This window comes from Melanotaenia boesemani, chromosome 22, assembly GCF_017639745.1.
Source record: "Melanotaenia boesemani isolate fMelBoe1 chromosome 22, fMelBoe1.pri, whole genome shotgun sequence".
In the NCBI taxonomy this organism is placed as follows: domain Eukaryota; kingdom Metazoa; phylum Chordata; class Actinopteri; order Atheriniformes; family Melanotaeniidae; genus Melanotaenia; species Melanotaenia boesemani.
In genome coordinates, this window is record NC_055703.1 from 6689902 (window position 1) to 6831753 (window position 141852).

The 141852-nt window shown below is 39.7% G+C and overlaps 11 protein-coding genes and 1 non-coding gene across 18 annotated transcripts; 9 read left to right on the forward strand and 3 right to left on the reverse strand.

Moving 5' to 3' along the window:
* The first annotated feature begins 10684 nt into the window (after positions 1–10684).
* zgc:56231 (uncharacterized protein LOC406257 homolog) lies at positions 10685–21910 on the forward strand. Of its 3 annotated transcripts, XM_041975165.1 has the most exons (19): positions 10685–10703; positions 10798–10963; positions 13401–13499; positions 13641–13760; positions 14590–14728; positions 14802–14986; positions 15063–15159; positions 16558–16722; positions 16818–16929; positions 17011–17073; positions 17263–17409; positions 18156–18321; positions 18395–18556; positions 18636–18775; positions 19679–19844; positions 20993–21107; positions 21203–21273; positions 21332–21451; positions 21624–21910. In XM_041975165.1, exons 2-19 carry the CDS (start codon positions 10862–10864, stop codon positions 21765–21767), a joined length of 2313 nt encoding a protein of 770 aa, XP_041831099.1. In that variant the 5' UTR covers positions 10685–10703; positions 10798–10861; the 3' UTR covers positions 21768–21910. The 3 variants fall into 3 exon arrangements, with proteins under 3 accessions (XP_041831099.1, XP_041831100.1, XP_041831098.1); XM_041975166.1 differs by lacking the exon at positions 10685–10703 and having other exon boundaries at positions 10747–10963; positions 14865–14986; XM_041975164.1 differs by lacking the exon at positions 10685–10703 and having other exon boundaries at positions 10748–10963.
* A 5492-nt stretch (positions 21911–27402) lies between these two features.
* On the forward strand, positions 27403–31025 carry LOC121634218 (cilia- and flagella-associated protein 157-like). Its single transcript, XM_041976730.1, has 2 exons — positions 27403–27515; positions 29807–31025. Exons 1-2 carry the CDS (start codon positions 27403–27405, stop codon positions 31023–31025), a joined length of 1332 nt encoding a protein of 443 aa, XP_041832664.1.
* Positions 31026–33794: 2769 nt separating this feature from the next.
* Positions 33795–37608, reverse strand: sf3b6 (splicing factor 3b, subunit 6). Its single transcript, XM_041975193.1, has 4 exons — positions 37480–37608; positions 36794–36912; positions 34390–34528; positions 33795–34241 (listed from the first exon to the last, which is right to left on the reverse strand). Exons 1-4 carry the CDS (start codon positions 37507–37509, stop codon positions 34152–34154), a joined length of 378 nt encoding a protein of 125 aa, XP_041831127.1. The 5' UTR covers positions 37510–37608; the 3' UTR covers positions 33795–34151.
* A 1404-nt stretch (positions 37609–39012) lies between these two features.
* Positions 39013–51772, forward strand: tdrd6 (tudor domain containing 6). 3 transcript variants are annotated; one of them, XM_041975152.1, is made up of 14 exons: positions 39013–39298; positions 40458–40483; positions 40607–46152; positions 46283–46362; positions 46449–46493; positions 46926–46974; positions 47755–47810; positions 48443–48514; positions 48649–48667; positions 48840–48909; positions 49423–49487; positions 49861–49931; positions 50557–50611; positions 51229–51772. In XM_041975152.1, the coding sequence occupies exons 3-14, from the start codon at positions 40674–40676 to the stop codon at positions 51315–51317; spliced, it is 6150 nt and encodes a 2049-aa protein (XP_041831086.1). In that variant the 5' UTR covers positions 39013–39298; positions 40458–40483; positions 40607–40673; the 3' UTR covers positions 51318–51772. The 3 variants fall into 3 exon arrangements, with proteins under 3 accessions (XP_041831086.1, XP_041831089.1, XP_041831087.1); XM_041975155.1 differs by having other exon boundaries at positions 49876–49931; XM_041975153.1 differs by lacking the exon at positions 40458–40483.
* pla2g7 (phospholipase A2, group VII (platelet-activating factor acetylhydrolase, plasma)) lies at positions 51641–58775 on the reverse strand. 2 transcript variants are annotated; one of them, XM_041975175.1, is made up of 11 exons: positions 58398–58775; positions 57806–57930; positions 57471–57621; positions 56736–56829; positions 56577–56645; positions 55702–55873; positions 55291–55404; positions 55091–55182; positions 52883–53053; positions 52661–52809; positions 51641–52585 (listed from the first exon to the last, which is right to left on the reverse strand). In XM_041975175.1, the coding sequence occupies exons 2-11, from the start codon at positions 57896–57898 to the stop codon at positions 52485–52487; spliced, it is 1206 nt and encodes a 401-aa protein (XP_041831109.1). In that variant the 5' UTR covers positions 57899–57930; positions 58398–58775; the 3' UTR covers positions 51641–52484. The 2 variants fall into 2 exon arrangements, with proteins under 2 accessions (XP_041831109.1, XP_041831108.1); XM_041975174.1 differs by having other exon boundaries at positions 58254–58773.
* Positions 58776–58996: 221 nt separating this feature from the next.
* On the forward strand, positions 58997–69963 carry ints9 (integrator complex subunit 9). The gene is made up of 17 exons (XM_041975173.1): positions 58997–59123; positions 59462–59589; positions 59674–59734; positions 60156–60218; positions 60457–60596; positions 61154–61240; positions 61499–61619; positions 63518–63652; positions 64032–64143; positions 64240–64420; positions 64518–64578; positions 64673–64844; positions 64925–65049; positions 68655–68822; positions 69099–69197; positions 69279–69416; positions 69544–69963. Exons 1-17 carry the CDS (start codon positions 59115–59117, stop codon positions 69715–69717), a joined length of 1974 nt encoding a protein of 657 aa, XP_041831107.1. The 5' UTR covers positions 58997–59114; the 3' UTR covers positions 69718–69963.
* Positions 69964–71183: 1220 nt separating this feature from the next.
* Positions 71184–73776, reverse strand: glrx5 (glutaredoxin 5 homolog (S. cerevisiae)). Its single transcript, XM_041975191.1, has 2 exons — positions 73323–73776; positions 71184–72592 (listed from the first exon to the last, which is right to left on the reverse strand). The coding sequence occupies exons 1-2, from the start codon at positions 73618–73620 to the stop codon at positions 72420–72422; spliced, it is 471 nt and encodes a 156-aa protein (XP_041831125.1). The 5' UTR covers positions 73621–73776; the 3' UTR covers positions 71184–72419.
* Positions 73777–74020: 244 nt separating this feature from the next.
* Positions 74021–75500, forward strand: prkrip1 (PRKR interacting protein 1). Its single transcript, XM_041975190.1, has one exon. The coding sequence runs from the start codon at positions 74066–74068 to the stop codon at positions 74633–74635; it is 570 nt and encodes a 189-aa protein (XP_041831124.1). The 5' UTR covers positions 74021–74065; the 3' UTR covers positions 74636–75500.
* LOC121634303 lies at positions 75138–75418 on the forward strand. The gene has a single exon (XR_006009214.1).
* A 3273-nt stretch (positions 75501–78773) lies between the features above and the next one.
* On the forward strand, positions 78774–88219 carry clmnb (calmin b). 2 transcript variants are annotated; one of them, XM_041975162.1, is made up of 10 exons: positions 78774–78918; positions 80340–80401; positions 80483–80578; positions 81082–81165; positions 81242–81334; positions 81449–81675; positions 81784–81977; positions 82247–82329; positions 84566–85920; positions 87318–88218. In XM_041975162.1, the coding sequence occupies exons 1-10, from the start codon at positions 78849–78851 to the stop codon at positions 87430–87432; spliced, it is 2379 nt and encodes a 792-aa protein (XP_041831096.1). In that variant the 5' UTR covers positions 78774–78848; the 3' UTR covers positions 87433–88218. The 2 variants fall into 2 exon arrangements, with proteins under 2 accessions (XP_041831096.1, XP_041831095.1); XM_041975161.1 differs by having other exon boundaries at positions 81242–81675; positions 87318–88219.
* Positions 88220–94627: 6408 nt separating this feature from the next.
* On the forward strand, positions 94628–96936 carry LOC121633299 (alpha-1-antitrypsin homolog). Its single transcript, XM_041975176.1, has 5 exons — positions 94628–94718; positions 94894–95509; positions 95720–95990; positions 96134–96281; positions 96364–96936. The coding sequence occupies exons 2-5, from the start codon at positions 94903–94905 to the stop codon at positions 96553–96555; spliced, it is 1218 nt and encodes a 405-aa protein (XP_041831110.1). The 5' UTR covers positions 94628–94718; positions 94894–94902; the 3' UTR covers positions 96556–96936.
* A 3641-nt stretch (positions 96937–100577) lies between these two features.
* LOC121633300 (alpha-1-antitrypsin homolog) lies at positions 100578–103243 on the forward strand. Its single transcript, XM_041975177.1, has 5 exons — positions 100578–100660; positions 100923–101548; positions 101623–101893; positions 101968–102115; positions 102270–103243. Exons 2-5 carry the CDS (start codon positions 100948–100950, stop codon positions 102459–102461), a joined length of 1212 nt encoding a protein of 403 aa, XP_041831111.1. The 5' UTR covers positions 100578–100660; positions 100923–100947; the 3' UTR covers positions 102462–103243.
* Positions 103244–141852: the final 38609 nt, after the last annotated feature.

The following is a 141852-nucleotide window of genomic DNA, read 5'->3' on the forward strand; positions in this document are numbered from 1 at the left end:
TTACAAATAGCTGAGGCCTGTTGATAGATGTTGGAGCACTTTTGTGCTGAGACTGACACCCCAGAGATGAGGTCAGACTAAATGGACTCAAACCATATGAAAAAAGTAAGATATATAAAAAAAAAGAAGATAAATTTAACAAAATGTCTCAACTTGCAGCTGACAAGTAAGGCAGAAGCGGAGGGCTGACATTTGGAGGGAAGTTGTGAGGAAGCAGAAATGACACTTCAGTGCACCTGGTCCACTGGGCAGCAAAATGCCTTTTCATCAAACTGCAGCGGTGACATTTAGAAAAAGCGCATACTCACATCTGTTTGAGCAGCATTTAAATTCTGACCCACAAAATGGAAATTCTGACATATCACTTAACATTTTCTATCCCTATGTTTTAAACCAAAGCTTTTGGAAAAATCTGAAAAGAGGCAAGGGAAACCTGCTGGGAAACAAGAGAAATAATCAGTCTGAGGATGCGTTTAATGACAGTACATCAAATGTATTCTCATATCCCTATTTAATGTGTGCAAACAGGCAAAGTAATCCAAACAGACAAGTACAGCTGTTAGTAACAGCGCCTCAGCATCCTGCCAAGGATGGACATCTGGAGATGAAATAGTATTGTTGAACTCTGTCCGATGCCAAGGGCAAGCAGAAAAGAACGCACAGGCGTGTTGTTTGCTCTTATATTTGTACCCACCTCCAGGGTCTCAATGTTAATATTCTTATATATGGGGAGGGGTTATGCTTGCAGAATGCACCTGAAGTCACCTCTCACAAACAACGTGCAATTGCATTATATCATCATATTAAGCTCATTTCAATCCCCGTCCTGGGAGTAGATTAGCACATACAATAAACAAGGTTTGGGTGTCCTTGCTCAGGGCCACGCAATAGGCTCCAACTTCTGATTTTTTTTCTATAATCTGCCAACCAACGCACTGGGATACATGACAGTCACTGACACAAGTGCATCTCTGTTTGGAAAAGCTATGGCATGATCTATAATATCCAAAGAAACAGACTGCAATGGTTTGAAACTTGTTTAATCACAAGATTTACCTTAAAATAATCCAAACACAAAATTTCAGATGTTAATACTGAGAGTTTTTATGTTTGTTTGTTTGTTTTGGTTTGGTTTGGGTTTTTTGGGGGGGTATATATATCTCAAAAAAGGTGGGAAATGAACAACAAATAAACTGGATAGATTGTGTGGTGTTTAAAAAAACTGTAGTTCAACAATAATATGATGCTTTCTTCACATGCGGCTGGATTGATTTAGGTGATTTCATAATGACTACATAAAACCATTAAACCCTTCATGTTATAAACCATATCTGTGGTTTGTAGCTAATTTTGTAAAGTGATTTATTTTATCGCATTTATTTATTTACTGATTTTATCTTTAATTATTTATTTTATTTATTCTTATTAGTGCATCTAATATTTAATTGAATTTTATTCCAGTGTTTATCTTTTTGTTGTATTTTCCCTGTGTTTAAAGGGTCAACAATTTCAAAGGATCCAAAGAAATCTCCATTATACTTGTAAATGTCACTATTGGGGTGTTCACCTCAACAGTAAACTGGACTGGTCACACCACACACACGCCCTGTACAAGAAGGGCCAGAGTCGCCTCCACCTCCTGAGGAGACTGAGGTCCTTTGGAGTATGCAGGCCTCTGCTAAGGACATTTTATGACTCTGTGGTAGCCTCTGATGTCCTCGACGCTGTTGTCTGCTGGGGAGCGAGCAGCACTGACCGGGACAGGAAGAGACTGAACAAGCTGGTCAGGAGGGCCAGCTTCATCCTGGACTGCCCGCTGGACTCTGTGGGGGAGGCGGGTGAGAGGAGGATGTTGGCCAAGCTCACATCCATCATGGACAACACCTCTCACCCGCTGCACCAGACTGTGGAGGGGCTGAGCAGCTCCTTCAGCAGCAGACTGAGACACCCTCAGTGTAGGAAGGAGCTACTGCAGGTCCTTCATTCCCACTGCTGTCAGACTGTACAACTTATCTGTATAGTCATAATACAGTGTAATATTTATTTATATTTTACTGTGCAATACCCCCCCCATCATCAATACCATCATATTCTTCATATCCCAACATCACCATGTAAATATGTACATAGCCTGTGAGGTTGTTTCTCTTGCACTGTCAATTATATATATATGTATATATTTTATATATATATATATATATATATATATATATATATATATATATATATATATATAGTATATTTTTTTTTGTTACATATTTTTTGTTTTTCTTAGACTTCTTTTCTTGTAAATAATTTATATTGCACCGTCTTGTTGTGATGCATGTTCACCTTATTCTGTCTGCTTTCTGCACTTTATTCTGTAAAAAGAGCTGCTGTAACGAGTAAATTTCTCCACTGTGAGATTAATAAAGTCCAATCTATCTATCTATCTATCTATCTATCTATCTATCTATCTATCTATCTATCTATCTATCTATCTATCTATCTATCTATCTATCTATCTATCTATCTATCTATCTATCTAAAAATTTGCTGTGATCAAACTAGGTGGCGCTGCATTTAAGTATTTCTCAGCACTTTGATCCCCAAAAACAACATTTCTGCTCATTAATGTTTACTGGGGAAATATTTATGTTTCCATGAAAACAAAAGGGCTTAAATCTGACACACTTTGTCTCATTTGGTATGTAGGATCAATAAATATGCACATCAGCCCACTCTCCCTCTGCAGAAGAGCTTGTTATTCTGCTCCAACGAGTGTGATAAGCCATTTTCACACATGTACTGCAGCTCTTCAGATTTCACAGAGATGAAAAACATGATGAAAATAATTAAAACTATTTCAGAGGGGCACCTTATATTAACACCAGACTTCTGGAGATTTTCCAGCCATCTCCACAGTAATTTGTCTACAAGATCACGACGGAGACAGAGTGTGAATCTAACAGTTATCAGATCAGTGTTTGGAAAGTTGCTGCGTCATACACTTTTCTGCTGACCAGTACAGTGCTTTTTAATTGCAGGACAAAACAGTGGATGTATTTACAATCACTGGCCACTTTTATTAGGTGCATCTGTTTAATTGCTTGTTAACACAAGTATATAATCAGCCAATCACATGGCAGCAACTCAACACATTCAGTCATGTAGACATGTTCAAGATGACTTTATGAAGTTCAGACTGAGCATCAGAATCCAGAAGAAAGGGGATTTAAGTGACTTTGAACATAGCATGGTTGTTTGAAGAGAAAATATCCAGTAAGCAGCAGTTGTCTGGACCAGAATGTCTTGTTGATGTCAGAGGTCAGAGGAGAATGGGCAGACTGGTTGGAGATGATAGAAAAACATCAGGAAGTTGTTTTTTGTTACCCTTAAATACAGCTCATAAAGGTATTCTCACAAGCAGCAAGAAGATAAGACACATTTAAGTTTTTCCATATTGGAGAAGCATAATTCTCATAAAAAAGTTTTTTTTAAGAAGAAGGTCCTACATACAGCATTTCAAATGATCTGAGATCAAGACCATCATCAGATAAATGTGTCACTTGTATTTCCACATCATCATCCAACATGTTGGACTGGTGTTAAAGAGTTGTGTTTTGGCAATAATAATGATGTTTGCATTGTTAGCTGTCATGATATTTGTAACTTGCTCATCTGTGAAGACACCACTGATGCTGAGTATACAGAAATAATACAAATATAAAGGTTTTGGGGCAGCATACACCACCATTCAGATGCATTTTTAGCAATGTCCTTGGTAATTTCAACAACTTCCAACCATGTTAAATTTCAACTCCTGAGCATGAAAGAAGCAGCAAATTTCTTCTTTCTGAACTACAGCAGTTGGTCTCTTCAACCCCCAAAAGCTTTCAGTGTTTCTTTAAGTCAGTGGTTCCCAAACTTTTTCTGCAGGGCCCCCTTTTTCATTGACAATAATTAAGTCGAGCACTCCCTGATCATTTTTTGTGGTGGTTGAAATCTCTGCTGTTTATCATTTATCCATTAGTACTTTCACAAATTTGTCCATTTTTTGCTAGGGGTACAAAAACTATAATTTTTATTTCAACTTGCCCCACCACCTCTTCATAACTCTGGCCCCGCCCCCAGTTTGGGAACCACTGATTTAAGTTGAGGTGATGCAACATAGATGTAAACATTGCCTCGACCCACTTTTTATGTACTGCTGGCTTTAAATTAGTAAGCATATAGTTAATAAATAAATTAAAACAAATTCTGTTTTTGCAAATTGTATGATGTCTTTCTGCTATTTTAATTGTTATTTTACTATTCAATGTCACTTTCTGAGGCTTATATCACATTTATGTGTATTTTCCCTATAACTTATATAACAGGAAGAATTTTTATTTCAACAAAAAACAGACATTGCAATCAAACTCCAGCCAAACTGCTGCACTATGCTCATTAAGCACAATAAGCATAGTGCATGATTATATTTTGATCTGAAGTGAGGCACTTCAGAATATTTCAAGAATAAATACCAACAGAACAATGAAAATGCAGTAATATACATAACATTTTTCTACTGAATAAAAAGTTGCTATGCAACAGTAATCTATCATCATAACACAGTCAACATCATGTTGGGCTCAGCTGGTTGAAGAACACAAACTGTCTAGCCAGTGCGATGAGCTGCTGCCACCCAGAGGGGAGTCATGTTAACTGAGCAGTGGCTTTCTCCAGTGAAGAAGTAAACCTGGATTTGTAACACAGAGATATCAGTGTTACATTTGTATGCGGAGTTTAACTCTAATATGACTTTTTTTATGAAATAACATAAACTATTGTGCAAAAGTCTGAGGTATCCCTAATTTCTTAATATATTTAGACAAAAAAAGGGAATTAAATGTAAAGATGTATTAAAAGATGTGCAAACTTAATGGAAATACAGTGAAAAAAAATTAGTTTGTACAGTTTTAACAAGCTTGAAATTCAATATTTGGCATGGTCACCAACAAAGTCTGTCATTTATTTAAATGCTCTTCAGGAATAGTTCTCCAGACTTCTTTCTAAAACTCTTATTTGGTTGTTGGCTGCCTTTGCTTTCATTCTCTGTCAAGATTATCACACACTGTAGAGAAATGTAAGGTCCAGCTGAATCTCACAGGTCAAGAGTAAGTTTGGCTCTTTCTGCTATGTTTGGACACAATAAAGATGTCTTTTTATTTCAGTATTATTAGACCTGAGCAATGAAGGCAGAGCAAAGGCCTAGTGAAATGCAAATTCTTCTCAAAACTTAAGTGCATTTTTGGGGGTCTGAACATGCCCCAAAACTCATCATTTTTTGCTTAGCTTTGCTAGCTCCAGCAGAGTCCTGTATGTGCTTCACCACAGCTGGGTAAAGTGATGGCAGCTAACCCCGAAGCTAGCTGCAGTTTCACCCCAGAGTAATCACTCCTCCTCCGCATCCCGACCTTGGTGTGGAAGCGGAAAATTTAGCAGCTGTTTCTTTCACAGTTTTTACCGATAATGGAGGCAACAGACCAGTGGCCTCGTTTATAAAGCTACGTAGGTACAAAAACCGGAGTACGCCAAATATAGTCATCTTTTGGGATTTATAAAAACCAAACTTGGTGGGAGAATGTTCCTACCTCCACGCAAACTCTGACTATGGCATAAGCACAAAATCTGGGAAAACAGGAAACTGCGACACCATCGGTACAGAATAAAATCAAGGAAATGATGAGGTGGAGAGTCTGCTGCCAACATTTACCAGTAAAGAAAAGAAAATGTGACAAGTAAGCTTTGGTCATTTATTCTGAGATCCAGCAGAGTGGGACAGACTGGAGTATCTAGAAGTGATGCAAAACTTATGAAACACACAGTGCTTTTATAATTGTTGTCCCAATTTCTGTCAAGACAGTCTCCATTTCCCACAACTCCTTGGCCACATTGTTAATAGTGTTGATTGTGTCCCTCTGCACCTGCAGGACTTCCTTGGAGAGCACGTCTGCTGTGGTGCTGCCGGTCTCTCTGATCACATCTGCAGCCCTGCAGGAACACCCAGGAACTATAAAAAAAATTTAATGTAACACTAAATTAGCTGCTACCAATCTCAGATGTATCTGTACATATTTATTTTATTCATTAAAACAAAAAACTACATTACCGGCATCATTTTTGTCATTTAGCAGACGTTTTTCTCCTAAACAATTCCCTGTGGGCTGTAGCATCTTGCCTAAGGCCCCAACTGGAAGGTTTACTATTCTACCCTGTGGGATAAGAACTTAGATCTTCGCCTGGCAAACGGATGGTCTACCGAGTGAGATATCCAGCCATTATGTCCGATGCCTCTGGCCTGTCTTGCCTTCTGACACTGCGATGCCAGCATCTGCCACCTGCTGCCATTGTTCTGCCTTTCTGACACAAGTGCCCACACCTTGCCCACCAATTAAACATTTTTACGTTTTCCAAAGTGGTCCATCAGGATCTCGACCTCACACCCCAAAAAATTCCGCTTCTTCCATCTTTTTCCCTCCCAAGCAGTCATGGAAATGATGTGATGAATATGTATTACAGGCGTCCACCTGACCATTTATAGCCACCATGTGGGCGTGAGAAGGCGTTCCCTCACATGTGCTCGCTTTAGAGTTGATTCTGATTAATAAACGGAAACAGGCGTGGGACGTGCATATGCACACTTTTATAAATCTGAAAGTTGAAGTGAGCTGTATTTCCTTTTTGGGCCGCAGACACCACCTGTAGTTTGCCTTGCTACGCACAGTTTGATAAATGAGGCCCCAGACCAACACAATTACTAATCCCTCAGAAATGTTTCTTCTGGAGCAAAAAGACCAGATGGAAAGATACCAGAAAATAACTGCTTTTGTTGTTGCTGTACGTTACTGTGGGTGCAGTGTCTCCCAGACCCACTTTCTCATCTACCTGCTGAACAATAAAGGACACTAGAGCCCACACAATGTAAAATATATACCAATGTAAAAAAACACTTGTTATGGAACATACAGAAAACATCTCATATACGTAAGCAAAGTGTGCACCCATGTAGCCTTTTTCTGTGCTTTGTTAAGGTTTAACAGAAGGACGTAATGAACTTTGCTCACAGATTTGCAGTACACTGAATTCTGTTTATACCCCATAAAATCTGTTATTCAGCAGTATGATGTATTTTTATAGCACTGGCACACCAGATGTGTTCAAATTATTTACCTTAATTCAACACCTAATAGGTCAACTATTTAACTTCCCCTGTTTTTTGGGCTTGATGCTGTTAATACATTGAAATAAATCAGAAAATGTCCAGTAAGCTGAACTGCTCCCATCTGCTTCCTCTATCTGTCTCTGGTTGCTGCTCAAGTTCATTATTATAAAGCTGAGGCAAGGAACCTGAGAACTCGGCATCTCTTTTTATTTTCATTTTGTCCCTCCTCTTTCTAATCGTTTTCCAAACAAAACAAATGCTGTTTGTGGACACATATTTCTGTAACACACGCAGTCTGTTTGGTTGCTCACTGTCAAGAGGAACAAGGCTGGAGGAGTCCCAACACAGCCTGTCAGGTTCCATCTGCATACAGCTCTGCTTCAGGAGTCCTGCTCTAAATGAAAGCACAGATCCTGTCCAGGGTGGACTTGCACTGTGCAATTATCTTGCATATCTTGTCAAGTATTAAGACTTTGGGTGTGCAATTGCCTCTCTCCCCTGTGGAGATGACCAGTTTGGGCATCTGGTGTGGCTGTTACACATTCCCAGTTGTCTCTGTACATTTGTGATTTCTTAGCTAAATAGTTGCAGAAGCTTGTGACCTACACAAGGCTGCAGTGTCCATCTGCAGGTTGGGATTGATGTTGACTAACAAAGGTAACTGCAAGTATAACAGCTGCCTAACTTTGATCTCTCTGCTGTATCCTCCCCCAGGCTTTTGCCAAAAACTTGAGCCCTCATCCTTACACACTGTATAAAATTTTATATGATTAGATTCTTACTCACACAAATCATCATAGCTCTACATGTATTCACGTTTTGACAAGATCACAAACCCCTTTAGTGATGTAGACCTGTTTTAAAATGGGACTCATGCAGCCATGTGGTCCAGCTTTTAAAGTGCCTGTAGACTGATCAAACTTGTGTTATTGGGCTGCTTTCAGTCCCTGAGGCTGCAGGTCATTAGAGGGGCACTTACACTGACCTTGAGCTCCTTGCAGCTCTTTTCTCTCCCTAGCTCTGGCTGCTATCACAAGAGCCAACCACTGGATGGCACACCTGATGCAGGAACCTCACTTTGATCCTGTGTTTCATCTTCTCACATGACTTCCCCACAGCAGGGTTTAGAGAGAAAGGCAGAAAAGCTAATCACAGTCGCTCAGATGCTTATGAGTGCATGTCCTCCCATCTCTTTCTGTCTCACTGTCTTGCTCACACATGGACATTTAGCACTTAACTTTACTCATTTGCCCCTTCTTTACTCTGCAGCATACCGTTGAACAGATTGGAGCCAGCTCTCTGCTCCACCCCACAGTGATGTTATATATTAATCTCAAAACATTCACACTTGCTTTGTCAACTGTTACAGAACATAAAGTGCAGTCTCTCTTCTCCCTTGTTTTATGACTCCTCGCTCCATTTGCTGTCTTCTCTCCTTGGTTTAAATCTTTTCTTTGCATTTACTCTGCAGGTCCTCCTGTCATCACTGCAGTTTCCAGCACCACTGCTTCCCACCTCGGACCTGCAGACCAGCAGAGAACCCTCTTTATCTCCCCCACCTTAACCTCCATCCCTGACAGCAGCTGGTGTACTATAGTTGGTGGGGCAGTGGGTGGAGTTCTGTTTCTGATTCTCTTGCTGATCCTTGTTTTATGCACCAGTGCTGAACCTTCACAGTAAACTATTACACCAATCAGTAACTGGGGCCCTCTGACATGCAGAAGGAGTCTCAGCTGGATATGTTGCTGCTGGATGAGCTGCAGGAGGCCTATGGGTACAAATTGAGCAAAGGCAGCCAAGAGCTAAAACCCATATTAGGTGGGGATATTATCAACCCTAATTACATCCCAGAACAGAAATATGGGGACGACTGGGTAGACAGGTGGGACGCCAATATGGGCTTCAAAGAGGTAAACTACTAGCTGAATCACTACAACACCCAAAATATGCACCCATGTGGCTCTCCTGTGCACATGCCCATTGTGAACAACGGCTCTCCCCACCTCCCAGAGGAATGCTATAAGAATGGTGCAGACAGAGACTATGTTTCCCACATGGACAGATCTTTGATCCAGATAAAAATTAAACTGGACAACTGACTGAGAATAAATCTACAAATGACATATATTTCACTATAGGGTGTGTTGTGGGTTACAAATGCATACATGACATTTCTCAGCTCAGTTTGAACTCTTTGAACAATACTGCTCTGCCTTGATGGAAACCACTTAACCGGATATGTTTGTGGCCTGTATCACACTTTTGTAGCATTTCGAAGAGCTAGATGAGCTGGAATGACTCAGTGATATCACATTTGCTTTGGCATGCATGCTTGTTTTGACTGATGTGAATGTGGTTTTGTTTTATTTTTTTTTCTGCTTGTTTGTGTTTGCAGCTGTCTTTTTCACAGGTCACAGCTTAGGTGTTCACACTCGGTAAAGAATGGGAAAGTCACAAGATTATAAGGGAGAAAGGCATTGTACCAAGAGAAAAGCAAGCTGATTGATGGGAGTTCATTGCATAAAATCACTGCCTTGTTTAAACTTTTTAGTTCATTTCCCCTGTGGCTGTTGCAAACTCAATATTTCTTGTACATCAGCCATGAAGTGGAAAATTAGCCAACTGAGTACAGTTCCTCCATTACTCTCAACTTTATTAATGCCTATATTTTATACACATCTCTGTTTCTAAAGTGGAGATCCAAGATGCTGTCTGTCTGTCTGTCTATCTATCTATCTATCTATCTATCTATCTGTCTGTCAGAAACTAGCTGATATCAGACACATAATGAATTATGTGCACTTCTACAGGTAATTGGAAAGTGTACAAATTTTTTTCTGTGAGCTTGTGAAGACCCTCAGCGGCTGTATGAACCCTGTTTGATCTTTTTTTAAATGGCGAAAATGTACAAAAAATCGACCCAATCGACCCAAATCAGCCTGGCAGTGACCCGGGAAAGAAGTGATGACGATCAGCGGAGGAGGAGTTTACCGGTGGAAAGAGGCTTCACCAAAACAAAAAAGGCGTAAGTCTTTTATGGCTAAATTGATTATAAAAGTAATAAAATGTTACTAATAAAGAAAGAATTTTGTACACATTTCTTTCAGGTTGACTTCTGCAAAAGGCAACAGGGTCTATTGGAGGTCTCTTAAGAATAATTAGTTGTATTGGAACAGAACTTCTCTGCTTGGAGCAGTTGAAAGAATAATAAAATCAGCAGAAGTTGTTTGTGGAATCATATTAATGTGAAGTTATCTACTGAACAAATAATGGCCAAATTTCAATAGTTACCAAGTTGGGATATTTTCTAAGTTTATCTGCAGATGGACTCTGATTGTTTTGTTCCATCCATGTGGTTAAAAGGGGCGTTCTCACCGAGCAAGGCGTCGGATCTGAGCTGATGCCCCGGATGATCTCGCAGTCCTAATGAAGTGGAAACTTGCCGCCAGTTTTCCCGGGCAGTAAATGGAGCGGACCCACTGACAAACACCTGGTGAGGACAGCTCCGTCCTGATTGGTCAGTTGATGATCCTGCATCCTGATTGGTCCGTTAATGATCCACAGCTGTTTTCAATTAGAAGTGATTCCAGAGTTTCCTGGGATTCCTGCAGACGGTGTGCAGGCTGAAGCTGGAAAGAGAGTTGGGACCAGACCAGATCCGATCGGGTTTCCTTCATGATGACTGCAGTTCTCAACTCATCTCAGGAGGACGATTTCCAGCCTGTTGACATGGACCTGACCTGTGCTGTTTCTCCGGGAGAAACTTCAGTTCAGCAGGTAAACAGCTGCTTCAAAGGAAGTCCAGGATCTGATGGACCAGGGCCCTCATTTATCAAGCTTGTGTAGGAACAAAAACCGGCGTACGCAAAACATAGTCAACTTTTGGGATTTAAGAAAACCAAACTTGACGGGAAAATGTTCCTACCTCCACAAACATGTCCCTGTTAGTCCCAGTATTTCTGTGTGACCATAAACAGTCCAGTTAAGCATCACTGTTCGACTTTTTTTTTTCTGTGTAATATATGTACTTTTTATTCGGGCTTTTGGTAAATTCTTAAGGGTAATAATGAATACTCGCCATTTACAGGCGAGATGCTGTTACTGAGCTCCTTGAGAGGGGCTTCTTTTCACGGCAGGCGTGCTTTTTTTCGGCACGACACTGGTTCAGACCACCGTGTGCTGTGCTCTTGGACCTCTGTGATGCTTTGGACCGGGTGTTCTGTTAGTTTAGCGTACGCATACATTACGTTAATGCGCATGCGGGTTAGGGGCAGTCGTCAGTTTGCACTATACATATGCTGATCTGACAATGTATGCTAAACTGACAGAACACCGGCGTTACAGACACGTACCAGGAGGAACCACGCCGTGCCAGTCCCTTTGCCCCAACTGCTGACAACACTGGTTTTTCTGGCAACCGGCACTTTCCAGAGGGAGCCAACCGACAGGTTGGGAATATCACAGCTGATCTTCAGCCGTATTATGCCAGACGTGTTAGATTTTTCACAATGATGCCATTACATTAACTTTCCTACCTACACTGAGGGAGAACAGGCAAGCAAAACAATGCAATTTGCAGCAATTTGCGGTTTCCTTAATCGGCGCTATTGACGGCACTAAAGTTGCAAGTGAGAATTAAATGAAATTATAAAATAAAATAAAAAATAAACTTTAATCCCAGAAGGAAATTGCAAATTGGAAAATAAACCTACTTTAATTAACAAAATCATTTTAATTCTCTAAACGTCCAAATCATATGTGTTTCAACATCGGCCTTCCTTTACAAAGATATGCGGCCGTATTCCCTTTATTGAAAACGAGGGTTTCAGGCAGCTAATAAAAGCAACGGAACCGCACTACGTTATGGTGTCTCTCAAACATCTTTCTAAAGAAGTCATCCCAACTGGTACCAGTAAGTAAATGAACGTGTGAATAGCTTCAGTCATGCATTTTAAGACCCAGCAGAGCGGGACGCAGGTCTGGAGGTCTAGAAGTGATGCAACGCTTATGAAATACGCAAGAGGTGACACTGACCCTTCCTTACGCACAAAACCTGGATAAACGGAAAACTGCGACACCAACGGCACAGAATAAAATCAAGGAAATGATGTGAAATGTGAGAAAATGTGGATAGCTTCAGTCATTCATTCAAAGACCGAGAAGAGTGGGACGCAGGCTGAAGGTATAGAAGTGATGCAGCACTTATAAAAGACACAAGAGGTGGATTTCTATTTATTTATTTATTAATTCATTCATGCTTACACAATGCTTTTTAAATTGTTGTCCCAGTTTCTGTCCAGATTGTCTGTATTTCCCGGATCCTCTTGTCCACCTCATTAATAGCATTGTGTCCCGCTGCACCTGCAGGACTTCTTCTGAGTGTAAATATTATCTAACGCTAAATAAACCGGTACCAATCGCAGATGTATCTGTACATATTTATTGTATAAATTAAAACAAATAACTAAATTACCAGCATCACAGTCATGAGGCAGATGGTTTTCTCCAAAGCGAGTGTGGGTTGTAGCATTAAGGATCTTGCCTAAGGCCCCAACTGGAAGGTGTTAATATTCACCCTTGTGGGATTTGAACTTTGGTCTCCGCATGGGAGAGGGATGCCCTGCCAGCTGAGATATCTAGCCGCACCATCCAATGCCTCTGGCATGTCTTGCCTTCTGACACGGTGTTGACAGCATCTGCCACCTTCTGCCACTATTCTGCCTTTCTGACACTGGTGATACCCACGCTGTGCCCTCCGGTTAAACCTTTTTGTTTTTCAATGTGGTTCATCAGTCTTGTAATTCCAAAAAGAATCCTCTTCTTTCCTCTTTTCCCCTCCTGAGCCATAATGGAAATGATATGATTATTTATTGTAGGCGTTCACTTGACATTTTATTTCCACCATAAGGGCAGGGCAAGGCCCTCCCTAACGTGCGCCAAATTTAGAGTTGATTCTGATTTATAAACAGAAACAGGCATGGGACGTGCCTGCACACACTTTTTTTTTATAAATCTGGAAGTTTTTGTGTGCTGCATTTCCCCTTTTCTCTACATACGCCACCTGTAGTCTGCTTTGTTACGCAGAGTTTGATAAATGAGGTCCCTGGTCTGTGATAAATCAGGAGCAGCTGGACCTAGTCTGTGACTGATCAGGCTGTGATGGATCAGGATCTGTGATGGACCAAGTGAAGAAATGAAGAACTTTGTTTTCCAGATGGAGACATCTGGAGATGCTGATAAACATCAGATGATGAGAGTTTATTTGAGGATTCGACCATTTTCGAAGAAGGAATTTTCTGACAACGAGGATCAGGTATGTCAGGTAACCTGGTACGTCTGGTGATCTTAGAAACTCCAGAGGTGACTGATGACAGTAAAGATGTCTACGTCTTTCGACTAGAGGAATTTTCTTGTTCTGAATTTCTTTGCAACTGTTTGTTCTCTTTCCCTTCAGGACTGCGTCATCATCGATGATGACCAAACTGTGACCCTCAAAGCACCGAAGGGCTCGGCCACCATGAAGAGCAGCAAGAAAGGAATCGGAACGTCAATCCACAAGTTCTCCTTCTCAAAGGTCTGAAGCACCTGGATCCGCTGGGCCAACGTTGGGCCAACACTGTGTGGGCAAACATCCTGATCCAGTTCCAGGTCCTGGTTCAGGTCCAAAACCAGGACCATGTCCTGTTCCATACCAGGTCCTGGTTGTAGTGCAGGACCAGGTTGTGGTTTGGGTCCGAGTCTGTCTCCTGGACCACTAGATGATCACAGCTACATGTTTGTCCTAGATAAAGAGAAGTCTGCAGCTTCAGTATTTTATTTACACCATTAGATCACAGAAGTCCAGAGTCCATTCTGGAGGGTTCTAAATTTTGTTTTCTTTAACTTTTTTCTAAGTTTGTGCTGCAGGTTTTGGATGTTTACTATTGCAGCACCTGAATCAGATTAATGGGTCACCCTGCTTGGGCAGAACAAGCTGTTTAGGAGAGACATTAAATATTAACCAGGTGTGCTGGATTAGGAAACATCAAAAACCTGCATAACTGCAGCCCCCCTAGGACCAGAGTTGGACACCTCTGGTTTAGATGTAGAGAAGTCCTGAAGTTGGTCAGATCTAAAGCTCAACGTAGTGGTGATGTTTTCAAACACCTCCATTTTCATGAGTCTGCAGCAAGTTAAATATTTTAGTCATAACTGGGAGGTCGGACGTGATTGAAAGGGAAAGCTTGGCTAAAACAGAAGATGATGGAACCAGTAGCACAACTCTAAACTCCAGGAAGGATTTAAAGGGCTAAAATGGTCTCTGAAGTCCACCATGTTGGAATGTGTGGTGTGTTTATGTGCAATAGGATTTTAGAGGGTGGTTCAGTCAACTCCTCTAACATGGTGTTGATCTTTGTCCTCAGATCTTTGGACCTGAGACAACGCAGGCAGAACTGTTCGAGGCCACCGTCAGAGACCAGGTGCTGGACTTCCTGGATGGAGGCAACGCTCTGATCTTCAGCTATGGCGTCACCAACACCGGGAAGACCTTCACCATTCAAGGTGAAATATGGCAGCACATAGACTGGTTTTCCTGAGACATCAAATTCTAAAATTCCAGTTAAAATCCTGTTAGGAACCCCGCAAGAGCCTGGACTATTACCCCGGCTGTTGGAGGCTGTGTTTCATCACATCGCAGGTCGTCAGTATGAGGAGATGGATCTGAAACCATTTCTGAGGAACGGCGTCCAGCATCTGGATGTGGATCAGGTCAAACTGGAGAAAACCAACAAAACAGCTGTTTTTGCCTCCATCAGAGACGTGAGGATTCAGTTCCTTTTTCTTCGCTGTTCAGTGTAAAAAGCAGAACCATTAAATGATCTTTACTCCCATCCAGGAATGTGATCGACCAAAAACTACCAACTGTTCTGAGACCAGTTCTGAGACCAGTTCTGACTCCACTGGGTTGCTACCTCCATCCTGCTGTCCAACAGGTACCACATCCCCCCATGGAAAGATCCTGGTCTCCATGGAAACCTTCAGGGTTCTTCCCTGAAGGCCTGAAATGATCTATTTATTCAGAGATGTGATCGTAGCATTCACACAAAGTAAACCTTGGGACTCCACCCACTAACCATAGTGGGGAAAAATGATCCTTCATTAAATCAGTCTCGTGCTACCTGGAGAGATTTTTGCAGGTGCTGTATAGAAACCGATCTGACTCAGAGCCCTGCACCCTCACTAACTGTGCTCTGTTAGTGAGGTAGTCCAAAATCCATGTAGTGAGGTGATGGTCCATCCCAGCTAGCTGCAACTTGTACCCCAGCAGCCTGGGCTGAATGGTGTTGAATCCACCAGCGTAATCAAAGATCATGATCCTCACAGTTCTTCCAGTCTTCTCCAGATGAGTGAGGGAGGTGTCAAGGCGGTAGATGACAGCATCATCCACCCTGACGTCAGGCTGGTAGGTGAACTGCAGTTGCACCGCGTCTCCGTCGTATTTTCTGCTCATGAGGAACAATGGGTTACTCCTCAGGTAGCACTGCCGTGCTACGCAGGGCCAACAGCTGATCCCTGCTGTAAACCAAGGAGCAGTGGCGTAGCAAGCGGTCTCTGGACATGGTAACAAAAAGTGAGAAAACAAGTAGAGCCACCAGTGCAAACTCCACCAGTTTTGTGTACATGATTAAGAGAAATTTTAAAATGCACAAAAACAAAAAGTAGGAAGAATAGAAGTAGTAAAAAGGTTAAGAAAAGCTCAGCGGTGAGCATTTCTTGCTGTTGCCACTCGCACAGCACCAGAAGTTTTATTTAATTTATAAAACACATTAAAAACAGTGGAAAACTAAAATTTCAACAATAAATAATAAAAAAAAAATTAAAATAAGACCAAATCTAAAATAATAAAAATTAGGTAAAAATATATAAAAGCCAAAAATAAAATGATTAAATCTAATGCTGAGTCAAAGGCTAAAGAAAATAAAATAAAGGTATCTGAAATTTAAAAATGAGGAGTCTAACATGCAGGTAGGCCTAGTTTCATTCCTGAGAAGGAAGATTAATCCACTTCCACCAGTCTCACACCAACCATTTCCATAGCATTTATCCGACAGAATCTCTTCTCCTCAGAGATCCCTTTTCTCCTGGGGTGACTCACATGGTGAGGTGACTGCTCCGGACTTCAGGTCGGCTGGATGAATCCACTACAGTTCTAGACCTTTGGATGAGCCATAAAATTTTCCATTGGTCTGATGTTCCATCTTCATTTTCTCTAATCAGAAGCTCATTTTCTGGTTTTTACTCACCCTAATGAATCTGGATAACCAGCATCTGCAGTGTTGGTCCTCACAAACTTTGTTTTCATCATTTGTGCTTTTCTGTCCCGTCTTCAGTCCTGACCAGTAATGCACCAGAACCCCCCAGTACTGACCTGTTTGCCCTGTGGGTGGGATTCTTTGAGATCTACAATGAGAGTGTTTATGACCTGCTTCAGCCATCCAAGAAACGTTCATCTCTTCGTGTCTGTGATGACTGCGCTGGAAACGTTTACATTAAAGGTCTGAGGACAGGAGCCCATACCATGATGCCATCAGATATTGGATCCTAGACCTTGGATCCATGTTTAAATCTGAGTATCTCTTCTCTGTTTCAGACCTGAGGTGGATCAACGTCCAGAATCTAAGTGAAGCCTGGAAATTGGTCCAGGTTGGGAATAAAAACCGGAGCGCTGCGTCCACCAGGATGAACCAGTCGTCCAGTAGAAGGTAAAAACAGCTGGTTTTCATCTTTTCTGGACTCTTGTTGTCTTGTCTTGTTTTCCAGACTTATCCCAGTTTTTCTTCCAGCCACGGCATCTTCACTATGAAGCTCCTGAAGGTTGAAGTAGGAGCCGTTAAAACTGTGTCAGAGTGAGTTTCTGGATTTTTCCAGATGTTTTTCTGGTTTTATGTGGAGGATATTACCAGTAAACGGACTGAATGGTTTTTTTATATATACACACACACATATATATGAGTCAGTTGGGTCTGATTGGAGTTACTGATATTGTGATTGGAATAAAAATGGTAATAATTGAGGAAATAATTATCTGTCTGCAGGTTTTCTCTCTGTGACCTTGCTGGATCGGAAAGATGCAATAAAACCAAGACATATGGAGAAAGGCTGAAGGAGGCCGGGAATATAAATAATTCCCTTCTGATTCTTGGGAAGTGCATCAGCGCACTGCGTTGCAGTCAGACTGACAGGTAAATGACCGCACCCGCCGGGGAACAATTTAACTGGATTAACTCAGTGTCTGTTATTCAGTCACGTAACCAGTTTCTGGACCAGTTCTTGATATCTGCAGCTTCAGATTGGCTTCTTGACTGGTTCCTGATATCTGGAACCATCTGCCACTTCAGGCGAGCTTGTGGACCGGTTCCTGATATCTGGAACCACCTTTAAATCCTTCACTTGACCAGCTGAAGGAAGCGGAGGGTAACCAAACTAGAGAAACTGATATTTGAAACCATCAACCTGGACCAGTTCCAGATATCTTGACCTCTGTGTTTCTTCAGACCAGCTTTTAGATCGACCAGTCAATGAAAACAAGGAATATTTTGAAAGAATGGTGTGTGGATGGTGGAACAGTTGGGATTAAGACCCTTAAAGACAAATTCTGCATTGGTCCTGCTCCTGGAAGTACCACATTTGGCATTCTTATAGCTCTGTTGCTACTTGACTGGCTGTGTGTTGCTTTCCCTTTGTAGGATTGACAAGGAACCCTGAAGGAACCTCCATCAGTTTGAGGATCTGATCAGTTAAAAACAACCAGAAACACAAATGTTCACCCCACACTGGTCTACAATCAGCTGGTTGACAACCACATCCTGTTGCACTTCCTGTTGTACTTCCTGTTGAGGAGGAAGTGACATTAGGGGGACGTTGGCCGTTGTAAAGTCTCCATGTGGTGAACCAAATGGTGACGCTTCTGTTTTCTTGTGTCCCTCAGAATGAGGAAGATCTACGTTCCCTTCAGAGAAAGCAAGCTCACCAAACTTTTCCAGGCCTACTTCTGCGGAAGCGGACGAGCCTCCATGATCGTCAACATCAACCAGTGCAGCTCTACCTACGACGAAACTCTCCACGCCATGAAGTTCTCAGCTTTAGCCAAACAGGTCAGCTTGTGTCCTAAACGGCGTGAGATTAACAAGAATCCGAGAGCTAAAGCTGATCTGAGCTCTGCCTTAGGTGGTCCAGGTGATCCCAGACAGACCTCCGGATCTGCCTCCCTGTCTGTTTGGCCAAGACGGGAAACCTCTGCTGAGGAACAGCGAGATCGACAACCAGGTCCTGGAGAGCTTCCTCTCTGCAGAGGAAGAGGAAGCTGACATAACTCTGCTGCCTCAGGCTGTAAGTAAGGTGTGGGTGGAAGTTTTTAGAAGATTGTTCATGTTGCTGATGTTCATCCATGTCTGACCTACCTTCCCAGGAGCTTCTGAGCATAGTTGAAAATCTGAAAACTAAACTCCTGGCTGAGCGACGGAAAAACCTGGTCCAGGAAGTGGAAATACGCAAAGAGATGGGAGATGCCATGTTGCAGCAGCTCATGGAGAGCGAAGAACTTCGAATGTTTGTCTAAACTTTCTTCTACACACATTCTTTAATACAACATTCTGGGTGTTTATGAATAAGTTGGTGCTATGTTTCAGTCAAATCACAAGACGCAATTCCTTCCATCTTGGGTGATTTATAGAGAAAATACGCCAGCAGTGGCTTCTGGAGACAAAGGAGACACTATATAATTTTAATCATTAGATGTGACATTAACTAAAGATGTTCTGGAGACATTTTGTCCCATTTCATCTGTGAAATTCCCCAGAAGATTTTTATTTTTAGATAATTTTAGAATTTTATTGTTGGTTTCTTTTAAATTAGCCTAAAATGTCTCAGCTACACAAAAACTTCCAAATTTGATCCTGAGACAAATGTCCCACTGACATGTAAGTACCACATATATCTGTATTAACATTATTTCAATTTCTTGATTTCATCATGATATTTCTTTTTGTTTGCATAGTCAAAGCATGATAAACAATTTATTGGAATTTTTCCATAAAAATGTGGAATTTGTAAACAGCCTTTAAAGGGTTACAAACTACAAAAAATAAAACTAATTTATTAGTCAAAAGAATTTTTTTTTAGAGTTTTTGTGAAGGTGACATTTTTTTTTTATCCAGAATAAAAAATGTTAAGTGCTAAAAAATGTGTTTAATTAAATCATCAATTTAGGAATTTGTTCCATTTTTATTAACTACTGAGCTCAGCCACTGTACATTCACAGCTTTGCTATACCTATCTTTACCACTAGATGACAGTAATTCTACAGACTTCTAAGAGCTGCAGGTATCAGATGTTTGTCCAACCCAGGCCCGAAACATAACATGTTGACCAGAAATTATGCTTGATTTGTCCGTATGTGAGATTCAGCATGGACCATCTAAAGTCAGGCATTGATCTTCTTTCCCTTTGAAGGCGGCAGATAGAGGAACTGAAGGAGAGCCATGCAGAAAAGCTGGAGAAAACGTTTGAGCTCTACAAAGATGCCATCAAAGATTACGCTTATCAGTGCGCCCTGAGCAGCCTGGAAGATGACTACGTACCTCTGGACCAGTTCACAGCTGAACAGAACAAAGTGGAGGTACCAGCTTCGATTTATGATGGCTCGCGTCATGTGACCCTGAATTTACTCAGAGCTGAAATACACTGTCCTTTTCATCAGGACCACCTTCTAGTACTGTCAGACCCCCATGTTAGTTCTGGATGTCATAGATTCAACAAGGTGGTGAAAACCTTCCTCAGAGATCTCCTTATTAACATGATATAGGAGCAGACTGACCCAGACCAGTCCACACTGGCCCAGACCAGCCTAGACCAGCACAGACTAGTCCAGGTCCTCTTTTACCACCTCACCTTCTAACATATTTACATGGGATCACTATTTAAATCTTCTTTGGACATTTGGCTTCTTTTTACTTTTATTGTGCAGTTTCTCCTCGCCTCTTCTCCATGTCCTGTACTCGGGTCTGGCAGGTAGTTGAATCCACTGGTTGAGAACCAGAAGGGTTTAAAGCATCTGACTGGTCCAGCCTTGTGTCAGTTAAAGAAAGAACCAATGGGCTGCAGGTTAACGTGTTTCATGGGTCAAAACAGAAAGTTCTGACATGACGATAATGACTTAGGAACAGGAACCACGGAGAAGGAGGCCCACGATCATTTGGAATTTGCATAGTTTTATGGACCAGTCAGACCAGTCAAACTGCCAGGCCACTGGGAAAATGCCCCATGGACAGTCTGTCCCTGACATGATGGCGTCACATTGTTGCTGCAGATCTGGGATGGATATGGTCAGGTACTGGTGGTCAAACCACATTGGTACTGAGGAATCCAGAGTGGACTGGCTAAAAGGAGTTCTACCCAGTGTGGTCTCCTGCTGCATCCTGGTCCAGACAGCTGCCAGATCCTTGTCCAGACATCTATAGTGTCCTGAATATTTTCTGTTCTTCAGACCATTCTCTGTAAACCTTAGATGGTTGTGTGTGAAAATCCCTGTCAATACTCAGACCAGCAACCATGAATCCCAGTTCTTCCTGATTCTGATGCTCAGTCTAAAGACCTATATGCTGCCCTGTGATTGGATGATCAGATATTAGTTTTAACAGCAGGTTTGAGGTGGAGCTGATGAAGAGGACCGTGGGAGTATAAATGTCTTCTTCATGAAACTCTGATCTTCATTTAACCAACAGAATGATTTTTAACCTTCAGGTTTGTCTCCTCTTGTCCTTTCAGGCTCTCAGACGGGAAGTTTCTGTTTTGGAAATGCTGGTATCCAGCAGACAAGGACAAGCTCCAACAGCGGACCAGTCATGTCAGACTGAATTGTCCAAAGATGCTGAAGAAGCAGGTAAACATCGCATTTCCTGTTGGACAGGTGGGACAGTGGACAGATTGAATAGATAGTGGTCTCCTGACGAACATTTCCTTCTTCCTTCCTGACAGAAAAGGAGCGATGGGAGCGTCTGTACAGGGAGAAATGTGCGGTGGAGAAGATGTGTGAAGACAAGCAGCAGGTACAGAAACATCTTCACCTGTCAGAGGGACAGCCCCTTCACTCCTCTCTTTTTCCAGATCATTGTGTCCCTGGATAGGAGGCTGATGGAGCTCAGCAGGACGCTGGAGGACATCAGGAACAGCTTCCTGGATAAATCAGCCGAGCTGGAGAAATTGCAGAGGAAGGCAGATGAACAGGTGAGACGGTGGACAGGTAGGGTAGGATAAATGGTGGGCAGGTGGAACAGGGTGCAGGTAGAGAACTTTAGACTCAGCAGAAGTTTCATGGAACCTGAAGGTTTATCGGGTTTGGATTAGTTTTCTGTTTAAAGGCTGTTTTTCCGTATTTTTACTGCTTTATTCCTTAAAGCTGGAATCCATGGAGGAAATCCTGTGGCAGAATGCTGATAAGGACCGGGAGATTTCCTCTCTTAAGGATCAGATTTCCAAGTTATCCAAGAAGTCTCCCGTCAAGTCCAGGACCAGACGTTGGCCAATATCAGGGAAGCGGTGATGTCTACTCAGAAAACTGCGCCCAGCAGAAGTCTCTGGAAATCTAGCCAGATTCCACAAACCTAAAACAGCTGCAAATCTGGTTTTATTACTGTTTTTGTTTTGTTTTTGTTTTTTTTACCAGGAAGTCTTTTGTAAGTTTTTCTTTTTATCTGTGTGTTTTTAAATGTTTGGAGTTTTGTAATAAAATATGCACAAAACTTTTTTTTTTTTTTTTTTTTTTTTTAAATAAAATTTCTGGTTTGAACCAGTTAATTTTCCCTCTTGTTTGGTTTCCGTCCAACCATTGAAGGGCTGGGATATATTTGCTGTGAACGCAAGCATACACGTTAACGTTCTTCTATATTTGTGTATATACTTATTGCAAATGACGAAAGCACAGCATGGTAAAAATTCAGTACTGGAGGTCACCGCAAGGGGGAATAGACAGCACTTGGAATTTGAAATAGTGGAAAGGTCAATCTACCTGTCACATTTTATTTCCGGGACATCAACCCCCAAAACTCTTCCAATTTGTTGCCAACTGTAAAGCCACGTGTGTTTATCACCACGCTGTTGGTAGGAAAAATCATACTCTTGTTTGCATGAGCGCCACTAGTAGTCAAGTCAGTACTGCAAGATGTTACGTCAACGCAAGCAGCCTACATGCCAAGCGAACACTGGAACGTGTGGCAGCCATGATACCTATGCGTCACTAACAGCAAGTATATCCCAGCCCTAGGATGCCAATAAACCCAAAATTGGAAGTTTCAGATCATAGTCATATAAATAAATCTACATCAGAATAGAGGGAAATTACTGAAGTGAATCATTCACGGCTGCAGTGGCATTTCCCTGCACGTCAGAGCAAAAGAGAAGATCGTCGTACAACACAAATGAACCAATTGCTTGCTGAGGGATGGGACATGGGACCCACCCTGACAGACACAGAAAGGCATTAGCCAAGGTACCAGAGGAGCAAAACGCAAGCTGTTGGTTGAAAAAACTGCCACCCAAAACTGAGAACCAGTCAGACAAACCTGTGTACTGCCTGGATTGATTATCAGAAAGCTTATGACTCAATGCCACATACATGAATCATGGAATGTCTGAAGCTGTACAAGATTAGCAACACTTAGAGCTTTCATTGTAAACTCTGAGGCTGTGGCAGACCACCCTTGAGGTCAACTTCGAACCAATTGCACAAGCCTCCATCAAATGTGGTATATACCAAGGAGATGCTCTGTTCACGCTGCTTTTCTGCATAGGCCTGAACCCCCTCAGTCAATTAATCAACAAGACTAGCTATGGCTACTGACTCAGGAATGGGACCACCATTAGTAACCTTCTCTACATGGATGACATCAAACTGTATGCTAAGAGTGATTGAGACATTGACTCACTGATCCACACCACCAGGATCTACAGCAGGGACATCGGAATGTCATTTTACATTCGGACTGGAGAAAGTGGCCAAAAGGTATCAAAGAGAGGGAATAGAGTCCATACAGAAAAGATTGCACTCCCAGAAGGTAAAATAACAGATGTTACCTTTGCATACCACAAGCAAATGGCAACCACGAAGAAGCCACAAGGAAAGCTGCCACATCCTAATTTGTGCAGTGAGTAAGGCAAATCCTGCGAAATTACCTCAATGGCAAGAACAAGATCCAGGCAATTAACAGCTATGCCCTGCCAGTGAGCAGATGCCCTGCTGGGATAATAAGCTGGCCAAAGGAGGAAGTACAGACCACAGATGTTAAAACATGGAAGCTGTCAACCGTGCATGCAGGGTTCAACCCTAAATCCAGTGTACAGAGGCTATACACTAAGCACAAAGAGAGAGGGAGGCTGAGGACTACTAAGCATCGGGGCCACTATCTAAGATGAAACATCCAAGCTCCATAAGTACTTTAGTAAGGTGGCCCCAGGGCATGAAGCACTCAGTGAACGTCTCAGGCAGTGGAATCTGGAGGAAAATTAAATGGATGAACCATCATGAAAGGACAAGCTCCTGCATGGGATGTACCACCAACAGACAGCTGAAGTGGTGGATATGAACAAATCCTACCAAGAGGGGGCTGGTCTGAAGGACAGCACAGAGGCACTAATCATTGTAGTGCAGCAAGCCTTGAGTACCAGGACAATCAAGGCCCAGATCTACCACACCAAGCAGGACCCCAGGTGCAGGCTGTGCAAAGAGGCCCCTGAAACAATCCAGCACCTCACAGCGGGGTGCAAGATACTGGCAGGCAAAGAATACATGGAACACCATAACCAAGCAGCCGGCACAGTGTACAGAAACATCTGTGCAGAATATGGACTGGAGACCCCTAGGTCACAATAGGAAAACTTCCCAAGGTGGTGGAGAATGACAGGGTTAAGATTCTATTGGACTTCCAGATACAGTCCGAAAAAATGGTGGAGGCCAACCAACTGGACGTTATGATCATGGATAAGCCATAGTTATCGATGTAGACATCCCCTACGATGGAAATGTCAGGAAAAAGGATTACCAAGGACTCAAGGAAGATCAGGAGAAAGCCTGGAAGGTGAAGGCAACAGTTGTACCAGTGGTCATCGGAGCACTGTCTATATATATATATATATATATATATATATATATATAAATATACATATATATATAATGGATTAAGCTGTACAGAGAATGAATGAATGAATATAGATATAGATATAGATACAGATATCTACATTGACATATTACATATCTGAACTAAAATGCCCATGTATGATGCTAGTCCCATCCTAAACACATCTACATGTCAATAATTTGATTATGAATTGACCAAGCCACCTGGAGACAGTAAGTCATGTTTTTTAATCTGACATTTTGGACAACCAGGTCCAAACTGGGTCAGAGAGCAGAAAACAACTTGGTGATGATATCGGTGACAACTGTTGCTTTACGCCGCAGTTATATCATGTTTGTACGTGAATACCCATTCAAAGTCAGAGCGCCATCTAGTGACCACATAATTACCATGGTGTGAAAATCATCCTCCCATTTGTATGAATTTAACACGAAGTGTCGGAAACGAGGGCATGAACACTCCAGATGTCTTTATTGGGCACACTGAGGTGTCAGCTGATCCTCTGAAGAGGAAAATGACCACCTAATGCAGAGCAAGTGTGTTATAGAAAGGAGGTTGCTGGGTGATGCAGTGGCGAAATAGGCTGAAGCGGAAGTGTGAAAGTCTTTATCACCTCTTGCAGCTTGAGTTAATATTATTATACATAGATAAGTGTTTAACAACATTTAATAAACACTCCTCTAAAAAGATGGTCAGAGAATAAATTGGAATGAAAATAAGTGGAAAAGCAGCCAATGTCCGAAGATGAACTGGAGAACTACGTCTTGAGACCTCTTGAGAAGATGTTTACAAAATGAGCGCTGACTCAAAGCTTTTGCATAGCAGATTTCTCTGAAATGTTATAATATTGTTGTGTTTAAACATGTCATGATTTGAATATATCTAAAACTCTGGTTCAGTAGTATATTCCAGCAATATTTGTTGACAGATGCTCTCAATTATTGTTTATGTGTTGACAGATGCACCCTAATAATATTTCTGTTTTGTAAACATGCGATCATTCATGTTTTATGTTGTTTCTACTGATTTGTGAATTTGTATTCTCACCTCCTAATTTGAAGAGTTACTGGCCCAGGTGTGTGTGACCAGACTAATTGTGGGTGTGTTCAATAAAGAGCCGTTCAAAAGAGAAGTCAAAGATTGTAATGTGTTTTCCACTGTGGTGATGAACTTCGAAGCACAATGAGTAGACGTGTCGCTGATACAAGCCGTTGGTCCCGACTTTTGTTTGATGGAGATGAAAACAATTATGAACTTTGGGAGACTAAATTCTTGGGCCACCCACGATTGCAGGGGTTGAAGGACACTGTTCTAAACCCACCAGCCGCCGCCGATGACGAGGATACAGCAAAGAATGCAGAGGCAGAACTTATTCGGGTTTGGATGACAAAAGCCTTTCAATGGTTATGTGCGAGGCAGCTGATGACGGATGGGAAGCATTGCGAATTTTGAGAGACTAATATCAAGGTAAAGGAAAGCCTTGTATCATCAGCCTTTATACTGAACTTGCTTCACTTAAGAAGTCAGGCAATGAAAGTGTGAGGTTGGATATTCGACAGACATTCATCATTTCGTGTTCAATAGCTTCCGTTTCACGTGACCAAACCTCAACTAAATTATTCTACTAAGACACACAAACAAGACACACCCCTTTTGATTCATTTTGAAAGCTCCTCTGGAGCAGGGTGCGAACCACAGGGGAGCTGGGGGAGCTATAGCTCCCCTTAATGGAACATGAGCTCCCCTAGAAACAGGATTTATGAAATGTTGGGGGAGCTATGTAATACTGACAATAAAATGTATGCTGATTGCTCACAAATTCACTGTAGCCTAAAGTATGACTATGGATGCTATAATTATTGTGACCACTGAAGCGTGGGGGCGCTCCAAGTTAAACTTCCTGTAGATCTACTTTAAATACAAAATAAAAGAAGTAAATGCGTAAAAGGTAAGACCTGCTTTAACTATTTACAATATGGGAAACTATCATTGCTCATTATATTGTGTATGGCAAGCATCGATGTGTACGTGTGTGATATGTGGGGAATATTAACTATGTAAGTTGATCTTCTCAAAAAGAGGGGTAAAAAATTTTTTTGCAAGGGACATTTGCACCTGTTATGTATTATTGTTGCATAAGAGTTGTTAACCATTGTGTATTGGTACGCCTATGTTCTGTGGGGCAAGCTGTAATATCAGCTGGCATCATGTTCTTACTTGCCGAAAAAAGATAGGAAATGCAAAAAAGCGGCTCCCCCTAAGCCCACGGTATGGTTCGCACTCTGCTCTGGAGGACATCCAGGGCTCCAGTCCCACTCCTCCCCAGCCAGCCTGCTGCAGCTGGAGGCCCGCACCCAGCTGGCTGGAGGACAACCAGAGTCCCCGAGCCCTTCCTGGCCGACGCGGAGCCGGTCGCGGCGCACCGCCGTGGAGGAAATGCGCCCAGCGAGGGCCAGCCAGCAGGGGAGAGGTCCCCGCTGCCTGCCCCCGAGAGGAGAAGCGGCGGGGATCCTCCCGCACCGGTCGGCCGTCCCTGACCCGTACTTGTCGACTATCGGTCTCGTGCCGGTATTTAGCCTTAGATGGAGTTTACCACCCGCTTTGGGCTGCATTCCCAAACAACCCGACTCCAAGAAGACCAGGCCCCGGCGCGACGACTTAGTAGAATATTTTAGTTGAGGTTTGGGGCCCCTCGGTCACGTGATGTGGAAGCTATTGAAGAAATATTGATATTTTTACTGTAAAAAATGGTAAAAAACAGAAGGAGCTTTCAAAATGAATCAAAAGGGGTGTGTCTTGTTTGTGTGTCTTAGTAGAATATTTTAGTTGAGGTTTGGGGCCTGTTAGAGAAAACCTTAAAAATGCACAAGTAATAAAGAACAGGTACTTCTTCCCACAGTATTAAAGTAGGCAGGTACTAATTTCCCACTTTCCTAATTAATAAGGTACTGTTCCACACATTTTCTTTCTACCTTTCTCTTTAGGGTCTTCTCCTGCGTGTTCTTTGATGGATCAAAATATGACAGACTACTTCTCTCATGTAACATGGACAGCAAAAAGAAAAAACCACCGACTCTGGTGACCAAAGATCCCACTAAAGAGAAAGAGAAGGCCGTGTGTTTGAATGTGACTGAACGCCTGAGGAATGAGTTGGAAAGGTAAAGTACACATCTGCTCCTGTTTTAGGGAATAAGTTTCAATAAAATATCTAAGTTGCATCATTTCAGTATGTGCAGAATTATAGAAGGAGTCTGGCAAAAAGTTTCCTTTTTTTTTGTTATTGTTGTTAAAAATTGGCAAGAGTGAGGTGGAATTAGCAGGGCTAGCATTAGCTTATATAGCCCGTTGTAGCTAAAAGTAACTGACAGATTCAAGTAACTGACAGATTGAACTAATATTAGATACGCGCTTTTTCTGTATACAACACATAAACAATATCTTAGTATAAAACATTTCTATATGGAAAAAATCAAATAAAAAGATGAAAAGAAAAAGTGTTGACTCAATGGAAGCAGCTATTTGTATTCATATTACGGACTTAGATATGACTGAAGTGCGTTACAATAAGTAAAAAGGCACTAAAATTCCCAAAAATCAAACAGTAGCCTACACATTAAAAGTGTATGAAAGCAGAGGAAGAAATAAATATGTTTTTTGACTTCTCCAGTGCGTTCAACACCATCCAGCCGGCGCTGCTGCGGGGGAAGCTGGAAGGAGCTGGAGTGGATGGAAAGTTAGCTGCGTGGACCATCGACTACCTCACCAACCGGCCACAGTACGTGCGTCTGCAGAACTGTGTGTCTGAGGTGGTAGTCTGCAGCACGGGGGCCCCTCAAGGAACAGTGCTCTCACCGTTCCTCTTCACCCTCTACACCTCGGACTTCACCTACAACACCAGCAGCTGTCATCTCCAGAAGTTCTCTGACGACTCAGCCATTGTGGGCTGTGTGTCTGAGGGGAACGAGCTGGAGTACCGGTCAGTCATCATGGACTTTGTGGACTGGTGTGAGCGCAACCACCTGTGCTTAAACACCAGTAAGACCATGGAGATGGTGATTGACTTCCGGAGAAGGACACTACCCCACACACCGGTGAACATCCAGGGGAAGGACATTGACCGGGTGGACGGTTTCAAGTACCTGGGTGTTCACCTCAACAGTAAACTGGACTGGTCAAACCACACAGACGCCCTGTACAAGAAGGGCCAGAGTCGCCTCCACCTCCTGAGGAGACTGAGGTCCTTTGGAGTATGCAGGCCTCTGCTAAGGACATTTTATGACTCTGTGGTAGCCTCTGCTGTCCTCTACGCCGTTGTCTGCTGGGGAGCGAGCAGCACTGACCGGGACAGGAAGAGACTGAACAAGCTGGTCAGGAGGGCCAGCTCTGTCCTGGGCTGCCCGCTGGACTCTGTGGAGGAGGTGGGTGAGAGGAGGATGTTGGCCAAGCTCACATCCATCATGGACAACACCTCTCACCCGCTGCACCAGACTGTGGAGGGGCTGAGCAGCTCCTTCAGCAGCAGACTGAGACACCCTCAGTGTAGGAAGGAGCGCTACCGCAGGTCCTTCATTCCCACTGCTGTCAGACTGTACAACTTATCTGTATAGTCATAATACTGTGTAATATTTATTTATATTTTACTGTGCAATACCCCCCATTATCAATGTCATCATATTCTTCATATCCCACCATCACCATGTAAATATGTATATAGTCTGTGAAGTGGTTGTTATATTCTATATATATATATATATATATATATATATATATATATATATATATATATATATATATATATATATATATATATATATATATATATATATATATATATCTATCTATCTATCTATCTATCTATCTATCTATCTATCTTTTATATTTATAATGGTACATTGTAAATAATTTATATTGCACCTTCTTGCTGTGATGCATGTTCACCTTATTCTGTCTTTCTGCACTTTATTCTATAACAAGAGCTGCTGTAACAAGTGAATTTCTCCACTGTGAGATAATAAAGTCTAATCTAATCTAATCTAATCTAATAAAGTGAACAGAATTAAAATTATGAAAAAGTAATTAAAGGAGAGCCAAATACTTAATCTAGTAAGAAAATTAAATATAATTAATAGCTAGGAACATTTATTTTTAGCTGTGTATCAAATGTCATTAGAGATGCCACCTTTTACTGCTCGAAGGAGCTTTTCTGTCATCTCCATTATCTACTGGCCTCAATCAGCAACTAATCTAAGTGGTCTGAAGTTGGAGCAAAGACACAGAAATGCACCAAAGTATCATTCAGGCAAAGGTTTAAAAACAAAATAGAGGATTTTTAAAGAATTATCATCTCTCTACTGACGTAATATGGCTTCAATAACAGAACATATTGCCCCAAGTTATTTTAATGAATCTAACGTTTTGTTTTATTCCCATGTGCCTTTTAATCCTACAGATATAAGCAAAGATCTAGGGAGCTAAAGAGAGAAATCGAGGACATGAACGCTGAGTTCAGGGCCAAGGAGGTGGACTATAAAGATATACGTGAGTACGTGGAGTACAAGTTAGCAAAGTTAAAGAAGAAAAAAGAGAAGTTAAGAGAGCAGCTGGAGAAGGAGAAAACTGAAACCGAGAACGTGAAAGCCAAAACATTGCTATTGCGTCAAGAGATTCAGGAGCAGGAAAGAAGGAGAGATGAACGCAAGGTCGAACAGGCTTCGAGAGTGGACAAGCAGAAGCAAGAGTTGGAGCAGCTGAATCAGCTGCTGTCTAGTAAGAAAACTGAAGTTCAGGAGGAGATGGACCGTCTGAAGAAGCAACATGAAGCTGCTTTACATAAGATGGAGATGGAGGAGCGCATGCTGATTAAGAGGAAACAGGAGGAGTTCGACCGCCTCCAGGAGCAGAAGATTGCAGCTATCGTTCAGGAGAGAGCTCAGTATAAAGAGGCGACTGACAAGGCTGACTTCCTACAGAGAAAAATGGTACGTCTGATAAAAGGAAAGAGGCACTTCCAATCACAAGTGGACGAACTTTGCCCCAAATTAGACAAGCTGAAAGTCACCCTTGACAAACACAAGCAGGGCCTCCTCAATCTTCAGAAGGAAAAGGAGAAGCTGGTAAAAAGGTGCCAGCGGCAGAAAGCTAAACATGAGGAGATGGTCAGGGCTAAACATGAGGAGATGGTCAGGAAGGCAGAAGCTTTGACCCAGAAACAGGCAGAGTGCCGTTCAAAACTGACTGATAAATCTCAACTGGAGGCCCGAGTGCAGAGGGAGAAGAGCAGGATAAAGGAGCTGGAGGGCGATTTAAAGAAAGCAGCGTCTATGCTCACAACCATTGTCTCAAACCCAGAGATGGAAAACAAAGATCAGTTGATGCTGAAAGTGCTGGAGATCCTGGAGAGTCCAGGACCACAGGAACCTGGGTCTGCAGATGAAATCAGTGGAGGCCTGAAACCAGAGGCCTCTGGTACTGAAGCCACTGCAGAAACAGAGAATTTGGAGAAAAAGGCATTGTTCCTGATGGCTCAATACAGGAAAGGTGACCTTGGCCTCGTACCTCGACCCACATGGAATCCAAAACCCACCGGGGCCCGTCACCACACATTAAGACTGCCTCCAGCCAGGGAACCTCTTTGGCATAAAGCATTGGATAAATTTAGTAAGCTTTAATGCTTATTTTTTTTTTCTTCTTTCTTTCAACATAAATAAATGCATGAATTCTAATGGCCAGTTTTCTTTGTTACACTTATTAGAAATAAAACGTGATCAGAGTTCAACTTGCAAAAGACAAATATGACTAGAGCTGCTTCTTTTTTATCCACGTGACTCTTTAAAAAGTAACACACAGATGACACCAGTGGCTTTTTGAAAAGTTCAGAGATTCTTAACTTAAAGATCATGCTGCTAGTTTAGTAACAGTATAGTGGACATAGCAAGATCAGTTGTACTAATATAATTCTTTATCTCAGGTACATAGAAAAGTATGTACAATAAATAGTAAATAATAATAATAATAACAGAAACAGTATTTATATACACAGCCTCACTCAGTTTGATGTGCAGTGGTGAGGTGTTATTACTCAGGTGAATATGGATAAATACAAGACATGAATTAACCATATAAGTAAATGAGTGGAATGAAAAAAGAGTAAACATCAGTCCTGCTGAGATATGAAGAAGTTTGTTGCAATAACAGAATTATAGTGGAGCATTAAACAGTCTGACGGTGTTTGGTATGAAGGACCTGCGGGAGTGCTCCGTCCTACATCTTGGATGTCTGAGTCTGTTACTGAAGGAGCTGTTTAAGGCCCCCACAGTCTGGTGCAGAGTCCACTGTGTACAGGGGTGAAGAGGAAAGGCGAGAGGACTGTTCCCTACTGTTCTACAGTATTTCCAGTGTCTTCCAGGTGAGACAGGGATCTCTGCAGCAGGTAGATGACGGCTTCCTCCACCGCAATGCCGGGTTGGTATGCAAACTGCAGGGGATCCATGTTTGAGCTCACCAGGAAGCGGAAGTGCCTGAGGATGATCCTCTCCAGTGCCTTCATCAGGTAAGATGTTAAGGCCTCAGGTCTGAAGTGGTTTGACTGCTTGGGCTGCAAAGTTTTAGGGACTGGAACCACACAAGACGTCTTCCACAGGACAGGAACTCTTTCCAGACTCAGGCTCATGTTGATGACAGTCCCAGAGGAGTCTGGAGCTGATGCCATCAGGACCAGTGGCTTTCCTGGCTTTGATCTCCTTCAGCTGCCTTCTCACCTCACCTGATCCACAGTAGATTTGAAGAGATTAGGAGAGGGGGCACTGCCATCAACACCTCCACCCAGAGATGGTGGAGGTGTTGATGGCAGTGAGGGAGCATGCTGGCAGAGGGAGATGGAGGTGGGCTGGTCTGTGCTCAGGCTGAGGAGGGTGGAGGTGAAAACAAACTTTGTTTTCTCGAGATAACAGATTACTCAAATGCAGAATTGTGAGACGGGTTGGAGCTGCTTCTGGTCCATCACAGAACTAACACAGCGAGACAGACATATACACCATGACCGTAGCCCTGCCTATCAGCTGTCATGGGGTCTGTTTTGATCATTGTAATCAGGTGTCACACACTCACTTTTTAGCTGACCTAAATCATCTCTGTGTCTCGAGAAAACAAAGTTTCTTTTGTAAATGTTTTGCATTTACGGCCACCATAGTAATCCCTTTAACATTTCGTGAAATCAGAGCTAAAAAAAAATAAAACACACCAGTGAAACTCACTGCTGTATTTAATAGTAAAAGTAAAAACATTTCCACATGAACAATGTGAAGGGAACTCAAGGGATTGGGACTCAACAGATGTGTAGCCATAAGAAAACCACTAATCAGTGAGCCTAACTGGAGAAAAAGGCTTCAATTTGCTAGTGAGCATAAAGGTTGGACTCTGGAGCAATGGAAGGTCATGTGGTCTGACGAGTCCAGATTTACCCTGTTCCAGAGTAATGGCAGCATCAGGGTTAGAAGACAGGAGGATGAAGTGATGCAGCCATCAAGCCAAGTGCTGACTGTATAATCCTGTGGTGCAGTGCGATGATCTGGGGTTGCTGCAGTTATTTACATGTCAGTTAAGCTACTTATTGCATTACCTTGTTAGTAAACCATCAACTTTGTACCGGAGTTGTAGGTTGACAGCACCTCATTATCAGCAGATCTACTAGTCCAGTGGATATTCCCTCTGTTTCAGAACCGTTCATTGTAATCCCTAAAGGTGGTTGCATAAAAATCCCAATAGAGCAGCAGTTTCTGAAAGAAGTCTGGCAGCAACAATGCTTAATTCCCTTTCTTCCTTTTTCTGATGCTCACTTTGAGCTTCATCTACTCGTCCTGATCACGTCTACATGAGTAAGTGTAATGAGTGTCTACCCTGTGATTGGCTGGGCTATTTGTGTTAACAAGCAGTCGAACAAGTGTCTGATAAAATACTGACTCCACTACACATCAGACCATATCTCAAGTAATGACCCTCTACAACCACCAGATGTCCCCATTGACACTTTTTTTGGGGTAAAAGTCATATAGTGGTGGTTTTACTTTTACAATTAAAAAAAAAAAACTCTTGCTGTTTTTTATTAATTTACAATGACAGAAAGAGAAATAGGTAATAATTGTAACTCTCCTCAGAAAAACATTAAAGAGAAAATGCCTGCAGCAGTTACCCATGACTCATCACTATCCCCCCCCCCCGGCTGCACTACTTTTACATTGACCACACACACACACACACACATGTGCAAATCACCACGGGAACTGCATCACTACAGGCAGTTCAGACTAACCACGAATTGGGTGACCCTCTAACCTTTATGTAAATGTGGAAAACACATCATCTATTGAATTGATGGGTTCACAGGGAGGGCAGCACCTCTACTTCATTAAGTCTGCAGTTAGTAAAGAGGAGAGACTGGCTTTATGAAAAAAAAGCATTTATTTTACAGAAATTATATACTTTAAATGGGGGGGCACACATCAATTTCGGCTTCCCATCTCAACACTGTAAAGCATGGTTAAGTTTAAATTTAGGTTTATGAAAACAAAAAATTGCAAAACAAAAACAACCATATTGGCCAGAGTGAAGACGGCCACTGTCAGCATGTCCTGTCTGCCATCTTACCAGAACAAAACTAAAATATAAAGACCTCAAACTGTAAATCAGGGTAGTATTAACAAACAAACAAATGGGTAAATTATGAAAAGCATAAATCAAACAACATGAAAAGTTTTAACAAATGAAAAAACCAAAGGTGATGTAGATCAAAGTGGAAGCTACTTGGGAGGGTCTGTGTTGATGCCATATTTCTCCTTCAAAAGCTTCAGCTGCTCTTCTTTTTTCTTTGTGTCCATTTTCTGGAAAGCCTGCAAAAAAGTAGATGGAAATGTAGAGAACTCAGTTAGCTTGGAAAGAAATAAATTTGTATCTAAAAATGTTTAAATATTTTCACGTTCAAATAAATATTCCAAGGTGTGTTTTACAGTCTGCATATGTTGTAATACTCATACATACTCTGTTAGCGTTGTAGTAAAGAACCACCAGGTAACGATTGCAGACGTTGAAGCCTGACAGGTGGTCACAGGCGTTCTTGGCGTCGAAGATGTCTTCGTATACAACGTAAGCTGTTCCTCTCGTTTCAGGTGTGTTACCTCTGAGAAAGAGAAAAAAAGGGTGATTATAAAGCTAATTCATGCAATCTCATGAGTTTTTAAAAGGAAGTAATGTATGCATAGAAAATGTTAACATTTGAGCTGCACAATAACACAGTCTAACATATTGGGACCATCTTCTTCACTCTCACCATTTTTAGAACACATTAAACTGTGTTTTGTTTTTTCCTAAATTAATAAACAGGTCTAATTTAGTTCAGTATGAATTTAAACTGAAACCATCAAAACCAAACTGATGATGTACTGAGGTTACCAGACATTATGTTAGAAACTGGTTAAACATAAGTTTTTTTCCCTGCACCAATCTGCATGGAAAGACTTGTTTGGCTCTTTTCTCTGATGCTCTCTGCTGGACATTAAAAAAAAAAAGAGCAATGTAAATTAGAAATTAGTGGAGTCCCTTATTAGTGAAATCTTGACTAACTCCAGTAAATGATGCACATACTGCAGTTTCTGTCAGTCACATGACTTTCACACTCCTGAGCTACATATATTCCTCAAGTTTTGACATAATCATTTCTGCCTTTTCTGAAAACCAATTACTGGATTATTCCTCTGAAACACTGCTTGGATCGTTCACATGGAGTCAGATTTGTGCCAATTTAGCCAAAGTGGTTGGTCTCATTGATGTGAGTGACAGCTCCTTGTATGCTGCCCAATGTAGCTAGCAAACTTTCCATGATGGTGTGGGTGGACACATTAAGCTGGATTTATACTTGTGCGGGGTCTGCGAAGGCTCGATGCGCAGCACTTCCAGACCTGACCTGCACCCCTGCTACACATGCAGTTACACGAAAGTACTCCCTTGTGATCATCAAAATAACACCGTCCTGTTGAATTTACCAGCCAAAACCACCCCTGCTGCCACCTTCAGATTAGGAAGAGAAACTGCAACACAGCAGCAAAATGAAGCGTATCTCCTATGCTTGAGTGTGAGAGCACACTGACCAGTGTCAGCTATGCCGTAACCGACCTCATGCAGTATAAATCCAGCTTTACACTGACATCTCATCACCCACTAACAAACTATAAATTTGAACCCTGATCACATTTTTGCTGTACTTAAAACAATTCATGTTTTTGGGACAGGCACATATAAGCTTTCTTGCTTTGGCCTACTCCTACTACTTGTTAAGGATGATGTGAACAGTTTAAACAAACTAAAACTAAATAAGTAAATTTGTGACTTTAACTTTTAAGTAAAGTCTAACCAATAATTCTCAGGTTAATTACCATGATTAACAAAAGCTGCTATAATTTGCACCTGTATAAATATAAACTGGTAACAGCTCACTAACAGTGTCAAGCTTGGCTTTCTTTTAAGTTGAAACCAAAAAGTGTCTAGTCACAAAAAATAAATAAATAAATAAAATAAAATCAATACTCATTATTTCAATCTTATAAGATCCACTATAGCTAGTTTATGGATAATGACAGCTCAGTGTTGCAGCTGCTCAAGCTAACATGCTCATTAAGTCAAGCAAACATGAAATGTACAGTAGCTGCACTGAGCAAGGTGCAAGGCACTGAGTTGTTACTCAAACACTCAGTCACCAATAGGGTAAAAATAAAAAACACCTTAAAATAACTTTGCGTCACAGAAGCGCAAACAAACAGACCAGCAGTACATGGATAATAGCTGTCAGTGTAACTGCAATGATGGTGGTTGGTGACAATTAAACAGAGGGAACAGAAAGGACTTAATATTTGCTTCAGTGAGGACTATTTTCTCTCAAAGTCTTATCTGTTTGATATTAAAGAAGTTTTGTTTTATGACACTAGCATAAATCTAATTTATTATCATCAATGCATAAGTTTATATACATGTGTACGTCATAAAACAATATATCCATAACTGCAATTCTTTTAGTATCCCAGACATTTTAATGGTTTTAATGGGAATATGTTCCAGAATAACAGATATTTGCCCTGCTCCTTCATCTGAATTGTGCTCAACATGTAAACACTCAACATAAAAAGTCTATTTATAAGCCACCCAGGTTCTATTAGTTACAAAATTATTACAAAATGGTCATAAACCAAGACAGCTCGCCATCTGGAGTCTTGAACAGATAAAACTTGGTTTAATTTCAGTTTAACACAAGCCCACATCTCCTTATATACATTCACATAAAATAATCTTAGATTTTCTGTTTTAATTAAGAGGTAGGTACCCCTCATCTTCAACCCAGATTTCCTTTTTCCCATGTATATTACCATGTAAACCTTCCAATTAATAAACTTACGTTCGGATTTGACGTATTGGTCCATATTTTCCAAAGATATCATACATCTCCTCTGCTGTGATCTTGTAAGGAAGGTTCCTCACGTACAATATTCTGTTCACCTCAGGAGGTAATCGTATCTGTGGTAGACAGCGAGTGAAACACAGTTAAACATGAAGGATCAACCATAGAGGTTACATAATAAACTTCAAGACCGCTGGGAAAGCATGCCAACATATAAAAGGACATTGAAAAGAACTTTACCATCAATTGTTATCTAAATAAAACTACAAGATAACACAGCAGTAAAATTACAGTTGACCGGATAATAAATTCACTCAGGGGTCTGTCATCACTTAATTCTTGATTTCACTAGAATAGAATACTTAAACAAATAAACGTAGCTCGTAACACATGTACTGTAAACAATGAATGTATACACGTCTCAGACTACAGCTAACAAATTAACTATTATCTGTGCCATATACATCATCTTACAAAGAAGCGTTTCTTAATAAATAAAGCCTAATCATAACATAAAGCTTAAATTGGGCAAGTTTGATAACAACACTGTATGTTGTCAGAATGCTAATGTGCTAACAGCTAACCGTATGCTGACTCTCTGTATCGCCACCTTCAATGCATATAAAATTAATAGCTTTATGTTACCCCATCGATTAATACGTAAAATCAAACATTTAACTTACATTAGCGCGTTTCGCTGCTTGCATCGCCATGGTGAAAGTTTAATTTGTGTTAATAAAGCCACTAAAAAACAAACACGCAGTTTCCCGAGTTTTCGCTCTTCCCCTCAAAATGGACCCCGTCGCCAGCTTGTGACGAACTTCCGGTCTTGACTAAGGTGCAAATGCAGTGCAGTGCTGCCCTCTTGTGGTGAATCAGGATATACAGTCAGACATGAGTGATGACAAAAAACACATTCACCTCAATACCAAGCCAAATCTTTTATTGATAAATACCATGTGACACCATATTTTCTGTCCTTGTTGCATAAACAAATCAGCCAAAGCTGCTCAATACAGAAATTCTGCAACTTATACAATATATATATATATTGTTATCGAATCATCCTGGTTACAGAGGTAACAGCCAAAATTGGGAAGAAAAAAAGTCTCATTTTTGTGGTCATGTATGTTGCAGAGCGGTGTGGTGATTAGTTTTAAATTAATTGCCTGACAGGTGGTTTCACGAAGCAGAAGATGAGTGGTGTATACCTTTAAAAAAGTGTTTTGCCATATGAAAAAAAGCTATATCCAGTAAATTTTTATTAACTTTTTAAATGCTCAGACAACTCACAGATTAACCCATGAATAACGTTAACATGAATTAACACTAATTAACATTAACATGAATTAACATTAACCCGTTAACCCACGAATCAGCTGCACTGGCCAATTTAAGCAGATTCCCACAACATAGGAGAAACTGCATGAAAATAACAAATGTTGGTAATCGAGTTGGACAACAAAGACAGCTTAAAGCTATTTAGATCAGCTCATCTTTTGCCCTGTTTGCTGACAACGATTTTAAATAATTGCAGAATCTTTTGCATGGTTTTCCGACTATTTGTAACTTAACCACAACCACGGGTTTCTGTGGTCTTCATGTTTTCAGTGTTTGTGTAAAGGTAGCTGTAACAACTATGGAAAGCCGTTTTATTCAAAATTAAATAAATAAATAGAAAAATAACTAAATTATTGAATATATAATTTAGTTATTTTTCTATTTATTTAATTTTGAATAAAACGGCTTTCCATAAATAACCACTGATGCAATATTTTCCTTATTAACACCTCAGCAGGCCTACTGTGTGCCAAAGGTTACGTGAATATATCAGACACTCAGTCAACACAGTATATAGTTGCTTCATATATGCATTTATCAAAGAAATACTGCATTTTGTATTGGATTATCTGGATTCTAAGAGAGTAGAATATTTTTTTTCCCAAGTTCAGACAAAACTGAAATCATGTTGACAATAAACTTATTCACCACAGAATTAAAATGAAGCATTTGGCAAAGTGTAACATCTGGGTTGGGTGATGTTTTGTTTGCCATTTTATCGTGAATTAATTAAAAACGATTTATTGATTACATATATGTCAAATGTAGTGCTGAAAATCTGAAAATAATGGGAATCTTTTTTTAGTTGCCTCGGTAGACGTTTCGGTTTGGGAGGGAAAAGAGGGGGGGGGAAAAAAAGAAGAAGAAAAAAAAAAAAGATTGGCACGCGCGTTGTGTCAAGCTAGCTAACCACAACCGACAGTTTCTAGCGCCAGTTTGCACTGAAGTGAAAGTTTGTCACCATATTAACATATTTTGGGGAGCAGATTAAATAGTTAATTCGATACAACAGACGAGCTCTAGGACAAGATATAGTTACTGAACTGACTTTTGTTGCTGGAAGTGCACCGCCACTTTTCTTGTTGATTTTGCCGGACTGAACCTGGTTGTGTCTAAATTGCTGTTCTCGAAACACAAGACAACTGGTCAGCAGTAAAAACGGTGAGTAACCTGTTGTTATCTAATATGTTATTATAGCTGTTATCGGTTAATCGATGTGGATTAAATTGCATGACAATAATGCCGCTAGTCCTCATTTAGCATATACAAAGTTAATCATTTAACATTTGCTAACCTAGCTTAGCGACTGAATAACATAAGCTGACATTAAACAAAGCTGGCCTTAACGAAACATGTAGTTCAAGTTAGACATCGATGTTTGGACCTTAGCTTGATTGGAAAATTGATTTATTATATTTTGATAACAATCAAACAATTAATTAATTGCTACTCTGAAGGTCTAACTTGAGCTAAAGCCAAGTTTTTAGTTTCTACATGCTTCTTCGCGCACAACGCAGCATGCTTGTGGTTGACACTGCGGTTCAGCAAGAATATTTATGGCTGTTTTGAGGGACCAGCAAGTCTTATTTAACATTTTATTTGGCAGAGTTTTTGAATATCCGAATTCTGAAACTGTGAAAATGACCATCTTGTCCGTTCCAGTCTCATCTAATGTATGAAATGGCTTTTACAGCAAAATGTTTAAAAATAAATATCCACACAAATCTCTCTCCTTTTTTTTTTAGCTTTTTTATTTTCACCATCATCATCTACATATGTTTGTTTATATCCTACAAGTTAATACTATTCTCCATATCTTATTTTATATTTATGGTGCAGTTCTGTGGCAGGGTTAAAGCGCCTCTTACAGGCCTGGCATATATGCCACAGCATTTTCAATGGTTTTGTGTGGATGCACACATTTCTTGAAGCGATTCCATCTTTAAGGAAAACCCTTTTAAAAGCATGCTTTTGTGAATGTAGCCTCACTGTTTCCTTCTACACTGTAGATTAATTAGTTGAAGGGCCGTAGCTACAGTTTTTTTAAGGTAATTGAATATTCTATATATCTCTCCGTCAAATAACCAAGTAATTGGATAGAACATACTTTAGATTTATTCAAGAAAAAACAATAAAAACTTATTTATCTTACAGAAAAAATATATAAAGAATACAGTAACTTAAAATGGCTTAAAATCAGTTTAACAGAAATTTAACTGGTAAAGAAGAGTCCTCAATGCTCTTTCTGTGGGATATATTTTCAACATTTTCTGTAAGAATTTCCTCTGATACCTTTCCTTAACCCCATGTTGGTTTGCAGTGAGGTCAAGGAAAAGATGTGAAAAGGTGATTTGTCTTTTTTTTTATTTTTATTTTTTTTTTATCTTTTTCAGGTACTCGATACAAATGTTGACATTTCTGACTCAAATCTGTTTTTTTTTTGTTTGTTTTTCTTTTTTTGCTTCCCAGATAATATCCAAATCAATGGTAAGAGGAGACGAGTCACGAGTTGCTGGGATTGATTAAAATTGCCAGAATGTCTTCAATCCCAGGACTCCCTACTCCAGGATCACCTGTCAAAATTCTTATCACCAGAGTCCACTTGCATCCCCTATGTGTCCTGGTGGAGTTCTGGGGCAAATTTAACCAGGATAGGGCAGCAGATTATGAACTCTTAGCTAAAGATATCCAGTCTCCTGGAATCACATTTAAGGACTTAGAAGGAGACCCTGGTGACAAATGTTTGGTTCGGATAGATGATACTTGGTACAGATCCCGAATAGTCTCAAGAAACGGCTCCAGATACAGCGTTTTCCTCATTGACAAAGGAATGACATACAGTGCCACAGCAAGCATGCTAGCATGGGGTAAGGAGCAGCATTTCAAGCCCCTTCCTGAAGTGGAGTTTTGTGTGTTGGCTAACGTTTTACCACGGTCACTGGAGAACAAATGGTCTGCAGTGGCTCTGGAGTTTCTGAAAACTCTCACTGGGAAGTCTGTGACAGCACACGTGCAAGATGTACTGGTGCCACACAGAATGTTTTTCCTGGACATCCCTTGCATATCTCAACAAATGTATGAGATGGGATTTGCAAAGAAGATGTCTCCAATCCAATTTCAGAACTTTGTCCTCATGTCACTGAACTCCCAAGGTGGAGCCGAAGCATCTCCAGACATTCAGGAGCTCTCCAAGGGAACAAGCAAACAGCTGCACAAGCAAGAGCTGTTTATGTACCCAGAACTGCCAGGAGGTACTGTGGAGAACGTCGTTGTAACAGAAGTGACAAATCCACAAAGGATCTTTTGCCAGTTAAAAGTTTTCTCCCAAGAGCTGAAGAAACTCTCCGATCAGCTGACACAGAGCTGCGAGGGCAGAATGTCTAGTTGTGTAATGGGACCTGAAATGATCGGCTCTCCGTGTGCTGCGAGAGGAAGTGATGGCAGGTGGTACCGCTCTGTTCTGCGACAGGTATTCCCAGTGAATAAACTGGTGGAAGTATTGAATGTTGACTATGGTACAAAACAGCTTGTTCAAGTGGAGAACGTTAGACCATTGGCTGCAGAGTTCTTCAGGATGCCAGTTGTCACCTACATCTGCTCTCTCCATGGGCTCCTCGATAAAGGGGTGGGTTGGACAGCCAGTCAGATTAACGTCCTAAGATCCCTCTTGCTGAACAAGAGAATGATTGCCAGATTTGAGTATCAGAGCATCTCTGAGGGTGTCTACTATGTTACTCTTTATGGTGATGACAACATAAATATGAACATCTTGTTTGGTTCCAAGGAAAGCTGTTTGCTTGAATTTGAGAAAACGCTTGGGGATTATGCTGTCCAAGGAGGTCTGTACAACGATCAGCATCCATCACAAGAAAAAGAGATGGTAGCTACTGGACAAGCTGTGGAAGAAAAAAGAGCTAAATCAGCAGCAGATGTGCCACCTGTTAAAGATCTTTCTCTGAACTCCTCACACATGGCAGTTGTTCAACACGTAGCCAATCCGTCTGAGTTTTGGATTCAACTCGAAACCTTAAGAAAGGAGTTGGATGAACTAGTAGATAGTTTCAGCCATCTGTATCAGGATTCAGTGAGTACAGATGTGGTGAGAAGTCCAACACTTGGGCTATACTGTGCTGCCAAGGCAGAAGATGGTGAGTTCTGCAGAGCAACTGTGACTGAAGTTGGTGAGACCCAAGTTAAAGTGTTGTTCTTTGATTATGGAAACACAGAAGTGGTTAATAGGAGTAACATCAGGGCCATGCCATCTGAGTTTCTAAAACTGCCACAGCTGGCACTGAAATGCTCCCTGGATGGTGTCAGACCAAAAGCTGGAAAATGGAGTGAAAGTGCTTCTGAATTTTTTATCCAAGCGGTCACGGATAAAGTACTAAATGTACACATAAAGGCAAAGTATAATGAGCACTATGTCGTCCAGCTAACAGATCCCGAAGCTCAGGGGGAAAAAGATGTTGGTATGCTGATGTGCACTTCTGGCCTAGCTGAGAGAGCTGAGATGCAGACACGATCCAAAGCCAAAAATGCTCCACAAGCAGCCATATCGTGTCCAGCCCAACCTTCTGATGATGATCCACTACTCCCCGGCATACATGGGAAGAGTGGGTTCTCTTTCCAAACCCAAAGCATGGTTGGTCTTACTGATGGTAACAGAAGAGTTGCTACTTTTAAAGAGCAAATGTTTTCCATTGGAAGAGTCCTAGATGTCACCGTGTCCTACATTGAAAGCCCAAATGACTTCTGGTGCCAGCTGGTACAAACTGCAGGCTGCTTGAAATTGCTCATGCAAGACATGCAGGCTTACTACGCAGGCAGTGAGTTTAAACCAAGTGTAGAAGTTGCTTGTGTAGCTCGACACCCTGAAAACAGAATGTGGTACAGAGCCCTTTTGGTTCACAAACACAAAACCCCTCATGTGGATGCCTTGTTTGTCGATTATGGGCAGACATTGACGGTCTCTATCAATGACTTGAGGAGGATCTGCCCAGAATTCCTCTCTCTACACGGCCAAGCTTTTCGATGCAGCCTCTTAAACCCCATAAACCCCACATCTGTTGTAAACGAGTGGAGCCAAGATGCAAAAGCAATGTTTCAAAACTTTGTGGAAACTGCTGCATCCAACCATGTGGTTTTGAAGTGCACTGTTTATGCCAGCATGTACAGTGAGCAGATGGTCGTTTACAACATTGTGGACCTAGAGACTCCCTTTGAGAGCATTTGCACCAGTATGGCCAATCTTGTTCCGAGTGCTCTTCCAAAGAAAGCCACAAGGGCATCTTTTCGTCTGAACACATACTACTATTCAAATCACAATGTCAAAACTGGGACAGAGGAACAAGTCACAGTAACCTATGTGAAGAATGTTAATGAGTTCTACTGCCATCTTGACAAAAATACTGATGTGATGAAAGATCTGAAGGTGAAAGTGAGCAATCTGTGCCATCAGCTCGAGATGCAAAAACTCCCATCAGTCTATGGAACTTTGTGCTTTGCGAGGTACAAGGATGGGGAATGGTACAGGGCTCAGATCAAGGCCACAAAGCCAACAATACTGGTTCACTTTGTGGATTATGGCGACACTATTGAAGTGGACAAATCCGATCTGCTCCCAGTTCCCAAAGAAGCCGGTTACATCATGTCTGTGCCAGTGCAAGCTGTCGTGTGCGGCCTCTCTGATGTTCCTGCTCACGTTACAGATGAAGTGAACCGCTGGTTTGAGATGACGGTACCAGAAAGTAAAATGCGAGCGCTGGTCGTTGCCAGAGAACCTGATGGGAAGTTGCTGGTAGAGCTGTTTCACAGAAACACTCAGATTAATGCAAAAATAAAAAAAATGTCCCAGATTGAGATGAAAATGGAACAGAGGGTTGTCTACCAGGGTTCAAAAACTTCAGAGGCTTCAGCCAGTTTTGAACAAGAGACAAGGAAGCCTCTGTCAATACAAGCTACAGACGGTGAAGACCGTAAACAAGCCCTGAAGAAAAAGCAGTTCTCCTCCCTAAAGCCTTCCCTTCAAATGAGGGTTGAGAAGAAAAGTGCTGTGAATCAACAGTCTGCACAGAAGCATGAGCAACATGTTTCTGAAAATGGTCACAGGATCAAGCCTACTCCTCTAGAGCTCTACAAACCTCCACATCAAAGAACAAGTTATGGCTCTGAGCTTGTAGAAGCTCAGGTGAAACCAAGAAAAGAGAACCTTCCTCCTGACACAAAGCAGCTCAAGTCAAAACCTGCCATGGTATCCCAGAAGGAAACTGATGCTGAAAAACTCCCGAAACTCACAGACTTGCCTTCAAAAATGATCACACCTGGTACAACTGTAGATGTCTATGTCTCTCACTGCAACAGCCCGTTGAATTTCAATGTGCAATGTGTGAATGACGAAGAAGAGATGTTTTCCTTGTTAGGAAAGCTCAACGATCCTAAATTGATCCTGGAAGTCAGTGACCTCAAAGATGTGAATCCAGGTGACCTTATACAAGCGGAGTTTGCAGAAGATGCCATGTGGTACCGAGCAGTTGTAAAAGAAATCAACGACAACGTGACTGCTGTCATTGAGTATATCGATTTTGGAAATACAGCAGTGATACCCATTTCCAAAATGGCCAGACTCCACAAGTCTGTGTTGGAATTGCCCGTTTACAGCATGCACTGCATGCTGAGTGATGCTGCAGCTGTTGGAGAGGAGAGAGCGCTCAATTCAGATGTGGTTTCGGCTTTCAAAAAGGACGTCGGGGGCAGCGGAGAAAAGCTGCTCCAGTGCCAGTTCATTAGGCAGGAGGGATCTGTGTGGGAGGTCAGGCTTAGAGACGGTGATGTGGATATTGTGTGTAAAGTCCCTGCTGGAGATCCTCAAATCACTACACTGAGACCAACAGAGGAGGCAGAGAAATCCCAGCCAAGGCCACTCTCTTTATGTTACACCCACCAACAACAGTTTTTAGAAGGACAGCAGCTAGAGGCCTACATCACAGCCATAAATGATGCTCAGACCTTCTGGTGTCAGTCCGCTAACACAGAGGAACTGGATAAAATAGCATTAATTCTCTCAGAAATCTGTGATGAAGCAGATAAACATGTCAAACCCGAGGCTCTCCTCCCTGGTAGTCTGTGCATTGCTCTCTACACTGATGATCAGCTTTGGTATCGAACAGAGGTCATCAGCAAAGACGGAGAGGAGCTGTCTGTTCTGTTTGTTGACTATGGAAACAAGTCTCTGGTCAGGATCACTGACGTGAGAGAAATGCCTCCCGTCTTGGCAAACATCCCCCCACAGGGGTTTCTGTGTGAGCTTCAAGGCTTTGATTCGCTGCATGGGTCTTGGGACAGCAGTGCGGCCGATGAGCTGTCCACACTCACAGCAGACAAGTTGTTGCAGCTCACTATCATGAGAATAACGAGAGTGGAAGGAAAAATGAAATGTTTGGTGCAAATGGAGTGTGAGGGCCAGGTGATAAACGAGGTAATGAAAACCTGGTGGAAGTGCTTCACAGCAGAAGACGCTCCTGACTCGACCAGCTTGTTTAAAAAACTGCAGCTTGACTCTCCCATTGCAGCAGTGGATGATCAGCTACAGCAACCTGATATCCAATGCAATAATGGTACTGCTTCCTACATTCATCCAGAGCTTGCTGACCTTCACACATTAGAAAAAAACTCAAATTTAGCAAGTAGTCCAAAGAGCAGCGAGTCCTCTGAAGATTTAGTTTCTGTGGAGTCTCCAAAAGAGGAACTTTCCATTGAGGAGAAAGTGATGTCTCCCGAAGATGTTTTGCCAACTGATAGTGGCATAGACGAAAGCATGTTGCTTCTACTCAACAACAAAGATGAAGATATTATGTCTTTGAGCTATAATGTGAATGTGGACTCTGTCAAAGGTGAAGAGGACTTGGATTCCCCTCTGGAGGAAAACATGGAAACGATAGATGAGCTGGAGACTGAAATGGCTGACAAGGAAGAGATGAATCCCCCCACATGTAGTCTGGACGTGAAGCCCTTTTCAGGTAAGCAGGACATGAGTTGCTTTTTTTGTCTTCTGATTAGAGCTCAGTACAATGCTGTTACATGTCATTTGTTATTGGTTTCCTCGTACATTTATGACATTGTATATGTCGCTTTCGTCCCCACTCAAAGAACCAGTGAAGGTAGACGATGACGGGAAAACTGCTGTTTCAGAGGGAACCTTTCTGACCACAACAAAAGCAGTGAAAATGGTAATGTTTATCTTCAGTTTTGAGCTTGTTTAATTAAAATAATGTGTGTAGACTTTATCAAAGTTTATTTGGTGTATTTTCTTAAGGTTCCTCATAAAGCTGCAGTACAAGAGACGGCAGAAATAAAACAGGTATAGAAAAAGAAAGATTACTTTTTGTCCTAGCTCGTGTTTTTACAATTCCAGTGTAATTTCTTGAGAGACTTGGATTAAATGCTGTCATTTCCATACAACGTAAATGAGTGTTGGATTTCAAACCAAGTAGAAATACAGTTTTGCCATTGAAAAGCTGAAAAAAATCTTTACACAGTGGTCTGACTTCTTTGAAGGAATCCTATTGTTTAGATTCATGTGATATCAGGTTAATAAAGTATAATAAAAAAATAAATAATAAAAAAATATGTTTATATCCTCAGTCTGAGATTTACTCCTTTTTTATTTCTGTGCATGCAGAGCTTCTCAGTGGCGTTATCAAGTGCATTTTGATTTACGTAGCACATTTGTTTAGATATATAAGAATGCAAGAATAATAAAGCTGCTTTATTGTGCGTTTGTTCTCATCAGGCTGAGTTGGAGCATCCCTCCTCTGTGTGTCCAGAACAGCAGTTCTGTGGTGAGTGTTTCCTACATTTTCTCCCGCTGCACTTGAAACAGAGATGTTGGCTTTTATGGAGACAGATTTGCACATTTTCCAAGCACCTATTTTATATTTGAGTTGGTTTACAGAAGAATGGCTTTATATCTGATGTGCTTTGCAAATACATATCCATGCATCTTTTTATGAAACATGAGAAAAGATGTTTCATAAACTCCTGAATTTACCAGAGAATGACTTGGTGTCTCTTCAATGTGAGTTTGGGTTAATTCTGCAGTTAATTCTCTGATCTAACAGTTCAAAAGTAGATAAATGATGTCACAGGCATGCATGAACCATAACGTATGTATTGATAGTAATTTAAGTAATTCTCAATAATTACAGAAGTTCTGTGGCAATCAGTTTTCATGTGTTAATTGATGTTTTATATTTTAAGTTGACCATTGAATGATGTACAATTGTTACTATAAATTCTATAATTACAATTTATTTAAATTATAAATTAAATAGATCTCCTAATAAAATAACACAGGTATCAGATCGGTACTCGGTATTGGCAGATACCTAAGCCCCAGGTAGTGGAACTGGTATCGGACAGAAAAAAACAGATCTCTCGTTGACACCACACAAGATAATTTGAACAACTTTCAGGCAGATCTTGTTCAGTTTGCTGTATGTGTGTGTGTTTACATACTGTATGTTTTAATGAACCCTGTCAAGAACCAGTAGTGAAAGAATGTAAAACAAAACAGACCCACAGGTCCAGCAGTCATCTGTAATGGTGTGTTTTATCTGCAGAAGCTGAAGCAGCCACCAGTGAACCAAGCTGCTCCCCAGTTTCTTCTCGAGAAAAGGTACAAAGTTAGCTGTAGCTAAACTTTGATGCCTCTATGCCTTTAATTATATTTTTTAGGTTGTTTAATTATGTATGAGGCCATTTTTGTGAATGTTGTATACCAGGAACTGATGGAAGAAATTTCATCAGACCTAGCTAAAACATCCTCTTTTGAATTGGGTCACTGTTGCCTCACAAAAAAAAAAAACTATGTTTTACATCCTAACTAGAACATTATTATTCTGCATCAGAACTCAATAAATAGACTGATTGTGACCAAACTTAGGATTTTGTTTGCAGAATTTATGACACCAGTCTGTTGAAACTGTCATATTCAAACTTTATTACCATAATTTCAGGCTGGGCAATATATCAGATATACTCAGTGTGTTGTTTTGGTGGCCAAAAGTTGCTGTTCCCTTACAAAACACTATATGTTAATATGCTGAGTAGAACATGATTAGACTATTATTCTGCATCATAGTGCAACAAATGAGAGATTATGACCAAATTTCAGATTTTGTTTGTTACAGATTTGTAATAAGCAGCTTAATTTTTAATGTGTATACAGATTTTGTGCGAATCTCTGAATTAGCTGTAACCTGTAAGGGGCTGCTCATAGATTAATTGATCCATTGGTCTGTCTCAAAGATTTCCCAGGAAGAAGTTCATCTGGAAATAGAAGATGATCTGTGTGAGAAAACAGCTGGAGAAGAAAATGACGTATGAGATGCTGTTTTTGTACCTTTTGAACATGTTTTTATTCTATGCTTCTTCAAATGTTTGTGTTTTATAATGCCATTTGATTTTAATTCTGGTCATTAAAACTCTTTATTGTACGCTTTATTAAACTGCAGGTCCAGAGTGAATCAGTAGGTGAGTAACTTTTCATTCACGTTTACCCCTGATCTTACCGTCCTGCAGCCTGCGCTACAGACAGTGGTTTATTGGTTCCAATAAGTCTTGTTGTTAATGTTGAACATGTGGTTTCCATACATAACACACTGTGAGCATGCTCGGTACATACGGAGTATGATTATCTTCACAGAAAGCCCTTTGGGAAGCACAGTGACACAGAGAGAAGCTGCCCATCAGGAAGATGAATCACTCACTTCTTTTTCGGAGGAGGTATGAGAAACATCTAAAAAACAAACATGAGTTATAGCTGACATTTAATTTAATTTGGCTCATCTGATTTGGAGAACGTTCTGGGACATCAGTGTGATCCTCTTTATCAGAGTTTGTCCCTTCATGAGGATAAATGTCCTGGTTTGAGTTTTCATTTGCCAGATGGGGATTTATAAACACAACTAAAGCACCTTCTTTATCTTTTTTTTTTCTTCCAAATTGTGACAATATTTATAGTGTGTTGTGTATGTGATAGGATAAAAAGACATGATTAAAAAAAATCGAAGGAGAAGAAAAGAAAAATTCATAACAGAATCTGGCAAATTTGAAGTGACACCGTTTTTCTTTTCCATCTGTTTGCACTTCTTAGCTGTTTTTATTTATCCTCTGCACAACTTTGCCAGCTGATATGGAGACACAAACCAACCCAGCTTTGGTCATTTATATCTACTTCTGTTCAACGTTTGAAAAATATTCTTCTCTGACTCCTGTTCTGCTTTTCAGAGTAACTTGGTTGAAGAGTTATCGTGTCTCGTTGAAAAGATTCACCTGACAGACGTCTGGCGAGGTATTGCATTGAAATGACTAAAATCTGCAAGCTGTGCTTTGACTTGATACAAATATTTTCTGTTGTGGGAAAAATTTGCAGCACTGGCTTTTCTGTATTAGCTGCTTCAGTTTTCAGTCAAATCTTCCAGAAGTTCAACTTTCCAGCACCTGCATGTCCCTGCTTATGTTCATGGTTGAAAATAGTTGATCTTTAGGATCTGACTATACCTCTCCTGCAACACAAAAGCTGTTCATCTTCCAAGTATCTTAACAAGATCTAAAAGATATTTACACTGATGTTTAAATACACAAAGTTAAACATGTTTGACAGAAAACGTGACTTAATACTAGAATAAAAACTGTACTTATATGGATTTCTCCTTTTTCTAAAGCTGAATCTGTTTCAGAGGACTCTGACCAACAGCTGCACACTCCACAACAAAACCCGGAAAATGAAGAAAAGGTAAAATAAATGTTGACTTGGTTCATTTTAAAGGCAAATATTTGTCTATAATAATGTGACTGCCGACTTTCTGATGTTGCCTCACGCTGCTTCGATGTTTAGAAAGTTGCCTGATTTGATTCAGTCTGATTCAATATAGATTAATTTACAAATATTTATGCAACAACACAATTTTTTATTGAATATGAAAGACATTCTTAGGTAACTATTTTTATAAACACTGAGCCCATTTACATGACCGTCAACATCAGATATCTGGAAGTAATCAGATTGCTGGTATGACGTGTTTACATGCACTTCTGAAATGCAATATTCCAAAGATCGTTGTCTACGGTTACCAATCCATTATCGGATTCATTTGTAAGAATTGATATTGTATTAATCAAATACCCCCCCCCCCCCCCGGCTTGTTAGAAAGTACAAGATAAAAAGACTAACTCCTGGTAGTATGTTGTGTTGAACAAGCTTCAAGGCTTGTTTAAGTCAAACCAGGAGGAGCAGTTAACGCGTCAAAATGATGTGATGCATCCATACTTCTGTTCGCCTGTACTGCATCTTTAAAATGGTTTAATTGTAGAATAAATGAAGGTTTGTTAAACTAATTCCTCCAAACTCATTTTTTTAGGATTCTGACAACAGCACGTTGATGGAGGAAATGCCCTCTGCTGAGGACAGTTTTGGTAAGTTCTGTTTTTTCACACTGTTTAAAATAAAGAGGAACGATGTACAATTTTCAGCAGGAAGTAGTTATGGTGATACTTTACAAAACGGTCATGTTTAGTTCTGTTTGGGAGCCGAGGAGACATCACTGTTCAGGGCATCCATCTGCATCTCTTACATTCAATAGTTTCCTCAGGGTGACGACCTGGACTGCAGCTACCTTCGCTTTTGACTAAGTTACGCTATAGTGTATATTTGAACTAACAGAAATGTAACCGTTAGGGGTCTGATGCTGTTTTTAGGCTTTTACATGCTTCTGATTTGGCTTTTCTATACCACATAAAAATGTTCACTATATCCCTGTTTGGTATCTTTTATTTCATCACTTAAATGATTATGTGATTATTACGTGTAACTTTAATCAAATCCAAGTTGAAAAAAAAGAAAAAGAGAATAATATCAGCTAAATCACATCAGTAAAAATAACTAAATATGACACATTGAAAGAAGTGCAGCACCTGCCCATCCCGTCCAAATGAACTGAGTGGAATAATAAGAAGGAAAGAGAAACTTATTATTCTAATCTGTTTATAGGATTTCATATATTTTTTTCCTTGTTTTTCATTTCTTCATTTAGAGGCCCAGCTGTCAAAGATAACTCATCTCTGTCTGATCATCCGGGATGCTTCTGCTGATGTTCTTTCTCCCGATCAGCAGCCAGAGTAATAACCACCTTTTTTTTTTCCTCTTTTATGATCTTAAATTGAAGTTTGTCAGTTGTGGTTTTTTTGTTGAATCAAATAGGTCTGGATCAGTTTGCATTGTTGTTTGTTCTGAGTGCCCAAAAGCCAGACTTGATTTCAATTAGCATACTTAACATTTGACTTGATGTCTCATTTAAATGTCCTTTAAAAGAAGAGAAAAGAGAGAGTGGTTTAACCTCTACAGTAATGGCTGAACAACTTGAAAGTTGGTGCCTTTGTGTTGTGTTGTGTTGTTTATTGAAACACAGTTGTTACAGATGATCTGTTCAGATAAGCTGCCACACATTTCTTTTGTGTTAGACTAACAATACTAATTTGAGTGGCTGTTTGGTGGAAACATGCATGTTTTGAAGATCTTTTTTTAAATGTTATAATAAATATTGCAGCTGTGTATATACATGCTGGTTTTCTTTCATATTTCTTGGAGCAGTGTTTGCTCAGATTGTGTGTGTGCATTTTCAAACCTGCAGAAGAAGACAAAGCTTTTAAATTTTTGTATACAAACCAGATTTATTGGATTTCTCTTGTGTAAAAATGCAGATCTGAACTGTATAAAAAGTGTTGCATCATTCATCGAGAATGAACCGTACTGGGAGCTGCTCAGTGCAGCCTTTTAGTGTTTTTCTGATGCAGTAAATGTCCTCTGGATGTATTTCATTTGCAGTCTTGGCTAGGATCTGAATTCAAATCAGTCTGTAATCATACCTTTACCTTGTCCATTGGTTAGGATTCTCATTCAAGGGTTTATCACACAGCAATCATAGAGGAGCTTATCTCTGCCGGAGGATCACATATCCAAAAAGATACACAGGATTTGTCTAAGATAACATTCCTCTGTTGGCTTTAGATACACAGATGAAACTGATTACATAGATTCTTTAAGAAAAGGCTGTTAAGAGATTTCACCAACAGTAAAAGGAAGTCTTGAGCTGCATGTTGCAACATTCAGGCCTCGTGAAACAAACACCACTACACAGAGTGTTTCATCTGTAAGAAAAACAAATCCTCCCTGCTGATGAGGTAGACTGGTTCAGTGGGATTATCGCTGAACATTCTGGGACAACCTGATGGTGGTCGGCTCGCGCCTTGTACTCTGGAATCATTGCTGTATAAGAGGCACAGCAGTAGTTCAGATGGCGGACCGAAGCACGGTAACATTAGTTCCCTGGATGAGGTTGTCATCTTCACCATTAATCAGAGGGTCCCACTGGTTGAAGTTCTTCTCCAGACCTGCAAAATCCAAGATGATCGCTTTAAACTTTGCTGACTTTACCTTCAGCTATGAACACAAAGGGATTTTCTTACCAAGATGTCGTTGCAAAAAGGCCAAGGTTGCTTTGTTGGAGAGGTCAATGGCAATTTCCGGATCGATCTCTCCCTTTAACTTCATCAGCTTCCCGATCCAATTGCCTGTCAGGAAAGTGAAGTCTGGAAAGCTCTGGTGGACTGTCCCTCTGCAGAAATGCAGAAGAAAAGTTTGGAATCAAATTGTAGCATAATGTACCACATCTGTCCTCTCCGTCGTACCTGATGGTGATCATTTTCCTCTGTATGACGGCCGAGTCCAGTTTCTTCATGCGAATGATGTTGCCCCCCCACTGGAACTTCTCAGAGTTGATGAAGAATATCGGCTGCTTCACCCGAGGAAAGATCTCGTCATCTAAAGGAAACATCCAGGCGTCGAGAGCTATTCCACACCTGGGTGGAGAACGTGAGTTTGGAGTCTTAACACTATTGTTTAGTACTCAGTTGATGTAAATAAGGATGTAGCTTGAAATTAACCTCAAATCCAGTCTATTTAAGAAGATATTCAGCAAACACGCAGCTGGTAATAGGGTAAAAATGTGCTTGTAAGAATAAAAACTAAGAATCTACAGGCTCTGCTTGGGGGGCTGCATTCCAGAGCTGCACTCCCATAATACAATGCTACCACCACCGTGCTTCACTGTATGGATCGCATTTACAAGGTAAGTGTCTTATTGTCTTTCGGCTATGAGCCAAATGGTTTGAAATTTTTTCTGCTTTACAATTCCCAAGGCCACTCAGCCTTTCTTGACTACAGTATGTTAAGTTATAAAACCATGTGAAAGTATTCACACCCTATTTTTCCTATTTTGTGGTCTTTCAACCTGAAATAAAACTAACATTTTTTGGGTCTGATTTGATCAGAATAAGCAGCTTTCTCATCACATGAGGGTACAAAACACAGCTGTGAGACACAACCAGTAAGGCCCCAAAAAAGTTTAGTCACCCGCAAAGCCCCAACTTTAACAGTAATTACAGCTACCAGTCTGTTATGGTTTGTCTCTTCTAGCCACTGGGATTGTTGTGCATGTCCCTGCATTTTCATCCATTATTCCTTCAACTCTGACCAATGTGTGAGGATGATATCTGGATGAAAGGTGTCCAGGACACTGCTCTAGCATGTTTGTGCCATCAGACCAGAGTATCTTCCACATTTTTCTCAGATGCATTCCTTTTTTCCCCCTCAACTAATGCCTTTTTTCCCCAGCAAGTCCAGCTTTGTAAACGTTATAGCTGAAAGTGGTTGTATAGACCAGTGTTTCTCAATCCTGGTCCTCGGGTACCACTGCCCTGCATGTTTTAGAGGTGTCCATCTTTAACACACCTGATTCAAATGGATGGCTCGTTAGCAGGCTTGCAAAGAACTTGACAAGCAGTTCAATTAATCTGAATCAGCTGTATTGGAAAGAACTAAAACATGCAGGGCAGTGGTCCCTGAGGACCAGGATAGAGAAACACTGGTATAGACACTCCCATCGCTGATTTAAAGCTCTGCTGTTCATTCAGGATTACCTTTAGCTGCTTTGTTGCCTTTCTGATTAATGCCCTTATTGTCTGGTCCACGTGTTTTGAAGGTCTGCCAGCAAAGAGTATTTAATATCCTCTTAGAAGCTGAAGTAGAGATCTAATCTCTACTTCAGCTTTGGAGAGCTCCTTGGTCTGTTGTGCTGTTTACTTGGTAGAGACTGATGCAGAATCTAGGCCTTTTACAACAGGACAATATACTGTATACTGGGATCATGTGACAGATTAATCACACAGGGGGACTTATGAAGATAACTGGCAGCATAGGATCATTAAAGTATAAGGAATACTTTGAATTTTCACATTTACTTGAGTTATTTGTCCTGTGTTGTATAGTTTTTTTTACATAAATTCTTATTTTTTTCTGTCCCTCCGGTCAGGTCCAGCAATAATGTAAATTCTGTAATTCAAAATAAATAAGAATTTAAATAAAGAAATCTGATTATCAATAGGCGCCTGATACCTGTAAAACTCCCCTTGCTGGACAGGACAAGTTTAAAATAAATAAATAAATAAAATATATATATATATATAAAAAAGAGAGCGAGAGAGTGAATAGAGTGGAAACAACTTTGAAAACCAGTCTGACTTAGCACTGAATAAAAAAAATCATGAGTCATCAACCGTTTCTGCCGACTCACGTGACATGACGAAAGAGTGTCATCACAGATATTTTCCAGAGAACAACTCCTGGAGAGGAGCTCTCTACATTTTAGGTTTGTTTCCAGTTAGAACAGCTTCTTCTTAATTACAACCACCTGTCGGGTTCTTCTAACATGTTTGATTTATATTTCTTTTTCACTACTTTTTAAAACACTGCTTCAGATTCTCTGGTGAATATAAACCTGAAAACACCAATCAAAACATTCATTCAAAAAGTTATTTAAAAATAAAAAAAAAACATACTTGAATTTAACCTCTTTGCACAGAGCTTCAATAACCGTTGCTCCCCCGAAGGAATGCCCCACAACTGCTGCCCTGCACAGATCCATGGAGTTCTGTTGGTCAGGAGACAAGAGGACATGGATCATGAGTAAAACAGTAAAACATGGATCATGAGTAAAACAGAGCCTGAGGTTTTATATATACACATGTAGCTGGTTTACCTCCAGCGTTGTCCAGTCAAACTGCGTCTGTAAAACATTTTGCACGGCGACTCCTGAGTTAATTTCAGTGAGTTTATCTAGAGCCAGAATGCACTCGTCTGCTCTTTGTTTTACCTGAAGTACAAAGAAAAACAAAAACAGGACTAAGATAAAGGCTGATGGGTAAAATTAAACTCCTTGCCTTTAGTAAAACAAAGTTATTCAGTTTCCAAGAAAATGAAGATTAAGAAGCATCAAGAAATAAGGATGTGGTTTGAGTGTGTATTGCTAACTGGTGGAAATGTGCAATTCATCTGCACTAAACTTAACGCCAACAGTGCATGACACAGCAATGTTGTTTAGGTCCTCTGTTACAGCGACTTGAGAGTAATGCTGGATTTTCCTTGTTTTAATCCAGTAAACTCTTCTTACCTGCTTGTTTCTGAGGGGGAATTCGCGCTCTCCATGCCGCAGAGTTCTGTAGTACATCCATTCCTTTACCAAGTTGTTTTCAGCTGATGCTGATGTTTTTGCTAAACTCTCATTGGCCCTCTCCGATTCTGTCTTCTCACGAAAATAATATGTAGCTGAGGCTGATAGGTCTCTGCGGGGGAGGACAAAAAAAAAAAAGAATTTTGCTGTAAAATTAGTCATTCAAAAGGCAAATAACTTGCAGCATCAGAGATGTGCATAACTTCCATCTTGCAATGAGGAAACTGGGTTTTAGCACACTCTAATCAAACATCCTGTTTAGGAGAATAGACACTTTTATCAGAACTGTTAATCAGGTTTAACACTGAGACTATGCAGAGTGATTGAAACTTTGCTGAGTGGCTGGACTGACCATCATCGCTGCAGCCACGTGAAACAGCCTGTCTGATGACACAGCCGTGACACAACACCCCACGCGCCCTTTCTGTGGCTTCAGCCTTTAACCCGCTGCAAAAACTCATAGACAAACCACTTCAATTGGCGCGAGTGACACACCAACTGTGGCCATTATGTTCATCTCCATATGGTCCCCTTGTCTCTATACTGAAAAGAAATGTGATGACCTGGTTTGTACTATTGTTTGCACACCCTTTCCACTCCCATTCCACAGATAAACAGCCGCTTGCAGAGGAGACTGTGCTGTTATTGTGGTAGTAGTTTCGCATTTTTGTCATTAAACTCTGTTCAGGTGCGCTGCGGTCGTATGCGACACATCTGCCTTCTAATCCAGATATTTGTGCTATGTGAACGTTATTTCATGGAATACATACTGACAGTTTAAAGATCAGCTGAAAGATTTTAAAAATTGTAATTACCTGTGTTCCACAGACGCCACGATGAAGCCCTGAGAGGCCAGTTCTGCACATATAGCCGAATACAAAGTCCTAGGAGACACCAGTCCCACACAAAGCAACCAGTTAGTGGTTAAAAACACAGGATCCATGTAAAAACACTGCTCAGATGGGGGTGTGTACCTGAAGGCTCCGAGGCCATGGGAGAAGATAATTACTGGGCATTTTCCATTACATTTAAATGGAGCGTCCACGTAGGCTGGGATCTTAAAGGACCCTGAAATAAATAATTTAGACACAGTAGCTTTACATTTGAACTACTTCCCAGCATCACCACCTTTCAGGCAGCTGCTGCTTCCCACCACTTCCTACAGTGTGATGTTTTCACTTCTTTATTTTCAGTTTTTTTTCTAATGAAATCACAGTATTGCTGGTTGGTGGTGCCACTTATAGAGTAGATGACTCATCATTTTCTGCTCAAATTCACTAAACAACGGAGCAACAGTTTCAGTGGTTTTTAAACCACCTGCTTTTACTCCATATCACACAAATTCCTCTTTCGAGTTATTGAATTCTGCTTCTTTATTTGGTTTAAACCAAAATGTGCCCACGGTGGTGCCGTACTTTTGAGCATAACACAGACATTAATATGCTGGGTGTAAACCATAGAATAGAATAGCTGAGATGAAAAAGCTTGAAAATAGAGTTGATGCCACTAAAGTGAGATGGAAACACTGATTGCTATAAGCTTCATCTGGCTGTTTTCAACCCTCTGTACACAAATTAATGTAATTTTTACCTTATAGTCTAGAACTTAATCAGATGTGGGGAAAATGCTGTTCCTGTGTTACGCTGGAAAAATACTTCACTTCCTATTGTTTAATAGTTCTGTGTAAAGTGAATAATGAAGTTATTCACCAAAGAGGTGTCTGAAAATGGTTTCACTGAGACGCCTGTTGATTTTCATGAAGTCTGCCAGGCCGTTATAGTACTCCTTGCTTGGGACCCAGTCTGGTTTCTCTGATCTATCAGTCTCTTGACAAGGATAGTAAAGCCTGAAAAAGCTGCCCTATTAACAAGGCAGAAAGAAAGGCACACAGTTTAGGAAAAAAAAATAAAAAACATAAAAAGGAGCATGTCTCCAATATCTTAGTCAGATTGGATTGATTGCAAACAGGTTCTGTATGTGAGAATGTAAAAACATTTACACACACATCCCCTGTAAATATATAGTGTTTTGTGTTTTAATTCACCTGTGCAGTGTGGTCCATCATAAAGTCAGTGCAGCCCACAGCATTGGGGCCCTTTCCTGGAGGGATCCCAAGATTACTGCAGGAGTTTCCCATGGCAAAGAAACCGAGTGTGTACCTCCTCTGATCTGCCAAAGAAAGACACGAGTCATGGAAAATACTCTGAACCTGACGGCATGATAGGAAGAAATGGAAATAACATGTCTTGGCTAAATAGAAGATAATTTGACTGTTGATGTATGTTAATACCAGTTATGCTGCATTCGTTAATGATGAGTCGCTTTGCTTATTAGTGACTAACAAGATTCCGCTGTACACATCTGTAACTTCAACTTACTTTACCAGAGGTTTGATTAATGAGTAACCTTGTTCTGACAGTTACATAAATTAGCTGGTTGAACACTAAACAATGTTTGCGCAATCTGTACAAATGTTCCTCTTCAGCACTTACCTGTCTTTGCCCAGTCGTAAATTCTCTTGACCACTAACTGTACCAACCATCCATGAGAAAGCATCGACGGGCTAACTAATGTCACATCCTGTGTTCAGCTGATGGCAAACAAAACAATAACGACTTAACAAAAACAAGGCCTACCGGAGAAGCAGAAATATGCGTAGGGTGCTGCCGTTGCTATTATCAGTTTCGTAACATTACTGTGTCGTAATACTACTTTGTACAAAGTTGTGTGCCGGTTGGAGTCACCTGGGAGCGGTTTGAGCTGTGTGCTTGTATCGGCTAGCCACTACTAGCATAGAAACCAGAGCGATAGAGACTCAGTGTTAAGTCACAGCACCACTGCTTGACTGTTACCCAGCCTTTTGGTCTGCGAACGAAAATTTCCCCAATAAAACTAAACACTGAAGCAAACAAATACTATGCCGCCGAAATCATATTAGCATAGCTGCCATAGCTGCTTCTCCACGTCTGCACTCACAGGCTGTGCGACAATTGAGTGAACTTTTCTATCATGTCTCTGGTTTGAGCCAAGGAGTCTGACAGCCAGCCTTGGAGTTTATGGGCACGTGCGTTTGTTGACATCAGTAATCGCCACAATAACGCGAATTTTCTACAAATATTTTTATTGCCAGTATTGATATAGTTATAACCTATTGACTGAAATCTCTATCAGATAAGTCTTTATTTTACATGGAGCATTTTATTTGAGTAGCGTTGCACTCCCAGCCTGTAGGGGGAAGTAAAGAGCGAACCTGAGGGAATCTGATCGAATAATGATCAAACAATGTAAAAGATGTAACATTGTGTTAGCAAAGCCCAGTAAATGAGTCTTTATATGCCGGTCCGTTTGTTAAAATGAAGTTGGTGAGTTAAGAACTTTTGAAGGCACGCTTGTGTATAAGGTGCCGAACATTGTAGACTATCTGAAAGTCGATTCAAAGCATATTGAAAACGGTGTTAGCTTGGCAGCTAAAGGCAGTACTTGTCCCACTTGCTGTGGCTAGCCGAGCAGCTAACAGCTAGGCTTGACTGTAGTCTGTAAACTAAACCTTGGATGCAATCTGGATGAAAACCAGTTCTGACTTTCTGACTTATTTTGCTGCAGTTTTCAGGTTGAATGCAGTTTTAAAATGGTATTTATTCTGTTTCTTCTGTACTTGCTTAGTGTCGTTGGCATAAATTTTCTTGTTTCTACATTGCAGTACTGTTTGTCTGGACATCCTACATTGCCTTGCAATGTCCTCAAGTTCAAGTCCACCACTATTATGTTGGACTGCGGACTGGACACAACATCAGTCCTCAACTTCCTTCCTCTGCCCTTAATCCACAGGTAAGGCATCTGTTTGTCCATTCATCCAGTCATAGATGGGACACTCATCATTCTGATTCATGTCATGTTTTTGTTCTTCATCAGCCCAAGACTTTCCAAGCTCCCTGGCTGGATCTCAAAAGATGGAACAATTAACTTAGAAAAGGTGTGATAGCTGTTTGTTGTGTGTAGAGTTTGTATGTCCATTGGTTGCTGTTTTGTAAGGCCATAGGTCAGGTTTTGCAGGTTATCACTGACGTAGACCTGCAAATACTGAAAAACTAGCCCCTCAGATCCACTGAAACACTCAGTTATTTAAATCCAAATTAAAGACCCACCTGTTCTCTACTGCATTTCAAAAAAAAATTTTTAAGTCCAAATCTTCATCCTTTTCTTGTAAGCTTGAATTTTTAAACTTATTCATTTTTCAATACTGTTTTTTTTCCCTCCAATGTTCTTTCTTTTTCCCTTTTCTTTTGTTTTCAATCTTAAATTATGCTTCTTGTATTCTGTCAAGCACTTTGAATCACCCTGTCATTGAAATGTGCTTTAAAAATAAACTTGCCTTTACTTGCCTATCTTTCCAGGAGCTGAAGGAGTGCAGTGGAAGGGTGTTTGTGGACTCACAGCCAGAGCTCTGTCTCCCTGAGGTACTTTCTCAGATGATTTTAGCTACAAACTGGACTAAATATGTAGTTCTTGGCTAATGGTTTGTGTTTATCTGAGATATACAGCAATATTAATAACAATAATTAATTGAATTGTAATGAACATAGTCTGCTGTTATTTTTTTCTCCTCTTCATGGAATTTAGAAAAACATCTCTTTGTATATGCATCGTACACAACTGTTGTTTACAATAATTCTTTTGCAACTTTGTCAAACACAGAGAGAATTGCTGGATCTTTCCACCATAGATGTCATCCTCATCTCCAACTACCACTGTATGATGGCCCTGCCCTACATCACTGAACACACAGGCTTCACGGGGACTGTGTACGCCACCGAGCCCACCCTGCAGATCGGAAGGTGAGGAGTCACATGGGATTGAAATGCCATTGTGTTACTGTGAAACTTCTAATTGAAGCTAATTACAGCATTCTGTCAGCATTGTATTTTTATTAATGTTTTATTTATTTATATTAAAGTCATTCAAGCTTATTTTGAGTTTAATTTTTGGTTTTAATATCCACCCCTTGTACTTTATAACTACACTACCGTTCAAAAGTTTGGGGTCACTTCCCTATTGAATCCCATGGCAAAGTGACCCCAAACTTTTGAACGGTAGTGTATATGGCAGCTGATGATGTATTTCAGTAATTGTGCTTAGTTTCTTTAGTCATCCCAACAAGTATTTATTTCTCTTTTAATAATTCATATCCATCTTCATCATATATTCCAATAATCAATAAGCAGAAGTCACACTTTGTGAGTAGTGGTAGCGACAACGGTCAAAAAGTTGTTTGCTCCTTCCGTGCAAATAGATGGTTCCTCCCTATATTGTGCACTCAGTTAACTCAGAGGACACCTACTGGACCAGTGGACAATCTTGCAAATAGCTCTTATGTTGCCCTTTATTTCCTCAGGCTGCTGATGGAGGAGCTGGTGAACTTCATGGAGAGGGTTCCTAAAGCGCAGTGTGCCACCTGCTGGAAGAATAAGGACATTCAAAGGTAGAGAGACCAGATAAACTGAAAACATAGGGTAGCAGCAGCTAGTTTAGTGAAATAAATATATAAAAATTTAAAATTCAACTTAAGGAGTAGTGCATATATTTAGTCATTTTAAGATTTACAGCTTTCCAAACTTGGCACAATGTCACGCAGTTTGTTTTTTCTCTTGCTGCTCTCTCCAGCTGGTTTCAGTTTGCATCCTGCAGTTTCACTTATTAGTTAAAATCATTTAAATTTAATCAAACTTCAACTTATCAGGATGCTTCCTGGGCCACTGAAAGATGCCGTGGATGTGTGGACGTGGAAGCGGTGCTACAACCTGCAGGAAGTTAACTCAGCTCTCAGTAAAGTGCAGCTTGTGGGTTATTCTCAGAAAGTGGTAAGATTTCTTTTTCTTGTCATTCTATATAATAACTCAGATTCTGCCCAATATGCTTTTTTCTTCTTTTCTTTGTTTATTCTATCCTCAGAAATTGAACTAAGAAACAATTTTACACATGTTAAACAGCTTTTTGTTAATTCGTTAGTTAAAAGTTAGTTGTATACAACAGTTTGTGGTGAATTTGCTTCCTGCATATTTACCAAGTGATGCTCTTACTCAGTGGCTCTCTCCATCTGACCAAAGCTGTGAGGAACATTAACAGAGGTCCTGCTTAATATTTGGTATCAACATGCATACAAAGTGGATCTGATCACAAATAGCGCCAAATATTGCTGTGAATACACTTGAAGTGGATCTAACCGTTTGCCAAGGACCCTTTTATTAACATTAGTTTAGCACCTCTAATATAATGCAATGAAAATTAATGAAAATACTTTATTATTCCCAGATGGAAACTGCAATGTTGTATTTTTTTAAGGAAATTGTACTTTCTATAACAAACTTATAGAAGATCTGCAACATCTTGGTGCAGACAATGAATGATCTTAGCTTCCTTAGGAAGTAGAGTCTGCTCTGTCCCTTATTGTAGATGCCTCTGTGTTGCATTTCCAGTCTAGTTGTTCTCCAGCTGAACTCCCAAGATACTTGTATTCTTCTCCCAGGATCTAGACAGTACTTTGCTTACCTCCTGAAGTCAACAATCATCTCTTTTGTTTTGTTTTATGTTTAAGAGAGATGTTTTTTTTTACTTCAGAAGGGACAAGAATAATGTAATCTAATAATGTGTAGACCAACAATGCAGCTGATGTCCACTGTTGCCAGTAATTGCTCCCTGGCCAACAGAATCACCATATCTAGAATCAGTGAAATCAGACAGTTTTTGTCTGGATCAGTGGGAAGTTGCCTCAGTGTTGTAAGTTTTGTTTTGGTTGATGCTGCTTGTTTTCTCTCAATTACACTTTTTAATGTACACCCACTCGTACACACCAAAGTTGTGTAGAAAACAGCTGATTTATCGAGATTTTAAATAACACAAATCATCCTATTCGCTGCTGACATAGTGTAGGTGAGAGGCTTATTTGCATACAGATTGGATAACTGAGGGAAGATGGATTACAGCACCAGGTGTAAACACATCTACTTACAGAACAGTTCAATTTGATCAGATACCCAGGTTGCATGTTGTGAACAGAGACCCAGGTTGCATGTTGTGAGCAGAGACCCAGGTTGCATGTTCTGAGCAGAGACCCAGGTTGCATGTTGTGAGCAGAGACCCAGGTTGCATGTTGTGAGCAGATACCCAGGTTGCGTGTTGTGAGCAGAGACCCAGGTTGCATGTTGTGAGCAGATACCCAGGTTGCGTGTTGTGAGCAGAGACCCAGGTTGCATGTTGTGAGCAGAGACCCAGGTTGCATGTTGTGAGCAGAGACCCAGGTTGCATGTTGTGAGCAGATACCCAGGTTGCATGTTGTGAGCAGATACCCAGGTTGCATGTTGTGAGCAGAGACCCAGGTTGCATGTTGTGAGCAGAGACCCAGGTTGCGTGTTGTGAGCAGAGACCCAGGTTGCGTGTTGTGAGCAGAGACCCAGGTTGCGTGTTGTGAGCAGAGACCCAGGTTGCGTGTTGTGAGCAGAGACCTAGGTTGCGTGTTCTGAGCAGAGACCCAGGTTGCGTGTTGTGAGCAGAGACCCAGGTTGCGTGTTGTGAGCAGAGACCCAGGTTGCGTGTTGTGAGCAGAGACCCAGGTTGCATGTTGTGAGCAGGACAGTTACAGCAGTTTCTCAAAGATCCCTGAAACTTTAAGATAGATTTTTATTTTTGACATTGTAGAATTGTAGAAAGTCTGTTTTTCTTAGTATTAATGTTGTTATTTTTGTCTTCTTTTTTTCTCCAGGAGCTGTTTGGAGCTGTACAGATCTCCCCATTAAGCTCTGGCTACTCTCTGGGCAGCTCCAACTGGGTCATCCAGTCGCATCATGAGAAGGTGTCCTACGTGTCGGGTTCTTCCCTACTCACCACACACCCTCAGGTAACCCTCAAGTTTAACCAGACAAAATGACATAAGGAGCCTGAGTAGCTGACCGTCATCAGTTTTTCAGTTTTAGGTGATTTTTAGGTTTAAACATTGTCAGACGTCTATAGATACTAGCTTTCTAAAAGACTCTCAAACTGTAAACACATCCAGACTGTGGATGGATTTTAATACCATGCTTTGTTGTGGATGCTGAGAAGTGAGATAAATCTTTAAAAGTGGAAGCGATCTTTGGGGATTGATTTGTAAATCAAAGCAGAAATACTTTAATGACTTTTTGTCCAATAATAACTTTGTTGGATAATTTGGCTTCCAGAGCGACTTCTTCACGAGTCTGCTGACTTCAAACCTCAATTTATCTGTTCTTTTCTCCCAGCCGATGGACCAGAGTTCCTTGAAGAACAGTGATGTTCTCATTCTGACCGGCCTCACCCAGATGCCCACTGCCAATCCAGACGGCATGCTGGGAGAATTTTGTAGTAACCTTGGTAGGTTGAAGTGCAAGTAAATCATTCCCACACCCTATAGATGCAAATTCTTCTACTATGAATTTTGTCCTTCTGTTGTTTGTTATGAACCTGTAGCCATGACGATCCGGGCAGGAGGCAACGTGCTGGTGCCGTGTTACTCCTCAGGAGTCATATATGACCTGCTGGAGTGCCTGTACCAGTTCATTGAGAGCGCCAACCTGGGGACCACGCCGTTCTACTTCATCTCACCTGTAGCCAACAGCTCACTGGAGTTTTCTCAGATCTTTGCAGAGTGGTGAGCAGCTGCATCCCAGTTTGGTCTCAGCTGCGTGTTTGTAGCTTCCTGTCGTTCTGGGATGTTATGATCTGTTATCTATTTTTTATCATTTTAGGCTGTGTCACAACAAGCAAACTAAAGTTTATCTCCCAGAGCCTCCGTTCCCACACGCAGAGGTGAGAAAGTGGATTGTTGGAATTCCTGGTTATCGGTGGGGAGATCGGCTGCGACATAACTCAACACAACCTTCCATGGTTTTCTGTTTTCCAGCTGATCCAAACTAACAAGCTGAAACACTATCCGAGCATTCACGGAGACTTCAGCAGCGAGTTCCGCCAGCCCTGCGTGGTTTTCACCGGTCACCCCTCTCTGCGCTTCGGGGACGTGGTTCACTTCATGGAGCTGTGGGGGAAATCCAGTCTCAACACCATCATCTTCACTGGTAACTCAGTTCCAGGATGACTGGTTTTCCTCCTCATCTGATGATGCAGGAACATCTGTGACCTTTTCTTGTCTCATCAGAACCCGACTTCTCCTACCTGGATGCTCTGGCCCCTTACCAGCCGTTAGCCATGAAGTGTGTTTACTGTCCTATAGACACACGGCTCAACTTCCATCAAGTGTCAAAGCTGCTTAAGGAAGTCCAGGTAATAACATGCACAGATGTACACTAACCGACCATTTTATCAGGTCTACCTTACCAGTACTGGGCTGGATCCCCTTTTCTCTCCAGAACTGCTTTAGTTCTTGGTGTCATAGATTCAACAAGTTGGTGAAATCATTCCTCAGAGGTTTTGCTCCATATTAACATGACAGCATCACAAAGTTGCTGCACATCCATGATGAGAATCTCCTGTTCCACCACATCCCAAAGCTGCTCTACTGGATTTAGACTTGGTGACTGTGGAGGCCGTTGGAGTCCAGTGAACTCATTGTCACGTAGCATCTTCTGATGGCTACTTTCAGCAGATGCATTATCCTGCTGGAAGCAGCCATCAGAAGATGCTACACTGTGGTCATTAAAGATGGACATGGACAGCAACATTACTGTCAGGCTGTAGTGGTTAAATAATGCCATGTTGGTACTAAGGAGCCCAAAGTGTACCAAGAACATATCCTCCACACCATAGCACCACCACCAGCCTGAACTGTTGATCCAAGGCAGAATGGATCCATGTTTTTTATTTAAGTTTCCACCAAATTCTGATCCTACCATCTGAATGTGGAGCTGAAATGGAGACTCATCAGACCAGCAACGTGTCTCCATCTTCTATTGTCCAGTGTTGGTGAGTCTGTGTGAATTGTAGCCTCAGTTTCCTGTTCTTAGCTGACAGGAGGCACCCGGTGTGGTCTTCTGCTGCTGTAGCCCATCTGCTTCAAGGTTAGACATGATGTGTGTTCAGAGATGCTGATCTGCAGACCTTGGTTGGAACCAGTGCTTATCTGACTTCCTGTTGCCTTTCTACCATCTCCAACCATTCTGAACCATTATCTGTAAACCCTAGAGATGGTTGTGTGTGAAAAGCCCAGTAGATCAGCAGTTTTTAAAATAGTCAGATCATCAACCATGCCACTTTTTTTCTCTTAAATCCCCTTTCTTCCTCATTCTGATCCTCAGTTTGAACTTCAGCAAGTCAACCTGACCACGTCTACATGACTAAATGCATTGATTGACTAGCTGATTAGCTATTTGTGTTAAATATGCAACTGAACAGGTGGGCCTCAAAGTAGGTGCTGAGGGTATTTGTATGTCTCTTCCAGTTGCAGAGGGTTAAAAGAAATACACCCACATGAAATGACTTTATGTGGTTGAGTTTAGAGAGGAAATCTTTCAGCAGATGAGTTGGACAGTCGGTAAACAAACATCTTGTACAGAAAGTTGCTTCCTTGTGAGGTTTTTTCTTTGCACAGTAATGGTAACTTTGGAGACAACTTTATGATCTAACAAGTGAGTCACAAACAACAACAGGAGCGTATTACAGAGCAGGAAGTAATACACAGCAGTTCTCTGTGTCTGCAGAGGGAAATGAAAGCTTCACTGTAGATGAAGTAACTGACTATTGTTCTCATGATGAAATCCTGCTGAAACTTCTTGTTTGCATGTAGAGAGTTTATCAGTAATCCTCTGTTCTCCTTAGCACAGTTGGTCAGAGGTCAACAAAACAATCTGAATCTTAATGGTTGTGATTTAAATACATCATGTAGTGTAATTTATGGGTTAGAATGGGAGCTTGGTTATTCAGTCCCATTCAGTCATTTCCAGGTTATGCAACTTTAATTTAAACCTTCTTTAGTCTCATTTTTAGCAAAAGGAAGCTCACGCAAAGTTTATACTTACACAATACCAAAATCTACTAAAACTAAATCCACCAGGCCATTTTAAATTTTTTTTTTTATTTCTGTTCCAAAATACAGTTTTTATTTTATTTTATATGATCATTATAAAACAATCTAAACATATCTGTTTCTGATCTTTTAGTTCCTTTATTTAACATCACAGAATAAGAACTTCCAGTATAAGAACGTGTTTAATGGGACTGTGAATGTACATATACAATCTAGATCTTGGTTACTTTGGTAGAGCTGATGAAGTCTTTCAGCTTCAAAATCAGTGGGTTGCTTTTTTCTATTAAAATATGGTCAGAAGTATTTAAGAAATGTCAGCTCCACTGATCCAGACTTCCTTCCATGCTCGTTGCCTCAGTTACAGACAATGGACGAGGCAGGGCATCATTTCCTTCAGCAGATTGATCACAGACTGAAGTCTTTTTGAGAACAGCAGGTGAGCTGGGCAAAGATGACTTCTTTCAGGGTCTAAAAACACATCTGTTTTTTTTTCTCTCAGGGAAATAAAGACGGCTAATTTAGCTGAGCCTTCCAAAAATGACATATTCTTTTACACCTGTAACTCAAAGGCATAATTGATCCAATTATATAAAAGCTTTATTTCAATTAAAAACTCAAAAGAGATAAGAGAACAATGGGAAAAGGAAGTAAATGTGACAATATCAGAGGAAGTTTTAAAATGAAGGAAACTTGGTCAACTACTTCTAATTCTTTAGATTTTTCTTTATTACCCTGATCCAGAAATTTAAACTCAGTGGATCAGTGTTGTGACATAATGCCCATTTTTGTTTGTTTGTTTTTATTTAATTTTGTTGCATCTAACAGGAAAATCTTTCTGGAAGGGATTTGCCCATTTAATCTAAGATTTCAGTTTTGAGTTGTGGTGTATTTTATTTTACGGTGCTACCATCAGACAGAGAACCCCTCCCACCATTGAGCTTGTTAAGATAATTAACTTAATTGGCTCATTGGAGAAATGGAGAATTAAATATTGGAACAAATGGACTCCACCTTAAAATAAATCCATAATGGCTCTGAAGGTTCATAACAACAGGAAAATGTTTAAGAATTACTGACATCTAGTGGCAAAGATGGACATAGAATTACTTCAAATGCCAAGCTCAGTTATGAATGGACGGTGGCTGTCGGTGGCCAAAATTTTTCCAGATATAAACATGCTTTCATCTGCTACTGGGTCCAGTTATCCCTTTACTTATTTGCTTATCTCAAACTGTGCTCTAGCACCTAACAAACAAGTCAGTACTGCAGGTTTAAAGCAGCTCAATGGTTCTCACTTCACACACAGAATTGTTTGTCCATTCAGAGACATTGTAATAAAAATCGTGGCACAAATATGGCAGCTGCCATGTATGTGGACCCACAGAAAGTAGGTATAAATGGCTCATTCTAAGAGAATAAAACACAAGTTATTTTAGTAAAGTTGTAAAGTGATTAGATACCAATAGATATAGTTTTTAATGGCATATTAATTTTTTCTGTCAATTTATAATTTGTCACACGCTGCACCTTTAAACCAGTTTACATTTGTCATACGTCAAATAAAAGTGTTTTAAAATTGCACTGCGGTACAGCAGTCATTGCAGTCATCTGGCGGCTGCAGCAGGGTGCATGCTGGTCCCAGCGTGCAGGCACAACACAAAACCAGTTCTGCACCTTCTGATTTCACTCGTCATGCTCTGTGCAAGTCAAAAACAGGAAGTGTGCACAAGCAGGTCTGTCACAGGAAGGTGCAGTTATTGTAGATGTTACAAAAATATCAATGGCGGCTTAAAAGTAAGTTAGGGACGTTAAAACAGTGCAGCTGTTATCTTCTCAGTAAGTTACTGTTTGCAGAGTTCAACACAAAATCTGCAGCTGATCCTCATCCACGGTCTCCCTCCTGCAGCCCCTCCATGTGGTGTGTCCGGAGCAGTACACCCAGCCTCCCGTGACCCAATCCCACCGCTCTGATCTGATGCTGGAGCTGCAGCCTCCTCCCATGCCCTACAGACGCTGCTCCGTGCTCAACCTGCCCTTCAGACGGCGCTACGAGCGGGTCCACATAGTGCCCGAGGTAGATCACACAGCTTTCATTCCTCTGGATAGGAATATATTAATCTAGTCCTAATTAAGAGCCAACTCTGTTGAAAGATAAAATCGGTACCTTTTTGGAGACAGATGGCAAGTGCATATCTTAAATTCTCTGGTGTGTTTGCAGGAAACGGCAGCATGTGGTGCTAATAGCTGTTGGTTAAATATTTAAATGTATTATGGAAATTTTCAGGCTGCTGTCTGACAACAGGTGGCCAATTTTCAAGTCTGATGGTCTGACTGTTCTCTCGCTCCCTAGCTGGCCAACTCACTGGTGCCCACTGAAGTCAAACCTGGCATCTCCGTGGCAACAGTGTCTGCTGTGTTGCATTCGAAGGACAATAAGCACATGTTGCAGGTGAGTTTACAGAATTTGCTTCAGAGGTGATGATGCTGTCAGCTGACTTTTTCTTTTGTTTTTTCTTTCATGTGTGGTCAGTCGGTGCCCAAACCGCCTCCTGTGCCTCCCACCAAGAAGAGGAAGCGGATGATGGAGGAGCCCCCAGTAGTGTTGGCCCCCAAACCCCTGCTAAGTGGAGCTGTGCCCCTGGAAACTTTCTTGGCCACATTGCAAAAGGTGTGAAATGTGAATATTATTCACGTATAATTTCCTTTAACATTTCCAGCAGAAACTGAGTCTTCCTTCGTAGAACTTGTACTTATCTGGCATTTACAGTTAACTGCATGTTTGGTTTCATTTGCAGCATGGGATCGCTGAGATAAAAGTGGAGGAGACGGCAGACGGACACATTCTGCACCTGCAGGCCGAAGACACACTGATTCGGCTGGAAGAGGACGGGACACACATCGTCTGCGATAACGAACCACTGCGAACCACGCTCCGAGACCTAGTGCTCCGTTTCCTGCAGAAACTCTGACAGCTTTCACTTTTACTCCTCTTTTAATGGATTTTCTTTTTCTTTACAGCAGCAGAAACAGACTGAGAGCTTGTGGCAGTTTTTTGTATTTAACACAGTAATATTTACAATAGTTTTCATGGAAAACCCAGTTATGTTTCTTTTTTAATTAAATATTTACAGATGGATTATTTTGGAATAAAAAAGATGTTTCGTAAAGGAAATCTTTGATCTCTGGAAGCTTTTCATGAAGGTAAATAAAGTTGTGTATATTGCACAAATAAAAGTGCAGATAAAATGGTGTCATGATAAACAGGCTACAGAGCAAAGAGAACTCATTTAACTGGAAAAATATTCACCGATTAGTCATTCACACCCTTTTTCAGTCATAAAAAGAAAACAGTACTCTTAAGTTTTTAGTAATCAAGACAAAAACTCTTCTGGTTCTTACCAGGTCTGAAAAAACTGAGTTAAATAGAACCTCAGATTAAAAAATGCCACTTAACAAAAATAACCCAAAATACAGAAACACTGGGTGAAAAACAAAACCCACCCTCTTCTTCCATAAACAATAAGGGTGGCAGCCAGCTGCTGCTGATCAAATACAATTTGAATGATTGATCATCAGCAATTGTGAAAGACTTAAGTCAGGTTTCAGCCTGTGCCAACCAGAGGTACATCTCAGACTCTGCAGGCCTCAGTTAAATATCAGAGTTCATCAACATTAATAATAAAGTTGGAATAAGCTGTATGGAAAATGAATGGAGTTCATCAAAGTATAAGTAGGAAGAGGCTAAACAAGTCTGGATTGGAAGGGTTGCAGGAGAAAAGATATTTTCTCTAAAACAAAAACAATATAGCAGAAACATCTCATACCAACACACAATGGTGGAGGGCTTCTTGTTCTGCAGCTACAGGACAGACACCCTGCAGTCATTGGGTGGACCATGAACGCCTCTGTAGACCAATCTAGAGTAAAATGTGATGCCATCTGTCTGACAGCTACAACTTGGCTGAAATGTGATCATACAACAGGACAATGATCCCAAACACAGGAACAGCTCTCCAACAGAACGACTGCAAAAGGTGTAAAGATTAAATTAAAAGTCCAGCCCTCAACCTGAGTGAAATGCTGCACATAAATGATGCAACGCTGCAACCCTCAACCAACTGACGAAGCATGTACAGCCCCTTTATTACAAAGATACAAAAAACTATTATGAGATACACCTATAATCACATACCACTTCTCCTGTCTGTTATTTACGTACCAACATGTTGTGTTCTTCATCTGAGGTTGTATTTACCTGCATTTTTGAAATTGAAAGACTGACATTTTTACATGACTGTACCTATTCGCCTATTGTCCAGATTGAGCCAGAAGATTATAGAACATATAAATTACAAAAAACAGTAGTTGGCAACCGTATCTCCAGATTTCCACATGGCTTCTTTGGCTTTTATACAAAAAAAAAAAAAAAGTCAGCTTTTTGTTATCTGTGTCTCAAAATATTTTATTGCTTTAGAGTTTACATGCATCTAAAATACATTTCACAATAAGCTTTAAATGTACAATATGTTACAGAGTACTACATGTTCATCTGATAATACAACTGTTTGCAGCAGGTGGAGCATCCAGGACTGATAATTTATGACTCAGCAAGAACACTAAAAAGAAAAAATATAAAAACACTCATTTCCTCCAGTGGCAGATAAAGAAAAGCCACAGATGTAGAAAGATGTAACAAACTTCAACTGCCTCTGTTCGTCCAGATGGACAGTAAAATTCAATCAGAGAAAAGAGACCAAGGTATCCAGGTATGTTTGTTGCGTCTCAGCGAGTATCGACATAAAAACACAGCTGATACATTTTGCATGTGGTTTCTAGCAGAAGGAGCAAATGAGGCTTTACTACGACCCCGTCTCTGCTCTTCCTGCTAGTGGACTGAGACTACAGGCAGTGCATTTGGAAGGTTTCAAGTGTGCTGACATCATTTTCTTGGCGTTACTCAGGCAGCTTTGTCATCATCTTGACTCAAGTTAGTCTGTGGCTCGTTTGATCATGTCATAAGTGGATTGAAAGGAAAAAAAAAAAAAAAAAAACTACACTGGACAACAGAGGTAGAGATTTTACAGGGCAAGTTGACAGAGACTGATGGGAAACTAAAGCACAGACATGAAAGCCTCAGTTTCATCAAAACCACCACCCCCCCCTAAAAACTGTGAGCTCTAACAATTATGCTTGTAAGTTTTAATGAACTAAATCCTGGTGTTAATGGGCATTAAAGCTGTTCATAACTTGATTACATCATATGTTTTAGCTCACAGTTTTGGTTTTCTGAGCTGCAGCTTAACTGTTTTGGTTCCTTTTCACTGCCTTCACTAGTCCACAGCAGGCAGGAAAAATAGTGTGTAATAAACCCCTTGTATGCTTCCTCATTAGCACCAAATGGAGCTTTTAGGAGCTTTAAAGAAAATGTAAAACTGATTTTGTATACCTGGGAAGACAACACCCACTCTTTCCTTCACCCTGGCTCAAAGTCTTCTACTGTCAGATGTTTAATCTGTGTAAAACGTATCAGTCTGAGTCAATTTAGCCACTGGCTGCCTTGAGAGACATTTAATCTGCAAATATTAGTGTGTACTGGTGGGGGGTGGGGGACTGGTTTTCAATTTGATGAATGTGTCCTCTGTATTGTCAGCTGTTTGAAGCTTATCCTTCTCTACTTGGATTCTTTCTCTGCATCCAGCAGTGCTGAACGGATGCCGAGCTTCTTTAGCTCATCTACCAGATCTCCGTTCTGGTGCATCTGCAGCAGGATGTCGCAGCCTCCCACAAATTCGCCGCTGAAGTACACTTGAGGGATTGTGGGCCAGTTGGAGAAGACTTTGACTCCTGGTGTGAGAGATCACAGAAATATCTTTGATTACTTTTGATTTATATTAGCAATCAATAACATTCCTTTTAAAAGGACATTTTGCAGGGTTTAAAGGACTACAGAACTGACTGAAATATATATTTTTCCACATTATAAGTAAGAAACACGATGATCCAGTGGAGGTACTTAGTAAATCCATGTGGTTTATGTCTATGCAACACAGTGGTGTGGGACATATTCATTTCAGGAAGTGTCTCATTCTAATATAAAATTTGAAAGAACCTATTAGTAAATGATCTGCTGCTCCCATTTTAACCCCTCATCAGTTAAACCCTGTGCGATTTCAATGTTTTTGCTGACATAAACAACAAAACACACCCTCAGTTTATGAACAAAACCTATTGGCATTATGTGAAACTATATCCAGTCAAGACAAAACACCTAAAGTCAGGGTGGAGGAGCCACAAAGTGCTGAATGCCAGTGATGGTGTCTCGTTTGCCATAAAGTACCACACCCTTTGGTCCTGCTGCACCCCACTGATAAACATTTAAAGCTGGACGTGGCAGTTACCCAATAACTGAAATGTAGGTTAGTATGAAAAGCCAAAGGTTAAAGAAAATATAAATGCTGGTTTACTTTATGATAAACAGCATGTAGGAAGTTTCGCTAGCTAAAAAGCGCGTGTTTATGTACTAGGTGACAACTTGTTGAGGTCGTATTATATCAGGTTGTCTCCGTCTACTGACCTTCTCTGAGGTCCTGGTCCTCCAGCACGTTGTAAGAAGCATAGTTGTCCACCCCGTGCATCCGGAGGATCTGAACTACGGCATTACTGAAGCCACACATGGGCTGGCCCGGCGTCCCCTTCATAAACACCACCACTTTGTCCTTCTTCACCATTTCGCCAAGGTTCTTCTGTAGATCCGCCGCCGCGCACAGGAACCGGGCCGAGGCCACCCGCACGCGTACATCGGCTTGTTTAGACAGATAGACCAACGCACCGGGCCGAAGACACCTGGCAGTTGACCTTATTAAACTGTTCATGGTCTTCGATACGTTTTATGTTGGCTTCGGGGAAATAATTGGCTATAAACTCACAAATTAACCTGTGTACAAGCTGGAGCGCAAGTAGTCCGTCAATACACACTTCACGCATGGGAGGCGGGATCTGGGCCCTGATTGGGCAGTTGCGCCCACTCAAAGTTTAATATGGTTTGTGATTGGTTAAGGCACACGTCAATTTATATAGAGTATCCGTCAACTACGTCAGTAAGAAACGCTCCTCCAATTATAGTTTTTATTTTATTTTATTTTTTCCAAGAACTGTAATAATGATGCAGCTCTAGCAATTGTAATTTCAGTTAAATTTGTCATTGTGAAAAAAAAAAATCTTTGCAGGAGCCTTGAACAACTTCCGGGGTGAGTTGTTTTAAAAAGAAGAAGAAGAAGAAGCAGAAGAAGAAGAAGAAGAAGAAGAATCTTTTGAAAGATGGCGGCGCACACGCAGAAGAATAACAAACCAGTGAAACCAGGAGGGAAAGAGGCACAACCGCTGATAATTCCCAAGAATCCCGCGGAAGAACAGCGTCTGAAGTTGGAACGGTTGATGCGGAATCCCGAGAAGGTTGCCCCCATCCCGGACCGCCCGAAAGAATGGACACCGCGGGCTCCCCCTGAGTTCGTCCGGGATGTGATGGGTTCAAGCGCAGGTGCTGGCAGCGGGGAGTTCCATGTTTATCGGCACCTCCGCCGTAGAGAATACCAGAGGCAGGACTTTCTGGACAAATTGGCTGAGCATCATGATAAGGATGTGAAATATATTGACAAGGTGGAGCAGAACAAGCTAGCAGCTGAGGAGCGAACTGCAAAGCGCAGGAAGAAGCGGGATAAGCTGAAGAAGAAGAAGCTGTTAGCCAAAAAAGCTAAACTGGAGGCCAAAAGTAAAAAAGAAGACGCAGATAAGAGCTCAGACAGCAGCTCAGAAGAGGAGGAGGAGGAAGAAGAGAAGGAGGCGGAGGATGATGCGGAGGCTCCTAGTTTTATCATGGGAAGGAAATGATGGAGTTTATAGGCTTCCAGGACATGTTACTGTTTTCATCCTCCTCATGGGACATTAAAACTACTTTTGGGCCTTGTGATTAGTCTTCGAGCCTCAGCATTAACACGGGGAGACACCAAAATTGCATAACGACTTTAAGAAGAGGGATGGAGCATTTGACTAATTTGGACAATAATGGAAATAAATGAACAGACGTGGCAATTTTCCCCCGTTTTACAACATACCAGGAGCAGGATTTTCAGATACTGTGTACTTTGATTGGTATAAATTATCCTTATATTATTTGGACAGTTGTATTTAATGCTCACACTGATCTCTGCATTTCATAAAGAAATTTAAAAATCACATGATCATTTTAATCTCTTTTGTTTTCTTTTTATTTGCAGTTCATTTTGCAACAACTTGAACAACACAAGGATTCAGTTTATAAGATGTGTGTGCAAATTTAAAGTTGTATTGCTAAAATAGGGTAAATCCCTGTATCTTGTTTTGATGTTTGCGATATTTGCAGCCTTGTGACGCTGCCCCTGGTGAAACCCATCACTCGTGGGTGCAACAAGGCTGCAGAAAGTAATTCAAAGAATGAAAAGGCGTGACTTCTGAAGGCTCAGGAGTTTCACGTGCGATGTTCCTTGGACAGAAGGGTCCTGCTTTCCACGGTGGTGACGGTCTAGCTCTGTGGCCGTCACCTTTCTTGAGGCAGGTAGAATAAAATCCTGGCAGCCGGATATTGTCTGAAACAGGGGAAGCTTTTCCTGTCAGGCACTGTTAGCTGTCACATTAATATCTGTGTTTTTTGTGTTGCCTCCTGGTCATTACAGGCTCCATTCAGTTAATAAAACCTGCTTATGAGATCATATCTTCACCTTTGAAGTGTTTGTCACTGTTTTTCCCCTGTGGAATTTACTGGATTGACTAAAAGCTCTTTGATAATATAAACATCCACCATCTCCTGTGAAGATGCAGGAAATCTGTTGGTGAAGGATGCTGTTTTTATTTATTGATTGATTTACAGCTTTTACCCCTTATTGCTGATGGGAAAATCAATTTATTAAATTTACCATGCTGTGTGAACTTTAAACAGTGAATGGGTTTTCCTTAAAGAAAGAAAATTATCGTTTGATATAAACTCAGGTTCCACTTCCTAGTGATGTGGTCATGGTAGCACAAGCTGTGGTGCAATATTTATCAAGGCTGCTGGTACCTGACTGCATATAATCACAATACACATCTAATAGTTAAGTCAAGGTCTTCGTAGTGTCAGAGACTTTTATTTCTTCTCAGAGCTCCTGAGGTGAGAAAACTTGGGTCGGGAGGAGTAATTTAAAATATCTTTAAATGCTGAAAGATAGTTAAATATGTACTTTATTAATCCCATGAAGTAAAGTTTTCTGTTATAGCAGCCATCAGATTAAAATAAAACAAGACAGTAACTAGGGATAGGAGTTTATACAGAATGAGGTATGGGCGGGTGGGGGAGTGTACATGATCTTTGTATTCGTGTGTGATTGTGTGTACTATTATGAGGTGTGTTTTTTGTTTTTTTGTTGTATACTTTGGTGTGTGAGGGCTTTTAAATTTGGTTTTTAATATGCATAATTAGTTTTTTTTTTAATGTAAAGCACTTTGTGTTGCTTTGTGCATGAAAGTGCTCTATAAATAAAATTTTATTTGATGTAGGCTACAGGCTAAAATGCAGAGATGATGATCACCTCTCACACATGGAGGAGTTATTGTACGGGGTTATTGTGAAAGGAACAAATGATTTCCTGAACCTGTAGAAACTCATACTAACATGTTCCATAGTGAACTAATGAAACATGTTAGTGTGAGGATCACCACATTTATGATTATTTTCTCTATACATTAGCTTAAATTGCTTACCCAGGCCCTAATACCAGAATTTAAACTGATAGTCGTCAAGGTATTATGCAGCAGGAAAAGTGCACCAGTACCCGACAGCAGAGACGTTTGGGTTAACTCTTGGCAACCATTGGAAATTACTTTTGGCAATGGCTGATGTTTTGTGGGCTGGATCTTCTTTAACGATCATGAACAGGGTCTACAGTAAATTGTGTTAGTCTTGTATTGGCCACATGTGGTCCAAATATAATTAACTAATTTTAATATTGGTTACAGGAAAAGAGAGTGTCCAGTATGACCACTTATCCTCAGTCAAAGCTGTCATTCAAGACTAAATATGGACCATAAAAAATTAAGTTTTGGGTCATGAGCTGTTAGAATAATGACTGAAAATGGTTTTCACTCGTCAACTAATAGTGGATTTACTTCTTATATATTTACATGCCAAACAGTGCCATGAACTGTCAGATATTGAATAAAACTGTAGAATTCTTCAACGTTAATGCCAAATAGATGCTAAAAAGAGCCAAAATAGACCATCGTGTTAATTAAATAGACAGTATGTAAATAAATATCAGTTTATGTAAGTATCTGTGTGTTTTCAAATGTGTAGCCTACAACAAATTCAAGACAGGAGGACGACTAACCTTAGTTGCTCTATGTGGTTAAACCTTTTGTTGCCTCCTTGCTCAGCATTGCTTTGAAACGACTCCTATTCTGGGCTAAACATTTAATCTTCACATTTGTAAATATGACATCCGGTTTTTTAATTTAAAAAACAATAACACACAGACAAAACAAATACAAGGTAAACTTTTTTTTTTTTTTTTTTACATCTTTTAAGTAACTGCACATTACTGGATTGGATCATTAAGGAAGAAACGTGAATAATCTTATTTGTGTTTATAAAAGTGAAGCAGATTTCATCTACTCTATCATGCTGGGCAGAGCAGTGAGTATTAGCACTTATTAGCATTCTAAGTAACTGCGATGAAGTACAATATAAGCCCCTGTAACACTCTGGAGTAAATATGTAATTGTTAAAGTATGAATGGTGAAAGTACAAGTACCGCCAATGTTTTCTTTATCATTTTAAGGAAATTTCTTTAGTCAAATTCCTGCATTTGAAAAGCTCATTGATCATTTTCAGATTTGACAAAGAGCCTTATTTAGAAGAATTTTCTATTTAATTAATTATATGGATCAGATTTATGGTCAACTTTAGCCATGCATGCTCTAAATATTGATTAAAGGTGATAATAATTTAGACTATATGGGTAGAAAGTGAGTGATAAAATGTTCTACATTTATTTTCCAGGAAATGTTCAGGAAGGCAGCATGTGACAAACATCTGTAGCATCTGTCTGATGAGTCCAGGGAGCAGAAAATAATGCACAAAAGCACTGTGAGCAGCATTTAGGTAAAGGTTGCTGCTCTTTTCTGCTGACAAAATCTGTGTTGCTTTTCACTCATTTGTCAAGACTGCTAAAGAAACCAGAAGAAACCTACACATTAAATTATTTGCACATTCTCCAGAACATCTCCTGCACATAAACTGCTAGTTTGCACATTTATTTACTCCCAGATCTTCCAAAGATTGAACTTGAGGAGCTGGCTGGAAAATCCAGGGCAAATGCTGCAGACTTGCTTCCTCACAGGAACATCTTCAGCAAATCTTTAGACTTTAGCTGCTTATAGAAAATAAATTTCTGAGCATATTCACATCGAGCAGAAGCAACATAAAATAATCAGAAAAAGTAATCCTGCAGCCTTCCCTTGTACCTTCAGCTAGAACACATCTCTCCTACAGAATACTTTACTAAAAATATTTTAATTAAATAATATAAAAATAAAGGTGTTAACTATGAACTGGATGTGGAAAAGATTCAGACCAAATTGTCTGCATTTTCTTCCAGTGTAATAATTCTTAAAGACCCATTTTAATATGTTAAATGTAAAGGTTTCTTTCCTTTAGTATCTTATGGAGATGACCAAAGTTGGATCATTCATGCTAATGAGTCTTACATGAGAGATCTAGTAGTTGTATGAGGACACCTCACAGCTCATAACCAAACACAATAAACCCATTTAATTTTTCCAGTTCGGTTTACCAGTACATTCTGTGAACTCCTGAATAATAATATTTTATGATCCACAGTCTGCCAGAAGGAGAAATATGTCCTGGAGGGTGTGGTGCTAAAACATCAGAGGGAGGTTTCAGCATGTTGAGGCAAAACATGCTGCCTCTCTTTGCTTCTCTTGAATCATTATTCATCTGAGAGCAGCTCTCACTGCTGCCATTTTGAATTGTTCTCAGTTTTTCACCCTGCAATGAGCAAAGTGGCTGAGAATGCAGGACTTCACGGACTCACAGAGAAAACCGGTAGAAGAGATCAGCGATCAGACGGGGCAGCTTCAAGGTATTGTCTTATCCTGAGCTGTAAAACACATCCTTAATATTTGTTAAGTTACTGTAATTCTGGATTAACTTTTAGAGGAAAACACTTTATTAGAAAATTTTATTTTTTCAGTTCTTCCTGCTTAATTGTGTTACTAAGACTTAATCTCTGGTTAAGTATATTTGGCTTTATGACATCTGATTGTGCAATCACTTCTTGTTTATTCTAATGGTGGAATATGTCCAACTAAAATGCTGTCCAGTGGCGCTTGTATGCAAAACATGATTAGAAGAGAATAAAAAGATAGATTTTTTTTTACCTGAATTCCAAAAAAGTTTGGTATGCTGTGTAAAATGTAAATCTCATTAAGCTACACAAACAACATATCAGATGTTGAAAATGAGACATTTTACCATTTAATGGAAAATATTAGTTCATTTTTAAAAAGAAGAGATGTTCAGCATTGTGTAGCATCCCCATCTCCTTTTAACATCTGTCTGTAAACATCTGGGAAATGAGGAGACCAGTTGCTGGAGTTTAAGGAGAGGAATATTGTCCCATTCTGGTCTGATGCTATATTCTAGTTGCTCTACAGTCCTGGACCTTAATGATGCTCCACATGTTGTGTATTGGTGAAAGGTCTGGACTGCAGGCAGGCCAGTTCAGCAGCTGGACTCCTCCTGTGAAGCCATGCTGTTGTGATGGATGCAGGATGTGGTTCAGCATTGTCTTGCTGAAATCTGCAAGGCCTTCCCTGAAAGAGACGTTGTCTGGATGGGAGCAGATGTTGCTCTAAAACCTTCATGTACTTTTCAGCATTGATGGAGCAAACTATTCAATTTTTGATCCATCTCACTACAGAACAGTCTAATACTTTGTTACATTTGTTTTGAGATGTGTTGCTTTCATCAAATTAAAAATGAGCTAATATGTTTCATTAAATTTTACAAGTTTACATGTTCTCACCGTGTAAGCGTGCTGGGTTCTCTCCAGGTACTCTGACTTCCTCCTACCGTCCTAAGACATGCATGTCTGTAATAGGTCACTCTAAATTCTCCCTAGGAGTGAATGTGAGTGTGAATGGTTGTTTGTCTCTCTGTGTTGGCCCTGCGGGAGTCTGGCGGCCTGTCCACAGTATACCCTGCCTCTCACTGTCTAATTGCTGGGAAAGCGGTATAGAAAATGGATGGATTGATGGTAAAATGTCTTAGTTTCAACATTTGATATGCTGTTTATGTTATTGGGAATGAAATATTGCTCAATGTAATTTGTTAATCATTGCATTCTGTTTTTAACTTTTCTTAAACCCATTTAACACAACAAATTTCTGCAGATTTCTTTGATTTACCCATAAGAAATTTAAAAACACAAATCTTGTACTACAGGCCTACAGGAAGCTTTGTATTACTGTGACAACAAAGGTCCCAATTTCTCTTCTCCAGATGAGAAGATTTCAGTGCAAAAGAGAACCTTCACCAGGTGGATGAACATGTTTCTGCAGAGAGTAAGGGACAAAACACCACACTTTTACTTTAAACATTTTCTTGCAAATATTCCCACAATGTTTATTTTCTATTATTCTCAGCACAATCCTCCACTTGAAGTGCACGACCTGTTTACTGACATTCAGGATGGCAGAATTCTTATGGCCCTGCTGGAGGAGCTGTCTGGGTGCAAACTAGTAAGAATCATGAAATAGAGAAGACTCCTTTAAAAAAAATAAAATAAAAATCAGATCAAATGTATCACAGTTATGCCTGTTTATACATTTGATCTCTGTGCAAATTCAGGTTAGATTATTCATTTGAGAGCCTGTTGCATACTCTCAACTTTTGAAGAGGAAATGAATCCACTCTCATGGTTAATAGCCTGTTAGCTCAGCTTTAGCTGATCACAGACTGAAGGCAAAGGAAAACAACTTTTTGCTGATTGAAACAAAGAAAAAATACTTATTAAAACCTACTAAATTTGGGTAATAACTGCTCTTAATCAGTTAGTTAGTCTATCTATCATCTTCCTTTAATGGACTGTGTTAAAAGGGCCAGCTGACAACTTGTATCCCAAAGCTTTTTGTCCGTATGCTAACCAAAGCTAACTGCTTGCATATGTGCTACAAATGAGTTTGGTCCATAGTACATTAGACAAACTATCAAACGACTCCTTTAACTTAAAAAATCTTGTTAGCTTTACAGGTTTAGGTCATCTTCTCAGCGTATTTTTAGACTGAACAACATTTCTAAGGCTCTAGCTTTCCTGGACAACAGACATGTGAGTGTTTACTTCTCAATACAATTTTTTACATACAGTTTTATGCTCTTAATTACACTAATATGTTGTCTCTCAGGTGAAGCTGCTTGGCATCGATGCCTCTGGCATTGCTGATGGCATCCCATCTGTCATTCTCAACCTTGTCTGGAACATCATCATGCATTTCCAGGTTGGGCTCATCCCATCATCATTCATCAATTTAAAATCCTTATGCATTTTTCTGTGTAATGGTCAGTTTTTGTCACTGATCTTTCATTCACACCTCAATTATATTGTAATACAGGTGAATGAGGTGATGGGAAGCCTCCAGAGACATTTGTCCTCTAGCCTCTTACCTTTATCTCTGAGCAGTTACCCAACTACTAGTGACCTCTCACCTCAACCAAGTGATAACAGCTATTTAAGTAACATTCTGCCAAGGAAAAGCAGGAAGACTGCCAATGAGCCCAAGTATAATGGTAAAGAAATTAAGAAGACACTCTTGCAGTGGGTCCAAAGTTGTACATCAAAGTGAGTCTGAAACACATAAAATCTGCTGCAAAATCATTGAAGTCATTATGAGACAAAAGCCAAAAGGCTGCATGCATAAACATTTGTAATGTAATTATAAATTTGTAGGTATGGGGTGGATGTGCTTGACTTTGAGAAGAGCTGGAGGAGTGGACTGGCTTTTCTTGCTATGATTAAGTCAATTAACCCAGACTTGGTTGATCTTAAAGAGAACTTGTCCAAAGAACCAAAAGACAACATCCAGCAGGCTTTCATGATAGCTCATCATAATTTGGATGTACCACCTCTGTTGGAGCCTGAAGGTAAATATTTCCTAAATAATGTAAATGACTCAATTTATTTCAGTCTATCCATAAAAAAAAAAGTCTCCCCACAAGGTACTAGTTACATGGTAGTTAGCTTGGTAATAGTGCTTGTTGAAGAGCTGTGAAAGTAAAATAGAAACACTAGTATCTTTGTAAAACAATCTTCAAGTTGTCTTCACATAAAACATGCAGCTCAAACTGGTATTACAAAACTGGAATGATCTTTATAGTAATAGTGCAAAAACTGTTTAACCTTCTCCCCACAGACGTGGCATGCACATCACCAGACGAGCAGTCCATCATAACATATGTGTCGATGTTCCTGAGGCATCATTTTAGCAAAGATGAGGTCAGTGCCCTATCTGACACTTTGAGAAACATATTTACTCACAGTGTTGTTGAAAGTTTGATTGCAAAAGTTTTATACCACTTTCACATTTATTGATTGAAAAATAAGCAATCAGTAGCTGCTAGTTAGCTTAGCATGATGCTGAAAAAGTCTGTCTAAATATTAATGTGTTTTTAAACAAAATGCTTTGGAACAGAAATGGCAGATAAGATAAAACCACCCAACAAAATAAATAAATAATAGTCTTGTCACAGGGCAATGTTTTCCAGGGAAAACCTGGATCTTGTGATTCACATACCTGTAAAAGGGGGTCATTGTGGTCAGAAATATATTTTTCCATGCAGGCTTCAAGATCTTCATGCGGCTAGTAGTGAGCCATTCGTAAGCAGCACTATTTTCGTACAGAGAGCCCACCCCAAAAAAATGAAAGAAAAAAAGATCAAAGTCTAATGTGTTAACTCAGCCTCCACCATTAAACTCCAATCTGTGGGAAGCAAACCCAATCCATTAAAGGCCCCACCTGACAAACCATAGGATCAAAGGAACTATTGCTCAATACCAGAGACTCCTGGGCACCTTTAGATTTTTTTTTTTTTGATAAGATGATACACTCACTGCTGGAGTGAGGAGTTGTGGTGAGTGTGGTTAATTAGATTAAGTGTATGTTAAGCTTCTTACTGCTTTAAAAAGATGTTATTAAAAGTTGGACATCTACATCACTTAACCCACACTGCATCCTTCAGCCTTAAACCCAAACATCCAGCAACTCTGGCACATTTTAAAATAAACGTTCACCTGACATGCTAGACAGGCTATGATAATTCATGATACAAACATAACAGGCATCACTTCCTCGTCCACAGCCAAACAATTGTGAATAAATTCACTTTGCTCCCTCATTCACATCAGGGAGAAGCCCTATGTCAGGAACAGAATGCTGGATTGTCAGTTGCAGCTAGCAAGATCGTGTCAGTAATACAAAGCAGCAACACACCTTTTCTCCAAACAGTCCAAACACAAACTCTTTTTTTTTGCACTGAAAAATTCCTTTTTTATTGTCCACGACACAGAGGATGCTTTGTTTGGAGATGTCTGTCCAGTTTGTTTGTTTTCAAGCTGTCATTTACAAGCACATCCTCAAAAAAACAAGCCCAGAATGCCCCTCTGCATTTGGAATAGCTTTGGTGAAGCTAAAGTTCCCAAACTCTCTTTTGCATTTTTCATTCAACATCATGTTATGGTTAAATCCCACTCAACATTACCTTGTCTGGATAGAACATGATCTAAGGTCCTAGTTCATAAGAAGAAAAAAGAAATCATATATTTTTTAGCTCTTTATAACTAGAGCTGAATCCTTCAAAATATTCTTCTTCTTCTTATTTAACTCTTATTACCCTTACAGACAAGACGTGTTTCACATATGGTTTTGTACATGTGAAAAATATGTTGAACACATGTGGAAAATATTTTGGATGTGGGAAACATCGATTTGGAACATTTTCTTGGCAGTAATGTAATATACAGTAAATTCCCTTAAGAAACTCATGAAATTACGTATAAAATCTATCACTGTAGCTTTTTGGGGTCATATTTTTACATATAAAATGTGACCATACAACATCCTATAGGTTCCACATGTTATCTCATAGATTTCATATGTTCCTATATTGGTCTTACATGGGTTTTACATTTATTTGTATAGGTTTAATGTTGAATTTACATGGGTTTCATTTGTGATTATGTGGATTTCACATGGAAGTTTACAAAGCTTTCCCATTCATTCATTTCGTTCGTTCGTTTGTTCGTTCATTCATTTGTTCGTTCGTTCATGTGATAATACCAGGTACACTTGTGAATTTACATGGGTTTCACATGTGCTTATATAGGTTTAACATGGGATTGTACAAAGGTTTTACATATGTTTAAATGGGTTTCAGATGGGAATTGACATGGATGTCATATGTGAATTTCTGTTTTACATGTGATTTTATGGGTTTCACATGTGCTTACATGAGTTTCACACAGTAATTTACATGGTTTTTTCATGGTATTACTATGAAATAATCCAAAACCACATGTTCCCATATGCAAAATATGTGTTTCACATGTGTTCCAAAAGCATGTTTTTTATTTTTTGTTTTTATTTTTTTTGTTAAGACAATCCTTTACCAAAGAACACATACAAATGAATTAAACTAAACTAATTCTTCATTGAGCAATTATTGGCTTATTTCAGGATCATACACCGGGCATTGAAGTTCCTGAGAGTCCCAACTTTGGATCAATTGAGTTGGTCAGCTTTGGAGAAACCCTGACTGATGATCCAGACGTCCAAGTTCTGCTGAAAACCTTTGAGAAGAGCAACGAACAAACACTGTGGAGACGATGGTGCAGGAGATCTTCAGGGACTTCCTGGCCCTCTCTCTCTAATCAAAGAGTATTAGAGCCACCCAGTCCACTTGATGCTTGTTTGGTTAATCAGGAGATCCAGTTGTGGATGGAGAAGAATTTGGATTATGGTTATGGGAAGAAACGAGTGGATGGAAGTCAGACTTCCTTGAGTTCCATGGAGGGAATTTACAGCTTGTCCACGCTGGACTCAGATGAGGAGGAAGCCTACAGTTACATCCTGGACCAGAATAAGGATGTTTTTCAACCATATAGTCCTCTGAAAAGACAAGTAACAAAAGTTGAAGAGGAAACGGCAGAGGAAATGAGAAAAGAGACAAAATATCTGGAAGCATGTGAAACGTTTAATGGCAGTGGAGGTAAACATCAGGACGCCGGGTCTAACCTAAAATCAGACGTCATGGCTCAGTCAGTGGTTCACAGGAAGTTTGATTGGGACTGGGATAAAAGTGGCCTCAGGGAGATGACAAACAACAGAGCTATGTTTAACTTAAACTCAGAGGCTGGAAGAAGAAGCAAAGAGGAATGCGAAGATAAGAGACTTAAGAGAATGCACAGTAATGATGATTGTTATGAGGAAGAAAAAGGGAAGAGGACAGAAGATGCTAGAAAAGTGAAAGAAGATTATCAGAAAGCAAAAGATGAAGCAATGATTGTTGAAGTGGGTAGTTGTCAGAAGTATGTTAATAAAGTTGGGGTCTCTGAAAACAGCGGCCTAGTGAGCAAGATGAGAGCGATAAAGGAAGATTTGAAAAGATTTGAGAAGAAAGGTCCAAAGGAAGAGAATGAGGGGGAGGAAGTTTCAGTGAAGAAGGAAGAGACAGGAAGTCAGAAAAGTGTAACTTTAGAAAGTTTCAAGGTTCAAGTAAATAAAAAATTCACTGATGTTGCTTGTGAAATCAGTAGGCCGGAAGCAGCTCGAATTAGCACAGAGAAAGATGGTGACAGGAGAGATGATACCTTCAAAATAGATTTAACAAAGAAAACTGATCATGAGACAGTTTCAGTTGATTTTGAGCCGGTTAAAACAGAAGATGGGAAGAACAAGGAACTGATATTGAGGAGTGATGTGACAACAGCAGCCCACCCTGGTCACACAATACCAAGAAAGCTCACTGATGACATCAGTGAACATGAAAACAGTTGGACTCTTGCCTGTAGTGCAACGCCTGGGTCGTTCAGGTAGAGATCAATCAACACAACTGATTGTCTGCCAAGCCCCACTCCCCTGAAACAAGATCATCTTTTTTGCCTTTGAAATGCAAGCATCAGATTAAATTTAAGGCTTGAGGCCTAAATCACAAATCTCTACTTCTGTATTTTCTCTCATTTTATTCTGGATATTCAGACTAGAAGTGGATATTCGTACTTCTATCACTTTGATACTCACTGTTTCCACTAAGTGCAATGTAACACAATCATAACTGATAACAAAGGGCCAATAAATGATTAAGAAGTGCAGCCTTAGCAAGAATAAATGCATTAGCTCCACAACCAAGCTAGCGTAGTTATTAATCTGGTTGTTATTACTGGTTTTATTCTAACAGACCCTGAAGTCTTAATTTCAGGATAGTTAATTAGCAGATTTAACATTGGGTTCAGTAGAACTTGTGATTCAGTATACCATTATTGTCCATCTTATTTTTTTTTAAATTTGTGTTCTCCTTTCTTTACTAGGTTTGAGCATTGTTAGCCAAACAAAACTAAATCAGGCAACAGTGGGTGTAGTAGGAGAGCATTCCTTACCAGATGGCACTCACTTCCCAGCATATAACATGGTGTGACATATCTTATCATACTCTATTCATATCAAAATTAGTACAAAAATGATAACAGGTACGCTTTCCCCATTAGCTAGCTAAGGATATAGATGATTTAGATATAATTTTGCAGCATTATACTGGCGTTGCTTTTAGCCCCACAATTATAATGCAGTGCAAAATAATAATTATTATTTGCAATATTATGCAACTATATTTTGTTACTGCATAATTATAATGTTAAAAACTCAAATAAATGCACTAAGCCAACATTCTTAAAAAAATTGGTGTTTACTATTTTTAAAAAAAGTGATAATGAGGTTAGACTAATAATTAAAAATATATAAACTAGTGCTTAACTTTTCAAAACATTTTGGTACTTAGATAAATTGATGTGAGCATAAGTTTGGTTGGCGCTGGAAAGTAAAGCTCAGCTAGCTTAAACCTCCAATGAACTTTTGCCCTCATGTTGGTGATGTCTCAGCTGTAAGAGGCCAGTGTTTCTAACATAACTGTCCAAAAAAAAAAGCATTAATGAAATGAATCACATTCTTCTTATATTTAGGGAAAAAGTTAAAATAAGCATGCTGTCTTCTGCAGCTACATCAAGGCCAAAGCTTAACGCCCAGTCTTTGCTGATGGTTGTGATTGGATGGTCATTGTTTGAGGGAGGTGGAGGTTTGGTATGCAGTCAGCTCATTTTCCACTAACAATACACATAATTTAATTTCTCTGTTTTTCCTGCTGCTATAATGTAGCTTTTTGAATAATTTAAATATAAAGCCTGAATTTAACACTATTTTATCTGTTTATCAACAGCGAAGGAAGACTTATTCCAGCCTTAAGTGACATAACTCCATTAGAGCTGGAAATGCTTCTGGTCCTGTGGATCCTGCTCTACTGCTACTTCATCCTTCGTCAGATGATCCTCTGAGTCCCCTTGGAGTGTAGTCTCACATTAAGATATGATTATTAGCCAAGTTGGCACTAATGAACTGAACAAGGACACCTAGGGCTGGGCTGACTCTTTATCGCTGTCACTAAATTTCCCCCAAGACAACATTTAATGATTGTGTTTGCTTCTTGCTGCCACCAGATATGATTTTTAATAATAACTGGGGCTATCGTTTCAGATAAACTAAAATACTGTAATCCCTATAATGACATAGATTTTCCAACATTATTAGGCATGGTATGTGAGCTGCTGTTGCTGAATAAATGTCCAAAACGCTCTGTTTATGTGATTGATTTTTATGGCTGAATTACTCATTTCATTTTTACTTGGCATAATCAACCACATGGTGGCATTGCAGTAACACAGCAGCCCCTGTTTAACATGACAGGCTTGTCTATACAGCACTCTGCTGCCTGCCGAGATCTCCCACATGACCTGCTGTTTAATTAGAGGCTGTATTAACATGCAGAGATTAAACGGATAATATTTAATGAAGACTTTGACATTTTGAAGACTTTCAGTGTGGCGCTTGTGGCTCAACATGTATATTATTTCCCATTTTTTTTTTATTTCAGATACAATATTAGATTAAAAGCTTATTATGATTATATATATTTTTTTCCTGACAACTCTCTAGCTATTTGACATGAACCATAAACTAACAGTGTGATCTGCATATGTTGGTTCCATTTGATAGAACCAGGCTTATAAATATTGGTTTTGCAGTGTAGACATATCAAACTGATTTACTGTAGCATGTCTGTACTTGTGTGCACAGCTGAAGTACAGGAGAATAAAACTATGCATCAGTTGCATAAGTGTCCAAAAGCCATGTTGACCAGAGTGTGTATTAAAAGGGGGGGACTATGCCCTGTCCTCAATGTCCACAAAAAATACACAATAATCACCAGTAAAATTCCAAGAAACAAAAAACAGACTGCCATTGTTTGCTTAGAGCTGAACCCATTGGTCAATAGCTCAGCCCTTGAGATCAATATTCTTTCAACACCACCGCCACCCCCGCACCAAACCATGAGAACAACACATCCCCAAAGCAGGAATTTGGCCGCTTTTCCACGCAGCCGGGCCAGGATAGTGAGAGAAGAGGCAGTGATGCCTGTTGTGTATAGTTTAGTCTATCTTACAGTGCTAGCTTTGCTAACTTGTTCCTCATCAAATGTGTCAGCTTTGTCAAAGCCTCAGAAGTTCCTCAGCAAAGGGAAAGAGAGCCCACTCAGCAGAATCAGCTGAGCACATCAGCTCTAAATACACCCTTGGCCTTAACATGGTTACTAGAAGCACTGGTAAATCTGGCATCCCTCAGCAGTGAACTAGCAACAGCTCGTTCTCACCTTTGGAACTGGAGTCAGCTTTGGCTCTGATGTACTGGGTATCTGGGTCTGAGAGTCAGAGCCAGGCTCTGGAGGGCTTGGGGATGACAGCCAACTCAATCCAGCAGAGTGTGGAAACCAACATATCAGCTCTTGCACATCTGCAACACAGCCTCACACTCCTGGAGCGGGAGGTATGGGTGGAGGTGGGGTTCAAAGGGGAGCATCTGAGGTTGGGCAGGGACAAATGCTGGGATTGGTGGTGCCACAGCCGGGACAGGAAATGGAGAGACTGGTACAAACAGAACCGATGTAGATAATGGAGTGGTTGGTAGGATAGGAAGTGAGGATTGGAGTTCATTCTGGGGGTCAGTTAAAAGTGGGGGCCAGCCTTCATGTTGATGAATAACCCTCCATAGACTGAAAGTTTTCTGTCCAGGCCTTTGAATACTCTATCTGGCTTCAGCATCAGCTTTGAGACGTTGATGAAAGCCTTGCAGGCATCAGACAAACTTATTCTCAACAATTTTGTGTTTTTCAAAGTAAGCTCTTCGTTGGATGGGTTATAAAAATGATACTTTTGTTCATGCACATCATTATCTTAGTCACACAGTACATTATTTTCAGAAATAAAACTATCAGACTTGTCACGGTTAAGCTTATGAAAATTAAATTACGGTTAGGAAATGTTTTCATTGTTTATTACAATAACACATCTTTTTAGTGTCAGCTCATCACCGCTCACTGCTAAGAACATTGAACATCTGCTCTTTCATTATTCCTTGTTTTTCATTTAGAGCAAATGCCTACCTATAACAGTTGGTGGTAATAAATCTACACAGCAGGATGTTTTTATAGGTTTGCAACTTCTGTCTTCTACTTTATTATCATATTTCATCCACCACATGTTCCCTCTGTTAATGAAGCATAAATCAGGTCTTCAGCCATTCAAGCGGAGCCACACAGAGCCTCAGAGCTTCCAGATGAACGCTACGACCTCCATGGAGGTTGCTATGATGTTTAGGGATGACTCCTCAGAGATGATGCTGCTGTACAACATCAACTGCTCAGCCACAGTGGTGCACTTGGCCTTTTCAAAGAGGCTGGCCTTGCTTCTTCTGCTTCCTAAGGGTGAGCTTCAGCCCCTGGAGGACTGCCTCTCTGACAGCCGCATGAGATATTGGATCAGTCCCACTATCTACAGAGTATACTATCAAAAGATTCAGAGAATCAGGAGAAATCTTTGTGCACATGGGAATATCAAAGGTCAAAGCTGGAAGCTTGTAGTCTTTGGGCCCTCAGGCAGCACTGCATTGAAAAACAGACATGATTCTCTACAGGGAACAGGAACACTTCCAGAAATCACTGTCTCAGTAGAATCTATAAATGCAGGTTAAATATCTTCAGTGCTAAGAAGAAGCCATATGTTAACACGATCCAGGAAAAGCCACTGTCTTCTCTGGACCAAAGCTAATTTAAAATAGTCTGAAAACATTTCTGTGGTCAGATGGATCAAAATGTAAAATTCTTTCTGGAAAGCATGGACGGCGTGTCCTGCTGACTAAGGAGGAGAGGGAGCATCCAGCTTGTTATCAGTGGACAGGTGAAAAGCTGCATCTCTGATGGGATGGGGCTTCATCTGTGAAACTCCATCAATGCTGAAAACTACATGGAGGTTTTAGAGCAACATCTGCTCCCATCCAGACAACGTCTCTTTCAGGGAAGACCTTGCAGGTTTCAGCAAGACGATGCTGAACCACATTTCTGCATCCATCACAGCAGCATGGCTTCACAGGAGAAGAGTCTGGCTGCTAAACTGGCCTGCCTGCAGTTAAGACCTTTCACCAATAAACAACATCTGGAGCATCATGAAAGCAAAAATCCAGCAACCAAGGTCCAGGACTGTAGAGCAGCTAGAATCCTGCATCAGACCAGAATGGGACAACATTCCTAAAACTCCAGCAACCGGTCTCCTCACTTCCCAGATGTTTCCAGATTTTAAAAGAAGAGCTGCTTCACAATGCTAAACATCATCCTGGAACTACTTTTTACAGACATGTTGCTGCCATCAGATTAATATTGACCTAATGTTTTCCATGAAATGGTAAAATGTCTCAACTTCACCATCTTATATGTTGTTTATGTTTTATTGGGAAAAAAATATGGGTTGATGAGATTTCCTAATTTTTCCATTCTATTTTTACACAGTGACCCAACTTTTTTGGAAGCTGGGGTGTAGATGCTGTGACGAACATGAATACAGCTGTACTTAACTCCATTGTTTTTGTTATTGTGAATGCACATAGTTAAGTAATGAAGCATTTGTTGTGGTTTGTGGAGATGAATACAGCTCTGCTGCTTTATGGTATTCATCCTCTCTAAACTGTGTTTGCTCATTTCTCTCACTGGTATCCTGCAGCCACTTGCTTTCATTTGTTTGTTGACATGATGAACAACACTGAGAAGATCCTAAATCAGCAATAATTACTTCTCTCTCTACACGAGCGAGTGAAAGCTAGCAGTATATGTCACACAAGTTGTAACAAGAGAGTTCAGAGACAATCCATTACCACCTTGACGGTTGTTTTCAAAGGCGGACATAAATACTTTTCCCCAAGTTTCAACTAAGGAAATCCTACAGTTTATGAGCCTCCTAAGGTGTGCTGGGGTATCAGCATGTTCTCGCAATCAGCCAATTTCTCTGGGATATCACCTAAGAAGATGCTGAAACTTATTAAGGTTAAGAAAGAACTATTGTATTGCTCTTAATTAAAGTGAAACTATCAATGATGCATGTTCATACATTCCCTTCATCTATGTCATGCAAACATTGACTTACTGCACACTGATTTTAGTTTCTCTTACTGCTTGTGTTTCTGTGTTGTGTTTAGGCTTCTTATGAGGTTATGATTCCAAGTTAGAGGAAAGGGGGAGTGCGAATGTACCGCTGGACTCACAGCTGACAAACCTTTTATGCTCATAATCTATGATTGTCTATCAGGGCTGGTGCTACTCATTGGGAGAGTAGCTGATCCAAGAAATGTCTAGACAAGCGTAAACATTGCACTTTACTTTTTCTTTTATCCCTTTCAGAAAGTTTACTAAAGTACATGCATTTAATTTTGCAGACATTACAAGATGATTCATAGTTTATTTCCCCATTTTCACAATGGGATGAACAGATGTTTAAATGGCAGCTGTTTATACTTGTGAAGGAATTGCTGCTTTTCTTGCAAAAAACATAAAACATTTGTCTGAAGTATTTCCTCTGTTGTCTTTTTCCCCAGTACAAATCCAATTTTCTGCTCTAACATCTCTTTATCGTCTGATGTAGTTATTGGAAAATTGCTTTGTGAGAGTATCTAGGCTTTTTGAATAGTGTAACATTTTAGAAGCTCTTAGATATTCTTTCATTTTCACCTCAGTCAGCCCACCTTGTTGAGATATCGCATTGATATTTACCTCACTGGGGAGATGATGAATAGAGGATAATTTGATGAAAAGGACAGCAGATCTATCACAAGTAATAGAAATGCCAGCCTATTAATCAGATGGGCTCCACTGATTCATGGGGACCCCAGGTCTGCAAGCCATGTCAGCAGTGGAAAATACCACAGTCAGTAGTAGAACAGCAACATAAGGCCGCAGCGGCCTATATGTGCAGATGAGACTGCACCTTTTCCCTTCGTTCAGTAAATTGGTATTCATGGATATGCTAATTTGACCATTTCTCCGATAGCAGTTGCAAGTTGCTGCTTCTTAACAGTTCCTACTACATGTCCATGTTCCACTGGAACAGTACAGCACTCAAAACATAGAACTGCTTGATGTGCAACAAACAGCCCTCGGAGCTGATGCTACGTGTTGATCGAATGCAGATTGGCTGAAAGTCAAACCGAGAAGGCTTGATTTCAGCTGGCACCAGCTACGTTTTTACCAACAGAATAAAGTGCCAGAAATGTTGCCCTCATGAGCTCAAAAGTGGCGGTGATTTATATTCTTACATAGTTTACTCCTTTTTACACAATGCATTTCTTTATTGTGTCAATGACAAAATCACCATTCAGGAAACAAAACCAAGAGACACCTCTGTTTCATATTTTGAGTACTGCCACTCCCCCCAGATGGCAGTGGAAAACTAAAACAGGTAGCTGCATGCTTGCAACCATGTAGAGCTTTGCCTCAGCCCTTTCAGTAAATTGGGTATACTAATCTGGTTGCATTTCCAACAGCAGTAGCTAGCAGGTGGCCACTATCTCCCCTCTAACATCTCCTCATAGCCTGCGCTAGTTATTTCATCATACAGCCCCAACCTGCAAGTAGCTAGAAATGACGACTGATTTTTACCTGGGTAAACTTCACATGCCTGAGTGCAATGCAGCCTGTAATATGTCTAATATGTTGTTATGTTATGTTTTCAGCAGCACTGATTTTTCTGTCTGTTAGCAAGTAACTCAAAAAGTAATGAACAATAATGAAATGGAATAAGAAACAAGGGATTAGCTTTTGGGGGTGTTCTGATTCCCCACCTGGATCCAGGAATTTTTATTAACAGATTTGTCACTATGGGACAACATGGGGATACACTACCATGATGCAGGATTCATTGCAGCATTGTCTCACCAACTACCCACTTGGATGGTAATGTTCGTTCAAAGTGTTTATGTTTTATGAAAAGGATGTAAAAGTCATAAAACCACTAAATGTGACCACTGTCCAAAGTTAAATGGCCAATAATGCTGAAGAAAGACTGATGAATCTAAAGATTTAGTTAAAAGTATGTCTTGTTATCACTAAAATATACGTGTTTGTGCAGCAGTGATTAAAGCCATACAATTCAGGGTCAGTAAACATTTACTGATAAAGATATATCATTAACTGATTGCTTTATCAAAAATTGCTTCATTTTTTACATTAGTTGATCACTTTTTGTTGACATAATTAGTAAAATCTAGACCTTTTTTTTCATTTACTAATTTACGTGCCACTCTTTTTCCAGTCTGTGCCCCTGCATGGCCCCCCTTAAAACCTTTTTAGACCCACCTCTGCTTTGAACAGCTAAAGACTGGCTTGTTCTCAGCATTAATGATACAGAGCCTCATGTAATGTTAACTTTAACCTGTGTTAGTATTTAACAGCTAAAGTCTTTATTTAATTCCAGAAAATGCACAAGTGAAAACTGACTGCACACATGAGGAGGGACCACGCAGGAGTAAGTAAAGTAGAACCCGCGAGAGAAAACACACATTGATAGGTGGTATTTCTGCACACAGCAGAACAAAGACGCATCCTCGACAGAGACTTTCAGTGCACTGTTTGCACAAATGTGGCCCAATGAGCCACACAATGTTGAGGACTCTCAAAGCGCACTCAGCGGCTCACATCTCCCTCGCTTGAGTTCATGATTTCACAGCAAAAAAAGAACCAAAAAGGGTTTTATTGTCTTAGCTGTTATAAATTTTGTTTTAATTATTCAGAATTATTATTGTCCATGATGCAGCACCCGACCCAATATAACCCCTGTTTATGCCTGAGGACAACTGTGCATGCAGTTCTTTATACTTCTGCTCAGACTAGATTTCATGAGTATTTCATTCCAGTTTACCTACTCACTGGGAGGCCAGTGATCTTTAACCAATTTCATAAATACTTTGACCATGAAGATACATGTTGCAACACAGATGAATTTAGGCAGTTTTTTTTCTTTTTTTCTAGAACAGCCCACTATCTCGCTGTGGTTTCTTTACTCACTTTGTGCTGAGTGAGTTGTGTTGTATCAGTGCAGATTGACCAGCCAGATATCTCATTACACAGGACAGAGAAGAGGGACTGGTCTTGGTTAATTTTTCACTAAACTGTCAGCTGTTTCTCTAAGCTAGTGTATAAAAATGGAAAGCCTCTGACAAACTTTTTGCAGCAAAGAGGACAGTAAAGGTAAGAACATCACTTGACTGAAATATCCTTGTTGTCATTGTCATATACTTAAAAGAAATTCTGTTTGATTTTCAAATATTAACCATCTTCCTGAAAAGAATATAGCTGTTTTCTTGGAAATTTAACTTTGACCTCTTTTGGTTTAACCTAGCTAATATTGTTTCTCCCTCGACAGACTCTGAAGATGCACAGTATCTTTGCTAGTAGTGCTCTAGCAGCCTTGCTGCTGGCTGTAGCCTTGGCAGATCATCACCATCATCACCACAATCATGGAGATGAGATGAACTGCCACAAGCTCTCCTCTCCTAATGCCGACTTTGCCTTTGCCCTTTACAAAAGTCTGAATGCCAAGGATGGTGCTGGAAAGAACATCTTCTACTCACCACTCGGCATCGCCACTGCTCTGTCTATGCTGTCTGTAGGGGCACGCGAAGACACCCATAGCCAGCTGTTCTCCAGCTTGGGCTACAGCAGCTTAAACCAGGCACAGGTCAATGACGCCTATGAGCATCTATTCCATATGCTTGGTCACAGCCAGGAGAACCAGCAGCTGGATGTTGGCAATTCAGTTTTGGTGCGCACTGGTTTTAATCCCCTGGAGGCATATATGAATGATATTAAGAAGTATTACTCTGGTGAGACCTTCAATGTCGACTTTGCCAAACCAGATGAGGCTGCAGCTAAAATCAACACACACATTGCAAGTAAAACTCAAGATAAGATTAAGGATCTAGTGAAAAACTTGGACCCTGAGATGGCTATGGTACTGATCAACTATGTCTACTTCAGAGGTAGGACATGAACGTTCTTTAGGAGGACAAACAATGCATGCAGAGTGCCAAATGTTTGATGAACACATCAAGATACTGCATCTGCACATACATATGTGATCATTCTATGAAAGGTGTTCCAGCCGCATGCAAGAACATTCCTCAGATGTGTGAAATAAAACTGCAGTCTGCAATATTTTAAATAATCTTTCTCCTCTGTTGTTTCTACAGGACAGTGGGAAAAACCCTTCGATGGAAACTTGACAAAGAAGGGAGAATTTCAAGTGGATGAGAGCACCACAGTCCAGGTGGACATGATGAAGAAGACGGGACGCTTTGACTACTATCAGGACCATGCTAACCACACCACTGTCATCTTCCTGCCATACAAAGGCAACACCTCCATGATGATCGTCCTGCCTGACGAAGGCAAGATGAAGGAGGTGGAGAGCGTCGTCAACAAGGACTACATCAGACACTGGCACGACTCACTCTTCAAGCAGTAAGAGAATTTTTTTATATACATATTTTGAATCTTCAACCTGGAGTTTGTAAAATATTTCATTGATAAATTGATGGTAGGGAAATTTATGCAGAAAAATTGTACACCTTGTGTTAATTAACTGATACATTTCTGTTCCACAGTAACGTGAATCTCTTAATGCCGAAATTCTCTGTCTCTGCTGATGCCTCTCTGGATGAAACTCTCAAAGAAATGGGAATAACAGCTGCTTTTGGCGAGAAGGCAGATTTTTCTGGCATGTCTGAGGAGATTAAGCTCAAAGTCTCAAAGGTAACATGACTTCAAGGATTTTGTGTGGACCATCAAACAATCTAAACTGAACGCTGAATGTTGTCTCCTGGTTCCTCCACAGGTGAACCACAAGGCCGTGCTGAGCGTGGACGAAACAGGGACAGAGGCAGCAAGCGCCACCACCATTGAAATAATGCCCATGAGTATGCCAGAAAATGTGGAACTGAACAGACCCTTCATGGTCTTCATCATGGAGCACTCAACGAGAAGCATTCTGTTCATGGGCAAGATCAACAACCCCACAGCCGTGTAAAGACTGCAGGAGTCCCATTCATCTGTTGTATTTTTTGGCTGTAGTAGGTTTTAGTAGTTCAAGGACATTTATTTCAATATCTGATAGTGTTATCGAGGTGTGACCATGACAAGAGCATTGAATACATGATGAATGAGAGCAGCTGGATGAAAAAGACAACACAACTGTTTTCAAGGGACACAAAGGTCTATTAATCTGCCTGTGGGTATGACACTTTTTTTCCATTTATCACCTGGCTAGGTTTGTCTGTATACATCACCGTAGATTATAACCTAACTTGAGGTGATAGATGTAATGACCATAACATCAATTGTCATTGTGCTATTGTTCTTTCAATACAATTCATGATGAAGTGAAATAAAGAATTGTCATGAAAAGGTGGAATTTTGTGTGTGTGTGTGTTTTTTTTTAACTTACTAGGAGTAAATATATGATTTAGGAAAGAAACAATGCAGAAATTATTAAATAAAGGCTTTTGTATATGTTGAGAATGAATTTAAAGGAATGGTGGGTTCTTGCGGCTACTTCACTGCAAGAATGTTCCTGGTGTTCATCTTTTTTGTGTAAAGTTTGTGTGCTCGCCTTGTGCATGCATGGGTTCTCCCTGGGTAACCCAGCTTCTTTCCACAGTCTGAATACATGCAGGTTAAGGTAACTGGTGCTAGGTGTTAGGCTAACCATGAGTCTGGGTGCGCGTAGTTGTTTGTCTCCAGGGTGTGTCCAGGGTGTGCTCGCCTGATAGCAGCAGGGATGGGTACGAACAATTAATGAATGGACATGGAAATAAATTGGAAAATGAAAGAAATACCAAAGACTTCCTCATCATGGTCAGTGAACCATCTTATTATTTGTAAATTATCTTTTTATTGTGTTGAGGGGATCGGAATGGATTGGAACCATTAGAATCATTAAAAAATAATTTAACTAAGAATTGCACAAACACAGCACATCAGATGCTAAAAGAGATCAATTTCTATCAGTGCAGGAAACAAAAACATAATTTTGAATCTGATATGATTTTTTTTCTAATAAAGTCAAGACTTGAAAGGTTATGTTTTGGTAGATCTTCTGGATAAAGCATCCCTAAATGTAAAACTGTAATAAAATAGTATAGATATTATTATCTACGGTCTATAAAACATTTACAAATTCACAGAATCTGGAGAAATTTCCACTGAAGAGACAAGTCTGAAAGTAATCTAAGTCAATTTATCATCCCTTTCTCTTAGTTCAAATTGATCTCTTAGTTTTAAAATACATATCCTTGGCAGAGTTTAATCTGACGCTAAAGTGTGTTCCTTTTGAAATTAAATCTTTACCAGTGTACAGATTCTCTTGGCAAACCTTTTTGTACTTCAGATACAAATATTGAATTCCTCGCCCTTTAATGATAGTACAGTTGCAGTTTGGCAAAGACATGAAAATTTCATATACAAGAAAATTCAAAGTTCTTTACATAAAACATTCAAATCATAACAGAGAAGCATTGAAAAGTACATTAAAACAAACTTAAAAGAAAAAAACATGAATTAAATAAAAGAAAACGTTAGAATATAATGATATAAAATGCAAGAAATAAAATTTACAGTGTGAGAAATTAATAATTGTTTTGATAAAAGGCAGCAAATAGAAAATTTTTAACTTTGATTTAAAGTAGCTGAGAGTTTCAGCAGACCTGCAGCTTTCTGGAAGTTTGTTTCACATGTGAGGAGCATAAAAGCTAAACGCTGCCTCTCCATGTTTAGTTCTGACTCTGGGAACAGAAAGTAGATTTGACCCTGATGACTGGAGGGATCTGGTTGGTTCACTACGAACCAGAAGATCCAGAATGGACTTTGGCCCTGGACCATTGAGTGCTTTGTAAACTAACAATTCTTTCAAGGTCAGTTTTTTGAAAAACAGGAAGCCAGTGTAAAGATCTGAGGACAGGAGTTATATGATCTATTTTCTTAGTCCTAAGGCCCATTTATGCTTCCTTATTTATGTAAATGGGGCATCTGTTTCAAACGTTGTCATACATCATACATACATTATATTTAGCCTTGCCATGGTTGTAAAGTCAGCTACTCCACTATTGGGCAGTGTTAAGTTCAGAGTTCACTCCCACTAGCCAACGTCAGTTTCAGACACCATTTAGCAGAGTTAATGCATTGCTATAAAATTTTTTCCAACTGCCCAACACACCCTAAAACACTTGCATATAAGGTGTGTCCCAATTCAGGGTCTACAGACTTTAAAGTGCGGATTCGTCAGCCACTTATGTCATCACGGGGTGCAAAGTACTGTCCCAGTTCACAGAATTTAAAAGCCCCTCTGAATCCACCCTTCAAATCCGCACTTCGTTTGGCCCCAAATGAAGGCCGCTGGTGGTGCATCCTTGGCTCTTTGCTCCCAGAATTCATTGAGCACAAGATGGTGGCGAATCAGCAACCGAGCTCAGAAGAGTACCTTTTAGGTTTCAGTCTTGTTAAAAAAAAACAAAAAAACAAAAAACAAAACAAAAACGTATGTTTTTTTTTAGTTTTTTTTTTTAACTAGACTTTTAGTAGAAACATTACAAAACCAAGGCATGTTTGTTAAATGGTGACATTAAAATTCGGTTATATTTGATATTTGTGGGTTTTTAAGGGGTTAATGATGTGTGTACCGCCCGGAAAACAACAGACCCTCAGACTGTGATTTCTTTTTTTTTTCTAACTGGCGGTGTTGCCGGTCAGTTTTAACATCCACTGAAGTGTCCCATGATTAATTTCAGAAGTTTAAGTGATTCAATGTCCTATGTTGTTGCTATGGGAAATTCTTGTTGACTAGGTAGGCTGTCCCATTTCACTAATGTTAAGCGGACTTGGTTTGATTCTTTCGCTGGTCGCATGTCAGCTATTCTGCTCAGCACTGCCCCTGCGATTTCCGGTGGTATTGCTACATCTTCTGCATCAGGTGACTGATAGCTGAGCTTTGTGGAAACAGACCAAATTAAGAGCGTAACCGACGCAGGAGACAGGTGAAACTGTCCATCCATCTGCTTTTGCGTCGAGCATAAATGGACCTTTAGTGAGGACTTGAGCAGCGTTCTGGACCAGCTGCAGCTGTCTGATGGCCTTTGTAGAGAGACCTGCCAGGACAGCATTACAATCTGGTCCACTAAAGATAAATGCATGAATCCTCCTGAGACATCAGTCCTCTTCTTAGTTTTACAATTCATATCCTTGACAGAGTTTAATCTTATATCTTCTGAAGTAGATAATAGGCTGACTTCAACTGTAGATACTCAGGATTATATCTCTCTCAGAAACTCACACTCTCAGGAAACTTACTTTTTAAAAATCTACAACCAAGTTTTTATTAGCTATAATCAACTTCAGATATTTAAAATGAAGAACAAGCAACTTGGCTAATAGGAATGTGATTAAAGGTGTATGAAATGGGAGTCGGCAATTCTACAGCAGATAAAATATGTTTGTAACTTTGTGAAGATAGTCACAGATGCCTGAAATCCAAGTTTCAGAGGTAAATTAAAAAAATGTCATCTTGTATATATTAAATAATAGAAACCTTGCAATACCTTCAACATTAAATATCACAATTAATAGTTGTGACAGTGTGACAGACACAATATTGTCTTTTTTTCTTGTTTCCCTGCAAGGGATTAATAAAGTATTTTTTATTTGATTGATTGATTTTTAAATATCACAGAATCAGTCTTACAAAATGTTTTCTATATAATTTACAATGCCAGTTAGATGTCTTTTTCCACAGAGGGGTTTAAAGGTGAAATTATTTAAAATGCCAGATTTTACTTACATGCTTTATGTTTTCATCTAAGGCCCATGAAATCTGCTGTGTGACTTATTGTAAGAATTATATGATGAGCACATGTTTTAGTGAATGTGATGGTTTTATCAGGAATAACCACTAGCTTGCAGATTTTTCCCTATACTGAGTACTTTGTGTTGTATAAGCAAAGACAGCCTTGCGAGATCAGGAGTTATCCCAGGACAGAAAAGGGGGGTTGGTTCTCGTCAATGTTTAACTAGTGTAGCTGACTCTCTCACTTGCTAAATATAATGATGGAGTGTCTACTAAACTGCAACAGAGGACGTTAATGGTAAGCATTAGCCTCCACTTAAATGTTTTGAATGTTAATTTGGAAATTAAGATTTAGAACTTCGAAGTTAACCTGTGGTGATTTATGATTCTAATTATTTTGTGAGGGTTAAAAGCAGATAGTTGAGATCTTTTATCATCAGCCAAAAACTTTTTTAGAATTTTAATTATAATTTTCTCCACTGTTTAGTTTAGTTGGTTCATTATCAAATACAGTTTTGATTGTACTCATTGTACAACTCCCTCTGACATTTCGTTGGCAGGAAATATTATTGGCAGACTGTCAATATGAGTGGTATCTTTGCTAGTTGTGTATTAACAGCCCTGCTGCTGGTTGTTACCTGGGCAGACCATCACCACCACCACCATCAGGGCGAGCTGAATGACCACCAACTGTCCTCTCCTAACGCTGACTTTGCCTTTGCCCTTTACAAAAATCTGAATGCCAAGGCAGCTCCTGGAGACAACATCTTCTTCTCACCATTAGGCATCTCCACCGCCCTGTCCATGCTGTCAACTGGGGCCTGTGGTGAAACTCACAGCCAGCTTTTCTCCAGCTTGGGGTATAGCAGCTTAAACCAGACGCAGGTCAATGAAGCCTATGAGCATCTTTTCCGCATGCATGGGCACACCAGTGAGAACCAGCAGCTGGATGTCGGCAACGCCGTGGCTTTGAGCTCCAACCTGAATCCTTTAGAGAAATTTCTGAACGATGTCAGACACTATTACTTTGGTGAGATCTTGAACACAGACTTCTCTAAACCTGGTGAAGCTGCAGCTGAGATCAATGCATATATTGCTAATAAAACTCAGGACAAGATCAAAGATATGGTGAAGAATGTGGACCGTGAAACAGCTATGGTGCTGATCAACTATGTCTACTTTAGAGGTAAGCAGGTCGCAAATCTACGACCTAGTGTTTGAGACTTAAGCAGGACATTGATAAATTTATGTCCCACACAGGACAGTGGAAGTACCCCTTTGAGAATGAACAAACCCACAAAGCAGATTTCCATGTAAATGTCACCACTAAAGTGGAAGTGGACATGATGTCAAGAACCGGGTATTACAAAACCTACCTGGACCCTAGCAGACACACCACAGTCATCACGCTGCCCTATGAGGGCAACACATCCATGATGATTGTGTTGCCTAATAAAGGCAAGATGAAGGAGGTGGAGGGCTACATCAACAAAACCTACATCAAGCTCTGGAGAGATTCAGCAACTGAGAAGTATGATTCACATTTCCTCCTAAAACATTCCAAGATTAATTGGTTTCATGAAACTTGTACTATTCTGCTTCCAGGTATGTAGAACTGCGCTTGCCAAAGTTTTCCATTTCTGCTGATGCCTCCCTTGATAACACACTTAAAAAAATGGGCATAACTAAAGCTTTTGAGAATACTGCAGATTTCAGAGGTATATCTGACAAGGCCAAGATAAAAGTCTCCAAGGTAAGCAGGCATTCTTTTCCTTGTTTTCTAGATGACATGTTACAAGACATGACTGTGCCTTTTTCAGCACAGTAAAAGATCATGAAAATGACATTTATGACACTCAATCTTATATCAAATCAACCTCTGGCTGCATCTTCGTTTCCTTCTCCAGGCATCTCACAAGGCTACGCTGAGCATCACCGAGATGGGAACAGAAGCTGCAGCTACAAACATCTTTGAGTTGGTGTTTTTTACATTGCCACTGTCAGTCACAATTAACAGGCCTTTCTTGGTTTTCATTCTAGAGAACCCCACTGAAAGCATCCTTTTCATGGGCAAGATCAACAACCCCATGGCCATTTAAAAGTGTACATAAACAAAAGGAGTATCAAGATCATAGTGTTCACCAGAAACATCCAGTGAAAATCCAAATAATTGGTTCCTCATCCATCATAATGATGCTATGTTGTGTAGGCTTGTGTAAAGATGTTGTTACTCTATTAACACCTGATAAACTATTTTTCTCGCAAATTTTTTTTCACTGATTTTTTTGTGTGTTTTCTTTTAAGTTTAGAGTAATACTACATAATTTTTCCTGCAGTGTAAAAATGCAAAAGTGATTGTTTTGAACTGAATTAAAAAAATAGCGTGTAAAATGGTATACAAGTGCGTTGCCGCTCTGCTAACTTACACAACTGTAAAGAAACAGTTAATACAGATATCAATCAAATCAATCAATCAAATTTTATTTGTATAGCCCTTCACAATAACCAAAAGGTACTCAAAGTGCTTTACAACAGAGTCATAAAAAGTACGTAAAAACAATGCATAATAACATAAAATAATTAAAACACATAGAAACACAATTGGAAAGTGCTACAGCGCTGCAGGGTACTAAGAAACTTCAAGAAGTGCATAAAACAGACAAAATTAAAAAACAAAAACACAAACAACAACAGAATACACCTAAAAACAACACTGCTGTAGTTGGAATTAAAAGCCAATCTAAAGAAATGTGTCTTTAGCTTTGCTTTTAAAAGGCCGAGATGGTTAGTGATGCAAACATCGGGGGGCAGTTTGTTCCACAGTCTAGGAGCAGCAACCGCTAAAGAACGATCACTTCGAGCTTCTAGCAGAAGCTGCTCCAAAGAACGCACGGCTTTGCCATGATTATGTTAATTAAACCCTCCGACAGGTAGGAGGGCACCAGGCCATTAATGGCATTAAAAACAAATAACAGAAGTTTGAAATCAAGTCTAGAACAAACTGGAAGGAAGTGGAGTGACGACAGCACGAGGGTTATGTTTTCACATCTGGATGTGCTCGTGATAAATTGGGCAGCAGCATTAAGTACAAGTTAGAGACGTGAAATTGAAGACTGACTGAGGCCAATGTAAAGGGCATTACAGTACTCTGGTTTTGAACTTATGAATGCATAGATTGCCTTCCCAAGATCCTGCCAACTGAGAAAGGGCTTCACTTTGGCCAAAAGACAAAGCTAAAAAAAGCTTATTCTAACAAATGAACTAATATCTTTATCAAATTTGAGCCCACTGTCAAATGTTACACTGAGATTTTTAACATGTGATGTAAAAAAGGGGGCCAGAGTAATAAAGTTTGTTAAAACATTTGACATAGGTGACTTGCCAAACAAGATATAATCAGTTTTGCTTTGATGCAAGTGCAAAAGGTGCCATGCCAACCACTGCCTTACATCATTTGTACAACCCAATAATATTTGGTGTTATGGGCAAGTATATCTGCAAATCATCTGCATAAAATTGAAAAGACAGATCATGTTTTCTCATAATTGTTCACAAAGGTAGCAAATACAATGAAAAAAGAATAGAGCTAAGAATAGGCCCCTGTGGCACCCCACATGAGACAGATGACATGTGAAGAGCAGTGCTTACCAATCATTACAGGAAAGCTCCTACAGCATGATTCTTGTAATTTCAGCAATACAATACCATCATACATATTGCATTTTTTATTAATTAAAGATATTCTAAAATCATAATAATTTTTTTAAATAAAAAAAATCAGTTTTACTAAACTGTAAAAAAAAAAAAAAAAAAAAAAATGAAAAGCCTAAAACTCATTTCAAAACATCTAAAACCCAGACGCATGTCATTCCAGCCCCATACTTTTATCCCATTGTTTCTCCAAGAATTCTTGTACTGGTGTTTAGAGCCCCAGAGTTTGAGCTGGTTATTAGGTATGCCAAAAAATAAACTTTTACCCTGAAGTGGGAACAGAAGCTACTGTTACAAACATGTTTGCATTTATTGCATGGATTTTTCCATAATAGTAACAAAGCCCCACCAAAGCATTCTCAGACACTGCAAAAAGTATTTGGCCCAAATATGGCCCAAATGTGCATTTTTCTTTGGCTCAAATTTGGCGTTGACTAAATGTGAGCATGGCTGCCAAAACTCAATCACATGACCACCACATGTGGCCCACAATTGCCATAAGGCTTTCTGTATTAGGACCACTTCTGGCCCACAAAATATTTGTTGTAATCAACATCCAGGCCAACAACAAACATCTGGACCACAGGTAGCTCACAGGAGACTTGCCATAATCCAAGCCAAAAATTGTACAGGCATGTGCACATGCACACAATAAGGATCAAGATCCAAACTTGAGTTGAATTTAGCTGCCTTAATAATAAAAAAAGTAAAATATAGCCATCATTCTAATGTGTATTTTTGTTGTTTAACAAGAATTTTTCCTTGTCTTCAAAAAATACATTTTGTTGACGAACTGCTTGTATTTGTGTATGTTTGTTTCCCACTTAAATTGGCTCTACTATGCTCATTTCAGGTTAATTTATTTTATGTGTCCACAAGCTGCAAGAATCAATCCAGCATCTTCCACATACCCTTTTATTTATTTTATATCAGTCCTTTCCATAGGCCCTCAGATCAGCCTCTGCCAGAAACAAGCAGAATGAGACTCTTCCATCCTGAGCCCCGCCTCCCCCTCATGCAGGCTGGCTCTGATTGGTCAACTGCTGGGAGTAATTGCTGGTGCACTGTTTTCATCAAAGAAACACCAGCAGAACTCGTAAACAAACTGAAGTAATATAAATACTGAGTAAACAATGTCAGCACAAAACATGTCCGAGCCCTAAAAAGAGTGTGAACAACTCAGCAACCTGCAACACTGAATGCAGCAGGATGTTTCTGGTACTCACCTCCTATAAACCTTTCTCACTGATGTCACTCTGTTTGTTTATGGTGCCACTTTGAATGCCAAAAAGCTAGCTGGGACCTGCTCCCACTACAGTGACTATTACCCGTTTCTCATCAGGGATTCCCACTTTCCAAACCAGTTCAGCACATCTGTGGTCAGGTCAGACAGGGAGAATTAAAAGCACACAATTCAAATTAGAGGCTTATAAATATTTCATGGCAGGATGGGAATCAGACCTTCGGCTGTGGAAAGTGCCCCAAACAAAGTTTTTCCTCTTGATGTCAAAGCCGAGTAAGAAAAAAGCAGATGCAGAATACGTTTATGAGATGTAAAAATTAGGGATGTCCCGGTGATATGTATATATATATATATATATATATATATATATATATATATATAGGAGTTTACGTTACTAACAATTTCTGTGAGAAAACATTACTATTTAAAGACTGTTTCGTTAATTGAGACTACAAAGTAAAATACATGTCCAACTTTTCATTAATACTGAATATTAATATTAATATTAACCTCCACTGTGGTGAGCCGCAGTGGAGGTTAAATTTGTGAAATATCCAACCACTTTCATTGTGGTCACATTTACACTGTGAGAAACTTCAGAATGTTTTGTAAATTTGCTGCTTCACATAAAACATGACTTATGTATAAACCTAATTGACTGTTTCTGACATTTCTATTTATCTAATTTGGCAATATCTAAAGGCACAACATGGATGTACTATCTTTTTCAGCTGGGTTTCCTTCATTGTTTCCTTCATGAATGTTTTTTCTTTGTTAATTGTCCTATCCAGCATCATAGCAGGCAGAATGATGGTCTGGCTGCTGTGTTGTGCCGAACAAGTTAGTTCCTAAAAAAACATAACCAAGACAGTAATCCTGGAGCAAGACCCAAGCCACCCCACCACTAAGACTACCCCGGACACACCCAGAGGGTGGCAGAGAAGAGCCTGAGCCAAAGCCCCCAATAGCCATGGGGCAGAGGCCCCAGTGGGCCAAGATTGGCAGTCACCAACCCACCAGGCACCGGCCATCTAAGGTGGCCAGAGTGAAGGGCCCAGGACCCCAAGAGCCCCCCTGCACCACACCCAGGAGGACTCCCCCAGACAATTCCCCTGGTATGTCACTGAAATATCAAAGTAAAAAGAAAAAACTATAAAAACCTTTTTTAAAAAGATTTTCATTTATTTTTTATTTGGATTTTCAATGTAGAGAAAAACAGGAAAACTCAAACATGCATTTATGTGATAAAAAAAACAAACAAAAAAAACGCACTTAACTTAATACTCTGATGAGTATTCAACATTATAACACTGCACAAAGCTAGAAAAAGTTGAAATAGCATATTAGGGCCCCTTTAAGAAAAATAAATGAATACATAACTGTCCTTGCAGTGGAAATACAATACAAAAAAACAAAAAACAAAAAACAAAACAAAAAAACAACAATTCCCATCACCAAATTGAAACATTTGTTTTGAATTTAATTCTAGTTTCAGAAAGAAAAAGTCCACACATGACACACTGTTTATTGATTATGTGGACCTTTGTCACAAGTATTTTTCTAAAACATGATTTTAAATATGTAATTCATGCATTAAGATCACGTACAAGTATGACTTGATAAATGTTCCTAATTTGGTTATTAATTATAAATGAGTTTGATTCCCTTCTCAAGATAGCCTGGTTAGAATTTCTCTTTTACAAAGGAGCAGCTTGAAGAAAACACAGGCAGAATCACTGCAGTTAATTATTAAGTAACAGATCATTTTTGACCAGCATCACAGCAAAGGGAGAATGTGTAACCTGATGGCCATCTACCTCACACAACTCTTTGCCTTTTGACCTGTCAATAAAGAAGCTGTATTACACAATTGGCACACAGACTTTGTCTCCCTTGTTAGTATCCACGCAAATACTGGTTTCTGTGGAAACTGCGAGAAAGATGTGTCTGAATCACAGAGGTGAGTGTGAAGCTCTTTAGAAAAGCTGAAACAGTCCCAATCCGGCCAGTCTTCTGAACATAAACAAGGCAAAGCAGCACTGAATTCTGTAAACATTTTCAAGCTAATGCGTGGACTATAGCTATTTTCATAGCCTTTCATCTGTGTGTGGCATGGCAGTCAATTTGCTCAGGCTGCATGATTTTTTTACAGCAACTTCTAGTTACGTTATCTTGTCATAGCATTACAGTGGAAGTCTGCATTGATTGAAAGCAGTTCATTATATCACACAGTCAAAAAACAGCAGTTTGGAAAGCAGCTAGCTTGTGCTTATGTAACAATTTCCTCAAAAAAACCATTAACTGTAACTCTGCTTGTGCTCATTTCAGATTTATTCTTCTTATCTTGACTTCAGCTGATGTGATGCATATTTGTCATCATTATTGCTCAATTCATAAACATTTTATGCTCTGTTTGCGTTGTGCAGTGCACTTAGTTGTTGTAGCTGAAGGCTGGATTCAAACTCTACTGAAGCTGCATCCAACCAGCATGAGCATGCTATCTCAACACACAACATACAACAACAACAACATGGTGCAGATTTCACGACTTACCTCCCTGATTTGTTTCAACAAGATGCTAGAGAATGCACCTCAACTGGGTGTATATAAAGAATCCTGTACCAAACTGAGCCATATTTGTGTTCCCTGAGCCAAAGGAACCTGTGATCTTTTTTTAAACCTGTTAATGCTTCAGAAATAGCGGCCATCTTTCTCCCTTCTTCCACCACCACACTCAGTCATAATTTATATAGCTCAGAAGGAAGACCGGTTGTCTGTTGGTCAGATTGTTGGTGGTTTAAACTATATGTCGAAAATACTAAACCCCACTCGGCCCTTTATTGTTGAGTATGTGCACAAGGGAGAAAAATCATTGTGTAGCTTACAACACTAACTAAGAAAGACTTTGTGGATGAATGTGGCTTTTGGTGCAAAAAGGCTTTGAGTGGCCAACAGGACTACAAGCCAACCCCTATAAATGCAGCCCATTTATCTTCCTCACTGAACTATTCTCATCCTAAATAAATGAGAATCTGCTGGAGAAATCCTAATCATTTGGATAATTGGAAACCAACAGATTTAGGTTTTTATTTAGATAAACAAAACTGCGTATGGATATAGATACAAATAACAATCGACTTAATGAGCAGGAACATTGTGATAAGTACTGAAACCTAAAGGTTCTGCTTTGCAGTTAAGATGTTGGCTATATAAAGCTGTAGCACTGTGCTGCACAAGATCTTGGGATGATAGTGTGGTATTTTTCTTCATAGTGAAAATGGATCCACACCTAATCAGACCAGTAACTGATAGATGTGAGATTAATCAGTTTTTCCATGGCCTATTCTCCAACTCTTCACCAGATTTTGGAAATTTAAATGCCAAAATTTTTTCTGACAGGCCAACAATGAATAAATTCTTCTACCTTCACTCCTTAGGACAGCAGTTAAGAAGGCAGACTGTCTTTTAGTATTGTCTTTCTGAATTTAGCAATATCTAATTTGAAAGAGACATCATCTAGATGGCAGCAAATGTTACTCAATACTGTATCAGGACTAAAAATTAGCACAATGCTGTTTATGTCAAATATGAGTGAACCAGATCACCAGACCCAATTATTAGCGTCATTTTATGTTTTGGAAACCATGAATACGTATGATCACAAAGGCTTGCATTTAAGACATAAAAACAGCTGTAAACAGAAAACTAAACTATCAAAGAAATTACCTGCTCTGATTACACACTGATTCCCTCATGCAAATGTCCTGCTGGTATCAAGATTAATTTATCAGATGGCTTCTGCTTATTCCCAAAAATAATGTAATCATAACTCAGTTAAATGTTTTTCTCTTCTAAATTTTGTGCAAGAACATGCTTTTAAAAGTTCTATCTAATTGCAAAATATAATTAGCAGCTCAATGACACGGGCCAAATTAAATCTGAATAGTAGCATGCATCCCCTCGTTCTACAAAACTTCACAAACTCATATTCTTTCTAAGCCTCCACACAAAAATGTGTTCATTAGTGTTTGAACTCCACAGCTCTCCTTCTTCTGCTGTTGAATATCCCTCAGATCTCCCTGCTCTGGTTCCGATTCCTGCTTGCAGAAGATCAAATGCGAGCTACGCTTGCAGATCAAGAAATGCTGTGACATAGTGAATTGGGCATCTATAATGCATTCCCCATGGCATTTAGGATATGTGTGACTCTAACGCCAGTCATTTAAGTCTGCTGCTCTCATATAGCAGTTCTCTCTGTGGGAAAATGGCGGGAGGAGGATGAGCAGGGAGACGGACTGGCAGACAGGGGCAGGGAAAGATATGAGAAACATGAACTGATGAGATAACTGGCTGCTCTCAGGTTTTGTCATCCCTCTTTATGCATTCTAGCTTTCAACACACATGAAAGTCAGAGCAGACACTGCTGAGATCTAAAGAAAAATTAACAGCTTAATAAATTCTGTTTGTTCACATACCAAATTGTGTGTGCACAGATTTTCTTTTATTGAATAAAGGTGCGTTGTACATATATTTTTATTATCTTTTTGTCCATCAAAGTTATTAGTAACTTTGGTGGAGATTAAAGTGAGCTAATAACCCATTAATTGATCAACTGTGCCATTAATTCAAGCTATCATAATCAATTTAATTAAATAATTTCATTTTCCAAAATATTGGGACACTTTATAATGTAAAAATGAGCTGAAAGTAATGGTTTTTAAATTATTTAAGCTCCATATTTAATGAAAAGTAGAACAAAGACAACAATGAAATGTTAAAACTGATCCGAATTTGACACACGTTTGATGATAGTTTGGAAAAAGTGGTGAGAAGCAAGAAATAATAGAGAAGTTATGTAAGCCATGATTGACTGAAGATGGGAAGGAAAAAGACATGAAAAACACGTACTGATGCGATATCACAGGTTTTTGTCACCGCACATTATGTATTCTAACATTCAACACACGGATGACAGTGATCTAAGGAAACACGTTCTGCTCAATGAATTCTCTTTGTTTACGTGCAAACATCGGAGAACTGTCCAAACTTTTACACTTTTGTTTCTGTCTTTGACACGATATGCATTTCCCATTTACTTTCTTTCATCTAATTTTTTGTTTCATATATTTTGTTACTTCTTCTACTTCTACTTCTATCTTACTGTCATTGCCAGCTAAATCCGAAGTTCGTGGAGACAGAAAAAATAAATGTAGTTATTATTCTTTAGCTAGAAAGCACCACAGTTTTAAATGACTGGTAACGTTTCCCTGTATCAGTATGCATGCTAACATGTTAGCCAAAAAGGCGCTAACCAACCATAACAATGCTGTAATAGCTTTTCCTGTTTAAGTGATGCAAAATATTAGCTTGAAGTTAAAGGATTAAGAATCTGTGTTGATTTTTCTCCCTTTGTCCATAAAACTACTCTAAACAGCTAGTATTCACTCAATTATATGATACATTTCAATTCCCAGTAGAACATAAACAACATATCAGATGTTGAAACTGAGACATTTTATCATTTCATGGAAAATATGGAAAATATTCTCATTGTGAATCTGATGGCAGCAACACATCTGTAAAAATAGTTCCAGGGTGATAGTTACTATCGTGTAGCACCCCCTTTTCCTTTAACATATGTCTGTACACATCTGGGAAGTTAGGAGTTTTAGGAATGTTGCCCCATTCTGGTCTGATGCAGGATTCTAGCTGCTCTACAGTCCTGAACCTTGGTTGCTGGATTTCTGCTTCCACGATGCTCCAGATGTTGTGGATTGGTGAAAGGTCTGGACTGCAGGCAGGCCAGTTCAGCAGCCGGACTCTTCTGCTGTGAAGCCATGCTGTTGTGATGGAGCAGGATGTGGTTCAGCATCGTCTTGCTGAAATCTGCAAGGCCTTCCCTGGAAGAGACGTTGTCTGGATGGGAGCAGATGTTGCTCTTAAACCTCCATGTAGTTTTTAGGATTGATGGAGCAAAATTTCACATTTTTATCCATCTGATCACAGAACAGTTTTCTACTTTGCCTCAGACCATTTTAGATGGGGTTTGGGCCAGAGAAGATTGTATGAAAATAAATTTCTTGGAGTGATAATTGATGATAAGCTTTGGTGGAAGCCTCATATAAATAACATGAATATAAAAATGTCAAAAACCTTTGCTATAATTTATAAAACAAAGGATGTCCTAAAGAAAAAAAGTCATTATACATGCTTTATTGTTCTCTGCTGCTTCCATTGATGATTTATTGTGTAGAGACATGGGTTTATGCACATAAAACCAACACTTTTACTATTTTTAAGTTACAAAAAAGAGCTATAAGAATTATAAATCATTTGTAAGTCAGACAGTTGATATGATTTAAGGGGGAACAGATAAAACAAAACAAAAACAAAATAAGAACAATATAAAGCAAAGATGTGTTTCTTTTAGAGGTGTTAACTTCTGGAAAAGTTGTGATAATGACTTAAAAAGATGTAGTTTAAAAAAAGTACTAAAAAATATATAGATCAAGTGTGAAGAAGAGTAATAATGAAAATCCTGAAACATTTGGTTTTGTTTGTTTGGATTATTATTATGGAACTTTATTTTATGTATTCATGTTTCCTTTTGTTGAGTTTTTTTTTTTTGCTTTCAAGCCCTGTAATGTAACTGAGTTAATGGCTGAAGATGTTTGTGTAAAAAGCGTTGGCATAATAAGTGCGTGCTTCAGCCAAAACCTTTTGATTAGCTTTATCTAATCATTTATTGTTTTTGTGGTTTAATTTAATTTTTTTAATGCTAATCAATAAACAGCTTTATTTTAAATTATTTTTTTCCCACAAGCATGAAAATGACAAGGCTAACTATGACTAGTGTCTCTTATTAAAAGCAGAGACAAAGTCTCTGGTAACATCAGGCTGGTAAACACTAATTAAAAAAAAAAAGAAGATGGCAGTGTTTCTGGATCATGTTTACATATGACTTTTTCTTTGCATGATGGAGCTTTAACCTGCATTTGTGGATTTTAGGGTGAACTGTGTTCAAAGACAATAATTCCTGGAAGTCTTCCTGAGCCCATGCAGAGATTTCATGTCTGTTTTAAATGCAGTCCTGCCTAAAGGCATGCAGTATTGACCTTTGACTTGCTTCCATGCACACAGGGATTCCTTCAGATCCTTTTCATCTTTTGATATATTATACATTGTAGAGGGTGAAATCTTAAGAGTGAATAACATTTTTTTAATTGTTCCACAATTTTAGATGCAGTTTGTTGCAGAGTGGTGAAATGGTCTGCAGACCATTACATCTGAGAGGCTTTTCCTTCATCTTACCGAACTGTTGCCAATTAACCTAATTAGTTGTCAAATGCGCCTCCAGTTGTTTTTAATTTGTGCCAGTTACATTTTCCAACCTTTTGTTGCCCTTCTAAGTTTTTTTTAGATGTGTTGCCAACATCAAATTCAATTAGCTTATCATTTCTATTTTAAGTTTTATTGGGAATAAAATATGAAATGGGATTTAGAAATTAATGCAATTAATTTACATTTTACAGAGCATCCCAATTGCTACATTTTCTCTCATTTGCACACCAGAACTCAACTAAATAAACAAAGACTCCAAAGTCAGAATATTCTGTATACAAAGTCACACATTTGGAAGACCTTAGATGTCTGATAAAACATTTTCTGGCAACCACACAAACTCTTCCGGCACTTTTGATCATTACATACATTACAAGGAAGAAAAGTGATTTATTACCATATAATTATATATTACCAGGAACTGCATAGATAATAGAAATGAGAGGATAGACTTTACTAGGTTGTTTGGATAATGTTTCTCATGAATTCTCCAAATGTTACAGAAACAGGCATAGATGAAGGAACAATAAGCCCAGTTTAGGCATCTGGCAGCAACAGAGAAGGGAAACTTCCAGACAAGTAGTTGGCAGCCATTGTCACTGGCTGCTAAAATCTTAATGAATTTCCTTTTCGCTTGTACTTTTAATGTTAGATTCACAACTACATTTCTAAAAATGTTGGGACACAGTGTAAACAAAAACAGAATTCAATGATATGCAAGAGTCATAAACTGATATTGTATTCATTGTAGAGCACCAAAAACGTGTTTTGAATTTGAATTTTATTTATTTATTTGACAGGGACATTCACAACAATACATTTGACCCTAAAAGGGAAATATGTTTTGTGCCAGGCTTTAGCAAAGATGCTAAGTTCCATCTGTATTCCCTGGACAAGTAGATGTTAAAACACTCACTAAAATGAAGGTTATCAAAGGCAGGGCCTTTCGCTCTGCAGTTGAGCAGCTGCTGTGCCACACCGTGATGCGAACGTGATCCAGAAACACTGCTGTATTCTCTGAATCAAAGCTCATTTAAAAAGAGCTCAGGCAAAGTGGAATAAAAACCTTAAATTTTTCCTGAATCTTGTGAACAGGACATTCTTTGGACTAAATAGGAAAGAAGATGCTTCAGCAGTCCTAAAGCCTGAATGTCTGATCACGTGGGGGTGAATTATTGCCTATTGATTCTAGAAAAGACCCCATCAGTACTGAAATGCAACATCTCTCATCCAGACTTTGTCTTTTTCAAGGAGGCCCTTGAATATTAAATCAGGTATGTTATAAACAATTAAATGTAAGAGCACTCTGTCCAATTTGGTTCATTAAAAGATGTTCCAGTTGTAATCCTAACACTTAGGTTTGCCATTAAACCTCAGTTTGACTTCAGGCAGGAAGCATCATCATCAAATTAACATTAGTCACTGAAGAGGTGAAGATTTTGCAATCAATGGCCCAGAAATTATAGGTTGAATAATTATAATTATGCCTTGTAAATGAACAAGTCATAATTCCTTATTTATTCAGCTATTCAAACTATTCTCCCACTTTTTAATTCTCTGGGCCAGTGATCACTTTTATAAATGGGCTCTCAGAAGTGCTGATTAACTGAAGAGAAAACATGTTTTGGTAGCTTTGAACATATTTTGTTTTATGTTAATTCTTAAATATATAAAAGGCCCTTTTTCTTATTTGTGGAGATGTAAGTAACACAAAGTAAGTAAGGTAAAAGTGGCTAATGTGGAGCATGACCTGCCCTCCTCTGCCTATGATTAGGTAACCCTAACTCTAATCGATTATGAAGTCTCAGGCCCATACCTAACCAACAATCCAATGAAGATGACAAGCACCAGTGAGCCAGAGGCAGAGCGGGTTGCTCTTCACCATCCAAGAGGGGAAAAAAAAGGACTTGCAGCTTAGTCTTGAGTTGAGAGCTACAGGGGTTTAAATGTGCAGATTCGTGCACATATTATTCAGTATGGGAGATTTAGTTGAATTGAACATATAGAGACAGTGAGGCACAGAAAGAGGCTACACTCTTGATAATACAGAGACACCAGTAGGTGGCACTGTCCCGCCACAGGAGCAGAGCGTGGCTGCCTTGCACCTTGCTATTGTTCACTTAATGCTCCTCTCATCCGAGTTTGTAATTTAGACCAAAATTAAAGCACAACCGCTCCTCCATTCATCGGTCTACTTTACACATCAAAGTCAAATGAGTTGAATGCTTGGAAGGTCATGGAAAGGCTCACTCTCCTATCATCCATTCTCATCTGTGTGCTATCAGCGCCACACTCTCAGCCAGGGAAAACACATTAAAAGGGGGAGTCTACCCCCAAAAAGGGGGATTATTCAATTTTTTTCCCCAGTTTGGACAGTGTAAACAAGAACTGAAGCTTTAAAGTGTCTGTGTGCTGGGAAAATTGTCAGCTTCTATCACAATTTAGCATTTAATTGTTTTCTCTAACAACAGTGAGATGGTATTTTTTATTTTCAAAGATCTAGAAATACAATTTAATGTCACACAATTCTGTCTTAAGCTGTGTTTCTCTTTCCAAGGCACCACATGGACAAAGGCTAAAATACTGCTACACACAGGGTTTTGCATTGTAATCAGTCAGGAGGACATTGATGCATCAAGAGCAAAGCCTGGTGGTTCTTTCATACGCAAGAGTCAGTGATAAACCCCACTGAGTACACAATGCACTGCAGCGTGGCATCCACTTAACATACAAGTGGGCATAACCTTGTTAAACGTGCATCAAAGCCACCAAGAAGTTGGGTTGACAGGAGAATACTGTTCCTTCATCAAAGACAAACAATAAGGAAACTGATCATGTTTATTGTTTATGCCTGCCTCTACACACCACACAGGGATATACACAGAGAAATCTATTGCCTTTTATGTGGAGGCCTCTGTGACATCTGGGATAAGCTCACAACAGTTGACAGCGTTTCCAGTGCGCAGCACATTAGACTGTGATGTCTTATTACTGTAAGTCACGCTGACAGTTCAAAGCACATCACTCACTAGCTGTGCTGACCCACGTGTCTGTGTGTTCTGTGTGTAAAGCCATCCTGAGTGGCGGTGGCTGCCTTATTGGTCACGTTTGAACATGCTGTTCGACGCTGTGACCCTAAAATCTAAGTCTTGTCTTTGCAGTTGACAAATGGGATCAGACATAGTGAGTTTCAGAAGACAGCCTGCTGAGTTGGAAGATTGACTGACTCTGTGTCTCACTTTGTACTGTATCAGTCCAGGTCAGTGGTAAGACAGCAGCTGCCTGTCATTATAATTCTCCTGTCATATCACATCAACCCTACAGAATTTTGATGTATGTGTTTGCTGGAGTTTTTCTTTTACACCTGCAGCTTGGAGGTATGTAGCTAATCCATCACATTTAATGTGTGGTGAAATAGCTGCTGGCTTGTTAGAGACATACATGCACACAGTATACATATATGTGTAAATATACCACTCCACCTCCCACAGCATGTCTGGCAATCAGTAAAGAACTACACTAAATATCTTAAGACGCGCTGCACGTGTTGACATTAGCAGCTAAAATAAGCCACCAATCCTTGGAGTGTTGTCATGTGCATCCATGTAACTCAAGAACTGAGGCTTTCCACTCAGATTAGAGTACACTTTAGAAAAATGTTGGTAAAACATTAGTAGCACCGTGCATAGAGAGAACACAATGAGATAATATCTGCCATCCAATACAATTCATTTGAAAAAACACAAACCAGCAAGACTTGCTCGAAAAAGTGGAGATGCTGAAACAAAGAAATAGAAAATAACAACAATGAACAAAAGAAAAATACCATCATATACAGCAGCTTTGCAGTGTGTATATTAGTGCTCTTGATATTTTCTTAAAAACATATGCATGTACTGTATTCATGTAAAAAAAACAAGCAATTAATTCCACTTTTGCATGATTAATAAATAAGCAACACAAGCAGGAAATAACAAAAACATTATTCATCAATTTAGAGCACATTTATTCAATAAATATTCACATCCAAAAGCTAAATGATTAGCTTACTTATGCAACCCTGCTATATGCTAACTGTTACAGAAATATATGCTCTCTGATTATTTATAACAGATGGTCTAATTTAAGATTTGTAAAGGCTATTTAAATAAAGATCAACAATATAAAGCTATGGGTGGATTACTGACTGTATAAATGTCATTTTCTTCACTATTTCTAAAATTATGCAAAGAAACTAACACAACATATGGATGTGAATATTAATAGAAATATGTTCTGGGTGTGATGACTCAAACGTGTAGTCTCTGGTTTGTATTATTCATAAAGCAATTGCACTATCCTCTGCAAAAGTATTGCAGCATGTTAGATAAAGAGTTATGAAAATGGCAATTAATGGTTAACTCATGCAACAACTTTAGCATGTAAACATGGATGTAACATATGGTTATAAATATAAACTGCACAATGTGTTTAAAGTAAATATATTTATTCTGTAATTCTTTAAATTGTAGTTCATGTTTTATTCCTTACTATTCTGCCTTATTGTCCTGCTTAAATTCACTTCTAGACATGCATCTGTTTAGAAACCAGTAAGGTGAGCTTGGGTCTCCATAATAATTCCTTTAACTCCAATAGGAAGACCCGTCAGTGCGTATGAGGTGTGTGTACAGGTGATATAACTGTAAAAGACTTGCACCCTGAGGCACTTTACACCGAGACAGAGCTGTAAAAGGTTTGACCCCCTGCTGTATATGTAAGTGGGTTCAGCACATTGAGCCCACAATAGCTTAGATGCGACTTGATAATTCAACTGAAATGCAGAAAAACTCAAACCAGTTTATTTTGTCACCCGCAGAACAGCTTGAGGGTAAGATAAAATGTCACATGTTGTCTTTCACCTCTCACCTTTCTGTCCTCCTGAGCTCAATCTTATGTATTTCTTGCATTAACCATGAAAACACAACACGAGCAGAGAGCTTTGAAAAAATCTGCTGTAGCTCAGCTCCTCTAGAGAGGCGGTGACATGATGAATAGACAAAAACGATCTTGTTCTCAGGGCCGAGAGTGGGCTATAATCAAGATGAATGTTTGCTTTTGATTGCTCACTGCTGTCGAGAACTTTGAGCTGGGTTTTTGACAGCAGTGGAAACGCTGGTCGAGACAGAGTGACATAAAGAAGAAGAGAGAGAGAATCAATGGATCATCTATTATGTCCATTGCTTAATAAAAAGGTTGTAGATGAAAAGAGCGCTGCCAAAAGGAAGTCTTCAGAGGCCTTTTCTGTCTTTAGCTTGATGTCATGATCAGTTTAATACTCGGGCTGCTTGTCTCTTGGTATTGACCCACTGCTTAATGGCTTTCCTTACTCAAGCATCATTCAAACTATACTTTATTGCAGTTTTCTGGCCTCCAATTAGTTCTCACACCACTCGCTATTTAAGATACAAAAGAATCTATTCATTTATTCACTTTTTTCCACAAAAATTACACTTAAACTGGTTCAATTTAGTCCACTATTATGCCTTAAATGGTCGTATGATCACATGGTTTAATCCTGTTCTTGTAGCTCACATTTTATAGGTCCAGGACTGCAGAAACATCCAGCTATCGCATGGAGCAGGTTTAAAAGACATCTTCATCACAAGTGACATTTGAACTCCTGTTTTGAATTAATGAAGTGCAATCATGTAATTCAGTCTCCAGTTCACCTTAATCCATCCTTGCCTCATTCATCTTATCGTCCATTAGCAACCCACCCACCAGAGCAAATGTTGCCTTTCTGAACCTTTAAAATAGGTACAAATTATGGTCTGGCATCCGTACCAATTAATTTTATGGAAGTTTGTTATTACCTAACATGCCCCACATTACATTATATTTTTTATGACTGCCATATTGCATCTTAAGCAGATGGACTACAGCGGCAGAAGACCACACCGGTCAGTTGAGAAAAGGAAGCTGAGGCTACAATTCACACAGACTCATCTAAATTGGACAACAAAAGAACTGAAAAGCTAAAATGAGTCTCCGTTTTAGCTGTCACAAGACTGTAGAGTCAGAATTTGGTGTAAACAACATGAAAGCATGGGTTTCTCCTGCTGTGCGGTTCAGGCTGCTGTGGTGTAATGGTGTGAGGGATATTAGCTTGTCAAACTTTGGGCCCTTTAGTCCCAACGTTGCTTGGTTTAACCACCACAGCCTACCTGAGTATTGTTGCTGACCATGTCCATCCCTTTATGACCACAGTGTAGCATCTTCTGATACTACTTCCAATAATAATGCACCATGTCACAAAGCTCAGATCATCTCCGCCTGCTCTCTAGAACATGACAATGAGTTCACTGGACTCCAACAGCCTCCACAGTCACCAGATCTCAGTCCAACAGTGCAGCTTTGGGATGTGGTGTGGGAGATTCTAAGCTAACAAATCTGCAACAACTTTTAGTTTAGTTTAATTTAGTTTATTTGCCATTTGTAGAAGGAAACCACATTGGAAAAAACAGTTGCAAGGAACTCAAAGTGCATTGTCACATTTAACAGACAAAACAAACAACCACAAGACTAAGAATACAACACATAGACACATCCTAAAACGCATAATACTAAGAACAATAAAAACACTAAATCAATAAAAAAAAAAACACCGTATAAAGCACTGTATAAATAAATAGCAGTAAAAGTAACTAAAACAGTAAAATGCATGTCAGAGGCATTTCAAAGTACATTGTTCAAAGTCATGACAGCTTGTGGAAAAAAAACTTTTAGAATGAAGAGATGTGGTGCATTTGATAGCACAATATCGTTTCCCTGAGGGCAAGAGGTCAAACATCATAACTTACTATAGCGAGTGCTTCATACACAAAGACTGTCTGATGCTATCATGGCAATGTGGAACAAAACCTCTGAGGAATGTTTTCAACATCTTGAAGATATAGACGAAAACTGTATACAAATTTGAAATACCTTAAGGTTTATGTTAGCAATTTTTTGGTGAAAGTTGTTTTCTTTTTCTTTTACCTTTAGATATGACAGTTTCCCCACATGCCACATAGAATAAAAAACAAAACAAAAACAAAACAAAACAAAACAAGAAAAACAAGAAGAGATTTCAAGTAGACACATTTTATTGGCCTATAAACATGAGTTCATATTCCCTGACTTTTGGGATGAATCAATACTGGTCCCAATTCTTTGTTGTGAAATTCCAGCATGTGGGCTGCAAACTCCAGTTGATAGCCAGAACGGTGATGCTTGATTAAATTTAGAGTTCTCCTGTGGGCAAGATATACACACTGATTTGGTGCACTATATGAATACATATGTCTATTACCTGCAGAATGCGCTCATAAATCAGTCATCTTGGGACTTCACTGGATCTCTGATGTTGTCTCTGGAGGACAGCAGAGTGGAGTGACGCCGCGACGTGTCCTTGTTAAATTGCTCTCTGCGGTTTATGTGTCCGCCGGCACCGTGAACCATGGCCCAGGGATTTACAACGCCTCATTACTGAGCCATCATAAAACCCTCATGTTTGCAAATGTTAATGCTGGTGATTTATTTTTAAATGTCATCTATATGTCACAGTTAAAAGGAGCGTTAATGAAGGAGGGCAACATAGAGGCAAGTGGTGGACAGACAAACGGAGATGTCAGATGAGGAGAACATTGCAAAGGAATGAAAATGTATTGTGATGACTTTCACTCATCCACCTTATTGTTCTTCACTTTATGCTCAGCAATTTGTCGTGAAGGCTGCTCGTCCCATGTGGTATCATTCAGATAATTCTGGATACCATGTCCTTTTACCACAAACACAACCATCATTTCCTTTGTGTTAGTGTATGGGGGCTGCTGTTGATTCCTTCTCATGCTAAATAATCTAATGTACAGAACTGAACAAAAGTGCGTGCACATCCCACTTTAGATCACATCTCGCAGGTATGCTCATAATATCTGTCAGTGACAGAGATAGAAAAAGAAAAAGAGTCCCTCCCTCTGGCTCCGGAGGTGACATACTTCCACATCAAAGCTGAGATGTAGCTTATTAGTGTGGCTGAGTGAGACCAGTGGTGCGGTTCGAACGCGCTGGCTCACTTTCAATTACACTTTGGACATAAAATCATATTTATATCTAGAATAAATGTGATTCTTCAAAGCAAACAAAGCACTGTGTACCCACTCTCCTCTCCCTCTTTGGATAGGAATGTGTTTGAGCCCCTGATTTAAGCCAAATGTCTGAATTTCATTGTTGCAGATTTGAATGCAATTCGTATCCAGTTACACTGGGTGAATCACTCCACACAAGTAAGACCTTAGTTATGATGATGGGATTTTTGATAGTTTCCATGACGAAGCCAAGGTTGCTGAAAGTTCGGACCTGATAGTTCTGATAAGAGTGAAAACATATCTATGGCTAAAAACAAGTTGATTTCCTGGAGGAAAGGAGGTAATTTGTTCCAGAGCCTTAGTATGAGATGTCATGTCATGACCTTCTGGGCTGTCTGATTTTACTTCCTCCAACTTTGGCTTGACTGATAGAAACTGCTTTACAGATTTTAGCTTCACCTCACACAGTTCTGACTGATCACCATCGCTCCCTGACTGCCACATCTTTCTGCATCCATCCGTCATCCAAAATGCTAATTTGGACTATAAAACAGAGACAGGGTTGAAGTGTGGTGAGATGATATGATAAATCCCCAGCCATTACAGCAGAGACATATTTTTATTGAAGAAAACTGACCAAACATTATATGCAAATTTGCTTTTTCAAAAGAATTGGAAAAGTATTAGGCTACTTTACGTGATATGGAAGGATTGGTTCGAGAATTATCTTGAGCTCTGACGTTTCTGTCAGCTGCCAGAATGTGTTCCGGCTCAATGTTTGGGCTTTAAACCTCATCACTTGACTGATTTAATTCATTCTCAACCAGTTTCTGGCAGCAGCGCCAGTCCATCCATCCATTGTCTGCCGCTTATCTGGAGTCGGGTCGTGGGGCCAGCTGCCTAAGCAGGGAAACCCAGACTTCCTTCTCCCTGGCCACATTCACCAGCTCATCCGGGGGGATCCTGAGGCGTTCCGAGAAATGTAGTACGTCCAGCGTGTCCTGGGTCTTCCCCGGGGCCTCTTTCCGGTGGCATGTGCCTGGAACACCGCACCAGGGAGGCGTACAGGAAGGCATCCTGACTAGATGCCGGAGCCACCTCATCTGGCTCCTCTTGATGCAAGAAGCAGCAACTCTACTCTGAGCCCCTCCTGGATCACCGAGCTTCTCATCCTGTCCTTAAGGGAGAGCCCAGCCACCCTGTGGAGAAAACTCATTTTGGCCGCTTGTATTCGCAGTCTTGTTCTTTCGGTCACTACCCACAGCTCGTGACCATAGGTGAGGGTAGGAACGTGGATCGACCAGTAAATCGAGAGCTTTGCCTTTTGACTCAGCTCTCTCTTCACTACGACAGACCGATGCAGAATCACTGCAGACACTGCACCGATCCGTCTGTCGATCTCCTGCTCCATCCTTCCCTCACTTGTGAACAAGACCCCGAGATAAGTGAACTCCTCCACTTGGGGTAGGATCTCATTGCCAACCCAGAGAAGGCACTCTAGCCTTTCCAGTTGAGGACCGTGGTCTCAGATTTGGAGGTGCTGATTCTCATCCCAGCTGCTTCACACTTGGGTCCAGTGAGGGCTGAAGATCACAGCCCGATAAAGCCAACAGAACCACATCATTTGCAAAGAGCAGAGATCCAATCTGCTGCGTCTAAAAATTCTGTCCATAAAAGTTACGAACAGAATCAGTGACAAAGGAAAGCCTTGGTGGAGTCCAACCCTCTGATTTACTGCAGCTCTCATGCCCCCTCCAAGACCCTGAAGAGAGTGTAAAGCTGGTCCACTGTTCCACGACTAGGACGAAAACCACACTGCACCTCTTCAATCTGAGGTTCGACTATCCGACGGACCCTTCTCTCCAGCACCCCTGAATAGACCTTACCAAGCAGGCTGAGGAGTGTGATCCCCTGTAGTTGGAGCACACCCTCAGCTCTCCCTTTTTGAACTGTCCCCAATGTCCACGCAATGCTGCAGAAGCGTTTCAGCCAAGACAGCCCTACAGCATCCAGAGCTTAAGGAACTCTGGGCGGACCTAATCCACCCCCGGGACCCTGCCACTGAGAAGCTTTTTAACCACCTCAGTGACCTCAGCCCCAGAGATGGGAGAGCCAACACCAGGGTCTACAGACTCTGCTTCCTCATTAGAAGACATGTTATTTTGATTGAGAAGGTCTTTGAAGTATTCCCTCCACAACGTCCCGAGTCGAGGTCAGCAGCCCCCCATCCCCACTGTACACATTGTTGATGGAGCACTGCTTTCTGCTCCTGAGCAGCTGGATGGTGGACCAGAATCTCCTCTAAGCCATCCGGAAGTCATTCTCCATGGTCTCTCCAAACTCCTCCCATGCCCAAGTTTTTGTCTTTGAAGCTGTGTTCTGCTTAGCCTGCCGATACCCATCAGCTGCCCCTGGAGTCCCACAGGCCAAAAAGGCCCGATAGGACTCCTGTCTTTGTCTTCTTGACAGCATCCCTTTCTGCTGGTGTTCACCAATGAGTTCGGGGTTTACCGTCACAACAGGCACTGTCGACCTTGCGGCCACAGCTGGGGCTGGCCACGTCAACAATAGAGGCATGGAACACAGCCCATTCTGACTCAATGTCCCCCGCCTCACCCAGGACATGGCTGAAGCTATGCTGGAGGTGGGAGTTGAAACTCTTTCTGACAGGGGACTCCACCATACGTTCCCAGCAGACCGTCACGGATCACCCCGGATGGAGTGCTCTCCAACACCCGCTAAGGACTCCAAAAAGGGTGGGTATTCTGAACTGCTATTTGGTGCATAAGCACAAACAATGGTCAGGACCTGTCCCCGCACCCGAAGGCGGAGGGAGGCTACCCTTTTGTCCTCTGGGGTAAACCCCAATGTACAGGCACCGAGTCGGGGGCAATGAGCATGCCTACACCTGCTCGGCGCCTCTCACTGGGAGCAACTCCAGAATGGAAGAGGGTCCAGCCCCTCTCAAGGACAGTGGTTCCAGAGCCCAAGCCGCTCAACCTCACGCACCAGCTCTGGCTCCTTCCCTGCCAAAGAGGTGACATTCCACATCCCTAGAGCTAGCTTCTGCAGCCGAGGATCAGACTGCCAGGGTCCCCGCCTTTGGCCGCCGGGAGAGGGGGCACCGGGCACTCGCCTCCATGCCCCACCTCCAGTCCTGGCTCCAGAGGGGGAGCCCCAGTGACCCACGTCTGGGCAAGGGAAACCTGGGTCCAAGCTGTGCTTCGTCTGGTCCCTCCCCTAGACACTTGTTTGCCATGGGTGACCCTACCTGGAGCACAAAGCCCCCAACAGCATAGTCACTAGGATCCTCAGGACACGCAAACTTCTCCACCACGGTAAGGTGGCGGCTCAGGGAGGAGCAAAGCACTAGTATTACTGATAAATCCACTTCACTTCTATTTGGGATTTTGTGACATCTAGTGGCAAAGTCATACAATGCAATCTCCCAACACCAAATATTATGTATTTGGTGTTTGGTGTAATTGAAAACGTGTAGTATGTGCTGCATTGGTGCTGCATTGGAATAAGTGGGCATTAAAGATAGATGGAAAGATTAATTAAAAGGCCCCACTCTTGGGCCAATGTTCGGTTTGTCTCTGCTGGGCTGTTGTTGAAGCATGGTGAACCTGTACTGTCAGTAACATGCTTTTAAAAAAAAATGTTTAAATAATAATTTGTCCAATTAATTACAATAACCATACACGTGTAAATTTTAATTCTTTATGTATAATCTATGCTTATAAATGTTATATTTTAATTATTCCTGCTATATATTAAAGATATATTGAACATTTTGATTGAAACTGACCAAAGAAATTTACTGCATAGCAAAGTATTCTCACCTTGTACATAAAGTTTAAAGATACCTGGATTGTGAATGTTCTTAAGATTTTTCTTTTTATTTAACTGAGGAAAATACTATTTGGAATATTTATATTAAACAAATTAATGTTTGCAAGGACATGTTTTTTTGTAATATTTTATACAGCTTAACTGTATATTGTGAACTCCGTAAGGCAAGCAGTTTGATACACTGTCTGACACACACCACATGATTATTTCTGTAAAAGTACCGATACAGCCTGAAACATTTATAAATAAAACAATAAATATTTTATTTTCATGTATTATTTAGTAATATTTAGATGCTTTAAAAACTTGGTTTTGAAACAATGATTTTGAGGTAAACGACACATTCTTGCTAAAGTGATATCATGTATTTTTACACAAATTTTGAAGACACAGTTTTATAGGTTTCCTGGGTTGCAAGTCCCTAGGAAATTTAATATGCACTTGTTCATGTAATGGTCAGAGTTCACATTTAGTATGAACAAAGGTATAAAGCATAGTATGAGTATGTCAATATACAGATAAAATCTAATTAAACATCAGGTCAAACAGCAAAGTAGAGCTTCTGAAACACTTGAGTACACTTGTGTGTTCTAAACTAGCCCACAAATATTACTATACTTGGTGAAATGTTAATTTGACCTGAAAATACTAAATAAAAGCAATTTTAAGTCTAGTTCTTCTTTCCAATGGCCTCTCTTCTCTAATTGACCTCTACCAAACAGCAAAAATATGACTATTCATTTAGCTAATGTTCCAGAAAATCTGGCTAAATCAGAAGCAAGCAAAAGTATTTAAAAAGATTTAAAAGATACTTGTCTTCTGCCCCCTGGTGGGCATAATAATAATAAACTACACTAAAGTAATTTTGACATGGTAGTAAACAGTAGATATACAAAACAAAATTTTTTTTTCTTCTTTTTTACATTTTTTTGAAGGGACAAATAAAGACTTCAAAATGTTTTTTTTTTTTTTTTTTTAATTGACATTTCTCCCCATTTTTTCTTGGGGAAGGCTTTAAAGTGTTAAGATACATTATAATGTTGCTCCATCTCAGCAACAGCCTGAAAATTAAACAAATTTCAGGTTGTTAAAACTGCTAAAAAGACAAGCAAAATAGTAGTTTAATGCTCTCTGAATGAAATATTATTTTGGGCATAAAAAGTAATATACTCAGTTTTTTTTAACTGATAAGATCTAATATATGAAGTAAAAAAAAAAAAAATAAATAACTCACCGTATACTCATTGTAGCTCTGTTTTATTTTACACCGATAGTTATCTTAGCCATTTTGTTCATTAACATGCGGATTTACACAAAATGCAACAGTTTTATATTATTACAAACATCACAAACAACTAAACCATCATCCTAGTCCCAGTATAAAGCCACAAAAGCTAAATTAGGCTGTTTGACAAAAATCAAACATCTATGTGAATGAAAGCAGCTTTACTGAAAATTCACCCGCTTCTATGTGTAAAATCATATATATATATACATAAATTTGGAGCATGTGTGGCATGCCAAGGCCCATTTGACTTTTATTTGTATTATTTCAGGGTGGTATACACTACCGTTCAAAAGTTTGGGGTCACTTTGCCATGGGATTCAATAGGGAAGTGACCCCAAACTTTTGAATGGTAGTGTATCTGTTCTTATTTTTATTTATTTTTATTGCCAGACTAAAATATTTCCATACATTTCAACAGTCTGACTTGAATAATTTGCTATTTTGTAGTGACATGTAACCATGCTGAAAGTTGGGACAGTTTACAAGCTTAAAGACCAAAGAAAGTTATATTATTTTCTTTCTCTTTCTTTCCAAAATCTCTTTGTAGTTCAGTTTTAAGTTACATCTACATTTGGTGTTGGCATTAAGTGGTTGCCACTTGGATGAACCTGCTCAGTCTTTCACTTCACAGATTTAATTTGGAATGATCTTTTCCCCCCTTCTCAATCTGGATCTGATATCCCATTGTGATTCCATACTTTCATGTATGTTCCCACACACGCTACATTTTCTACTGTTCATCAGGTTTATATGGAGATGAGATGATAACACTGACAGTTTTACTTTTTACCTGAAGTACTTTCCATAAAGGAAGAAAAGTTCTGCTCAGATCTGAATTTACTTCAGTATCAACAAAGCCTCCATTACTGATCATTTTCTAAAACTGTGAAAACAGGACTGAAAGTGTGCAGTATGTAGATTTGCATGCCTGTATTTGCCATTAAGCCTAGCCTGTGGCAGTTTGTCTCAGTTTAATCCAGAGACGATGTGACCGTTTTTGCTCCTTCAGGAGTGACACTGCATGTAGCTTTTGTTCCCACTCTGAGAGACCCTCTGTGCTGGTGCCTTCGAGTGTTGTAGTGACAAAGTGGCCCAGGCTGGTGGTCCTGGAGTGTGGTGGTGGGCAATCCACTAAACAGTCAGGAGATGAATGGGCTGAGAAGTCCTTGTGTCAGCACAGACAACCGCCTACAGTTTACAGTGGGCTTCTTACACGATTGCCACCGGTGTTACTGCCTTCCCTTTGATACAACCCCTCTATCATCTGACAGCGGTTTGCCACTCTGCACCTCTCTTGCTTTTTCCATCTTGATTCAAACAGCAAAGCAGATTTAGTTGGAAAGCACATGTGGCTTTAGTGGAGCTGGATTGTTTTGGAAAAGCTGATTTTCCCCTCTTTTTTTTGTTATTTGGAAGTGGTAGAACATGAATTAAAGATGAGGCTGGAGTTTTACTATCACAGTGTGGTTCTGGCATTGAATAACAAAAAGCTTACCACCTCAACAGATTCCAGATTCAGATCACATCCTGGCACATTTTTTACAAAGGAACAACTTATATTGTGCAGTGTTTACATTGTTGAGCACTCAAAGCACTCACAGTATAAATAAAACAATAGGAAAAATCTATACTATGAGAAGCAAACTTACAACACTAAGCAATGATGTTCAGCTGTTGTCATGGTAACTGTGGCCAATCTGCTGTCAGAAACAGCCAACAACAATCACTATCAGCTGGCTAATTAAAAACAAAACCAAGAAAAAGGGGAGAAAAAGACAAGAGAATTATCTCTTAGTTTTTTTCACAGTAGCTATTTCCTTTTTTATTTCTTTCTTTTATGTTATTATTTTGTTATTACAATACAGGATCTTCTTGTTGCTGCAACAACCAGAGAGTCATTCTCAACATACATCATCAGAGGATCCATGCAGGAGAATATTTCATGGATAATTGAGCTGGTGTGATGCTGGGCAGTGTCATCGTCAGGGGAGAGACAGGCGAAGGGCTCCGAAGGAGAACAATCAGAGAAGCTTAACAAGCTCTAGCTGGCTCCTCACATCAGCGTAATTAAAACCAAGTCAGTGGAACAAACCGCCCCTGTGAACCGCTCAGGAATGGACAAGAGCTGTACATGTCTTTTCACAAGACAGCATCTAAAAATGGGATTTCTGAATATTTCAGATGGTTATAGGGTCGATGACACCCACAACATGAATGTTTTTAAAAATGGTGTTTTTCTCCTCCTCAGTTCACTTCAAAAGTCATATCCATTTCACATTTGCAAAGAATTCCTGTTCACATGAAAACCTTTAGCTATAGTGTGTATGCAGATTTTTTGACAGGACTAATGATGTCCCTTTGATGACTTTAATCGAACGCTGATGTTCTGGACATATAAAAGGACTGTCTGGTTCTCAAAGTTGTCACATCAACTCTAGGTTTTACCAGGTCTGTTCTACAAATGGCAACTGGTGGCAGCTTCTGTGTTGTTGGTGTTGTTCTACGCAGAATATCACTCCATGATACATTCTGATTCCTCCATCTCTTACATTTATACACAAACAAAAGAATTCTGGTCAGTAAGGTTTGCACCAGCGCTATCATGGCGAAGGGCTGTTTTTGGCTTGCTCAATAACCAGCTAGTAACTTCACATTCAAACATTTATGTACAAACATAAAAATTCCAGTTAGCAGTGCTACCTTGGCTAAGTCTGCTGTTGCAATGTAAACAACAAGTAAGTTTGCTGAAAATGTCAGCTAGAAAATGTACAGATACAGGGCTGCCAACTCTCATGCATTGGCCATGAGACTCACGCATTTGAGTGGCTTCACACGCTCTCACACCACAATTATGATTTAGCAAAAGCAATGCTGGAGTGACTATTTGGGAGGTTGGGAAGGATTCCCAGTGGGCCGCTTTATTCGTTGGCCGGCATCCTGGTGAAACAAATAAATAAATGAATGAATAAGTGGGTAAGTAAAAACCGGCCTACAATTTGATCAAGTATCTGAGAAGAATAAATAGTATATGTGCGGATCAGTACTGAAATATCTATTCCTCCTTTACCAACATTTATATCTACTTTATACATTTATCTATACTTTCAGGATAGGTAGGAACTACTTTTCCTTCCACTTGCCATAGTCATATGCAACAAAGGCGCAGTGTTGTGTTGCTGCATCGCGGTTCATTCACTGCAGTGATGAGTGGAGATATTTTAGCTCCACAAACAGCAACGATACACCAAGCACAAACCTCCTTAAACGGCTGAGAATCTGTCGTAACACAGAAGCAGAGGTGATGAGGCAAACTAAAGAGGAGAGAAGTTCTACTATCCTGCAACTTTTAGATGCAACCCTTCCTCAAAACACCTAAATCAAATGAATGGCTTGTTGCCAGGCATCTGCAGAGCTTAATGACATGTGGACGAGGGATCTGAGCCATTTGATTCAGGTGTGTTGGAGAAGGGTTGCATCTAAAAGTTTCAGGATAGTAGATCTCGAGGACTGAACTTGGGCACCCCTGCAAAACAAACTGTGTGACGTCAGTGAAATGATCTATAGAAAATAGATGGATGGATGGATGAATCAGAAAGCTGTCCAGCCTGCATCTTACAAGTTACAGACTGGAATAAGTTCACAGTAAGAAACGAGGTACAATACAAAACATGACTCATGTTTGTTGGTGTATCCTAGCAAATGGCTTATGGCATAACAATCATATATACTGAACCTTTCAGCACCACTTTAACATTGTAACATCAGTATTGGTGATTTCATATTTAACGACAAACTTGGTCCATGGCAGGGCGGGTCTGAGAACGCAGCACTGGCCGTGTCTCTTCCTCAATCAGCTGTTAATTAAGGCCTAAAAAAAGGCCAAAAGCCAGTCTGACAAGGCACACATATCCAGGGAAATTAGTATAATTGTGAAATTCCCTGTGTTTTGTCTTAGTGTCACTTTCTTTGTGTAGTTGAGTTGTTACCTGTTTTATAAATTTATTAATATATAGTCCTTTTAATGAACTATTTGTAAACCTTTTTTGTTACTCCTGAGTGTTGTATTTTATGATTAATCCTGCACAAAATTAAACAAAATGATTCTCATGTCTTACTGCTGTGTATGCGACAAAGTTTTGGTTGGTTCCACCAAATCTCTCTCCAAGGATTATTGAAAAGTTGGCAGCCCTGACATTTATGTGCAAACATGCTAAATTTCCTGTTAGCAAGGTTGACACCGGTACTATAAGTCCATACACAACTATAATAACACAGTTAGCTATCTTAGTATAATCGACTAATATCATTACATTCATGTGGGAATATACAAATTTTAGTAAGCAAAAATAGCACCAGTGCCATGTTAAGTCTGCTAAAGCTGTGTAAACAACAAAGTTGGCTAGCTTAACATAGATGCCCAGTAACTGTGCATTTATGTGCAAATAAAAAAAAACATTTGGTATTTGCAAATTTAGAATTAAATATATTTTGACTAGGGTTCATTTATGCTGAATGTTAAATATGGACTGAGCCTTCTATTCATCCCCTCCATTCATTTATGTGTATTTCAGTATAAGCTTGGGAATGCAACAAATGTTGTAGTACCACCAGATCATTGGGGCAGTGTTGCACAGTATAGCTCACGTGTGACCAAGGACCGAAGAAGATTTTCTTTCTGAGAATATGTATTACCATGACCTCCTCCAACATTTTTGCTTGCTGTTGATATTGACGCCAGAACTTGAAAGTAAACTACACTGCCCTCTCGACGAGGTATGATGCAACAGTAATGCAAACGTAAGGTATGCATTGGAGTATGCTTCACAACATATGAAAACCATGTTTCCCTTAGTAACGTGAGCATAAATAGGCCCTAATTCAGCTGGTTAAATAAAGAGATTGTGATGCACAATCTGACATTAATAGCCAACAAACCTGCTTATCCAGTCTACAAATAAATGGTACAGTCAGACATTGAAAATCTTTATCTTGGAATGTTTGCTTTTACCTGACCTAAAACTGCATTTGTGTGTGAACAATAGTCATAAATGCTTTAAAAATTTGCACTTATACCTGTGTATGTATACAAGGCCTGGAGCTACATTGTATATCTTTTTGTGCAGTCCACACCCAAAATCAGCTTTCCACAAAAACAAATTGGTTTCATAAAATAATAATACCCATTCAGGCAATTGTCAGCCCCTGAGGGAAATCTCACGAAGGCCAGACCAAGTATCACTGCCTGGTAAAAATGTGTCAGAATAAAATGTTAAAGATTGACAGAGTCACATTGTGTTGAACACAATTCCACCTCTGCATTTTTATTTTTTTCTCTGCTTTTTTTTTTGTCATACCCTTGAGCAGAGTTGTAGCCAAGAAACCAAGATTTGATTTCAGTCTAAGGCAGTTTATTTCACAATAGGACACACTCAAAAAAAGTGGTTGATTTTCTTCATTTTTTTGTGATAGCTTGCAGACTGACAGGAAATCCCCTGACACCAGTATAACTGAAGCCAAACAAGTACACACACACACACACACACACACACACACAGAATGAGAGCATAACACACAATACACAATAACAATAAAAACTTTTTTTTTTTTCTAATATTCATAATCACCTTGTTAGTGCTCTTCTATTTACCTTTTGACCACCGGTCTGTTTTTCATAACCTTAGGATTGATAGTTTAATCTCTATAAGCGTGCTTGTGGTAGTAAATCCTAACAGTAAAATGTTTGATCTCCCCCCATTAATTCTTCCTTGTTTGATCTCCATCCATTATTAACACTTCAGAGCTGAAGGAGCAAAAATTCCATGGGTGACCCCTATTACCTCCACTGTCATGGCAACGCCTGATCCTAATTGACTGTCATACACGTCAGTTACAGCAGGTGGGCTTAGTAATGTGATGGTAAATGATGGGTAAAGTGTCTCACCAGGATGAAAACCTAAAAGTGGCTGCTCTTTCTATGTCTTTGCCGTTGGGTCTCTCTTAATGAGCGATGTCATTTGACATCCTCACTCTTCTGATTTAATGTACAGTTGTTCTCTCTGCTATTTAAATATTCATAAAAAAACATACATAGATAGCAGTTGGCTGTTATCTTACAGTGGCATCTTGCTCAAAAGTTTTGCTCATAGACTTATCATCCAGAAATTGGATAATTTGGTTTAGTTCTTATTTGATGGACAGGTTTGCACAGTTTACATGTCTATTTAATACTTTCTTGAGGGTTGGGGTTGTGTGAGGCGTTTAGAATTTCTTCTATTTTTGTAGCTCCTTCTGAGTGGCTTTTAGCTTAGCTAGTCTGAGGCTATAGTAAATACACACGAACATCAAACAAGGGTATTTTTTATAAGCAGCTCCCAACCTTGTAGTGCCACTCTACTTCAATATATAGGATGAGCAAATGTATTCGCAATGGTTGTAAAAATGTTTTCTTCACCAAATACACAAAGATTTCCTACCAAATTGAGGTTCAGTCAGGTCTGGTCCAAACTTAGTGTGGCTTTGGCATTAGGATTTGTGTGATTGGACTGTCATATCATGTAGTGTTGCACTCCATAACTGTACATTTTATATGCAAACATGTAAAAGGTCTTGTTCATGAGGTTAGCACAGGCTCTAGCTTGGCTAAAGCTGGAATTATTCTTGCGTGGCGTCTGCGTAAGGTCAGTTACAACGTCACCACCGTACACTCTGGGTAGGTCCATAGATGCTTGACGCCCACCTCTTCCAGACTCGACATGCACCCCTGCTTGGAGCACGGTTTTGTGAAAGTACTCCCTTGTGATTAGTAGGTTTGTGAGTAATTGTTTCTGGATTTCTGGAGCTTCTAGCTAAATTTGTGGGGTAACCATGAAAGAGAAACTGCATCACAGTGCTGTCACTACGCTCAGCTTTTCACCAGCGTTAGCTATGCCGGCTTAAGTCAGAGGTTGCCATGTAAACATAGGGGAGATCAACAGATATTTGTGACGTTAATCCAAGGACATACCAGAGCACAGAATGATATCAAAAGCCAAAAGTCCAACCCACTTAAAATAAATAAATAAATAAAAATTTCCATTGGCAAATCGAGCAACCCAATTGAAAAATCTTCCCTCATTAATTGCATTTTCTGCTAAGACAACACTAATTGCAAAGACTAACTGGACTGGACTTCCTCAGATGTTTGGTACCCAACAACTCCAAATGTCTGCCATTGCTGGCCATAAAAATGACGGACAGATGGCGGTTGAGAATAAATACAAAGGTTTACAGAGAAACTGAAGAAAAAATAGGACACAGACAAAAGCCTGTCAGATGACTGACACAGAAGAGTCAATAAATCAATCTTTAAATAAATAAGAACAAAGGTGATCACAAAGCATGAATTATGACAGCAGCAAAGGAGGAAAGTTTATTTAATGAAATCTAATGTTTTGTTTGGTCATGTATACCTTGCAGCGCTGCTGCGTGGGAGACCTTCCAGTCAGGGAGTATGTCGGTGGAATCAGGGTCAAACCGATAAATGAGAAAATGAGGAATGCTGATGTTTTTAAGCATGGATAATATCTCTGAGCTTTGGGCAGGAATCAATGCCAATACCCTGTTTTGCTTACAAAGATTTTCACTGAATGCCCCATGCATTTGCCTTGGGCTGTGATTTTTGAAGGGAATTTCTATGTAGATTTTTACTTGGCTACAGTCAGCAGACCCTCTATGTTATGAGAAAGCATATACTGGCTCTTAAGCTCGTCTCTGATGTCTTCTTGGACCAGATTGTGCCTTTCCTACAATCTTAGCATCCACAGAGAATTGGCTGATATGTGAACATTCAGCAAAGTGAGACAAAGTTGGCCGAGGTTTAAATCTTCATGGTTTTCATCTGTCAACAGCCACATTGCTGCAGCTCAGTGTTTCCTTTTTTTGTGATTCTCAGGGACAATAGTTGGCCTAGTGGGTGTGAAATAAAAGACAGGTTGATTAAACCCATTCAAGGCTCTGTAGTTTTCCATAAATCTTGATCAAGATCTGTGCAGTTTGAAGTCCAACTTTAAAAGGACAGTAAGAGCAAATGTATTAATCTAAAGGAGGTCAAGGGGTGAACTCAACGGCTTCATTTAAAATTTCTTTTTATATTCACTGCATATTTTAATTATGATATGATTACATCCAAATGGCTGAAAAAAAGTGCAACTAGAAATATTTAAATTGTGTAACTATATTTTTGTACATCAGTACTTGCATAAAGTATAAAGCTGATAATCGGCTTGAATTGAAAGGTTAGATTTTAAACCACCTCTAAATAGAGTTTGGTTCTAAAAGCAACCTAGTGGTTTATTTATTTATTTCCTTTTGGTCTGGCAGACTGAGCATAGTCAAACTTTGCCAACCATCATCTCCAAATTTCATTAATTAATATGTTGTTAAAACAAGACCCAAGTGTAAAGCTTTTGGCTTGGATTCGTAACTTCCTGGACTCCTGTCCTCTATAAAGTTGCCTACAAAGTTGCTAACCCCCTGTTTTTAAGTTGCCACCTGTTGTATCCAAATACATCCAACTTCCTTTTAAGGTGGGTACGCCTGTGAAGTTAGTGTGTGCATCTGATGAACCTTCAGGTGAGTCAGTGGTGTTAATAACCAGAGGGCAAGAGCTAAAGCATAAACCCCATATCTAAATAAAACAAATCAATATTCTAATAAAATGCTGATTCTGTTCAAACACATTTGTAAAAGTACTCTGAGTATTTATAAAATCCTCCTAAAATCCACAATACGATGATTTTCATGAATACAACAATCATTGTAAAAAGTTTTTAAGTAGGACTTAAGGACAAATCTGTAAGAGTGGTTGGTGAATGAGGCCCATTGTACCTAAAAGTCTTAAATGTTTTGTTCAGATGTACTTACAGTCTAAGTTGTTGTGCCATGTTCTTTTTTTCTTTGTTTTTATAATTAAGAGGTTTCTTCTTAGAACCCTTCTAAACTCATACAACCCCATACCGATAACAAATACCACTGATTTTATTATTAACACAGATCAATCATACCTTATACCAATTCTGAATATCTCTTCCTGTAACTGATGCCAGTGTTTTTCTATTTTATTATTAACACAAATAAATCAAACAACAGGCACCATAAACAACAATAAATTATGATTCACCAATATGTACATCTAGTAAGTTCAATGTGTCAGTGACACAATTTGCATTCTGGCTGTTGGCAGTTTATTTTCTTTCATTGCCTCCTACGCTACTCGCCTCCCCTGCTCCTCCTCTCAACTCTCCTGCTTCCTCTACCTCACCTGTGTATGGATGTTCTGCACCTAACCCTTGAGCTATTTCTGCTGTCAAACGTTACTTAATCCGATAAGTCACGTACAAGTTGCATTCATTTCACATCTGTTCAAGTCTGTGTGTGTTAAAGCCACACTTTTGAACTTTAGCACCCCCAGCAGACTAATTCAGCATCTGTCTGGCAACCTGCCTCTCCTTTGAGTTCTCTCCAGCCAGTTAAAGTCAGTCCAATGTTAACTCTTGTCAAATGTCTTGCTCTGTCACTTTCTAGCTTTCTGCTCCACATTTCCTGCAGTAATGTCCTGTCGCGTTTCTTTGTTGAATCAGCCATGATGCCTGTAACAAAGCAGCAGTTCGTTACATGGATTCTGTAATCTAAATAATTGTACAGCACTTTAGGTTGTTTGTTCAGGCAAATTTGCATTTTAATTCATATTTTGCACTTTAAAAATGCATAGCTGGACACAAATGTTTCATTATTTATTGTGATTTATTGAACAACGAAATAATGATATATCTGATTCTGTCTTCCAGATACCTGTGAAAGAGAGAGGCATTGGTGATGTTTGGATGATGAAAGACAGTAAATATTGTGTGTATATGTAAACTGCATGAGGTAATCAATAGTGAAACGGTCTGTTAGCTCATCTGACTGATGTCCTCTCCAGGGTGTTCGGTAAAATGCTTCCTTGAGGACTGAAACACTCTTTTAAGGTTCTGGGAGAGGTCAGGCAATAGGTGGGTAGGGGTGAGATTATTAGAATTGGCTTTTTAGATGTTGGAGAATGGTTTAGGGTTTACTTTACTGTATGTGTGTTTATATAATTTAAGTTGGTAGGTTAGGGATTAGGAGCTTTTAGAAGGTAGAGTTTGTTTATTGACCTGGAAAACACCTCTGTTAGCAGGAAGTGGTTTAGCCCAATCAGCTCATTTCCTCAATTCAAGGCGCTGCTGGTGGAGGCTGGGCTGCTCCACAATAGGATGGTGTGAGTTCCCTGGTCAAATTTATATTTAATAAATAAAATAATTTTTGTACTGGATGCCGCTTCCATTGCTTCACTGTTTCCAGCTGTTCACGCAGGCCCGTTCAAAACGATCAGTGTGTTGATATCCAGTTGCTGGCATAAAATGTGGTGCAGTAAAGTAAAATACAGCTATTATGTCATGCCCCTGGCTGGAAAAAAACTGTTGTGAAGTGCTATTTGTCAGCCTTGAGATGCTGCACAGCAAATATGGCTCCAGGAAGGTGCATCATAAAAGTCAGTCTGCCATCAAAACAAGTCAGAAACACAGAGTTTTAAGGTTGTAAAGTTTATGTAGAGTTGCTTAGAAGGATACTATGGACATAAAATTAGGACCTAATAGGAGCAGATCAACTGTCTTAAAATGTTTTAATAGTGAACATTGTTTGACTTATAGTCTTACTGGACTGGACTGTTTTTCAGTCATATTTTCAGACGCTTTTTGCCATCTTACAAAACAAACAGAAATAAAAGCAGTCTCATTGTAAATTTGGCTGTAATATAAAATCAATGGTATTTAAGCACATTAAGGCTCTGTTCACCAACCAAAACCAAGAGAAGAAGTCAGAAATCTTTCTGTCTTTTTTGATCAAAAATGTCAAATCGGCTTGCATAAATATTTTCAATATTAGCTGTCCACATTCATGCTTTTAGCTCGTTATGGTTGTCAGGTTACAAGACATAAGCAGCGCCTGTGTTGGGAAATTACCTGCGCCTGATTATCTTCTGGTGGACTTGTTCACAACCTGATCCAATTTGCACTGCTGTTGGTATATTGGGGTGATCATTATTGGAATGAACTGTCTGCATCTGTGCTCATAAATCAACCCAATGTCAGCTGATCCCCCACTGAACCAGCAGCCTCACACTCTTCTTCCTGACTTCGTAAATCTGTAATCTGTAATCATCAACAACATTTTAAATGTATTTTTTAGATAAAGCACCTCTTTTCAGATTCATTTCCATATCTCTGTTGCAAAATCTGTGCAATGTTTTCAGTGCTGCTTTCTGTTTATCTACATTTTAAAAAATACTTTTGACTATTACAAACAAGGAACTGCTTTGATACGTGGCTCATTGGTACTCGTCTTTGAATTAGTGTACATTCTTTCAGTTTCTTTTTCTCTAATATCTTGTTTTATTAGAGTAATAAAGATAAAGCCAGGAACCTGGTTAATAACAACACTTACCAACCTGCACACGCACCAGGGGGTGCCCTTCAATCAGCTGCTTGTACGTGCTTGCTCCACCATTGGCAGCTTAAAAGGCCGCTAGATGCATTTGGACACAGCAGGTGGCGAGACACTTTAATGTGCATAGAGAAGAGAACAGTGTAGAAATGGTTTTTTATTCCTCAGAAGAAGAAGAAGAAGAAAAAAAAAGAAAGGCCACAGTTTTAGTTAGTATATATAAAATCTCTTTTTCATTTAAAATTCTCTTAGTATCTTTTTATTTAAGATTTGTAGGGTAGTCCTGGTCGACTGTATATTGCCAAATTTAGCCATTGAGACATTGTGTTCCACTTCCCACCACAGCAGAACGTTACCCCACTTCTGACACCAGAGAACTTATTTTGCTGTACAAGTTCAAAAGAAATGCTTGAAAAAAAAAAAAAAAAAAAAAAAAATTTACATTAGTCGATTGCTTGTAAGGTTTGTTTACTTTTAAAGTAAAACAACTGTTTTATTTGTTTTTAGTTAGTTTATATTCATTTTTAAATTTGCAAATGTTGTCTTTATGTGCATTTTGTTACGTAAAGCACTTTGTGATACTTGTGTATTAAAAGTGAGATTAAAAGTGAGCTCCAGAGAGCCACTTCCTGCTCTGGAGGTGCAGGTTGCATAAAGCAGTAGGCCTTCTTTTAAAAGAAAAGGACACTTTGCGCGTAACAATGTTGTTGATTTGAACTGTTGCCCAGTACTAATGTATGTATATATATATATATATATATATATATAAATAAACAATACTACATTTATATATAATACCACATCTTACACCCAATATAAGGAAAAAAAAAACAGACAAACAATAAAAACAACAGACTATAAGGGTGTCATCCCATCATAAATCTCCAAAAGCATAGAGTTGATCTGCACTGCTGGACATCATTCGGTACCTTATGTGTTAGTCCTGCTCTCTTTTTTTTACACGCTGGGTTCAATCAAAGGAAAGGTGACTTTCCCTTTTTCAGGGTCCAGAAGAAAAAGGTCTGGGACCCTCACTACCTGAGGAGCTCTCCTTCAAAGAAACTCAATGTTCACTTAAAAAGACAGAGTGATCTGCCACCCTCTTCCATCTTCTTTCTCTTTCCCTTCATTTTCTCCTCCTCTCCTCTCATGTGTCCACTGAGATGTTCCCCCAGCTTGGACAAAGGACGATTACACAAATCTGTCACCCAGGAAATCCCGACACTTTATTTCCTCTCAGACAAAGAGTCAGTGACGGGTGATGAGTTTGTAGCTGCTGGGGGATTTGACCGACTCTGGGGGAATAATAAAGCAATTTCAGTCTGCCAGAAAAGTCAGACGAAGGAGAGAAAGAGAGATAGAAAAAAAAAAAAAAAAAAAAAGAGAGAGAAAACACACAGGGAAGATATAAATCACTCAGGTGATAGATACAGTTTCTGTTGGAGAAATGAGACAGTTAAATTGTACAGAGATGAGTGGCTTGACCAGAAAGTACACGGTGGCCAAATAAAGATGTACTGGAAAGGCTGACATACAGGTTTAATATAAGTTTTATGTGGAAAGAGTGGGGGAGGTTTCACAATCTGTATTTTAATGTCCACATACTAACACTCAATAAAGTAACAAAATTACACTGACAAACAATAAACATAAATCAGTGTTGGATTATATAACAGGAAGCATGTCAAGAATAAAGAATTACTGTATAATTTTGAAGGTTTAACTGCCTGAAATAGCATGAACTGTCTTAATGATACACAGTAAAATGATAAACAATGAATAAAAAATATACAGATAGAATATCTGAAAGCTACTTGGCTAAATAAACACTGAAAATCCAAATTCCAATCATTTTAAAGATGTAATATGCCAGTACTATGCTAAAAGAAATTAAATGAAAACTGAATTTGATGCTGAACCTTTTGTATATAATCCATCTTTCATTTTACCTTATCTCTAATCCAGAGTCTGACTCATTTAAAAGAAAAAATATAGGCATTCTTTAAGGTCTTTTGAAGTAATTTTTGATTAGCACAAAAATTAAAGAAACTTGTGTTTGGTCAATCATTTCTCCCCTTCAGAAATACCTATTGGTGTTGCAGGATACACAATTGGAAAGCCTGATTTGTCACCTTTACAACAAAGTATAACTTGTAAGCCACTGTGTGAAGTAAAACAAGCATACCCTAAAGAAGGTGAGGACAAGTTTCTTGAATTATCTGTATCTATATTCTGTTGGCTGGAGGAGGTTCGACAGACAGCACTTTCAGCAACCCAAGAGAGAGGAAAAAATATCCAAAAGCAGAAGTTTTGAGAGAGCAGAGAATGTGCCTTAGTGTGAGGGAAAGAGACCAAGCCTGAGCGCAGAGTTTTGAAAGGAAGAACCATATATTTGAAAGCAAGAGGGGGCTTTCTGAGTGTGAGATCAGAGTTTTGAAAGAGAGCAAGATGATAGTTGAGCGTGAAAACCAGAAATCTTGCTCTCAAAAAAAACAAACAATTACGCTCTTGATTAAAGATAGAAAAATACCCCCGTAAACATGGAGTTAGGTAATAGATTCTGGACATATGGGACCACCGCAGAACTTAAAAGTTCAACATAAGAGTGAATACCAACAGAAGAATGTTGTAGGGGATTTTGACACACATTTTTCAAGGCATTACTTACATGTCTAGCTGTGCTGATCATTCTACAAAAGCATCATCTTCACAGGTTATCCCTCATTGTAAAGATGACCTATCGACTTTCCAACTATATGTAATAAAACACCTGTTGATTTTATTGAAAGAAAGAAATAAGCAATATCAAATTTCCCTACTTTTTGTGTTATTTACTGAAGAACATCCATGACTCATGTTGTGCTCAGGGCTGTGTATTCATTCTACATCTAATTATAGGCTATTTCAAACAGAGGAAATACACTTTCGTCTTTGTTTTGTGTGAACACATCCTCAATACAACACATTCAACATGGCTGCTGCGGTCTTGGCAGTTAGATATTATAAAAATATATCTTCAAGTAAAGCCAATTAGTCTGCACAAAGACCATTATAACCTACCAGACGATTTAACTTCTGGCTAGGAAATCACCATATTTCTATGCCGGCAAATTCAGGAAAGAAAGTCTGGAGGCAATAATAAACAATAATGCACGTTGTGCATGTTTTGAGCTAACTTAATAATAGCTGCGTTTCCATTACAGTTTTTCACAAAATAAAAGCGATATTTAAAAAATTTCGACGAAGTGCAGTTGCCATTTGCAGGTGTTTCCATTGATTGGTGTTTAGTGCATTAGCCATTAGTATCGTAAAATCTTGTCCTGCGAGACTACACTTTGAGGAGGATTCAGATTTCTAATTCTTTGTAAAACTCTGTATTTCACTGTTGTTTGCTATGAAGGATGTCAGCTGTATATTTTTTAAATTATTTGTAAAAGAATTTCCATCTCCTCTTACGCAATCTTTACTAGAAATGAACTGGTCATGTGACGCCACATTTCCAGGACATTTTTGCGATATACTTTTATACTGACACCTCTAAAAAACTACTGTCTGTCTGTCTGACTGCCTACTCACCCACCCGTCCGTCCGTCTATCTATCTATCTATCTATCTATCTATCTATCTATCTATCTATCTATCTATCTATCTATCTATCTATCTATCTATCTATCTATCTATCTATCTATCTAAGGTGAATTATTGTGTATGTTTTTAGTGGAAAATACAAGAGAAGTAAAATTTCTTACTCTTCATAAGAAAACATGGTGTGATTATCATATACTGCTGTAACCAGAACTAGACAGCATATCTCATTACATTGCAGCTGCAGCCACAGCATGGCTCTCTGCTGGGGGAGCATCGAGCAAATGTAAATCACCTCCATCGGAAAACATACCAGATGACTCTCTCTTTATATTGTAAATCCAGAGAAGCACAGATTTTTGGAGATGCATCTCACATCAATATTTTATACTGACAGCAATGACTACTACCACTCGTCCCTGATTTTGTCATGCCCTTTTTTTTCCCCTCCTGACATCCCATCCATCATCAACTGTCTCATTATGAACTTCTAGCAAAAAAGTAAAGATAATAAATAAATAAAATAAAATAAAATAAATAAATAAAACAGTTTTTTTTTTCCTAGCTCACCAAGCCTCATTATCGTAATGTTAGTTTCTGGTCAAACTGCTCAAATTAATGCACAATTACAGCCACATAGCAACAGCAGCCTCATTTGATTACAAAAATGTTGTGTCTTTATTATGGTAATAGACACCTTTCAAAAGCAGCAGCTTTGGACCTTTGCTCACCAAGTGCATTACTTTCTTTTTAGATGCCGCTTTAATGGCAAAGCTGGCAGCATAATCAACTGCAGGTTGACATTTAAAACATGAAAATTGTAAATTACTGCACTGCATGTGTCCACTGGATAGATGGTGG

Excerpts from the sequence above, each read along its gene's own strand:
- sf3b6 (XM_041975193.1), bottom strand. The coding sequence starts at position 37,509 with ATGGCGATGCAAGCAGCGAAACGCGCTAAT. Across the intron at positions 36,913-37,479 it reads AAGCAGCGAAACGCGCTAAT|ATACGATTACCTCCTGAGGT; the intron begins GTAAGTTAAATG and ends TGTCTACCACAG. Across the intron at positions 34,529-36,793 it reads CCAATACGTCAAATCCGAAC|AGGTAACACACCTGAAACGA; the intron begins GTAAGTTTATTA and ends TCTCTTTCTCAG.
- clmnb (XM_041975161.1), top strand. The coding sequence starts at position 78,849 with ATGCAGGACTTCACGGACTCACAGAGAAAACCGGTAGAAGAGATCAGC. Across the intron at positions 78,919-80,339 it reads TCAGACGGGGCAGCTTCAAG|ATGAGAAGATTTCAGTGCAA; the intron begins GTATTGTCTTAT and ends TCTCTTCTCCAG. Across the intron at positions 81,676-81,783 it reads GTCCAAAGTTGTACATCAAA|GTATGGGGTGGATGTGCTTG; the intron begins GTGAGTCTGAAA and ends ATAAATTTGTAG.
- glrx5 (XM_041975191.1), bottom strand. The coding sequence starts at position 73,620 with ATGAACAGTTTAATAAGGTCAACTGCCAGGTGTCTTCGGCCCGGTGCG. Across the intron at positions 72,593-73,322 it reads GGACCAGGACCTCAGAGAAG|GAGTCAAAGTCTTCTCCAAC; the intron begins GTCAGTAGACGG and ends CTCTCACACCAG.
- tdrd6 (XM_041975152.1), top strand. The coding sequence starts at position 40,674 with ATGTCTTCAATCCCAGGACTCCCTACTCCAGGATCACCTGTCAAAATT. Across the intron at positions 46,153-46,282 it reads GGACGTGAAGCCCTTTTCAG|AACCAGTGAAGGTAGACGAT; the intron begins GTAAGCAGGACA and ends CCCCACTCAAAG. Across the intron at positions 46,975-47,754 it reads TCCAGAACAGCAGTTCTGTG|AAGCTGAAGCAGCCACCAGT; the intron begins GTGAGTGTTTCC and ends TTTTATCTGCAG.
- LOC121633300 (XM_041975177.1), top strand. The coding sequence starts at position 100,948 with ATGAGTGGTATCTTTGCTAGTTGTGTATTAACAGCCCTGCTGCTGGTT. Across the intron at positions 101,549-101,622 it reads CAACTATGTCTACTTTAGAG|GACAGTGGAAGTACCCCTTT; the intron begins GTAAGCAGGTCG and ends TGTCCCACACAG. Across the intron at positions 102,116-102,269 it reads CCAAGATAAAAGTCTCCAAG|GCATCTCACAAGGCTACGCT; the intron begins GTAAGCAGGCAT and ends TTCCTTCTCCAG.
- prkrip1 (XM_041975190.1), top strand. The coding sequence starts at position 74,066 with ATGGCGGCGCACACGCAGAAGAATAACAAACCAGTGAAACCAGGAGGG.
- ints9 (XM_041975173.1), top strand. Across the intron at positions 59,735-60,155 it reads GAACAATTAACTTAGAAAAG|GAGCTGAAGGAGTGCAGTGG; the intron begins GTGTGATAGCTG and ends CTATCTTTCCAG. Across the intron at positions 65,050-68,654 it reads AGCTGCTTAAGGAAGTCCAG|CCCCTCCATGTGGTGTGTCC; the intron begins GTAATAACATGC and ends TCCCTCCTGCAG.
- LOC121633299 (XM_041975176.1), top strand. The coding sequence starts at position 94,903 with ATGCACAGTATCTTTGCTAGTAGTGCTCTAGCAGCCTTGCTGCTGGCT. Across the intron at positions 95,510-95,719 it reads CAACTATGTCTACTTCAGAG|GACAGTGGGAAAAACCCTTC; the intron begins GTAGGACATGAA and ends TTGTTTCTACAG. Across the intron at positions 96,282-96,363 it reads TTAAGCTCAAAGTCTCAAAG|GTGAACCACAAGGCCGTGCT; the intron begins GTAACATGACTT and ends GTTCCTCCACAG.
- LOC121634218 (XM_041976730.1), top strand. The coding sequence starts at position 27,403 with ATGGACAGCAAAAAGAAAAAACCACCGACTCTGGTGACCAAAGATCCC. Across the intron at positions 27,516-29,806 it reads CTGAGGAATGAGTTGGAAAG|ATATAAGCAAAGATCTAGGG; the intron begins GTAAAGTACACA and ends TTAATCCTACAG.
- pla2g7 (XM_041975174.1), bottom strand. The coding sequence starts at position 58,317 with ATGCTTTCTCATGGATGGTTGGTACAGTTAGTGGTCAAGAGAATTTAC. Across the intron at positions 57,931-58,253 it reads TTACGACTGGGCAAAGACAG|ATCAGAGGAGGTACACACTC; the intron begins GTAAGTGCTGAA and ends TTTCTTTGGCAG. Across the intron at positions 55,183-55,290 it reads TTGACTGGACAACGCTGGAG|AACTCCATGGATCTGTGCAG; the intron begins GTAAACCAGCTA and ends CCTGACCAACAG.
- zgc:56231 (XM_041975165.1), top strand. The coding sequence starts at position 10,862 with ATGATGACTGCAGTTCTCAACTCATCTCAGGAGGACGATTTCCAGCCT. Across the intron at positions 13,761-14,589 it reads ACAAGTTCTCCTTCTCAAAG|ATCTTTGGACCTGAGACAAC; the intron begins GTCTGAAGCACC and ends CTTTGTCCTCAG. Across the intron at positions 21,108-21,202 it reads CAAAGATGCTGAAGAAGCAG|AAAAGGAGCGATGGGAGCGT; the intron begins GTAAACATCGCA and ends CCTTCCTGACAG.